General features: G+C 36.1%; 2 protein-coding genes across 6 annotated transcripts; one reads left to right on the top strand and one right to left on the bottom strand.

Annotated features, from left to right (window-relative positions):
* Nucleotides 1-29,435: 29,435 nt before the first annotated feature.
* Nucleotides 29,436-41,519, bottom strand: RBM11 (RNA binding motif protein 11). Its single transcript, XM_003263779.4, has 5 exons — nt 41,401-41,519; nt 37,960-38,122; nt 36,518-36,590; nt 33,145-33,244; nt 29,436-30,792 (listed from the first exon to the last, which is right to left on the bottom strand). The coding sequence occupies exons 1-5, from the start codon at nt 41,494-41,496 to the stop codon at nt 30,505-30,507; spliced, it is 720 nt and encodes a 239-aa protein (XP_003263827.2). The 5' UTR covers nt 41,497-41,519; the 3' UTR covers nt 29,436-30,504.
* Nucleotides 41,520-46,730: 5,211 nt separating this feature from the next.
* Nucleotides 46,731-139,432, top strand: LIPI (lipase I). Of its 5 annotated transcripts, none has more exons than XM_004092281.2 (10): nt 46,731-46,886; nt 67,863-68,248; nt 71,216-71,324; nt 73,414-73,515; nt 82,628-82,717; nt 83,706-83,873; nt 85,575-85,661; nt 96,105-96,216; nt 103,416-103,592; nt 139,161-139,432. In XM_004092281.2, exons 1-10 carry the CDS (start codon nt 46,841-46,843, stop codon nt 139,246-139,248), a joined length of 1,365 nt encoding a protein of 454 aa, XP_004092329.2. In that variant the 5' UTR covers nt 46,731-46,840; the 3' UTR covers nt 139,249-139,432. The 5 variants fall into 5 exon arrangements, with proteins under 5 accessions (XP_004092329.2, XP_003263826.3, XP_004092327.2 ...); XM_003263778.3 differs by having other exon boundaries at nt 85,575-85,679; XM_004092280.2 differs by having other exon boundaries at nt 46,795-46,886; nt 83,811-83,873; nt 85,575-85,679; nt 139,161-139,352.
* Nucleotides 139,433-144,179: the final 4,747 nt, after the last annotated feature.

Here is a 144,179-nt window from a genome sequence, read left to right as displayed (position 1 = left end):
AAAGTTTGCTGGGATAGGGGCCAGCAGAGAGCCATTAGTTGCCAAGGCCTCCTAGGGTTGTCTCAGCTGCTGAGAGCAGTCTGGCCCAGGCCACACACTTCTGTGGTGGCCTACAGTAAATGACTGGTAGAGGCTGGGGTACAAAGACCAGACCACTTCAGTCCAAAACAGGATAGCTCCGATTATGAGGAGGCAGTGGCCTGCTTCGCCTTCACCTTTTCCTCTGCCCATTGCTGCTCACATCTCTTCCTTGTCACTGGTGGTGATCCCAAGAGCATTCTCTAGGAAACATCCTATATGCTAAACTCCATCACAGAGTCTACTTCCTGCAGAACCCAACCTGTGATACCCCCCCTGAAGAGTGAGACAGCAATACCAAACGTTTGTATAAAGTACGGGCAAATGTGAGGGTGGAAGGATGATAAGATCAGTAGTGTATTCATCCATGTTCTTCAGAGAAATACGATCAATAGGATATATGTGTACAAATACAAATCTACTATGTAGATTAATAAATGTATATTTATTAATATATTGATATTTATTTTGTGTAAATCTATTATAATATAAATTATTAGGGAAATCTAATATAAATCTATATATTTACATTTTAACATATAAATCTACTATAGTAGAAATCTACATAAATATAAATCTACTATGTAGATTTAATTATATATAGTATAAAAAAATGTATATTTATTAATATAAATTCTAAATATAAATCTCACAAATCACAGTAAAGAACTTACTCATATAACCAAATACCACTTGTTCCCCCAAAAACCTATAGAAATAAAAAATTTAAAAAAAAAATAATCCCCTTTGGGATATCCACAGAGCAGAAACATGAGCAGAGGGAACAACATATTCCCTGTAACATCTCTAGGCCTTTTGTTCTCTTAACCCACTGTACTTAACCATTAGTTCAGTGGCCAAATAAGAACAGGATAGTCCTCTTGAGAGGCAGAGACCAGTACTCTCTCAGGGCAAACAGCTTTCACCTTTAAAAGCAAATCGCGGTGGCTCATGCCTGTAATCCCAGCACTTTGGGAGGCCGAGGAGGGCGGATCACAAGGGTAGGAGATTGAGACCATCCTGGCTAACATGATGAAACTCCGTCTCTACTAACAATACAAAAAATTAGCCGGGCGTGGTGGTGGGCACCTGTAGTCCCAGCTACTTGGGAGGCTGAGGCAGGAGAATGGCGTGAACCCGAGAAGCAGAGCTTGCAGTGAGCCGAGATCGCGCCACCACACTCCAGCCTGGGCGACAGAGCGAGACTCCGTCTCCAAAAAAAAAAAAAAAAAAAAAAAAGGCGAATTCCTCCAAAACCAAACACTAATCTTAGACTTCCTCCTAGGCCTATTAGTAACCAGTTTATATTTTCTTCCTAGGAAGCCATGAAATGGGACAGAATGCAGAATCACAATGAACCTAAAAGTGAGTTTCAAGGCGACAGAGAATTACCCTGACTCAGAGACAGGCTTCGGATTTCTAAGGAAATAGTTCTCTGAGGGAATGCACAAAGTATCACCCAAGTGCTTTATGGTATACTGACTTCCCTAACTTGTAAGAGAAGTTAGCAACCCTTCAGATATGTTAGAAATTTTGTAAAGTGAAGGCTACAGTAACCACAACAGCAAGGTACTGGTGCAAAAACAGACATGTAGACCAATGGACCACAATAGAGAACTCGGAAATAAGGCCACACGCCTACAACCATCTTTGTTAAGAAGCAACAGACACTGACAGTGTTGTGGAGAAAAAGGAACACCTTTACACTGTTGGTGGGAATGTAAACTAGTTCAACCATTCTGAAAGACAGTGTGGTGATTCCTCTAAGATCTAGAAGCAGAAATACCATTTGACCCAGCAAACCCATTACTGGATATATACTCAAAGGAATATAAATCAATCTATTATAAAGATACATGCATGATTACGTTCACTGCAGCACTATCCACAATAGCAAAGACATGGTATCAACCTAAATGACCATCAATGATAGACTGTATAAAGAAAATGTGGCACATATACACCATGGAATACTATCCAGCCATAAAAAGGAATGAGATCATGTCCTTTGCAGGGACATGGATGGAGCTGGAAGACATTCTCCTCAGCAAACTAACGCAGGAACAGGAAACCACACACCGCGTGTTCTCACTTATAAGTGGGAGCTGAAAGATGAGAACATATGGACATATGGTGGGGAACAACACACATTGGGGCCTGTCTTGGGTGGATGGAGGGAGGGAGAGCATCAGGGAGAATAGCTTATGGATGCTGATCTAAATAGCTAGGTGATGGGTTGTTCTGTGCAGTAAACCACCATGGCACATGTTTACCTATGTAACAAAACCAAGCACCCTCCACATGTGCCTGGGAAGCTAAAATAAAAGTTAAAGAAAATAGTTGATGTCAGACTTCGTAAAATTCAAAACTTCTGCTCTTCAAACAACACGTTAAGAGAATGAAAAGACAAGCAACAGCTAGGAGAAAATATCTGCAAATTACACATCTTATAAAGGACTTATATCCAGAATATAAAAAGAATTCTCTCAAAACCCAATACTAAGAATACAAACAACCAATTTTTTTAAATGAGTTGAACAGACCAATGAAAATATATTCAGGTGGCAAAAAAGCCACAAAAAGATATTCAACATCGTTATTCATTAGGAAAATGTAAATTAAAACCACAGTAAGATACCAGTACGTACCTATTAAAATGATTGACTTAAAAATAAAAAAGAAATTTTATAAAATGAAACCATTTCGATTACATTTATCTGTTTGGTCCACATCCCTAGAATTAGTAACAATATTGATATTCAAATAGTATAGTTTTCTATCATAAAAATGTAAATACAAATGGAACAGAAACAAAGAACACTTGCTAAAGTCAGTGGTAACTGTGATGCACTTCTTGCAGACCCACCTGGAGTTCTAGCGCCTTGGTGCTGCTCCCCACAGGAGATGGGCAGAGGAAAACCAGCCCAGGGGATCCTTCTGCAAATAACATAACAGATCACGCTGGCAGTTGCTCCTGGATACTTTCTTATTCCTGATATCTGCAAACTCTGGGTCTAGAGTACTTTTATTGCTGCCCCCACTTTTAGGAATAGTGTATTACATAAATGTACCGGGCTCTTCTTTCTTCTGGAACTTCCTATTGTTTTATATGCCTTATTTTTGGCATATGAAACGACATATATATATTCTATATATGATACACACACATACACACATATACATATGTATGCCAAAAATAAAGCATGTATACCTGTTGTTTTGTATGCCAAAATTTGCCTTATATATGTGTGTATGTATATGACTGTTTTATCTGCCACTGTGAACCAGCAACCCCTTAAAAGCCCTGTGCTAATCTTTTCCTCAATAATTAAGGAGTGTTCTGTGTATTTGTGTTTAATCTACAATTTGTGATAGCTAAACTCTTCCTGCCACTTAAGATCACAAGATTGGTTCAAACCCTAAATTCATGTCTTGTGAAAAAATTAAGGGCATCAGCAAGATTTCTAGGACTACTCAATATGGTCATTGCCATAGCTATCTTTATTTTCAAACTCTTGCTTCTACTGAGTTAATACCAGCAATATATTGGCACTGTTCCTAACATTGTTTACTCAAATACCAACTCCAGAGGTTTCCTTATTGTCAACACACACACACACACACACGCGCACACACACACACACACCCTATTCACAGAAGGCCTTTGCTGGTATTGCTGACTTTACTGATGGTCTCGACAAACGGTCTAGGTTGATATTGCTGCAAATTTGAAACTGAATATTGAACACTGTCCCGTGGCACTTTCTGCCAACAATGGATCAAGTCTTGCACCATGTTTATAATTATCTTCTCTCTTGCTCCTGTTTCAGTTTCCCTCAGTTTTTCTTCTTTGTTCTTTTCCACACCATCCTATTCATTTCTATCCAGTCCTGGTACATTTTACATTTCCTAGTTTTTCGCTAATCATTGCCCTCTAGTGGCTTTTCAAGGTATTTTTCTAAACAAAGATTTTACATGAAAACACAAATGCTAGCTTTTAAGATTAATTCTTTAATTCCTTTTTTAACACTTCACTAGAAATAGACTAAGCTAGTTGTAGCAAATTTTTAGATAATATTTTTGAAATATATTTAAGTTCTTGAGGAATTATAATTATATTAAGTATTTTTCCTACATATTTTGCAAAAGTGGCTTTTCTGAAAAAAAAAATTCGGTCAATGAACAATATCAAATAAAAGCATCTTCCTTTTGATTAATTAACCTGGCCACATTTCCCAGTGATTCACCCTGTTTTGTGTAGTAGAAGAAATCATTTAAAAAGGAGCTCTACTAAGGTTCTTGTTGTTGTCATTTTGTTTATTTAATGGAACTGGCAACTGACTTTTACTACCCATCTGTGAAATTCTGTGGACCAAAATAATCTATTTTATTCTTAATGATCAGGTGTCAGCCAGGTACCTATACACACACAAGTGTGTGATTAAAAGGAGTTTTTTAAAAAGCTGTCCATTGTCACCTCTGAGATACATTTCAAGAAGGGTTCCCTTCCTGAGAGGGAATTTAGGGAGGAGTGCTTCGTTTTTGAAGCAGAACTTCCTATTATTTTGAATCTTGGCTTTTCACCCCTCTGTTTTCCCAATAATCAACAACATCCAATATCCACAGTTAAAGCACACAATAGGCATTTTTGTATAAGGGATTGGTATTCAGGGTGAGCTTGGAGGGGGGGATGGAATATGGACACAGGTGTGCTTCACAGAGGTAATGGACGAGATACCGCCAGGCACCACATAACAACATTTCAGTCAACAACCGAACTATGTGACAGCATATACGGTGGCTGACCACATAAGATTGCAATACTGCATTTTTATTGTATTTTTTTATGTTTAGATATGTTTAAATACACAGATACCACTGTGTTACGATTGCCTATGGTATTCAGGACAGTCGCATGCTGTACAGGGTGGTAGCCTAGGAGCAATAAGCTATACCATATAGCCTAGGTGGGTAGTTAGTCATTCTATCTAGGTTTGTGTAAGTACACTCTATGATGTCGGTACAACAACTAAATCACCTAATGACACATGTCTCAGAATATATCCCCATGATTAAGTGATGATGACTGTATTTTTGACAAAAAGCATCGTGAGAGAAGAGCAAAGGGTCAAGGAGAGTTATTGATCAGTCCTAATATATACTGAATGCCTCTGACTCTGTACCTTTTACTAGAAGCTTGATGTCTACAGCTTCTTGAATTAAGGTTGTCAGAGTGAAGTTTGCTTACTATGTAGTTAACTGGTTGTTACTCTCTACTGGATTTGATAAATCAGAAAAAAATTCTGCATATAAGAATTAGTTGGATTAATAGCCAAACCCTGTTTTTAAGAGTTTTGTTTGTTTGTTTGTTTTTGTTTTCTTGTTTTACAAAATCTCAAAGGAAGTACTTATGGTTAGAACGCAAGACAAGGATTCTTTTTCTGGGATTAGCGTTTAGTTTGGCTTCATAGTTCTTAAGTCTGAAATGATTTCCTTAGCCTTCTGAAAGCTACTAAGAAGGATTGATAATTCTGTATAACCATTCTGTATTAGTCAACTGCTATTTGTCTTTCAGAAAGCTGCAGGATTATAAAATAGCAATTCTCAGACACATACATTGTTCTTCTATTTCTCATATATTGTTCTTCTATTTTTCACTGCAAAAATGAATTTTGTAAAGTATTTTAAACATCGGTATCTCCATGGTAGCAGAGGAGATGATGAGTCAGAACACGAACATTGTCTTTGCATAGAGAAAACTGTAGAATAAAGTAAGATGATATGTTGAACACTGAATATCTAGTTATGTCCATCATCACTGCACTCTAGGTTATGAATATAGTTGCCTTGGATTTGCTAGGAAGAATTTTAACTCACTGTTCCTGCTGTATCACATTATAGCAATTTTTCCTTCACAATCTGGATATGCTAGTTAGATAATGGAATTAAAAATTGAGGAAATGAGGTATAGTCCTCTTCTAATCCTGTTTTCTACAGGGTAAAGAAATACTAAAATAGATTCTTGCACAGATAACTTGAATTAAAGGATGATATCAATTATCTGATTCAATGGATAGACATAGGCACAGAGATATGGAGAGCTGAACATACTGTAGCATGTCCATTTGTTAACATTGCAAGCTGTTAAATCATGCTGCTGTGTTGAGCGTTTTCTCATTCTTGGGGAACAAAGCTTTGCTTTTCAGTGTTTGTACTGACAGAACGTTGGTCCATTTCCATGTGCCCTCTCATAAGTACAAATAGAACTCTTGAACAAATGTGGTATAATTATTGTGGTCTAGAGGGAAAATCATGTTTACTAAGCATTTACAAGGTACTTAGGACAATCTTAGTACTTTAACCCCATCGTGGGGTTAGATCATTATTTCCCACTTTGCATATAAAATTATGCAAATTTCACTGGTCCATGATTTTGTACTTAATATGGGATGGATATAGATTTCAGGTATTCCATTTCTTGAAGAATTATTAAAGGATCTGTTATATAGGGAATTTAGAACTGCTAGCATATGGTAATTTCTGAAAATGTTCTAAGTAACCATATAAGTCAAATTAAATGCATATGTACCTGCAATCAGATTACTTATCATTACATACTTTACTTAAGTATTAATAAACAATGAATCTTCAGGTGAGTGTTAAGAAGAATTAATACCCAGTTTATTTGATTTAAAGGTACCAAGTAGCCCTCAAAAGCTATGGTGACAGGCCTGGCCAACATGGTGAAACCTCATCCCTACTAAAAATATGAAAATTAGCCAGGCTTCATGGTGCATGCCTGTAATCCCAAATACTCAGGAGGCTGAGGCAGGAGAATTGCTTGAACCCAGGAGGTGGAAGTTGCAGTGAGCCAAGATTGCACCACTCCGGCCTGGGTGACAGAGGAGACTCTGTCTCAAAAAAAAAAAAAGCTACGGTGACAGAAAAGATTAGTTTACTTTCAGGATATTAGGCTGCCATTAAGGTAAGTCATCAGCACTAATGTGATTTTTATGAAATGTTTATTTTTTATGTTTAAATGAATTGTGTCCTAGCATGTCTTTATATGATTTTCCTAGTTAAAAAAAATGAAAATTACAGAAAACATCAGTAGTTTAAATTTACTTTTGAGATGATTTGAAAACAAAATCAGTCTTTGTATGGTATTTTTCCCCCACCTGCTTGGTTTGATTTTTGTCTATTTTATATCTCATGAATAAAAGTGTCATTTAATAACTTCTTGTCATTTTAAGAACATGACTGTAATTAATTTGCTTCACTCAGCTTCTAAGATAACCACTAGTAGAAACAGAAGAAAATAAAACTCACAACAGCCATGGTAGTATCTTGTCTGGGTCTGGGAGAATTTTCTGCAGACTGCCTGGCTGATGGAAGTAAGTGGCCAATGAGTTCAGCTGTGGGAAACAGCAAGCCATCCATTGGGGAACCCACCCCCAATATTTCAACATAGGTTCTTTCTATTTTCCCTAAGTGTCAGCCGGTCTGAGAAATAAAGAGAAACAGTACAAAGAGAGGCATTTTACAGCTGGGCCACCAGAGGTGACATCACACATTGGTAGGTCTGTGATGCCCACCTGAGCCATAAAACCAGCAAGTTTTTATTAGGGATTCCAAAAGGGGAGGGGGTGTACGAACAGGGAGTAGGTCACAAAGATCACATGCTTCAAAGGGCAAAAGGCAGAGCAAAGATCACATGCTTCTCAGGAAACAGGGCAAGGACAAAATCAGGAACTCCTGGTAAGGGTCCAACAAAGATCACAAGGCAAAGGGTGAAAACAAGATCACAAAGCAAAGGGCAAAATTATAATTACTGATGAGGATCTATGTTCAGCTGTGCATGTATTGTCTTGATAAACATCTTAACAACAGAAAACAGGGTTCGAGAGCAGAGAACTGGTCTGACCTCAAATTTAGCAGGGTGGGATTTTTTTTTTCCCCACCCTAATAACCCTGAGAGTACTGCAGGAGACTAGGGTGTATCTCAGTCCTTATCTCAACCACATAGGACAGACACTCCCAGAGCAGCCATTTATAGACCTCCCACAAGGAATGCAATTATTTTCTTAGGGTCTTAATATTTAATATTCCTTGCTAGGAGAAGAATTTAGCAATATCTCTCCTACTTTCATGTCCATTTATAGGCCCTCTGCAAGAAGAAAAATATGGCTCTTTTTGCCGGACTCCGCAGGCAGTCAGACCTTATGGTTATCTTCCCTTGTTCCCTAAAATCCCTGTTATTCTGTTCTTTTTCAAGGTGCACTGATATTATATTGTTCAGACACATGTTTTACAATCAGATTTCATATTGTTCAAACACATGTTTTACAATCAATTTGTACAATTTGTGAGTTTTATTCTGCTTCTACTAGTGGTTATCTTAGAAGCTGAGTGAAGCAAATTAATTACAGTCATGTTCTTAAAATGGCAAGAAGTTATCAAATAACACTTTTATTCATGAGATATAAAATAATCAAAAATCAAACCGAGCAGGTGGGGGAAAAATACCATACAAAGACTGATTTTGTTTTCAAATTATCCCAAAAGTAAATAAGCAATCGTCACAGGGTCGTGAGGTGACCTGTTACGAAGATAACAGGATTAAGAGATTAAAGTAAGAGGCATAAGAAATTATAAGAGTATTATTAGAGAAGTGATAAATGTCCATGAAATCTTCACAATTTATGTTTCCTCTGCCACGGGTCCAGCCCGTCCCTCCATTCAGGGTCCCTGACTTCCCGCAACAGCCATCCTTTCTTGATTCTCTGCCACTTTCTTCCTGTTTCTAAATGCAAATATCTTTATTGAATAGCAACCTTGACAGCCATTGATCTACTGCCTCGATGCTACTTTGTCATGTCAACATCTAAATTTTAAGTGAACTTTTTCTGCATTACATTAGAGACCAAAATTCCTATCATACAAATGGGATGGAACCAAGGGCCATCTGAAAGTAAACTGGTGGTGGCAGCTTACTATTTTCTGCAAGATGTAATGTCTACAAAAAGCATGAGAAACAGGGAGGGGTCAGGAAGACCTTCTCTCATGGTGCACACTGGGGATTTTACAGATCCATGTGCATTATCTGGTAGGAATGTTAAAAAGCCAGAGGTGAACATAGAAAGAGCTCATTTAGTTTCTGCAGAACCCAAACAGATAAAAGCCTTCACAGCAATGAAAGAGCATATGAACTCAGCCCATGGTCCACCCATAGCCCTCTGATTTCAGGTAAGAATAGGATTTGTACCCCAGTTGAAACTCAATAGACGTAAACTCATTCCTCACTTCATGTAATTGGGTAAATATTGCAGCTGGGAGAGTTCTCCTCATTTAGGAATGAATGTACTTATAAAAGAGGGAATATTAAAATATATTATACAGCAACAGAGAACAAATCATGATATTTCAGAGAAGAGGCAAACTCCAAAAATATTTACTTTAAGAAATGTAGTAATGAGCATGTTTATTATTCTCTTCAGGACACAAGATGCTTCAACATTAATTAAATATGAGAAGAAGACTACAAAGAAAGAACAGGTTGGTATGAAAGTGAATAAGATGTAATTTAAAAAGAGATGCATGAGAAAAAGAGTGTTTTTGTATACCCCATAAGTGGAAAAAAAGGCCAATTTAGAAGAATGAAGTGTATTTCAGGTAAAATCAATGAGAAGAATGTCACATTTTAAATATTCTATAAATAAGATGGCAACAGTATTGATAGGGTTTGGATCCGTGTCCCTATCCAAATCTCAGGTTGAATTGTAATCCCCACTGTTGGAGGTGGGGCCTGGAGGGAGGTGATGGGATCATAAGCGCGATTTCTTCTGAATGGTTTAGCACCATCCTCCCTTGGTATTCTATAGTGAGTTCTCAGGAGATCTAGTTGTTTAAAAGTGTGTGGTACCTCGCCCCCTCCTTCCTCCTGCTCCTGCCATGTGAGGTGCTGGCTCCTGCTTCACCTTCTGCCATGATTGTAAGTTTCCTAAGGCCTCCCCAGAAGCTGAGCAGATGCCAGCATCCTGCTTTCTCTACAGTCTTTGGAACCATTAACCAATTAAACCTCTTTTCTTTATAAATTACTCAGTTTTGGATACTTATTTATAGCAGTGCGAGGACAAACTAATACAAGTATTGAGAAAAATTCTAAAATTATGAAGGTAGAATAATTAATTTGATACAAAGAATAAAAGAATATTCATACTGGCTTCAGACTTCATCTTTGGGACATTTTTTCTTATATATCCATTGATAGCTTTTTTTTTCTTTTGTGAATCACTGGTTAATGTTACTTGCTATTTTTAAACCTAAAAGCTTTTAGTTACATAACTGACTCATAAATGATGGTTCTTATTTAAAAGTTCAAACAATACTGAATTATAGAGGGAAAAATAAGTCTTTTATCTCTCCAGCACTCATCATAATCATAACTCTTTAGATCAAAGCTAACCACTTTCAAATAATATACTAGGAGTATTAAAATGAATCCTTCTTCATCCATTAACTCTTGGAGATGTATGTTGTTATATAATACGTACACAAATCAACAATTTGCACAAAGATGTCTAGTATAGTATTACACATAGAGGTGAAAAATATTCAAATTTCTGAAAATAAAGTAATAAAACAATTTTATGAAATGCAGTTTCTTTAGGCTGCCTTAGCCTAGGGTTTAAAACATGATCATGTCAGCTCTCACAAACTCTATCTTGTTCTTGTCCATATCTGTTAGTGGAAAAATAGGAGGTGGTCAGCGAAGAGTGGGATTCTTGAAATTTAAATATGGAGAAGTTGCATTTTTTGTTGATGGGGCCAAGTCTTACATACAATGATGAAAGTGAGTGTATTAGGTAGGGTAAGAGTTGAAATCATTAGAGAAAAGTTTAGGAAATCAAAGGTCCAGCGATTTGGAAGGATCAACTAGCTCTTATACTTGAAATCACTGAGAATTTTGGCAGGAACAGTGTTGAAAAGACTGACCGTGAGCCAGGTGTTAAATTCAAGACATGAGAGCACTATGAATGGTACAATGAGGAGGCATGGCTGGTGATAGTAATATATTGCAACGGCAGGGAAGAAGGAGCATGATCTGAAAGTGGCAATGTTGAGCAAAGAGGCAACTTTCTTTCCTCCAGGCCAAGTTGTATGAGGAGGGTATAAGAGAAAACAGTTATTACTCAAGAAAGCTGCAAAGGAACAAGTGTCTTTAGGAGAGAATCTAGTTTCAGACTAGGAAGATAAGAAAATAAGTTAAGGACACAGAGGATTTTGCTGTTGAATGACTGTGAGTTCATAAAACATAGCAGAAAAGCTCCGAAATGGGAAGGAGTGGGATATGAATCTGCGTAGGGATGTTCACATACCTAATGGTGCCTATGGTATGGGAAATGAGGGATGACCTGTGTTTTTAGTAGTGGTTGAGGTAAATAAAGACAAACAGCATAATAAGATTGATCTTAATGGTCTTAAGGGAAATAATGAGGAAGAAGCTTTGAGCACAGGGGTTAGAGTTGGGAGAAGAGAGAGTGGTGAGTCTCTCACCAGAACACAGAGATATGGAGCTCTCCTTGACCCCTGCTGAAGAAAGCATGGAGACCAAAGAAAGGGATATCTTGTCATTACACACCTGTCCCTTTGGAAGGAATTCCGAAGTAATCCAAACGAAAGGTTTTTAGTGAGATAAACAGTGCTTTTGTAATCTTACTTCACCTAAGAAGATTAAATCAGGTTCGAAGCTTTCCAGGTTATGTGGCTTGTGGTAGCTGGAGCATAGGTGTGAGGGAAGAAGTCCAAGAAATAGCTACCCAGATGGCCAACTCTGAGAGGAAACCAAAAGCCAACAATAAGCAGAAGTTGTGAATTCTTAGAACAGCTTTAACATAAATTATTTCCTATGACTTTTTCAGACTAAGTTTTAAACATATTGGTTTATGGATATAACATATGATTAAATGGAATTTTTATGTTTAAAATGAAATGAGAGGTAAATAAATTTACAAAACAAAGCTCTATAATTTTACTCACCCTTTAAATTTTGGGAGGGATAGGTGTCTTTGTAGATATAAACCTCCCAGTTAACAGATATGTATCAAAGAGATTAAAGGCAGGTCAATTTGCAGAAATGCATTTAAATTGTTTAGGGAGCATATAGGAAGTTATTAGAGTTGGTTAATGGAACATGACAAATAAATCAGTTCTTTCATCTTACTGACTTTTAAAAGCAAACAAAACTAATCTGATTGCGTTAAAATTCTGAATGTTGGGCTTGGTAGAAACACTACACATTGATGAAGTTTAGAAGGGGATGAACGAAATACTCCTTTCCCTACTCCCATATCTACCTGAGTTCTGAAGGTAAGAGAAATACAACAAAAGAGTGTAGATGGAGGCCAAAGCACAATTATTGCTGATAAAGCTTGGGAGGGGGATGTATCTGGGTATGAGATACAAATGGCTTCCAATTACTGGATTCCAAAGTTTAAAAAGCTTACTAACCCAGTAAGAATGGTGCTGGTAAGATTTACAGTATGGGGAGCAAAAAATAGCTACACCTTGAGGACAACTCACTGCCAGGAAGGCCAAGAAAAGGGGAAGTGCTTTGCCTTTGCCATAATAAAATGACAAGGATGGCTTTTTTTCCATGTCCCAGCAGCAGAAGCCTGGGATGTCTAACATTGAGATATAATTTCAGTTCTCTATTTCAGTGTAGTAAATTACCCCAAGCCTTATTTATTTGCACAAACAAAAAAACATTATATCTCATGATTAGCTCCCTGTGATGTTGATGGGCATCATGTGATAATATTCAGCTGGTGGGCTGATTCAGAGGTCCAAAACAGGTTCACTCACAGGCCTAGCCATAGCAGGAATTGTTGGAAGGTTGGGCTCATCTGGGCTCTTTTCCCTGTCCATATAGTCTTAGAACTTCTCCAAATGGTCCTTCTAGCAAGATAATTGTACTTCTTATGTGAAGACTCAAGACTACAAAGGCAAGTATTCCAAGACACAAAATAAAAATGTTTATCTCTTAAGTCCTGGGCCCAGGGACTGACATAACATCATTTTGGCTGTGTGTTATTTGCCAAAGCAGTCAAAGAGCCCATTTAGGTTCAAGGGGAAGGCATGTATACCCCATAAGTACATGAGATGAATGTCAAAGAATTTATGGTCATCTTTAATGGGCCATTGCCTTCCCTCTGACCACACACAAAATACATTTAACCCTTCCCATGAGCCTTGTGAAGTTCTCATTGCATTATAGCACTGTTCTTAGGCCAGGTTTCAAGGGGCTATCATCTAATTCAGATCCAGATATGGATGAGGTGTTCTGGCCAATCGGCCCTGGTTCCTCTGTATCTGATAAGCTGTGAACTAAAAAGACTTTTTCTACCTCCACACAATGGTGAGATGAAGAAAGGTAAGTGCAGTAGAAACTCCAGTTCAAAAGTGGAGGGAATACAGAGGCACGGCTGTTATTGGTCATTAGTAATTCTGACATTCAGGGTTGGGAACAGGTCTGCTTCCTGGAAATGATTCCCCTTGTTTCTTGCTACTGCCTTCTGTGCTGTTGACTCTGACCTCTGGGTCCTGCTCCACACAGAATGGCCATGTTTTGCAATCAAATAGCTCAACTGAACAGGCGAGCCACACCCCTGTCACATGTCCAGTGAGGGGGATCAGGGAACTCTCCCGTTTCATCCTTACAGTTTTTGAGGTCTCAACCAAGGGATTTATAGCAGCCACATACTTGTGATTTTTATCCTGAGTTTCTTTTAGTGTGCTGGATTTTATATTTGCTGAAGCTATTTCTTTTCTTTTTGAGAATTTTTGCTTGCAATAACTGGGGATGAAAAAACATTTTCTTTTCAAACCCAACAGTCTCTGGGTCCTTTATATTTCTTCTAAATTCCTAAAATATAAATTAAAATGGAACAGTTTCTCTCTTTCTTTCCTAGCCTCTCTCCCCTAACCAATGTTGTACTTAATTACAGGAAGCTAGAAGCCTGGTGGCATTTTTCTTATTCTGTCTGCAAAGCTCTCCAACTAAATCAAAAAGTTTGCTAGATATCCTATTTAATTTCCATATTACAACAGGGAGCTGTGTGACTGAACTTTCCAGTAACAATATCCTCAATATTTTTGGCATCCTCATTGTCTCGTGAAGCCCCTTCCAGCTTTAAAGGTCTTCTCAAGTCCTTTTCATCTTCTTCTTGCTATCTTGTCCCAGAGCCAATGGGCTTGGGTTTTTGTTGTGGTAACACCTTCATTCCAGGCACCCAACTTTATAGATTACAACCAGGGAAGAAGACTTCCCATGAGTGATAAGGAATCAGGATTTAATATAGGGTAGACAAACCATAGAAGAATGTTACCACTGCATTTGGTGGTCAGCCTGAAGTTGCTATAGATCAATAGGGTCAGAAGTGGAAACACACACACAGACACACACACACACACACACACACACACGTGATCAGAGTGACCTAAGACAAACTGGAAACCATACCCACTTCTCAAAATATCCAACCGTGATGATGTGTGTGATTTGTATGAGTAGCTGCTGTGTTTACTACAGAACTGTACACATGCCTGCTTCAGTACTCAGAAAAGCTAAACCGGGAGATCCACGGGATGTGGAGGCACTGTGGGCTTGCCTGCTAACCCACACCAACAACGTGAGCCAGTAGACCAGTAACAAAGTTCTTTGCGCTGCAACACTGCCTGATGCCCTGCATAGAACTATAAAGCCTAGTGGTGGCTGCTTTGGGGCCGCGTTCCAATTATCGTTTCTCATATAGGTGGCCCTGGCCTGAAATTATGGAGAAGAGAATTCTGGAAAATGTAGCACTAGCCTAGCTATATTCACACAGTACAAAATCACCCAAAATGTATGTGATTTCTTAGAGGAGAGTTAATTCATCCCCAAGTCTAAATTTGTTTCTGTTCTTTTTAAAAGCATATATATTTATGGGATGCAACATGATATTTTGATATATGTATACATTGTAGAATGATTAAATCAAGCCATGTAACATATCCATCACCACATGTACCTATTTTTTTGTGGTGACAACATTTAAAATCTACTCTGTAAACAATTTTCAAGTATTCGGTACATTAGTATTAACTGTAGTCATCGTGTTGAACAACAGATCTTGAGTGGAGATCTTAACTGAAACTGTGTACAATTTGACCAATGTTTTTTCATTTCTCCTCTATACCCCCATCACCATGACCCCTGGTAACCCCCATCCTACTCTTCTCTTCTATGAATTTAACTTTTAGATTCCACACAGAAGTGAGATCATGCAGTATTTTTCTTTCTGTGCCTGGCTTATTTCATTTAACATAGTGTCTTCCAGGCTCATCCACGTTGTTTTAAATAACACTTCTTTTTATTTTATGGTTGAATAATATTCCATTGTGCATGTGTGTGTGAGTACATATATACCATATTTTCTTTGTTCATTCATCCATTCATGGACACTTAGGTTGATTCCATATTTTGGCTACATTTTTTTCAAATGTTCGTAGCTAATAGGATGCTCATGAATCTCATAGCACTGACCAGCCAATTTAGTCAAAAGCCAACTCCTAGTTGTGAGGGCTGTTATTACAGAACCCAGTATTTAGCATTGCCAAGTCTATTGCAAGAATCTGGTTTCAGCTCTGACGGAATGTTAGGGCTATTTAATACTAGGCAATCATTGCTCATTGTATAGATACATAAATTGCAAATTTAAACTCATTTAAGGATGTTTCCTAGTAGAAAAATTATTCTGATGAACATATTTACCACATTTTTGGGGAAAATTCACTTAAACATATTCTCTTCTTTTTCTGCAAGTGTCATTTGAAACATTGCTACTATCTTACAAAGACTAGACATTTGCAAAGGTGGATATCTATCTTTGCAATCTGGAAAATGCTCTTAATTTTCATTTTCTGAAATTTCATTGCTGCACTAAAGGCGAGCTTTGTCAAGGAATGTCACTTCCATAAGTGCAAAGGCATTTTTAGCCTGCTGTCTCTACCCTTTGTTATAGATTTGCTTAGGCTTTATCTTAGTCAGTTCAGGTTGCTATAACAAATAGACCACGATCTGGCTGGCTTAAACAGTAAACATTTGCTTCTTACAGTTCTGAAGGCTGGGAAATCCAAGATCAAGGTGCTGATAGATCTGGTATCTGGCAGGGGCCTACTTCCTGGTTTGCAGATGACAGGCTTACATTTTCACATGGTGGAGATCAGAAAGAGAGAGGAAATAAGCTCTCTTATGTCTCTTCTTATAAGGACAGTAATCTCATTCATGGAAGTTCCATCCTCATGACCTAATTACTTTCCAAAGGCCTCACCTCCAAATACCATGACACTGAGTATTAGGCTTTGACATATGAATTTTGTGGGGGCACAAACATTCAGTCTATAGCAGACCTACAAAACATTCCTGCCTTCATGTTTGTTTCAGCTAGAAAAAACTTTCTCAGCAGATTTCTCAGTTGAAGCCGGATTGCTGTTTCTGGTGTTCTTAAATCTAGCAGCCTAGAGAGAACAGATAACTCTGCCATGTGCTACAGTTCCTCCTCCTTTTCAAATACATGTTCACTTAAGACACAGTGGGCATATATAAGTCTACCTGTAATAATTATACCACCTTGACTCTCTCCAAAAACACTTGGTATTTCCACTCTTTAGCCAGAGGCCATGTTATATGAATTCCAGAGCAGGCTCTTCCTGGTTTCTAGATGCCACAGTGTCACAGAATAAAGCTCTCTACATAGTAAAACACTTTTTTAACATAAAGATGTTCAACGACTAGGGGATGTTTAGCCCTTTTTTCAGTATTAGGTATCGATACCACTTGAAATAGGATTGGCCCATTTTTATAATTGGTCAAGAATATGCATAATGAAACACAAATTTCCATGTCACAAGAGCTATCAGTTGAACAAAGATGAGAGAGAGAAGAAAAAAGTGAGAAAACAAAAAAGGAGAGTGATTTGGAAATAAATTTCCCTTTATTATTTATTTCTAATGATATATTTACATGAGTATTCAAAAGTATGGATGCTGTTTTATCCTCTTCACCCTGAAGTCTACTGAAAACTAGTAAAATTGGTAAAAGTGTGAATTATATTGTCACAAAAGGGCAGTCTTTTCATATATATTTTTAGAATGAATTGCCAGTACTGTAGATCTTTCCCCTTACATTAGAAAAGAGGGGACAGGAATTCAAAGCAAAGTTAACTCTTCAAAGTGATTATTTTGTCAGGTTCTTTATAAAATTATTGGTAAGAAGTTATTGAATTTAAAGTATTTTACATCAATCAAATAAAACAAGCATAAAAACACATTTTAATTGCAACAAAACTTTATTAGTTTAAATGTTTTATGGAAATGAAAAAGCCTATGGAAATAGTACATTATTTGGAAGCTAGAGTAATTAAAACAATGCAGTATTGTAAAGCCAGATAGTTGAATGGATTAGAATAAAAAACACCAAGACACAAACAAGTAAGGATTTACTATACAACTGAAGAGTCACTTTAACCAAATGGAGCATAGATGAGGATAGGCCCTTAACTTATACCACACAATAACATTAATTCTAGGTAGATTAAACATTTAAATGTGAAAGATGAAATAACATGCCAGAAGAAAAGCTAGAAATAGTCACATAATTTAATAATAAAAAGCCTTCCTGAGAAAATCAAACAAGGCATACACCAAAATAGAGAAAACAGACTTAGGCTTGAGTACACACTGTAAATTCTCCAGCTCAAAGATATCTGAACAAAATAGAAAGCAAGTGACAAACAGGGAAATTACATTTGCAAAAATTACAGATACCAATAGTTGTTACTCCTGCTATATAAGGACCTCTTAAAAATAATTTAGAAAATCATGAGCCCCTAATAGGAAGAATGGACCAAGAATTTAATTCACATGAATCAGGAAATGATTAATAAACAAGAAAAAAAATTCAACCTTCTTTTCCTCATATGTGTTATTTTATAATAAAGCATATGAAAATGTAAGTATTAACAAAGTAGCACATTTATTAGATTGGTGATTAGCAAATATTAAAGACATTAAATATCTAGTGAGGGTAAAACTGTTGGAAAATATCTCATAAACAGCTGGTAGAAATGTGAATTACCATAATCATTCTAAAGAGAAAACCCAGAGAAGCACTATTAAGCAACTTCCTCTAAGTAAAAGATTAGAAGTGACAGAATTCAGATTTTAACAGAGAGATCTCTACCAGCTAGATGTATGATTTTTACTTTACAAAAAATATTTGTATTAAAGAGTGTATTACTTAGAATCCACATCAAATACCTAAGCAAAAAGGGGGAACGTATTGTAAAACTACTAGGTCTTAGGAAGTCTCAGATGCCTTTGTTATTTTCTTTTTTCCTGCTTTCTCTGCATATCAATGTTAATATATTCTGTAAAGGACTTCATGTTTCATTTATCCACAAGATGAAAACATGGCTACGGACAGCCCTTAGATTTACATTTTCTGAATATAGCTACTCTTTCTCTTTTGTATTTTCCAGCAGAATCAACCATGATTGGCCCACTTTGGATTGAGCACCAATACTGACTTATCACTTTTGGCTAGAAGAGGAAGATTGCGAGGAAGACTAGCCTGATGTGGGTCATGTATGCTTAGCTACTTTAGAAATATGTGACCTAAAGACGTTGTATCCTTTAATCAAAGTGGTTGTTATAATGTCGCTCATGGTGAGAGAGGGATTGGTTTGTAAATGAGATTATTTAATGTGAAGCAATCCATAATATATGTGCAGATATAATCAGGCTTCTGAACTTCAAAATGAAAGACTAGGCCCCGGACCCTCCTGAATTCAACAATTCCAACGTGTCAGGTGTCTTGTCAGGTAGCTGCTAGGCTCTCTGGGCAACAACCCTGCCTTACATTGTAGCTTTCTTTCAAATTTCAATACGGTCACTCCCCAATTTCAGATTTCATTAAGCAAGTTTGCTTAAAGTTTGATTCAATAAAAATTAAATGAAGCAAAAACAAAAAAGTGAAGTACATAAAAATAGTTAAGAAGGTGACATTTCATTGTCATTCATCTTTGTAAAAGGTAGGTTTTTTTGCATTCAAAATTTATTTGCGTTGTTTTGTTTGGGTATGATACTTCTTTTCTTAAGCACACACTCAATTCATTAGTTTTTTAAAAAAATTTCCTGTATCTATATTTTCTAAATAGTGCATATTATATCAAGAAAACATATTTTCTAAATAGTGAATATTATTGAAACTTGGAGAAATAAAGAGCTAAAGTAGGACAATTTAGGTGGTCAAAGAATAAAAAACAGTTTTATCATAAAATGGTTCTCTTGCACAGAATATTATAGGAAAGCCTCCATTTCATTTTCCTGAAGTAAGTTTAATAGATCTGAAATTTACGCTAAGCTGAGGCAGAATATTTACATAGAGCTTCATCCTTAGTCTAGTAGGCCCAGGATTACATCTAGGAGACTAGTGACAATGAAATCAGTTCTAGCAAGAGCTAATCATCATTTCTGTTAAGCAAATTTTCATTCAAAATCACTTTCCAGTTATTGTAGACCCTGCAGGTAAATCTTTAGTACCACCAGTGTGGTAATAAATATTAAGGGCACTGGAATGTGTCCCACAAGATTTGTATTCTAGCTTTTCTTCGATAAAAAAGATGTGTGTTTTTGGGCAACTGAACTGCAATTTCCTCATCTCTATGGTATTATTCTCAAGGCTAATGTTTGGAGTGCAATAGCCTGAATAAATAGTAGTTATTGTGATTATTAACCTCTTACAGCTTAGTCCCTTATTCATTCATTATTCATTCATTCATTCACTTTCCTACTCCCAAAACTGAGTAATGAACATTACTCAATTACTCAGCAGTAAACAAAGAAAGCTTGATTAATATTATTTTCATACTATTGCCTGAAAATTTAGTTCTTTGATACAGTTCAGTGAATTTATCTTTAATGTTCTTCAGAAAAGTACATTATGGTATCCTGCACACATTTTTTTATATGGTTCTCAATTACTCCTAGGGTGAAGTGGATCAGAATGACTGGCTAAGTTCTACTTGGATGGACTTGGTGAGGGGGAAGAAGCTAGTGTGCAGGTGGCTGGATGTTCTGTGGGTAGAAGGTGGAGGTGGACCCAGTTTGCTGGAAAAACAGGTCTGGGATTTTCATCAAAGTAATGACCTGTAACTTCCCCTCTTCCATTTTCATGTAAAATTCACAGGCTGATCTTTTGGAGTGTCTTATATTGTTGTTTTCTGAATGCGATATTTATTTTAATCAGGTTTTACTTGTATGCATTTATTTGAAAGGTGGAAATTGCAGCAAATGGCTGTTCTGATTTGCATCTTTATTAAGTAAAACAAATTATAGCTCCATAGATCCACAGTTTGAAAAAGAGATCCATTAATTTTTTTGTGTCCATGGTTTCAAACACTTGTTTCTTATAATTTGATGTCCTGTAAGATGGGTCCCTTTGGAATCACCACTTGTCTTACAACAGGACTCGGCATAAATTTCTTACCATCGTATAGATGGGCTAAAGAATAGACTTCATTGGAGAAGTTTAGAGCAAGACAAGATAAGGCACAGTTTACCATTCTCCATTTATTCCCTCAGAGAAGCGTGCTGAAGCTGTGTGCTTGTGGGTTTGTGTGCTGTTGCAGAGGCCACTACTGCCTTGAACGTGAAGACCCTGGGCACATGGGAAATTTCAGTCTCCACTTCTTGTGGGTAGAACTGTGGAAGCCTCTTGTTCCATTGGAAATTGGGCTTGGATTTTACTTTCCTGGCTAGGAGAAGTGGGAGAAAATCCTCATTTCAGCTATTTCTTTGTCAAGAGCAGATACCTGGGTCATTTTCAGAAAGTCTTGCTCCTTGCAAAAAGCTGACAGTTTACTTTCCTTAGAGACTCACTCATCTATTTAAAAAATTAATGATAGCAGCCAAATTTCTTACATTATTTTAAAGTTGTCATATTTCTTCAGATTTTTCTTGCTTAAATTTTATTTAGTTGGCTTTCACATTTCAAAATGTCTTTAACCATATCCTACTTAAATTCTTTAAATTCTTCCAATATTATTTTCCGTGTTTGTATTATGCCTTTTATTTTTTCTGCCTCTAAACTGGCCATTTAAATAATCTCCTCACTCTGGATGTTTCAAAATACTACTAATTCTTCTAAATTCGAGTTTAATGTGACCACCTGCATAAAACTTACTTTGTTACCTCGGGTGGAAATGGAATCTGCTTCACTGGAACCCCTTACTGAGTGTGGTATGTGTTCTATGCAGAAGGCTGGCATCTCATTCTATGAACTCAGCTAAGGTAAAACCTTCTTTACTTCAACTTACTTTCTGCTTCAAACTCCCATTCCAATGGCTGAGGTGGGAATAAATTAAGTTAGCTGGAATATTCACTTCTTTCATCAGGACTGCATCTTCTGCAGGATTACCTAAAGTCAGAGTATAATTACGTATTTTGGTGTAATAAGCCTTCAAGCAGGCATTCGGAAAAAAAACAAATGAAAAACAAACTCAAAATTGCTTAAGTTGTACTTTTTAAAATCTAAAGATTTTACCTCCTTATATCCTAATGCAATAGTCCATGATCCAATATTTAATATTAAAAGTAATAAAATTCTAAGAGAAAACATAATTGATGCTTTCCCTTAATTTTTTATTATAAAAGAGTTTTCTAAGCATAATTATAAAAACCTAGAAACCATAAAAAACACTGATGTTTGACTACATATTAATGATATGAAAATTAAACTCTTCTGTTCTTGAAAGAAAACAAAAAGCAAACTGGAAAATTTTGTGAAACATACACAAAGAACAAACAGTTAATTTTCTTAAGACCTTAATAAAAAGGATTTTAAAAACAAGTGAATAAGTACACAGAACTTCTTTTTAAACATGACATATGAAAAGCAGACAGTTTTAACTCCTCTTCCTCCAAAAATCCAATTACAACAAATGTAAATAATTTTTTAAAAACTGTTTAATCACAGAGAATGAAAAAATAAACCACTAAATTTCAGAACGTTTTTAGGTCTTTGATTAAACAAACCCACCAAAAATCTTTCTTGATCATTTATCCTCTTTGAGTTATGGTACTACTTCTCTGCACCACTTCACAACAAGACATTTGAGTAAATTATCTCCTTTTTGCAGTCTTCCCCTTATTTACTTCTATTCTCACTTGAAGTAACTCCAATCATGCTTTTGTCAGAATCAAGACATTGAAAATGTCTTAGATCAAGGATCATGGCTAAATTTAATGGTCAATTCTCTCTCTCTCTTTTTTTTTTTTGACTGATTCTCACTCTGTTGCCCAGGCTGGAGTTCAGTGATGCAATCTCGGCTCACTGCAACGTCCACCTCCCGGGTTGAAGCGATTCTCCTGCCTCAGCCTCCCAAGTAGCTGAGAATACAGGCACGAGCCACCATGCCCAGATAATTTCTATATTTTTTTGTAGAGATGGAGTTTCACCATGCTGGCCAGGCTGGCCTTGAACTCCTGAGCTCAAGTGATCTGCCCGCCTCAGCCTCCGAAATTTCTGGGATTACAGGCGTGAGCCACTGCACCTGGCCAATGATCAATTTTGCGTCCTCACCCTGCCTGACCTGTCAATAGAATATGACACAACTCACTGCGTCTTCCTCCTTAAAACATTTTTTCATTTGGTTTCACAGACATTGCATTCTGTTTGTCATTATACCTTGCTGGCTGTTCCTCATCTCCTTGAGGTACAAATACTGACTGGTAAGACCCAGGGCAATCCTTGGACTCGTTTCCTTTCTGTCTTCACTCACTTCTAAGGCAATTTCATCCAGTCTCTAGGTTTTAACTACCACGAATAGGCCAATAATTCTAATGCCTATATCACCAACCTAGACCTCTCCCCTGGATTCCAGACTTGTGTGTATGAACTCCTATCTCCTATTAGATGCCTAATATGCAAATCAGAATGAACATGTCCAAAATTCTGCTCCTGATTTTTCTCCAAAACCTGCTCCTACCTTGTTTCCTCTATATCAATAAGTAACTTCATTCTTCCAGTTGCTCTAACCAAAACCCTGGGAATCATTGTTGATGCCATTTATTCTTTCTCAATATTAGGATGCTCAGTAAACTGTTGGCTCTACTTTTAAAGTATATCCAGAATATGACAACATCTTACCTTTCTGTTTCTACCTTTTGATCCAAGCAATCCTCTTTTCTTGGCTGGCTAACTTCAGTGGTCTCAATATTTCTATCCTTGTCTCCACTCCCATTCACAAAGCACCCTCACTAATGTCAAAGTCTGTACAATAACTTCTAAGGTCCCTTCGTCAACTTCCTCCACCACATTGGCTTCCTTCACTTTCTCCCAGGAATGCTTCCTCCATGGGCCTTCGTCTGCTGTTTATTCTGCTTGGAATGCTCTTCCCTCAGCTATCCATATGGGTTACTCTCTCTCCGGCTTTGGCTATTTAATCCCTAAACATTTCCCTGCATTTCCTCAGCAGTTATCAGTTATTAAAATATAACTTTATATTTTATTTATCTTAATTATTCTATCTTCTTGATAGAATATGAGTTCCATGAGAGCAGGGATTTTTATCATTTTTTTTTGTACTGCCATATCCCGAGCCCCTATATTCTCAAGGCGATGGAGTGTTAACTAGCAAGCAGCAAGCCATTTGACTTGCACAGGCTTAAGACTTATGCCACCTTTCTAAGGAAAGATGAAGTGCAGAGCTGAAGATATGAGAAAGGCTGAGAGTTTGTACAGAAAGCTGTCGAACTCCTGGATTACCTCTTTTATTCTATATAGTCAGGTGATTCCCTTTTTTTCTGCCCAGGATTTATTTTCTTGAGGAATGAAGCTTGTCTTGCACTCTCATTGTGCTCTGTGTTTACCTATATTATATTATAGCATTATCCTGATGTCATCTATCTTTCCATCAATACCAGTAGACCGATAGCTTCTCGAATGTTGGGACCATACATTTTCAGTAATGTAGCCTCAGCACTAAAATTAATGTTTAGAATTATATTCATTCATTGTTGATTGATTTGCTTAATGGATATTCTAAGCAGGAAACAAAGAGAAACTGAACAAGGTCACAATGAAGAGCTAAGGACCTCCTAGAAATGTACATGGGAAGTTGTCTAGAATAACTCTTAGGATTCTGATTGACAAGTTCTGATTGCAGAATGAGTCTGCAATGTGTCCCTTGTGATTAACCTTGGAGGTTGGAATAAAATCAATGAAGACATAGTCAGCTTGGGGTACGTGGCTGGGGTGAGGGTTATTTTCCTGTCCAGGATGTTACTCTTCTTATATGAAAATATAAGCAAAAACATTATTAGGATTCATATAGTCTGTTGGACTGATCAACACTATCATTTGGAGAATGTTTTGATTATGTTTCCCAAACAAGGTAAAGTAGTTGAGCCAACTATTGTTAGATTCAGATTCCTTGCAGTAAAACTTGTTATAAAGGCTTGTTGGGATCAATCATTCCAAGTTTTTAACACAGAGAGTACATTAGTTTGCATCTTTATATACTGGTTATGTTATCTAATTACAAGGTAAGTATGTATGTGTATTTGTCAATCCTTATATAACCTGTTGGTGTGAAGATGGTATTAGAAGCTCAAAAGAAAATTTCACCTGGAACCAGATAATAGATTGCTTGCCTTTACTTGCTATGGCAGGTTCTGTATGTACATGAGGCAATTTTTTGTGGGTTGGGAATGATTGATTGTGAATAAATAAACTTAGCCCACAGCTGGGACATTTTGTGACTTTTTAGAACTCATTTTGACCAGGCAAAATAGAATCTTCACCAAGTACCTCAGCAAATCTCAGGGCAAATTGGAGAAACTGTACTCACTGAACTTACCTGGGCTTGAGGTGTGGAAGCAAACAGTATCCTTCGTTTTTTTTTTTAAAAAAAAAAAAAAAAAAAAAAAAGGCTTTTTGAGTTTTGTAAAGTAAAATAAGATTTCCATAGAGATTTATATATTAGTGCTCATTTTCCCCCAAATCAAGCCCAGGCTATGACTTTTCTTAATGAGGAGTAAATTAATGAGAGACAGACTAATTTCTGAAGTAACTGGCTTTACTAGGATGAGTAGAAATAGAGATAGAATGTGGAAACTGTAAAGGATCTGAACTTTGACCACACACAAGAGCAGTGGGAGATGATACTCCATTAGTTCTTTATGAATCTATATTCCAGGAGCCAACAGTACTACTGTAACCTTCCTTCTCAAGGAGAGGGAAGATGAGGAATCCAACAGCCAAACCATCCTACAAGAACAGCCATTTAAACATGTGCCCTGCGCCATATCAACCATGAGAAATATGGCCAGGCCTTAAGCAAGTAAATGGAGATGGACTGAAGCAACTGGTGTCACGTCTATCTTTTTATTCTGTTAACATTCCCAGTAAATGGGCCCATTTCCATTTATTTGAGTGACTGACATCAAGAGTCCTTCATTTTGTTGGAAGCATGCAAGTAGTCCAGGAAGGACTGAAACAGCTCTCTGAAGGTCATTGAAGCAAGGTCACTATACTTGAGCAAATGGTCAATAGTGAAACATTGGCTAAAACTGAGAAAATAAGTAAATATTTAGGGAGAAAAATTAGCAATTGAAAATGTTGAATTTGCAGTGCTAATGAGATACCCAAGTGGGTATGTTCGGAAGGCAATGGAGAAAAAGATTTGAAGATAAGTGTTAGAAGTTTTTGCACCTGGACAATGCTAATGAAAATGTAATAATTCTTAACTACTTTTCTCTCTTTAAACGCTAAACAGGTAACAAAAAGTGTTATATCAGAATTTTATAATAATCATGTTACAATAAATTGCTTATAAAAATTTCATTTAATGCTGAGATTTCAAAGGTGATACTCTTGTATAAACAGGTACACATTTGAAATAATAACTCAGGATTAGGCACTTCATCAAATTTCAAGGGATTGTTTGGCACACATATCTTTTCGACCAATTTTAATTTATCTCTTGTTTTGCCACTGCTTGATGCATTGCAGAAACTCATTTAAAAAATAAATTAGTGAATATGACCATATACAAAACGTCTGATTTTGTTCTCAAATTCCAAGCTTCTTCTACTAGTGGCAGTAGATTGGATATATATGTACTTAAAAATAAATAGATTTCAAAACTGAGGAATTAAAATCAGAAGATTTAAATTATTTTAAATTATGTAGCACTGAGAACACTGGTAAGTTAAAATTTAATAGGATTGTAGTAGTTTAAAAGTTTAATGGAAGTTTTATATTTTTTTATCAATAAAAGACATCATGCTAAATAGGTGAATCTCCTAGCCATCTGGTTGGTTCGAAGTTGTTAAAGTTGAGTTGTTAAAGTTGATATCTAGATACTCCTGCCTATGCTGGAAGGAGTTACAATAATTTTTTTTCAGTTCTAACATTTTAGTTCATGTAATAATATTTCAATATAATTTTCTTAGACATATGTTATCCTTAACTGCCAAGAGACATTCCTTAATACATATTTCCTAAAATGCAAATCACAGTGAAATAATTTAGGGCTAAGGTAAACTTCAGAAGAACTAAAAGAAAGGCTGAGTGGAAGTTAATGTGTTGTTTAAAGATCTATTATTTTCTAATTACTCAGAAACATATTTTTCCCTTTGGCATGATTCCAAGTTGCAAAAATGTGAATTTTAAAAGAAAAAAATCTTGTATTTTCCAGTTTAAATTTTCAAAAACATGAATTATAGATGAAGCTACTGTATTAGTCTGTTCTTATGCTGCTATGAAGAAATGCTTGAGACTGGGTAATTTATACAAGAAAGAGGTTTAATTGACTCACAGTTCTGCCCTGCTGGGGAGGCCTCAGGAAACTTATGATCATGGTGGAAGGCAAAGAAGAAGCAGGCACCTTCTTCACAAGGCAGCAGGATGAAGTGAATACCAGCAGGGAAATGCCAGATGCTTAAAAAACCATCAGATCTCCTGAGACTCACTCATTATCATGAGACCAGCATGGGGGAAACCATCCCCATGATCCAATTACCTCCACCTGGTCCTGCCCTTGATATGTGGGGATAATGGGGAATTACAATTCAAGGTGAGATTCGGATGGAGACACAGACCCAGACCATATCATTCTGCCCTTGGACCTCCCAAATTTCACATCCCCACATTTCAGAACACAACCATGCCCTTCCAACAGTCCCCCAAAGTCTTAACTCATTCCAGCATTAACCCAAAGTCCAAGTCCAAAGTCTCATCTGAGACAAAGCAAGACCCTTCCACCTATGAGCCTGTAAAATCAAAAGCAACTTAGTTACTTCCTAGATACAATGAGGATACAGGCACTGGGTAAATACACTCATTCCAAACGAGAGAAATTGGCCAAAATAAAGAGGCTACAGGACCCATGCAGGTCTGAACTCCAATAGGGGCAGTCATTAAATCTTAAAGTTCCAAAATGATCTCCTTTGACTCCATGTCTCACATCCAAGTCATGCTGATGCAAGAGGTGGGCTCCCATGGCCTTGGGCAGCTCTGCCCCTGTGGCTTTTCAGGATACAGCCCCCCTCCTGGCTGCTTTCACAGGCTGGTGTTGAGTGTCTGCAGCTTTACAGGTGCATGGTGCAAGCTGTTTGTGGACCTACCATTCTGGGGTTTGAAGGACAGTAGCCCTCTTCTCATATCTCCACTAGGCAATGTCCCAGTGAAGACTTTTGTGGGGCTCCAACCCCACATTTCCCTCTGCACTGCCCTAGCAGAGGTTCTCCATGAGGGCTCTGCCCCTGCAGTAAACTTCTGCCTGGACATCCAGGTGTTTCCATACAGCCTCTGAAATCTAGGAGGAGGTCCCCACACCTCAATTCTTGACTTCTGTGCACCCATGCTCAACAACACATGGAAGCTTCCAGGGCTTGGGGCTTGCGGCCTCTGAAGCAATGGCCTGAGCTGTATGTTGGTCCCTTTTAATCACAGCTGGAATGCAGGGCACCAAGTCCTGAGACTGCACAAAGCAGCAAGGCCCTGGACCTGGCCCATGAAACCGTTTTTTCCCTCCTAGGCCTCTGGGCATATGATGGGAGGGGCTGCCATGAAGACCTCTGACATCCCTTGGAGACATTTTCCCATTGTCATGGTGATTAACATTTGGCTCATTACTTATGCAAATTTCTGCAGTTGACTTGAATTTCTCTTCAGAAATGGGTTTTTCTTTTCTGTCTCATCCTCAGGCTGCAAATGCTCCAAACTTTTATGCTCTGCTTCCATTTTAAACAATTCCAAACCATATCTTTGTGAATGCATAAAACTGAATGCTTTTAAGAGCACCCAAGTCACCCCTTAGAATGCTTTACTGCTTAGAAATTTCTTCCACCAGATACTCTAAATCATCTCTCTAAGTTCAAAATTCCACAGATCTCTCTCTATAGAGGGCATGGACAAAATGTCACCAGTCTCTTTGCTATAGCACAAGAAGAGTGACCTTTACTCCAGTTTCCAACAAGTTCGTCATCTCCACCTGAGACCACCTCAGCCTGCACTTCATTGTCCATATCACTATCAGCATTGTGATCAAAGCTATGCCACAAGTCTCTATGAAGTTCCAAACCTTCCCACATCTCCCTGTCTTCTGAGCCCTACAAGTCTCTAAGGAGTTCCATACTTTCCCACATTTTTCTGTCTTCTTCTGAGCCTTTCAAACCGTTTCAACCTCTGCCTGTTACCCAGTTCCAAAGTCTCTTCCCCATTTTCCGGTATCCTTATAGCAGTGTCCCACTCCTGGTACCAAATAACTGTATTTGGTATGAATAAATACCTGATACTGGGTAATTAATAAAGGAAATAGGTTTAATTGACTCACAATTCTGCACTGCTGGGGAGGCCTTCAGGAAACCTATAACCATGGTAGAAGGCAAAGGAGAAGCAGGCACCTTCTTCACAAGGCAGAAGGACAAAGTGAGTGCCAGCAGGGGAAATGCCAGATGCTTACAAAACCTTGAGATCTCATGAGACTCACTCATTATCGCAAGAACAGCATGGGGGAAACTGCCCCCATGATCCAATTACCTCTACCTGGTCCTGCCCTTGACATGTGGGAATAATGTGGATTATAAGTCAAGGTCAGATTTGGGTGTGGACACAGAGCCAAATCATATCAGCTACATAAAGCAAAATTTAGTTTTTCATTTTGATTAGATAGAAATAGACTAATATTTGTTTCAAACTTCACTATATTATATATTTATAACCAAGATTAAAATTGTTACTCTCGTCATTAAAAACATATCTTTATTTAAATAATAAATATCTATAAAATGCTAGGCAACATGCAAAGGAAACATCCAAGCATGGCTTTTACTATTGAATTGAGTGGTTAATTCCCAATTGAGTTGCATGACTCTTTCAATTAGCTTTAGTAAATATATATATTCATCACTCTAGTTTGTAATGAGCTATAAACAAAAATGCCCAAATAATGAATTTTATTTTTCTTCTAAAATAAATAAACCAAAAATAGGAAACTTGATTTAGACAGTATTACATATCATACATTAATAAAATATTATTCTATTTACTTGCTCATTTTCATGATTTAAATGTTAATATATCATCTCAAACCTTGCTAGCAAAAGAGGTGAATAATACACAGACATAGCCAACTGATTTTAATGACATACAATTAATATGTGAGAAGAGGCAGGTATCCCTATAAATACACAATTGTCTAAAATGGGAATGATCCAAAAGTTGGTTTCATGATAAGAATTATCTTTCCTTTGGTATCATTATCATATGTCCTCACTTTATAAAATAAACCTGAAGAAGAGTATGGCTCAGAAAAAACATATTTAGGCACTAAAAGAAAGGGGTACTAATGCCTGTTTATTACATCCTCATTAGGAACAATATGCAATCCTTAAATATCTGCACTACTTTCTTTCAGGAAACCCACCACTCCACACTGAATCCCAGTCTATTTGTAGTTGAGTGTTGGTTACAGGGGATAATCAAAGGGAACACGGTGCTTTATCAATGTGTTCAATAAGTGACTTTTGATTAATAGTTCGGTGAAATTTCATCATTGGTACTAATAAAATGACAATAGTCTATTTATTGCCAACGGGTCAAAAATATCATGACAAATACAAAAAGTGGTACATTATATTATTTTTAGAAAGCTTTTGTTGTTCAAGGCAAAAATTGAACAGCAAACCAGAGATAAGTCTTATTACTATATATTTCAAAAGACAAGATAGCCATGACGTTGGTTATTTGATGGAGTCACGTCTTATTTTTTTCATAAGAGAACTAAGATCAGTGTAGGTAAGTTTCATTTGTAGGTAATACTAGTATCTTTTCTTCTTCTTAGACTTTCGGAACTTTTGGCTACATTCGTTGCCTCTGTTGTTGTCTGTGCTACTATCACTATCACTTGTTTGCTTTTGTCTCTTTCGTTTATTCATCTGATAAAGGTCAGAGTCACTTGGTTGTTGGTGAGTCCATTTATATGAGCTGGGTCCAGCCTCAAGATCTGGAACATGATTCAGTGAGGAAGACACAGATGCACTATTAGGAAGTGGAGCTATCATTTCATAGTAAGGAAGCTGCAGCACTGGATTATACACATGCCACTGCTGTGAAAACAAAAGACATTCATCTACCAAAACAAATCCAAAAGGTTAAGGAAAAAAGTTAACAGTTTACATGTATTATACAATAGCCATGAGTAAACTAAACTGTGTTTTGGTATAAGAAAGACAGTGACCTCTCATAGTAGAAAGGTAGGTGTTTCATTAAAGGGTCAATATAAAGAGTTGAGACTGTGTATAGCTCACTACAATATAGATTAGTACTATCCAACGGAAATAGTTTTTGTTTGTTTGTTTTGTTTTTTGAGATAGGGTCTCACTTTGTTGCCCACGCTGGAGTGCAGTGGCGCAATCTTGGCTCACTGCAAACTCCACCTCCTGGGTACCAGCTATTCTCCTGTCTCAGCCTCCCAAGAAGCTGGGACTACAGGCGCATGCCACCACACCCAGCTGATTTTTGTATTTTTAGTAGAGACAGCGTTTCACCATATTGGTCAGGCTGGTCTCGATCTCCTGACCTCAGGTGATCCACCCGCCTCAGCCTCCTAAAGTGCTGGGATTACAGGTGTGAGCCACCGTGCCCAGCCCACATGTAGTTTTAAATCTAGTAACTGCAATACAAAAGTAGAAAGAAACAGGTGAATTTAAACAATGTATTTTATTTATCCCAATATATCCATTTAAAATGTTATAACTTTAATATGTAAATGATATAAAATTAATGAGATATTTTACTTTTTCTTCACGTGAAGTCTTCAAAATATGAGGTATATTTTATACTTATGGCATATCTCAATCTGAAAGCTAAATTTTTATTGAAAATACCTGATCTGAATTTAGATTACAGGGAATTTAGAGTTGAAAAAAATATACTCACATGCCCAAGTTGTTTCAAATATACTTAAAAGTTTTCTGAAAACCGAACCAAGTATCGGTTTTAAATTTTAATTTAAATTAATTAAAATTAAATAAAATTTTAAAACTCAGCCTCCTAGGTGCATATGTGGCTAATTGCCCCCATATTGTGTAGCATAGTTATTTACTGTTTAGATAGAGACATGCTTCCTTTAAAAACAAACAAGCTCTTAACTCAAATTTCTAACTATTCAAGGCAGATTAAAGATTAATAGAGATACCATGAACTTGTGTCTCTCTCCTACCCCATCTCTACCAAAAGATAAAAAATGCTGGGATGAAGACATTTATAGTTTCAGATGAGAAGTGATTGTTTACTAATGTTTTACCATAGTTAAGAAAAGGGTTTTTTTTAGCAAAAGTTAAGAAGTATCAATTTACCGGAAAATTTCTGTTTAAAAATTGAAAATGGATATTTAACAAATCTAAAGCTCACGTATACATTGGGTATTTGCAAAAATAATAGTCTGTGAGTCAGAAGACCTGGGTTAGTCCTACACCTGTCACTAACAAGCTGAAAATCTTGGGACTGCTGATTAACAACCCTGGACTTCAATTTCTTATTTATGAGGAATTGAAAAAAAATGAGTTCCCCTTTAACAATGAAGTCCATCATTAAGATTTCTGGGTCAAAACCAATTTTTGGTAGTCTCTGGAAATAATTTAGTTTACTCGAACAATTGAGAACCTTCATTGCTCCTATGATATCCTCCCTCTGTGATGTGTGCATGAAGGACTAAGTATACACTCAGGAAGGATAGTTTTGTCTTTAATTAAAAAGATAAATTTACTTTAAAAATCCATGTCCAAAAGCAATCTATTTGGGATTGATGACATTATATAAAAATACTTCACTAAGTGAAATTATTCAAATTCTGCAATTCTGCAAACATCTTTTTTTTTTTTTTCTTTTGAGACAGTCTTGCTCTATTGGCCAGGCTGGAGCACAATCTTGGCTCACTGAGACCTCCACCTTCTAGGTTCAAGCAATCATGTCTCAGCCTCCCGAGTAACTGGGGTTACAGGTGTGCACCACCATGCCCGGTTAATTTTTTCTATTTTTATGATGGAGAGAGTTTCACTATGTTGGCCAGGCTGGTCTCGACCTCTTGACCTCAATTGATCCTGCCCTGGCCTCCCAAAGTACTGTGATTATAGGTGTGAACCACCACGTCCAGCCACTGCAAACGTCTTTTAAAATAGTCATTTACATTAGAACTCTCTACTCAAATTTCACTTGGACTGCAGTGTGTCGTCACTGCCATCCATCCCTTTTCTGTTGACACCCTGGCCATTTGCTAAGGCATTAGAAGTGAAATTTAGGATGATGGTGTTAGGCCAGGACACCACTGGAGGAACGTGCTGGGACATCTTGTGCCTTCATCCCAGTTTAGGTTTGGGCACCATATGTTACAAATAGCCTTCACGTTCTTCATAGTTTGTATCACATTATATACTGAATAAAATGCATATTAAACTTACCATCTTCTGAAAGAGAAAATATTCCTGAGGTAAAGAAGTATTATTACTTGGAAAATACTGCATAGGAAAGGAAGATCTGCCCACCACCATTTCTTCATCCCTTTGAGGAGATAAAAGAAGAAGTAATAAAATCTTAAAATTCCTATTACAAATGTCATTTTCTCTTAAGAAAAACCACTATCTTTCCTCAGGGGATGCAAAGTTGTCTGCATAGAGGAATCACATGTAAATTCAGAAGTGTGATGGGCTGACATGTCTCCCCAGGGTTCAACTATTAAAGTCCTAAATCCCAGTATCTCAGAATGTTACCTTATTTGGAAAAGGGTCACTGCAGATATCATTAGTTAAGATGAGGTCATGTTGGAATGGGATGGGTCCCTAATCCAATATGAGTGGTATCCTGATTAAAAAGGGGAAATTTGAACACAGACTGTTTTAGTCCATTTTCTGTTGTCATAACACAATACCTGTTTGTTATAACAAACTGGTATTACATAACAAACAGGTACTCTGTTTGTTATGAAGAAAAGAGATTTATTTCAGCTCATGGTTCTTCAGGCTGGAGAGTCCAAGATCAGGTGGCTTCTGGTGAAGGTGGCTATGGTCAGCTTCTGGTGAGCTATACTATGTTATAACATGGCAGAAGTCATCACAGGCAGGAGGAGCTCACGAGAGATGGCCAAACTGGCTTTTACAACAGATCTACTTGTGATAACAAACCCACTTCCTCAATAACCAATTAATCCAATAATCCATGAATGAATTAAAATATACATGAGGGCATAGCCTTCATGACCCAGTCACCTCCCAAAGGTCCCACATCTCAACACTGCTGCATTGGGGACCAAAATTTCAACATGTGAACTTTTGAGGGACACATTCAAACTACAGTACGGATACCCACAGGAAGAACACCATGTGAAGATAAAGGTGGAGATCTTGGTAAGGCTTCTACATTTGAAAAATACCAGAGATTGACATCAAACCACCAGAAGCTAGGGGAGAAACATGAAACAGATTATTTCGGATAGCTCTCATAAAGAAACAATGCTGCTGACACCTTTATCTTGGATGTCTAGCCTTCAGAACTATGAGACAATGAATAGCTATTGCTTAAGTACTCTGTTTGTGGTACTTTGTTACAGCAGCCCTAGCAAACTAACACAGGGAATATTCATTAAAAGCAGAAGGTACAAGAAACAACAAGAAGCATAAAAATCCATTTCCAAGGAAGAGCAAAGACTAGACTGTTAAATAAGCACCATTTTTCTCTGCAAATCACTTTGGGGACATGATAACCCATTTTATATACTTTCTTTATAATATCAGAAATACCAGAAGAATAAAGTATTATCAATGAAGTGTCATATCCAAAATATACACATAACTCAGGCTGTCTACTCTAGAATTTGTGATGACTTAGGGTCAGTGTATCAAACATAACTAGAAAATACCAGAGTTTGACTGCTATATTCTAGTGCCCATCTAGTCTTTTCTCTTCCGTCTAAATCTTACCAATAGCTTGTTCCTTCCTAACTCCTGAGGAAGAAGAGGTATCTTTTCGCACTTGGTACTAGTAGAAAAAGGGAGTTCTTACATTATACACATGGCTCGACACATGAGTCTAGACAGTGCTTCCCCCCCCTTTATGCTAACATTTGTGGAACATTGTATGCTCAGTATTTTAAGCACCTTGTGTTAATTATAAAATTCAATTCTCACAGTAACCTTTCAAAGTTTTAACCTCATTTTAGAGATGGGGAACAGAGTGGTAAAATAACATATCCAGTTCTTGTCTGAATTTGCATCTTGCCTCTGCTACTCTATTAACAGTGTTAACTGACTGTTAATAAACTGTTAATTGCCGTTAATAAAGTCGCAGAGCCAACATGCAAATTCAGGCAATCTAATTTCACCACCTCCTTTCCTAACTCCTGATTTCACTGATGTAGAAATGTTGGGGTGAATGAAGATGAGGAGCACACTGTTTTATCTGGGGTACAATAATGCTCTGAAAGATAAACCTGGCTATTTGAGAGTCCCGAGGGGCCACTGTCCTTATGTTCAGAGGGTTGATAAAACTAAAAGGGATAGGAGGGTCAGCTATTGTTAGTTTACTTGAGAATATTCAGTTCTGCTAAAGAAGATGAGAAAAAAAGCAGTATAGATGACACTCATACTGTTACTATGATAAACATTAGAAATGTAGCTAGTAGAGCTATACTTCTCTCTCTATATATAAATATCTATATAGAGATACATAGATCTATATCTCTACTCTGAATAGAGTATATCTATTCCTCTCCTCTCTAGATAGATATAGATATCTATCTATATCATACAGCTATATGATGTATCAGAACATAATATACCCTGACCTATTCTATCAGCCTGTGTAAGTTAACCGGATAGTACCAGAGAGCATGATGAAGCCAAACATTAAAAAAAAAGAAGAAATGCAAAGAGAACGCAAAGAGAAGCACTTTCTCCTTGCAAGAACACATTGTTTTTGTTATTCATATTTGTTTTCAGTATAGCAAGAGAAATTTAAAAACCAACAAGTGATACATCAAAAAGCTTGAATCACTTAGAGAGGCTGCAGAAGTACTGCAGTCAGCAGGGGAGGCTGATACAGCAGAGAGAAACAGGGCATGTGTTTATTAGTGTAACCGGAATTCAGCTAGTTCGTCCTTCTGCCTACTTGCACCTTTTCCTAAGTGTGCTAAGTTATCCAATATCTTTCTTCTTGCTTTTCACTGTTTTTCAAATGGGTGTAACAAAAGGTGTAATTTGAACATTTTCATTTGGTTTGGGAGCCTTTTAGTTTCATGACCTCTGGGACAGCTTGTCAGATAGTGTACGTGGAGGCTACCATTGCATCAATAAATCAGGCTATACAAAATTCTAGAAGAGTTTGAAAATTAACACAGAGAAGTTATTTCAAAAAGTAAAATAATTAATTGAATGGCTTAATGTCAGAAGGCTTAGTTTCAAAGCTGGCACTTTATCATCCTGTGACCTTAAGAATTGGTTAACTTTTGCAACTCCATTTACTCAAATATAAAATATAAATAACAGTATCTCTGTGATCCATGATGAAATCTTGTATGCTTAAATGATTTAACAGCTATGAAAAGCATGTGGAAAACTATAAAAAACTACAAGTCTCTACCCCCACTACTGAAAATATTAAGACTGACTTTTAAATGAAAATATTTTCTATCACTTTTCATGGGCTCGGAAAAAAGATATTCCTTAATTTTACCCTAGGCCTAAAAAGTAAGGTTTTACAATAGCCCAAAATATATAAAACCTCCTCTTAGCATAAGAATGTATTTGCTTTACCTTTGATGAGAAATATTTTTAAAATTACCTGTAGTGGTGTGAATTTATCTTAACACAGCTCTCAAAACTTTGGTTAGCTGGTTCAGAAGAGCGAGAACTCCCTTTAAAAGAAACAGAGTAACAGGTTACTTCATGGTGCATTTTTTTTTTTGGAGTTCTAATATTAAACCATAAAATGACTCAAAATATTTTAGGACATAGTAGTGATTTTAAAATTCCATACTCAGAGAAGATATATGCATATCTGACCTCTCAAATCATATTTACAGATTGTTTACAGTACTATATATCAATGAATTAAAATCAAGCTTTGTCTAAATCAATGACTGAAAATAAGAATGACATTGACGTTGGACTTTGTAAGATACATGATGGTTTGTTCCAGACACCTGTAAACTAAAAATGGCAAATAAACAAGTGTTATTTGTTTCTAGTGTACAAGGCAGGAGTTTAACCCTCATGGACAAAAGCCAATTCAATCTTATACATGATATGCCAGAACATAATATACCCTGGCCTAGTCTACAGACATTAAAAGTAATGGCAAAACTGCAATTACTTTTGTACTAACCTAATACCAGGCTGTGTAAGTTAACCAGAAAGTACCAGAGAGCATGATGCAACCATGTATTACAAAAGAAAGGAAGAAAAAAAGAAACGCAAAGAGACGCACTTTTGCTTTGCAATAAAGCATTGTTTTTGTCATTAGTATTTGTCTGCTTTTAGTATAGCAAGAGGAATTTAAAAACCAGCAAGTGATAGATCAATAAGCATGACCACTTAGAGGAGGCTGCGTACATATTGCAAGAATTACCAGATGGCCTCTGTTGGTCTACTGAAACATGAAAGAGCTAGAGTAATGGTATAACATTCTCTTGGCAGCTAATCATGAATGATCTGTTCCTGATATGTGTGCAGGAGAAGTTGTTGAGGCCATTCATGACAGGAAGCTTTTCCACCACTACTAAGGGTAACTCTACGTTGCCTTTCACCACTTTGCTCTTACAGGGGCTTAAAATCCTGGGCAACATGTATAGAAAGGTTTCCCCAGAAGTACTGATGCCCTCTCTCTATCTTCCAAATAGTACAGATTCAGTACCATACATTAGCAGTAACAAGATTAGTAAATACCCTTGCTATATAAATGTTACAGTTGTATGACCCCAGTTCATTTAGATTTGCTCAATTTATAAGGGCCAATAGCAACCATCATAGCTACTTGCTGGCTGATACTAAAACGATTATCTTACATTTTATTTTTAGAAAAGATGCTATAGGTTTGTCAAGACTAGTTAATTATATAACATTATGAATTAGACATGTGTTCTGAGAAAATTTAACAATGACCAGAAGGTAGAAGGTACTTTTTTTTGTTTTGGTCTTACACTATATAGGAAACAAATTGCTTACAACTCTGAGAATAGTATCAACCACAAAACACATTGAAGATTAATCAGTGACAGGACCTACCAAATCGATACTGCACGTTAATTGGTCTTCCATATAAACGAATTCCATTCAGCAAAGCTATGGCATAAGACACCGATTCTGGGTGTTTAAAGCAGACAAATCCAAAAGACTTTGGCTTTCCTTCTCTGTCTTTGCATATAGTCACTTTGGTTAGTGGCCCCGCCTATAAGAAACTTAAAAATTATTTTCTCATAAATTCAAAGATTTTTTTATACTCAAATAAGTAAATTCAACTTTAGACTAAAGAAATGTGTTAGCAATATCTTTATGTAGCTCTGCTAATAATGTATCTTTCTAATAATAAATATTACACTTCCTCACACTTTCTTTGTATTTTCTGGCTCACTGGGGAAACATACATGGTGTTAAGAACAGGAAATTCTAGGTATTAGTTTCAAACTGTAAAAGAAATGGTAGACTATCCTTCTGTTAGGCTTAACAAACCAATTTAGGAAATACATAAATCTAAGATTAAAATACTACTTTGTCTCCATACATATTCGCAGTGTTGAATTAAAAAAATAACTGAAATGAGAAAGTCAATACTGGTTGAGTTATCCTCAAAAAAGCTGGCAATGTTATATCATAGTTTAAATTTTCTGTCATGAAGATTAAATATCTTTTCAAGAATAAATACATTTATCATGCATTTTGATATGGAAACTCCATTTGGTAAATTTCCAAAGGAAAAATGTTTAAATATGTTCAAGACTTTTAAGTATATTGCATTGTTTATAAGTGTGAGAAATTAGAGAGGCTGTAAATCTAACAACTGGAGATATTATTCCATGGTGTGTCATTAAATGGAATAAAATATAAATTATAAATATTCAGATTATATTGATAGAAAAACCTATAATATGCAATGAAGATTTAAAAACACAGAGCCAAATATCATAGAAAATTGTTAATTACAACTAACAAAAAATTACATCACAGCCATGATAATGATTGGAGGAGGCACTTACAAACACAAACAACTGATTTAACGCTGAATGGTTCAGACTTTAATAACTGATTATTTTTCTCTGTAGAGTTGCATAAATAAAAAAATTGCTTTTACTCTAAAGAAAAATATTAATGATCATCTTTAAAATCATTCTGTGTGTTAAGATTTAGTCTTTTCCTTTCATTCTCTGTGCTCTCCCAGGGACTAGCTTCCCTTCCCTTCTGGCTTCAAGGATCACCTCATCAACAAATTTACTTTTCCCACCATGTCTCTTTCACAGAGACACCTCCTGAAGACGTCTATGTTTTTGTACTTCAATCTCAACATATTTGAAACTGAATTCATTATATTTTCTCTAAATCCCAACTCTAATATTAAAAGTGTAATGATAATAAATCTGATTTTCTTATTTCCAAGTATAATCAGAAATTTGAAAGAAAATAGTAAAATGATAAATACACTGTAATATAAAAACCAATAAAATTGGTGATTTTTATACAGATATTAAATAGACGTAATCACTATGGGACAGAACATGCTTACATGATTTGAATTTTGACATAAACTTAGATAATCCAAAGCATTTGTAAAGATAAAATTCAACATGAAGACTTACTTTTAGCAACAGTCACATTATCTTACAGTATTGTTTAAACCACAATAGTGGTTTAATATCACATAGTGTGATAGTTGTCAAGTTTTGCTGGGTGTTGAAGTCTAAAGTGGAAAAGAAACTCCACTTTGGCAATTCCTTTCAATACCTAGACAAAAATAAGAACTTATGCTTCTTACCTGATCTATTAAAAAAAATTTATATTTTGCTTAGGTGGAAGAAGGAAATGATAAAAAAAGAGAAGATAATATATAGGCTTGTGGATCCACACAACTGATACTGATCGAGTCCTGATTGACTAAAAATAATGGTTATTGCATAATGCAATCTCACCCCAGTCTTCCACGCTCCTTTTTTTGGAGGCTCAAAGTGAAAGAAGTCTTCTGGAGAAAAACAACTCTAAGTTTACTTTATATTTCTTTCAGTTTCTGGTGTGTTTTTTTTAACTTAATATAGTAAGTTTTAAATGATAATGAAAAAACAGACATGGATTAGAGTTCATAAAGGCAAGTTTAAAAAGATGAATTAAAAGGATGAACCTAAAAGTCTTAAAGTCAATAATATTTTTCAAATAATAAAAATGTTTTACGTCCAGGAAAGGAAACTGTATTCCTGGAAAGAACCCTCTCTACCAAATTATATCTATAATTAAAAGAGGGTTGCTTTAGTTAAGTTTAGAGACAAAAGTAAGTCCTTTCACAACCAAATAAAGGACCCCTTTGACCCATGCAATCCTGAAAATTTAGTTCTGCAACTGCCTCCCTCGGAACTTTCCCTTATTCTGATAGGAGAAAGTAACTATTGATTTCTCTTGATGTTAGTATTATTATTAATAATAACAGCAGTACCATTAGCAGTAGTAGCGGTAGCAAACAGTGAGTGCTAGACTCAGCGGTGGCCATTTTACCATTAGGCCACATATTCCGACAGCCACATTATACTGCAGATACTATTACTCTCTTTTGACATATAAGGAAACTGAGGCACTGAGGAATTCATTGACAGGCTCAGAGTCACACTGCTGACCTCACAGCTCGCACTCGGAACCACTTTTCTATCTATGTCCCCTTGTCTTTTTATAGATTATCCTAAACATTGTAATTTTAAGTTCTCCCTGTTAGGAAGATGAAAGGATGTCTCTTCAATTTGTATTCCCAGCACCCTCGGTATTTGCCCCGTAATTCCGGATCATTACACGGTTAGGGGAATGGCTGAATGAGGGTATCTTTTTGGCGAGTGAGACCTGGCTGTGTAGGACAATATGGTAAGTGAGCGTGTATACAGGACACAGCAGGCTTAATCCTAGAGGTACCAGGTCTCAAAGTTTCCGAAGGTCCTCTTGTTATGAATTAAAGGGCCTTGGCCAGGGAATCACCTGGTCACAGTCACGGTAAGTTAGCTGCCAAATCATCTCAAATCTCACTTTTCATGCTGTAATAAAAATACTCTCCGCATAAAAGGACTTGAAGAAAGAAGCAAAGTGTAAAAGGAAACATTATAAAAGCGACCCCTCTCCTTTTGGGGGATGTCAGGCGTGCTCACTACTTGACGGACAACAGTGACCAGGCTGTTTTCGGTTCTGCCCCAGCACACCCGAGGCCCAGGCAGCCTCTGGGAAGCCCTTCATCAGAAACGGGGGTTGAGGGAACCCCGTCCCTGCCCACCCCCAGGACTCTGCAGCGCGGATGGGGACGGGGAACGCTTCCTCATTTCACTCCCCAGCCGCTCACCTGGAGACAGGTGCGCTAAGGGAAACGAAATTAAAACCCCTGCTCAGGATGGGGCGGAAGGGGGCCGGGCCCCGGGTGGTCCAGGTGCGCGCTACGTTTCCGGCCCGACGTGCTCCGCCCCTCCGCCACCCATTCCCAGAGGACGGTACCTGAAGGAACAGCTCGTACAGAATCTCTTCCCGAACTCGGGCCTCTAAATTCCCCACAAACACGGTCCTGTCGGCCTCCTCCTGAGCAGGGAACATCCTCCGGTCTCGGCCGTACAATGAAGTAGGAGCTGAGACACCGCCCCTTCTCCGGCTTTACGGCGCCGCCTGGGTGAGGGGGCGGGGCCGGCGCCGGGATCGCGCGCTGGGGGCGAGGCATGGCTTCAGGGCCACGCCCCCAGCGGACGTGGGGAACCGCCCGCCACACCGCTCGCTCGCCTGGCGTAGGGCTGGGCGGTGGAAGAGTGGGTGAGAGTAAGAAAGATGAATGCAGAAAGGGCTTTACGCTTTAGCTAGTGGGGTGCCTTCCTTTTTTTCTGGCACATTAATTGATTTTGGATTTATTCAATCAACATTTTAAATACAATCACTGTAGAGATGATTTAAATTGTGGTAACTTCATTGCAGAAGCTCCCAGGCAAATGTGGGGAGATACATTTCCTTGGGTCCGAAGAATAAATGAACAAATCATGAAGATATTAAATTATAAATAATTTTTGAAAGAATCGATGTTTGCATGGATGTGGATACAACAGAAAACTAGAATTAAAGCTTATTTTCCTAGAAAGTGCTCCCTAGATGAGTTTTTGAAACTGGTCACGGAGGTTTTAAGTAGACTTCAAAAGGAACTTGAGAAAGCGAATACCAAGGAATATACTGGTGAGAGTGAGCCAGTTTTGTGTCTAAGCCAGAATTTTTGAGGATGGCAGCTAGGGTTTGTGTCAGGATCAAATGGCTGTACTTTGTTTCAGGGCTTTGTATATGGTGTACCAGGCTAAAGGCTTAGTTCTTTCTTGGGAATAATTTTTGTTTTTAATAAAAGTCTTATGAACTATAAAATTACAAGAAAGGAGAAAGAAAACTTAGAATCTCAGTACTTTGATAAATCAACTGTCAACTGTTAACTTTCTGAAGCTACCATACGTCTACGTAGGACCTTGAGATCATCCCATGAATATCATATAGGTAATCAGAACATTATTTGGCCTTTAGTTTGGCGTCGTGATCAAATTTCATTTTGAATTGAGGAGGCATGCTTTTATCTGGTCGATGGACCAAAAAAGTCATCTTTTCTAATGAAAAGGTACACATTTTAGGAAATCCTAATTTCTGATTGATCTCTGACATTACATAGTTTTATTCCTTTGAACAAGTAATTTCTCTTTGGAATTCAGATTCTGTTTCTTAAGGAATGGATTGGACTAAATATATTTACTTCATTTAATAGGTATTTTCTGAATGCTTAATTCTTGGAAAACAAAGGGAAATATAAAAATCTGACCTCCTAAAGCTTATATTTTGGGAGAGACAGCCTTTCTACCCTCACAAATATAATATAAATGCTAGTAACTTCAGTAGTTACCTTCAACTGATATAAGTCCTGTCTCCATTTTTTTTTCCTTTTTCTTTCCTCTATCATCAGTAGACTTGTGGTACAGTAAGAAGGAGTTAAGGAAACACTCATATTGAAGGCAAATAAATATATGTTGATCAAATGAATAGATACTTGCAAGTCTCTGTTATGTGTAGACCTCTTGATTTATTTGTATTCATTTACTTCATAAATCTTATCAAACCAACATATTTCCTCCTTGAATTCCTCTCAGACACTTCTTATATGCAAGCCGTATCTTCAGGTTTCACTTTAAACCATTGCATGTATATGAGTGCGTATGCTACAAATCTTTAACTACACTTGTAATTAATGTTTATATTATATTGTTCTATTGAAATTTGCATCCTTCTTTGTCTACAAATGTACATAATTTTGGTGTTGTAATATCCTCTTCTGGCCGTACATAAATTTATAGTGCTTATAATTTGAGTACTTAGTTAATATTATAAACTCTGAAAGTCAGCTCCTGTAGTTAGCAATTTTTTCAGAATATGATCTCAATATATCATTTTTCTAATGTAAGCATGTTGTGTTTCTTAACTCATATTGAATGCATGCATGGTAATAAATCTAGTAGTAGGTTAAAAATAATTCACTTCACTTTCAGTATTTACTGGACCATTAGTCATATATCAGGTATTAATGGGTTAAATACATGTAACACTCTATAAAGAGCTAGCCTTTCTTCATTTATATCAGGGTGTCTGATGTCCCTAGCTGAATGAACATATAATAAATGAAAATATATGTATATATACATGTATACCTCTGTATGTCTATATATATAATTAGAGCTCCTTTCTTTACCTTCTGTTGCCCAGCCAACTCTTTTTTTTTGAGATGGAGTTTTGCTCTTGTTGCCCAGGCTGGAGTGCAATGGCGCAATCTCGGCTCACTGCAACCTCTGCCTCCCAGGTTCAAGCGACTCTCCTGCCTCAGCCTCCGAGTAGCTGGAATTACAGGTGTGTGCCACCATGCCCGGCTAATTTTTGTATATTTAGCAGAGACAGGGTTTCACCATGTTGGCCAGGATGGTCTCAAACTCCTGACCTCAGGTGATCTACCCGCCTTGGCCTCCCAAACTACTGGGGTTATAGGCGTGAGCCACCGTGCCGGGCCCTGCGCAGCCAACTCTTACTCTCTTTTGTAGTTAAGCCCAGGCAACATGTCCTGCAATGCTTCTCTGAACTCTGCCTTCCAAATTAGCTGGCCACTCCACTTGTGTGGTTCCATAGTTCCCTAGTTACACTTCTGTCAAATCCTTCTCACCGGGAACTAGTATAGAGTAAATATATTTCAGTACCTAGGACAATCTTTGACACACCTGTAGGTGTATAATAAATAGCTATTGAAAGAATAAAGATTAAATAAATGAATGTCTTTACTTTGTATCCCCAACAACAAAGTCTGTGCCTGGAAATCAATAGGTACTTAATAAAAGTTGGATAAATGAACAACTGAAACGGAAGGAAAGGAAAGGAAAGGAAAAGGGAAGGGAAGGGGAAGGGGAAGGGGAAGGGGGAGGGGAGGGGAGGGGGAGGGGAGGGGAGGGGAGGCCAATTACTATTAAGGGATTTTATTGGATGCTTTTTTAAATTGAACTCATTTTTGTCTTCACTTTTTTAAACACTTATTTTGTCTTTATTCTGATTTTTTCCTAACCATATTTTTGTCAAGTAAATACAGTTTTTAAATTGTTTTATGTGTATTAGATGTTTATTATAAATAAATATTTTTAAAATTTAAGGAAATAAAGTAAAAATTACTGACAAATTTATCATGCAGAGATAACTATTTCGGAGGAAAACCTTACAGACTTTGAAATATATATATATATATATCACACTTTGGGAAAATATATATATATATATATATCACACTTTAGGAAAATAAACCATGCTATATAATACTGTTTTTTAGCTTGCCCTCTGCCTTCTAAAACTGTAACAAAGGCCTTTTACACCAATAAATACTGATCTATCCGTATCATTAGTTTTAATCCACAGTAGATACCTAATTAGACTAATCTCTCATTGTTAGATTTTATATTGCTTTCATTTTTTGACTGTTATTGGAATGGTGAGATGAATGTCTTTGCTCATATATTTGTGCACATGTGGGCCATTTGCCACATAAAAGGACCTTGGATGTGTCTGTACGAAAGTGTCTTTGATTTCTGTAGGAAGTATCTTTGTTGCTTAATTGCTGAGTCAAAGGGTAAGATTGTTAAACACTTTGACACATTGACAAATGAATAAAAGGTTGTGACAAAATATATTGTGATAAACAATGATATTCCATCTCAATAAACACTAATTAACTTACTTGTAAAGTGCTTGAAGAACTCCTGGTGCATAGGGCTCAGTAAATTGTAAATCTTCATCATCATCATCACATCATCATCATGAACATCCGCTTTGAGTTAATGTTTACATTGTAAGTGTGTATGTAAGCTACTTACAATCATTTTTTATATCCAAAGAGGACTAAACAAGTGCTTCAATAGATTATGTCTTACTAAACTATTGGCATTTTGTAACTTTGTCATCCCCCAACATTTTCCTATTTAATGCAATGAACATTAATAACCTCATCTTTCTCATATTGGCAGTATGCAAAATACATGATAATGATGAAGCATGATTTTTAGTTTTGAAACTCTGTATTATACTGCCTGATATGCCAGTATTTTTCAGTATGAACTCGTAAAGATGAAAGTAAATGTGCAAGAGTCATATTATAATGCCACATCGAAAGCACAAAGAAAAAAAGAAATTATAAAGGAAGGAGGAAAGATTTGTATTTTAATTTATTAAGTAATACTTGTTAGGAAAAATTTGTTCTAGGATGTATGACACATTATCATTCTTCCCATATTCTGAAATGATGTGGCTTATTTATATCTTTGTTAGAGAGGTGCAGTTCTTACAGCTGAGTGCTGTGGAAGGACCTAGATTATTTTTGGTCTTCAAACAAATCGTAGTGGTGGTATTTTTTTAAAAAGGGAAATCTCATGTAAAACACTCAGAGATCAAACAGTTCAAAATAATGATGGAACTTCCTCAGCAGTTAAACATTCATGATTTTTTTAAACTAATACCTCATTTTGTTTGTGAATTTTCTCAAATACTTCCCCAGACCTCAGATTAGTTTCTGCAGATTTATAACATATAAAAAACACTTCTGTTCTTACTGTATTTTTGGAAATTTAGAGAAACTTGAATTTTTAAAAAATGAATTTAATTTTTAAACTTGCAATTTATGTATTTAGAACAACTCCCAATTTTTCTTGCTTACTAAAGTCCATTGCTGGTATGAAAAGAAGATAATTAAGTAAACATGTAAAAAGAAAATGTATGCTAATTTTAAAATGGTCATCATATTAAAGACTTTTTTTTTTTGATAATTTTCACCTTTTAGCCTCAAGTGATGAACCAAAATTTTGAATGTTAAAATAGCCCCTTCTTTGGGGATGTAAAATAACATAATATGAAAAGCTCATATTTTATACTTGAAAGAGCTTGATGGATATGGATTTCATTATTGATTTATGGTATATAAAGATATCTTAGTTTGTAGTCAAAGTGAATATAAACCACAACTTTTTCTGACTCTTTCCATTTCTAGCATTTTCTAACATCACATTTGCATATTTTTCCTGACCGCTTCTGAAATCCTGAGGTTAAAAGGAATACAGAAAGATGTAATTAGATTTATCATTCCCTTAAATTCAACTTCTGTAGCTGAAGGTTTGTTTGTGACTTATTACAGAGCCTCTGACTTAAAAATCCTTCCCACAACCACAAGCTAAAATGGGAGAAAACAAATTACCTCACCTTTTCAACCAAGAGGGAGGAGCAAAAATCAGTGAACTTTTACAGTAGAACCTGCCAGCCTGTGATGATCCTACCAAAGAGAAACCTCAGTGAGTTACGGAATTTCCTTTTTGGTGAATTGAGTGCTGTTTTTGCTTTTCTCAGATTCTAAATGAGAGTATACATTTTTCTTTGTTTGATGTGCTGGGTGAGATCTGGTAAGATATTAATTAATAATTTGATTTATCTTTAAAAATTGTATATAAAATACTGTGGTCTATATTCTGGGATAAAGGATGTTATGATATAATGGGATAAAAATATGATTATTGGTACTAATTATAACAAATATTACTATTAAGAAAACTTCTGTGTGGGTACGTGTGTGTGTGCATGTGTTTGTTTAATAAGCTGACATTTTGCATTTTATTTACTTGCCAGATAATTAGTAACTAGAAAACCTTTTTTTAAAAAAAGATGTAACTAGAGAATAAATAGAAATACTCAAGAGAAAATTCAGTAATGGAGAAATTAATTTGGTATTTAAAATTATGCCTTAAATATCTTGTTTCAATTTTATTTGTTTAACTAGCTCTACTTTTGAAGAAAATTCTTACTTGGATAAATTATCGATTGCAAAACAAAATAACCATATACTACAACTTTTGCTCTCATTCAGTATGATGAAAAACAAAGCTGGTTTATGGTAATAAGGTAGAACTTTATTCTGGTTTATTGGTGTACAGTAATAAAGTTTATCAATATTAAGTGTATCATTTTCTGCTTTATGATAAAGTAGAATTACTTGTTCGACTTGATAAGTAGAACAATTAGTTCTACTTTGTGGTAATAACAGTGGCAAATTTAAAATTCAAGATGATAGTTTTCTGTAGGGGTTTTATGAGAGCAGATTATTTCCTTTATGTTTTAAATGTATTTGAAATGTGTTAATGCATACTTGAATAACTTTAAAATTAACCAGAAATTGACATTATTTCTTATGTTTTCATTTGGCTATTTGAGATAACCATAAATTCTGGTAATGTTTGAATTTTATATTTAAATATAGAATCTAAATGATACTGATATGCAGTTTATAATTTATATTATTACTCTTAAGTTTCTTGATAGGGATTTTATGTTATTATAATGTATAATAGTGGCACCTTAAGTTGAAAGCCAGAGAAATTTGAAGTCTAGGCCCCTAATCTTATGTGTCATTTTTAATACAGTTATAATCATTTTAATATCATAGTTTACATTAAAAACTTATTTGACAGACTTTCTGATATTATTGTTTTGATTAGTATTTATTTAGTCAGTTGCCTAAATTTTCAGTTGGGAAAATTCAAACATAATTGCTTTGTATGTTTTTGTCTGCTAATTCTTGTGTAATGATTAAAATACAATAGTAGAACTTTTAGATATTAACAGTAGTAAATAGAAAATAAGTGAATTACAAATTTTACTGATCCTCAAATTCATTTTTAACCCATGTAGACTCTATGCTTTCTCTCATTTTCCTTGAGTCTCTACTTGATTAAAAAATTTTGTTGATTTTCAGTAGCTTATTTCATACAAGTGTGTTTTATTTATTACACATGCTCCTTTCTTCTCCACTAGAGATTCTGATATATACCTCAAGGAGGGCATGTTTCATGGTTGTCAGCATGAAAATCATTGATTACATCTGCCTTTAATAAAGAAACGACATTCCGAAAAGCAGTTTAGTCAGGTGTTTTTTAAAAATTGTAAGTAGAATAAAATGGGAGAGGAGAGATAGATAAAAAAACCTTATACAAATATACAGTACATCTATGTATCTATATATTCAAATTATATGCATATATGCATATTTATTCTTAGTACAGTTGCCAACTTATTGTAACCATTTACATTGAAATTTTTGTTATTGCTATTATTATATTGCAAGGGTCAGAAATTCTTTTTTTCTTTGGACAGGGTCTCATTCTGTCACTCAGGCTGGAGTATAGTGTGAAGTTCATGGCTCACTACAGCTTCGACCTCCTAGGTTCAAGCAATCCTCTGGCTTCAGCCTCCAGGGTAGCTGGGGCTGCAGGCACACACCACCACACCTGGCTAATTTTGTAATTTTCGGAGAGACAGTGTTTCACTGTGTCACCCAGGCTGGTCTCCAACTCTTGGGCTCAAGTGATCTGCCCTTCTCAGCCTCCCAAAGTGCTGGGATTACAGGCATAAGCCACTGAGCCAGCCAGGAAATATTTTTGTAAACAACCAGATAGTAAATATTTTAGGTTTTGTGGGCCATACAGTCTCTTTTGCACCTACTCAGCTTTGTCACCAAAGCAAGAAAGCAGCAGTAGATAATGTTTAAACAAGTAAATGTGCATGTGCACAAATACAACTTTATTTACGGACACTCACATTTGAATTTGTTGTAACTTTCATGTCACCAAATATTATAATTTCGATTTTTTCCCAACATTTAAACATGTAAAAAACATTCAGAGAGAATGCTGGACAACCTACAATGATTATTTATAACTTCCCCATGTGTCTTTGGTATTTTTAACGTTTTTGCTGCTTCTATAATTTGAAACCTAATAAGATTTTCAGTATTATTTCTCAGCTTACCTCTCTGTTGAGATTACTGCTAGAGTCATTATCTTCCTACATCTTTGGATAAATATAGGAAGTAAAATCCTATATTATGTACCTGCTAGTGAATTTTGAATCACAGTAGAGTTACTTAGTCTATTTCTCAGATCCTCAATTTGTTAATTTTTCAAACAGGTACAAAAATTAATACTAATCTTTCTGTTTTAAATATATTCAGTTTTCTGCTGATACCATTCGCTTTGGCAATTTTTATTCTTAATTAACTGAAGTCTGTTAAATCTATTTTTTCTCATTAAACTAAGAAATGAATATTTTAGATATAGAAAACTAAAAAATATTAAAAGACAGGCAATAGAAATCACACAGAGAAATACAGTTAGGACTGAGAACACAATTTAATCAGCATCACTGCAAACTACATTTGTGTTGGTTAATATCTTACTCAATAAAGAAGTGTGTGAGGGGGGGAGGTATGTGCACAAATATATTCATGTGTTTATAGTGTATTATATATATGCTATATCATGGATAAAATTAGTACTATATAAATATGGGCTATATATATAGAAATATATATTCACATGGTTCATGTGTATGGTTTTCATTATCTTCTTATTGTATTTCATTTTACATAATACGTGTTTTCTGATGTTATCCTTAGTTTTCAGAAACATAATTTCTTAAATGCTGCATGGTCCCCATCTTAGAAACACATGATAATTTATTTTTCCAGTCTCTAATTTCCATGTATTTAATTGAATCCTAAATATTCTGTATTGAAATATTGCGATATACATTGATGTTAGTAGTCAATGAGTATAAAGGTAAAAATGATATGGTAATTTTATTTTAATTAAAATTTATTGATTTTTTAAGGAGACTAAGCATATGATTAATACATTTATGAGCTCTGAATATTTTTAGAAAATATCTGTTTATATCCCTCACCTGGTGTTTTACTATAGTATTCTTTTTCTTTTTTCTCATTTATAGTTTTGTACATATATATTAGTTCCTTTCCTACCTTATATTGAAAACACTTCCATTGTTCATTTTTTGTCTTTTGTCTAGTTTATAGTGTTTCTTTATGTACAGATGTTTTAAATGTATGTGCTATGAAATCTGATGGCTTCCTGGTTTCTTCCTTTGTTTTTATGCTGAAAAATTATTCTTCAATCTGAGATCATATATATATTAACTGTATCCTTCTTCTAGTTCATATAATTTTACTTTTACATGGAATACTTTAATATAACTAGAATCAAATAATTATCCTAGCATTGTTTATTTAAAAATCCATCACCTTTGACTGCTTTTAATTGCCACAATTATTATAGCTAAAACGGTATATTTATGGGTGTCCCCATTCTATTTCATTAAACTGTCTATCAATTTTTGGTTCTGTTTCACAGACCTCTTTTTAATTGGTTTATTATGTGACAATCATTTTAATCATGGTCCTATTATCTTCAAAATGTCATTTATTTTTCTTATACACTTTCTGCCTCTCCTTAGTTATCGTATTGAGACATTATTTTAGAATTGCACTGCACATAACAGCTAATTTGAGCAGAATTTACTTAATGATATTAATGCTTATATTCAATCATGGTGTATTTCAGTACTGTATTTTTAAAAATTTCTTTTTTCATTTTTTTCCTTTTTTCTCTTTGCCTCTTCTTTCTGTTTTCTTTTCCTTCTTTTCTTTCTCTCCTCCCCAACCCTTCTACCTCTTTTTTTAAAAAAAGACTAGTTAATTTGCAAATCATAGGAACCAGTTTAAACCAGCTTAAACCCACTTACCCTTCAAAAAATAGGAGTTTATTATATCATGTAACTGAAAATTTTTGAATTCAATACCACTACATTTATTTATATCAGTAAATGTATTAAGCCTAGCATCCATTAGCTATTCTTCCTGATGCTCTCTCTCACCCTAACCCCCATGAACAGGGCCCAGTGTGTGTTGTTCTCCCCCATGTGTCCATGTGATCTCAGCATTTAGCTCCAACTTAGAAGTGAGAACATGTGGCATTTGGTTTTCTGTTTCTGTGTTAATTTGCTAAGGATAATGACCTTTAGCTCCATTCATGTCCCTGCGAAGGCTATGATCTCATTCATTTTTAAGGCTACATAGTATTCCATGGTGTATATGTACCACATTTTATTTATTTATTCATTTTTTAATTATATTTTAAGTTTTAGGGTACATGTGCACAATGTGCAGGTTTGTTACATATGTATACATGTGCCATGTTGGTGTGCTGCACCCATTAACTCATCTTTTAACATTAGGTATATCTCCTAATGCTATCCCTCCCCCTACCCCCACCCCACAACAGGCCCCGGTGTGTGATGTTCACTTTCCTGTGTCCATGTGTTCTCATTCCCACCTATGAGTGAGAACATGCGGTGTTTGGTTTTTTGTCCTTGCGATAGTTTGCTGTGAATGATGGTTTCCACCTTCATCCATGTCCCTACAAAGGACATGAATTCATCATTTTTTATGGCTGCATAGTATTCCGTGGTGTATATGTGCCACATTTTCTTAATCCAGTCTATCACTGATGGACATTTGGGTTGGTTCCAAGTCTTTGTTATTGTGAATAGTGCCGCAATAAACATACGTGTGCATGTGTATTTATAGCAGCATGATCTATAATCCTTTGGGTATATACCCAGTAATGGGATGGCTGGGTCAAATGGTATTTCTAGTTCAAGAACCCTGAGGAATTGCCACACTGACTTTCACAAGGGTTGAACTAGTTTACAGTCCCACCAACAGTGTAAAAGTGTTCCTATTTCTCCACATCCTCTCCAGCACCTGTTGTTTCCTGACTTTTTAATGATGGCCATTCTAACTGGTGTGAGATGGTATCTCATTGTGGTTTTGATTTCCATTTCTCTGATGGCCAGTGATGATGAGCATGTTTTCATGTGTCTTTTGGCTGCATAAATGTCTTCTTTTGAGAAGTGTCTGTTCATATCCTTTGCCCACTTTTTGATGGGACTGTTTGTTTTTTTCTTGTAAATTTGCTGGAGTTCATTGCAGATTCTGGATATTAGCCCTTTGTCAGATGGGTAGATTGCAAAAATTTTCTCCCATTCTGTAGGTTGCCCATTCACTCTGACGGTAGTTTCTTTTGCTGTGCAGAAGCTCTTTAGTTTGATTAGATCCCATTTGTCAATTTTGGCTTTTGTTGCCATTGCTTTTGGTGTTTTAGACATGAAGTCCTTGCCCATGTGTATGTCCTGAATGGTATTGCCTAGGTTTTCTTTTAGGGTTTTTATGGTTTTAGGTCTAACATTTAAGTCTTTAATCCATCTTGAATTAATTTTTGTAAAGGGGGTGAGGAAGGGATCCAGTTTCAGCTTTCTACATATGGCTAGCCAGTTTTCCCAGCACCATTTATTAAATAGGGAATCCTTTCCCCATTGCTTGTTTTGGTCAGGTTTGTCAAAGATCAGATGGTTGTAGATATGTGGCATTATTTCTGAGGGCTCTGTTCTGTTCCATTGGTCTATATCTCTGTTTTGGTACCAGTACCATGCTGTTTTGGTTACTGTAGCCTTGTAGTATGGTTTGAAGTCAGGTAGCATGATGCCTCCAGCTTTGTTCTTTTGGCTTAGGATTGACTTGGCAATGCGGGCTCTTTTTTGGTTCCATATGAACTTTAAAGTAGTTTTTTCCAATTCTGTGAAGAAAGTCATTGGTAGCTTGATGGGGATGGCATTGAATCTATAAATTACCTTGGGCAGTATGGCCATTTTCACGATATTGATTCTTCCTACCCATGAGCATGGAATATTCTTCCATTTGTTTGTATCCTCTTTTATTTCATTGAGCAGTGGTTTGTAGTTCTCCTTGAAGAGGTCCTTCACATCCCTTGTAAGTTGGATTCCTAGGTATTTTTATTCTCTTTGAAGCAATTGTGAATGGGAGTTTACTCATGATTTGGCTCTCTGTTTGTCTGTTATTGGTGTATAAGAATGCTTGTGATTTTTGGACATTGATTTTGTATCCTGAGACTTTGCTGAAGTTGCCTATCAGCTTAAGGAGATTTTGGGCTGAGCCGATGGGGTTTTCTAGATATACAACCATGTCATCTGCAAACAGGGACAATTTGACTTCCTCTTTTCCTAATTGAATAGCCTTTATTTCCTTCTCCTGCCTGATTGCCCTGGCCAGAACTTCCAACACTATGTTGAATAGGAGCGGTGAGAGAGGGCATCCCTTTCTTGTGCCAGTTTTCAAAGGGAATGCTTCCAGTTTTTGCCCACTCAGTATGATATTGGCTGTGGGTTTGTCATAGACAACTCTTATTATTTTGAGATACATCCCATCAATACCTAATTTATTGAGAGTTTTTAGCATGAAGGTTGTTGAATTTTGTCAAAGGCCTTTTCTGCATCTATTGAGATAATCATATGGTTTTTGTCTTTAGTTCTGTTTTTATGCTGGATTACATTTATTGATTTGTGTATGTTGAACCAGCCTTGCATCCCAGGGATGAAGCCCACTTGATCACGGTGGATAAGCTTCTTGATGTGCTGCTGGATTTGGTTTGCCAGTATTTTATTGAGGATTTTTGCGTCGATGTTCATCCAAAATATTGGTCTAAAATTCTCTTTTTTTGTTGTGTCTCTGCCAGGCTTTGGTATCAGGATAATGCTGGCCTCATAAAATGAGTTAGGGAGGATTCCCTCTTTTTCTATTGATTGGAATAGTTTCAGAAGGAATGGTACCAGCTCCTCCTTGTACCTCTGGTAGAATTCGGCTGTGAATCCATCTGGTCCTGGACTTTTTTTGGTTGGTAAGCTATTAATTATTGCCTCAATTTCAGAGCCTGTTATTGGTCTGTTCAGAGCTTCAACTTCTTCCTGGTTTAGTCTCGGGAGGGTGATGTACCACATTTTCTTCATCCAGTCTATCATGGATGGGCATTTAGGTTGATTCAATTTCTTTGCTATTGTGAATAGTGCTGCAGTGAACATGTGTTTTTTTAATAGAACGAGTTATAGTCCTTTGTGTATATACACAGTAATGAGATTGCTAAGCTGAACAGTTGTTCTGTTTTTTAGCTCTTTGAGGAATTGCTGCACTGTCTTCCTCAATAGTTGAACTAATTTATGCTCCCACTGACAGCGTATAAGTATTCCTTTTTCTCCACAACCTTGTCAGAATCTGTTATTTTTTGACTTTTTAATAGCAGCCATTCTGAATGGTGTGAGATGATATCTCATTTGGTTTTGATTGGCATTTATCTACTCATCAGTGATGTTGAGTTTTTTTTCATGTAATTGTTAGCCACATGTATGTCTTCTTTTGAAAAGTGCTCATGTCATTTGCCCACTTTTTAATGGAGTTGTTAGTTTTCATTCTTGTAAATTTGTTTATAGATTTATAGATTCTGGATATTAGACCTTTGTCGGATGCATAGTTTGCAAAAATTTTCTCCCATTCTGTAGGTTGTTTAGTCTGTTGATAGTTACTTTTTCTGTGCAGAAACTCTTTAGTTTAATTAGATCCCACTTGTTAATTTTTGTTTTAGTTGCAATTGCCTTTGGTGTCTTTGTCGTGAAATCTTAGCCTGTGTCTATGTTCTGAATGGTATTGCCTAAGTTGTCTTTCAGGGTTTTTGTAGTGTTGGGTTTTACATTTTATGTTTTTAATCCCTCTTCAGTTAATTTTTGTATATTATGTAAGGAAGGAGTCCAGTTTCAATCTTCTTCATATGGCTAGTCAGTTATCCCAGCACCACTTATTCAATAGGGAATCCTTTCCCATTGTTTTTGGCAGGTTTGTTGAAGATCAGATAGTTGTAGGTGTGCAGCATTATGTCTGGGTTCTCTACTCTGTTTCACTGGTTTGTGTGTCTGTTTTTGTACTAGGATCATGCTGTTTTGGTTACTGTAGCCCTGTAGTATAGTTTGAAGTCAGGTAGTGTGATGCCTCTAGCTTTGTTCTTTGTGCTTAGGATTGCCCTGGCTATTTGGGCCCTTTTTTGGTTCCATGTGAATTTTAAAATAGTTTTTTTTCCTCATTCTGTGAATAATCTCAATGGTAGTTTAATAGGAATAGCATTGAATCTATAAATTGCTTTGGGCAGTATGGTCATTTTAATGATACTGATTCTTTCTATCCATGAGCATGGTATGTTTTTCGATTTTTTGTGTGTGTCATCTCTGATTTATCTGAGCAGTGTTTTGTTGTTCTCCTAGTAGAGATCTTTCACTACCCTAGTTAGATGTATTCCTAGGTATTTTGTTCTTTTTGTGGCAATTGTGAATGAGAGTTAATTCCTGATTTGGCTCTAGGCTTGACTTTGTTGGCATATAGGAATACTAGTGATTTTTGCCTATTGATTTTGTATCCTAAGACTTTGCTGAAGTTCTTCTTTATCAGTTTAAGAGGCATTTGGGCAGAGACTATAGGGTTTTCTAGAGATAGGATAATGTTGTCTGCAAATAGTGGTAGTTTGTCTTCCTCTCTTCCTATTTGGATGCCTTTTATTTCTTTCAAATTTTGCCTGATTGCCCTGGTCAGGACCAATACTATGTTGAATAGGAGTGGTGAGAGAGGGTATCCTTGTCTTGGCTGGTTTTCAAGGGGAATGCGTTCAGCTTTTGCCCACTTAGTATGATGTTGGCTGTGGGTTTGTCATATATGGCTCTTATTATCTTGAGGCATGTTCCTTCAATACATAGTTTATTGAGAGTTTTTAGCATGAAGCGATGTTGAATTTTATTGAAGGCCTTTTCTGCATCTATTAAGATAATCATGTGGTTTTTGTCTTTAGTTCTGTTTATGTGATGAATCACATTTATTGATTTGTGTATGTTGAACCAACCTTGCATCTCAGGGATAAAGCCTACTTGATCATGGTGGATAAGCTTTTTGATGTGCTACTGGATTCGGTTTGCCAGTATTTTGTTGAGGATTTTTGCATTGATACTCATCAAGGATATTGGCCTGAAGTTTTTTGTGGTGTTGTTAAATCTCTGCCAGATTTTGGTATCAGGATGATGATGGCCTCATAGAATGATTTAGGGAGGAGTCCCTCCTCCTCATTTTTTCTGGACTAGTTTCAGTAGGAATGGTACCAGCTCTTCTTTGTACATCTAGTAGAATTCAGCTGTGAATACATTCGGTCCCAGACTTTTCCCAGGCTTTTTTTTTTTTTTTTGGTTGGTAGGCTATTTATTACTTCCTAAATTTCAGAGCTCATCATTGGTATGTTCAGGGATTCCAATTCTTCCTGGAGTCTGTCTTGGGAGGATGTATTTGTCCAGGAATTTATCAATTTCTTCTAGATTTTCTGGTTGATATGCATAGATGTGTCCATAATATTCTCTGACGATTGTGTTTCTGTGGGTTAAGTAGTAATATCACCCTTGTTGTTACTGATTCTGTTTATTTGACTCTTCTTTTCTTTTCTTCTTTATTAGTCTAGCTAGCAGTCTATTTATTGTATTTTTTTTTCCAGAAAACCACCTCCTAGATTCATTGATCTCTTGAATAGTTTTTCATTTCTCAGTCTCCTTCAGTTCAGCTCTGATTTTGGTTATTTGTTATTTTCTGCTAGTTTGTAATTTGTTTGTTCTTGGTTCCCTAGTTCTTTTAGTTGTGATGTTAGATTGTTAACTTGAGATCTTTCTAACTTTTTGATGTGGTCATTTAGTGCTATCAATTTCTCTCTTATCACTGTCTTAGCTGTGTCCCAAAGATTCTGGTATGTTGCATCTTTGTTCTCATTAGTTTCAAATAATTTCTTGAAACCTTAATTTTACCCAGGATTCACTTAGGAGTAGGTTATTCTATTTCATGTAATTGTATCATTTTGAGTGAATTTCTTGGTCTTAATTTCTAATTTGATTACACTGTGGTACGAGAGACTTTTTGTTATGATTTCATTTCTTTTGCTTTGCTGAGGAGTGTTTTACTTTCAATTATGTGTCTGATTTTAGAGTATTTGCCATGTGGCCTTGAAAAAAATGTATATTCTATTGTTTTATGTGGAGATATCTATCAGGTCCATTTGACCCAGTGCTGAGTTCTGGTCCTGAATATCTTTATTAATTTTCTGTCTCAATAATATATCTCATATCGTCAGTGGGTTGTTGAAGTCTCCCATTATTATTGTGTGGGATTCGAAGTCTCTTTGAAGGTCTCTGAGAAAGAGCATGCTTTACAAATCTGGGTGCTCCTGTGTTGGGTACATATATATTTAGGATGGTTAGATTTTCTTGTTGAATGGAACCCTTTACCATTATGTAATATCTTTGTCTTTTTAAATCTTTTTTGGTTTAAAATCTGTTTTGTCAGAAACTAGGATTGCAACCCCTATTTTCTTTCTGTTTTATATTTGCTTGGTAGATTCTTCTCCATCCCTTTATTTTGAGCCCATGTTTGTCACTGCATGTGAGATGGGTCTTTTGAAGACAGCATACAAATGGGTCTTGGCACTTTATCCAGTTTGCCACTCTGTGTCTTTTAATTGGGGCATTTAGCCCATTGACATTTAAGGTTAGTATTGATATATGTGGATTTGATCCTGTCATCATGATGTTGGCTGGTTATTTTGCAGACTTGCTTATGTGGTTGTTTTATAGTGTCACTGGTCATGTACTTCAGTATATTTTTGTGATGGCTGGTAATGATCTTTCCTTTCCATATCTAGTGCTTTCTTCCAGAGCTCTTGTAAGGCAGGTCTGGTGGTAACAAATTCCCTCAGCCTTTGCTTGTCTGAAAAAGATCTTATATCTCTTTTGCTTATGAAGCTTAGTTTGCCCAGATATGAAATTCTAGACTGGAATTTATTTTCTTTAAGAATCTTGAACATTGGCTCCCAGTCTGTTCTGGCTTGTAGGGTTTCAGCTGAAAGGTCCTCTGTTAGTCTGATGGCTCCCCTTTGTAGGTGACCTGGTTTTTCTCTCTGGCTGCCTTTAACATTTTTCTTTCAGTTCAACCTTGGAGAATCTGATGATTATGTGTCTTGGGGATGATCTTCTTGTGAAGTATCTTACTGGGGTTCTTTGCATTTCCTGAATTTGAATGTTGGCCTCTCTGCTAGGTTGGGGAGATTTTTCTGGATGATATCCTGAAATGTGTTTTCCAATTTTGTTCTATTCTCCTCTTCTTTTTCAGGTACACCAGTGAGTCATAGATTTATTTGGTATCTTTATATAATCCCATATTTCTCTGAGGTTTTGTTCTTCCTTTTCATTTTTTCTCTCTACTCTTGTCTGTCTGTCTTATTTCAGAAAGGCAGTCTTCTAACCCTGAGATTCTTTCCTCTGTTTGGTCTATTCTGCTATTAATACCTGTGATTGCATTATGAAATTCTTGTAGTGTGTTTTTCAGCTCTAGCTAGTCAGTTACATTATCCTCTATACTGGCTATTTTGTCTGTCAGCACCTGCAACATTTTATCATGATTTTTAGCTTCCTACTTTTCAAATCTTTATGCTAAGTTAGAATATTAAAAAAAATACATAGTATCATAGCAGACACTTTTTATACTTTTGCAATTTTAATGGAAATATGCGCTTGTGTTTTATCATTAGTATGATGATTCCAACTGGCATAAAATAAAAAAGCATTCTGTTATTTTAATAAATTATATTTCTATTTTAATTTATATTTAAAATAGTGTAAATTAATTTTTTGTTCTTATGCTCTGTATTTTTGTGATTTGGGAATTTTGCCATTAGATTATTGTATGGGTTGGAATAACTTATATCTCATTTATCTGGTGTGTGTGTGTGTGTGTGTGTGTGTGTGTGTGTATTTGTCCTATCTTTATGTTTGATATTAGGGTTATTCCAGGTTTTAAGAATTATTTGTTGAACTTTATATTTTTTCTATTATTTGAAAAAGTATTGGACCTTTACTATAAGTTTTTAAAAATTAATTTTATTGATGTTTACTATAAATACAATAAAATGTACACACATTTAAATGTACTTTATTATTTTGTTGTTGTTGTTGTTGAGATAGGTTCTCCTTCTGTTGCCCAGGCTGGAGTGCAGTGGTGCTACCATGGCTCACTGCAGCCTAGATCTTCTGGGTTCAAGCAATCCTCCTACCTCAGCCTCCTGAGTAGGTAGGACCACAGGTGTGCACTACCAGACCTGGTTTTTTACTTTTTTTTTGTAGAGACATCATCTTGCTACCTTGCTCAGGCTGGTCTTGAACTCCTAGCCTCCAGCGATTCTCCTGCCTTGGCCTCCCAGAGTTCTAGGATAACAGATGTGAGCCACTGCACCAGGCCTAATGAGTTTTGAAAAAATAGGTGCACCATACTTATTATGGTATATAACAACCAGAAAGTCAAGATATAAAACATTTCCTGCACCCTTAAAAGTTAGTTAGCTTTTAGCAATTAATCCCTTCCACACCTCTGGTTTGATATAACCCAGACCTTCTTTATGACGCTAGATTAAATATTTCTTTTGCAGAATTTCATATACATGAAAATTTAAAGTATTTACTTTTTTGTTTCTGGAGTCTTTTGCTCAGCATAATGCTTTTGTGATTCATCAAAGTTTTGCATGCATAAGAAGTTTATTTCTTTTTATTGCTGGGTAGTATTAAATTACACAGACATGCCACAGTTTATTTACCCATATACTTCTTGATTTTTTTTTTTTTTTTACAATTTAGTGTCATTATGTAAAACAAAACAAAACAAAACAAAAAAAACGCTATGAACTCGTAAATGTGGTAAGGACTTGTTTTTATTTCTCATGCATTAACATACACAAGTTAATTTTTGGGGTCATATAAGTGCATGTAACATTATAAGAAACTAACAATAATTGTATCATTTTGTCATTTCCCCCAGCAATGTACAAGGGTTTCAGTTGCTTTACATCCTCAATTGGTTTTGTCAGTTTTTAATGTTAGCCATTCTCCTGGGTATGTAGTGGTATATTATTTTGGTTTTAATTCACATTGTTTTGATGACTAGTGATGTCAAGTATTATTTCTTGAGCTTCTTAGACACTATGCCATCTTTTGTGAAATGTCTTTAATTCTTTTGCCAATTGAAACATTGAATTTTCTTATTATAATACACATACACGTTAGTCTAGATACAAGTATTTTTCAGATACACAAGTCTGCATATTCATATTCTTAACAGTGTCCTTTTAGAAGATATGTATTATTATGTAAAAGTCCAATTTATCACTTTTTTTGTTTCATGCTTACTGTGTATCTTATCTTAGAGTCCTTTGCCTATGCCAAGATTGTTAACATTTTCCTTAAATATTTTATATGCATAGCCTGTCCTTTGCCAGATAATGAGGCTGAATGAAAGCAAGCAGAGCTTGGAGAATGAGAGAAGGAGGATGGCTCTAAGTTCTCTTTTATTCTAGACTTCGTTTAGTGCCATTTAAACTAAAGTCTGACCATTCTAGGGATCCTACTGAATGTCCCTGCTGTTTATTAAGGTCTTCCTACTTTGCCTAGTTGCAACTTCAGTCTCTTCTAGTCCAATGTGACCTCGAAAATTGTTCAGCTTTCAGCTCTTTGTGGTTCTATCCCATGTATGCAAAGGATCATATCCAGCAACATATGGATCCAGCAACATCCAGATATAAGAGACCCCTATGCAGATTTCAGAGCTTTTCTTCTGCCTGGCTCCTTCCTCTCTGACACTTTGCCTTTCAAATTCTAGTTGTCTCAGACTTCCCAGACTCTGATGTTTCTCCCCAACTTGACAAGACTGCTATACTCTGATTAATTGAGCCCTTTTTACACAGCAGTCTGGAAACGGCCTCCAAGCAGAAAGCTATGAGTTTATAGGGTTCAAATACATTGCTTCCCTTTCAGCAATCACAATTCTGTGTTTTTTGTTGTCCAGTGTCTAAATTTTTTTCCCATATACTTTATCCACTGTTCTGGATGTTTACAGCAGTAAGGCAAATCTGGGATGAGATATCTATAATGACAGGAATTGGATTCTGAATGTTTTGTTTTGTTTTCTTTCAATTACGGTCAAACACACAGAAAAAATTATCATTTTAGCCATTTTTAAGTTTATAGGTTAGTGTCATTAACTGCATGCACACTGCCATGCAACCATGATCATCATCCATCGCCAGAATTTTTTATCTTTCAAAACTCAAATTCTGTACCCGTCAACTCTATATCTATTAAATGTAACTCCTTATTTCCCCTTTTCCCTCAGCCCAGGGCAACCACAATCCTACTTTCTGTCTCTATAAATTTGACTGCTCTCGGTGTCTCATTTAAATTGAATCATATGGTATCTGTCTTTTTATGTCCAGTTTATTTTCAATTGACATAATGTCTTCAAAGTTATCCTTATTGTCGTATGTCAATTTCACCTTTTCAAAGCTGAACAATATTCCATTCTAGGTATCTACCAGGTTTTGTTTATCCATTCACCTGTTGATGGATACTTGTGTGGCGTCCACCTTTTAGCTATTGTAAATAATGCTTCTATAAACATGGTTATACAAATATCTTTTCCAGTTACTGTTTTCAATTCTTTTGGGTGTATATACAGAAGTGGAATTGCTGGATTATATGGTAAGTTTATTTTCAATTTTTGAGGAGCCACCATACCATTTTCCACAGCAGCTGCACCGTTTTATAACCCCATCAGTGATGCACAATGGTTCCAGTTTCTGTACATCCTCAACAACTGTTGTTATTTTGCATTTGTGTGTGTGTGTGTGTTTAGCAAGTATCATAATAGGTAGGAAGTGGCATCTCATTATACTTTTGATTTATGTTTCCCCAATTATTAGTGATAGTGATATTGAGCTGCTTTTCATAAGCTTATGGAACTTTTGGATATCTTCATTGATATGTCTATTTAAGTTCTTTGCCCAGTTTTAATTGGGTTGTTTGTGTTTTCATTGTTGAGTTATAGAAGTTCATTATAATATTCTGGAATTAATCCATATCAGATATATGATTTATAAATATTTTCTCACATTCAGTGGGTTGCCTTTTTACTTTGTTGATAATGTCCTTTGATGCATAAAAGTTTTACTTTTGATTAAGTCCAATTTACTCATTTTGTTTTGCTGTCACCTGTGCTTCTGTTCTTGTAACATTCAAGAAATCAATGCCAAATCCAAGGTATGAATGTTTCCCCCTTGTTTTCTTCTAAGAATTTTTACTGTTTCAGCATTTTAATATGTTTGTCTCTTGTAACAGATTTTAACTTACTTAATTTGCTTGATGTTAGTGCAGCATTTCTGCTTGCTTTTAGTTACATTTTGCATTGAATATCTTTTTACGTTCTTTAAGTTTCCACCTATGTGTCTTTAAGTCTAAACTGAGTCTCTTGTAGATAACATATAGTCTGATCCTGATTTTTATTCATTCTTCCAATATGTTTTCAGTTGGGGGGGTTGTTTAGTCTACCTACATTTAAAATTATCATTGATAGCAAGGCACTTATTTTTACCACTTTGTTATTAGTTTTCTGTATGTCTTAAAGCTTTTTTGTCCCTCATTTCCTCCACTACTGCCTTTCTTTGTGTTTAATTGATTTTTTTGGTAGCAGCGTGTTTGTATTCTCTTCTCATTTTCTTTCTTAAATATTCTATAGGTGTTTTCTTTGTGATTACATTGAGGATTACAAATAATAGCCAAAAATCATTATCTTTTTAAAATTGATACTAACTTCACTCCAATACCATAACAAAATTCTCTACTTCTTTACAGTTCCACTCTCTCCTACTTAATTTTACCGATGACACAAATTACATCATTATATATTGTGTACCCATTAACTTGCATTCATAATTATTTTTATGCATTTGTCTTTTAAGTCCTGTAGAAAATAAAAGGTAAAGTTACAAAGCAAAACTGTTTTTATTTGTCATATATTTGTCTTTACCACAGAACCTTATATTTTTGTATTTTTGTATGACTTCTAGTTACTTGTCTAGTGTACTTTCTTTTAAATGTGAAGGACTTGCATTAACATTTCATGTAGAGTGGGTCTAGAGGTAAGGAATTCCCAGCTTATGCTTGTGTGGGAATGTTGGAATGTTTTAATTTCTTCCTCATTTTTAAAGGATAATTTTGTTGGATATGGAATTCTAGGTTGATAGTTTTTCTTTCAACATTTAAAATATATCTTTCCATTGCCTTCTGCCCTGCAAAATTTCTGCTGAAGAGTCCACTTATAATCTCATCAGGGATTCCTGTAAATTTTTGTTGTCTAGAATTTTATTTTTCTTTCTATTCCTAAATCTAGCAGAATTGAATCAATTTAATGTTCCTTAAGCGTTTGACAATACATTAGTTTAACTTTTTTTGTATCATTTGATAACTGTTTTTGTTGTTGTTGTTGTTTTTTTTTTTTTTTTTTTTTTTGAGATGGAGTCTCGCTCTGTCGCCCAGGCTGGAGTGCAGTGGCGCCATCTCGGCTCACTGCAAGCTCCGCCTCCCGGGTTCACGCCATTCTCCTGCCTCAGCATCTCCGAGTAGCTGGGACTACAGGCGCCCACCACCACGCCCGGCTAATTTTTTTGTATTTTTAATAGAGACGGGGTTTCACCCTGGTCTCGATCTCCTGACCTCGTGATCCGCCCGCCTCGGCCTCCCAAAGTGCTGGGATTACAAGCATGAGCCACCGTGCCTGGCCTGTTGTTTGTTTTTTTGTTTGTTTTGAGACAGAGTCTTGCTCTGTTACCCAGGCTGGAGTGCACTGGAGTGATCTCGGTCACTGCAGCCTCCACCTTCCAGGTTCAAGCGATTCTCCTGCCTCAGCCTTCCAAGTAGCTGGGATTACAGGTGCCCATGACCACACCCAGCTAATTTTTGTATTTTTAGTAGAAATGAGGTTTCACCATGTTGTCCAGGCTGAGCTCGAACTCCTGATCTCAGGTGACCCACCCAGCTTGGCCTCCCAAAGTGGTGAGATTACAGGCGTTAGCCACCATGCCCACTGTATCATTTGATGACTTTTGTTTTTATTCTCTTTACTTGATATTAACGTTGCTGATGAAATTGACTATATGATGTCACAGTAATGCCAAAATAAAAATAAAATAAAACTCTTAACCCTCAGTGGGATTTGATGTTAAGCAGCTATTACTCACACTTGTAGAGTCATATGGGAGTTGGTTAGGTAACACTGTTTTTCTTGGTTCAATTCATGTCTGGCTATTGAATGACTGTCAGTCAGCTGGGGTGACTAGAACCTAGCACCCTGGAGGACTTTGCACTGTTACACCTGTTTTTCCTTTTCTAACAGGTCAGACTAGGGAAGCTTTTGTGGTGATAGCAGAGGTTAGGACGTCCAAGCCCACATGCACAAGCTGATTTTAAGCCTCTGCTTGCATTAAGTTTCCTAAGGTTCTATTTTCTAGGGCAAGCCCTACATTTGTGTCCATATCAAGGAGTGGAACAAGTCACCCCACTTATGATGTAACTAAAATTTCCAAGAGAAATGAGATGGATTCAGGAGTGGTGAATTGGTGCCATTATTGCACTATAACACACCAACCTATTTTCTTTTTATTTTGTATAGAATATACTTAGTTCTCTATTTATTTAAAATTGCCTGTGTACCTCCTTTAAATATCTTGTTACTTTTTAAAAAAAGTTTATTTTTATTTTTTGCTTTTTAATAGGCAGGGTACAGAACTGCTCACATATCATATATATTCTTTTCTCTAGTGTAATTTCATCATTTTGTTTCATTCTTTCTACTTTATATATTTCCATTTTCACTTCTTCTTGTATATATATATATACACATTTTTTGCTATAACTTAATATTTTTTAGTGTGTAGAAATTTATGTGTACTATTTTACATAGCACAGCAGTTAACATTTAAGATTTTTAATATCTTTTTAAAACTTACGTATTTGTGAAAGTCAAAAAATAATAATCTTGCAAATCCCTCAGTTGATGAATTTTTGCGACAAGCTTACTTCCTCTGTGTTTTTAACTTGCATCTCATCTTGTTATTATAATTTGGAAATATTGTACAAGAATGATTTTTGATACTGCATTCATGTTTTACCCAGTTTCATAAATTTAAAATCAGCATCTAATTTTATTCCATACTCACTTTCAATCTTTGTATACTGAAAGTTTCTCTGGATCTTGTCTTTGATAAATCTACATTTATTTAATAGTGACAATGTCAGGGACAGAACTATGCTTTTTATGAGTGGCGCACTTTAGGAAAGGTATAAAATTATTAGGCCACAAAATATTCCACTTTATGACATTTTTATCTAGCTCATGTTTTGCTTTAAAAAAGAGAATTATGAAGTCATTAGAACTTTATTCCTTCATACAAGTAGAGATTTGTAACTTGGATTTTCTGCCTTGATATTTTTAGGATATTTTTCTCTTTCATCGAAATCCAAACCAGTTTCTAGGAAGTCTCTTGGTGAGTCTGATTAACTGATTTTATCTAGATTATGGTGAGCCTTTTCCATGTGCAAACCCCTGTATACAATGATTTCCTTAGTAGTTGTAGCTGCTACTTTCACTTACCCTCAAGTGATTACCACCCCCACTTCAGGGGAACAGCAATCATTTTTAATTTGAATAAGCAGACCCTGTCCTATATCTGTGTTTCCCTTAATAATTTTAAAATCTTTCTTTCTTCATTTCTTACTATAAGAAGAGCTTTCCATGTTTGTTATAGCATTTATAATGCAAATTTTAATTTTGCAATTACATTTTTACTTTTTCTGAATTGGAATATTTCATTACTCTGTTTTTCATCTGATCCTATTGTTGTTTTCTTAATTTTTTTTTTTTTAAACGGATCTCGCTCTGTTGCTCAGGCTGGAGGGCAGTGGCACGATCTCGGCTCACTGCAACCTCTGCCTCCCTGGTTCAATCGATTATCCTGCCTCGGCCTCCCGAGTAGCTGGGATTACAGGCATGCATCACCATGTCTGGCTAATTTTTGTATTTTTTACTCCTGCTCCAGTATTTTTGAGATGTATTTTTTCTTGCATTCTAATGAAAAATATTTTGTATCTGTTAATAGATAATAGATATATTTGTTGATTATATTAGGTGATGATTTCTTTCTCTTATATTTATCACCAGGATCCTACTGGTTTATTCCTCATTACTCATTCTAGGGCTAGGTAAAATTGACTTTAGCTTGGAGTGGACCAGCACTTTGGATGTATTGATATGTATTAAATTCTTATCAGAATTCCAGGTGGTGGGAAGGTGGATGTATAGATTTCCCACACAATTTGCACAATGTAGCATGCATTCATATTGTATTGTGTTTCGATATATTTCTCTTCCTCATTCTCTGATATTTACAACAAATGAAATAATTTTTCCAAATATCTCCCTGCTGTTAACATAGGAATGGAATGCAAGTCTTGCTTCTCCTTCATTGCCTTCCTTATTTCTCTTCATCTAGTCAATTGTGACAATATTGTGTATATACTTGAAAACTAGAATTATTGTAAGAAATGCATATTATCTCAGTATTAAAATAATACACGTTACCTCTTGTTTTGCTATGTTTTTCTGGGATAGATTCTTTAAAGTGGAATTACTGGCATAAAGTGCATTAATACTTTTGTTAATTTTTGGTATGGATTGAAACATTATTTCCTAAATATTCTTATCAAATTAAAGTGCTAGAAGCAGTTTGAACATATACTGTCATCTGGAAAAAAACCACTATGGGGATTATTTGCTTATTATGAAAAAAATAGAATCACAAAAATCTGTGAAAAAGAAAACAAAAGGCAGTCATCATTTCATTGTCTAGCAATGACTATTGCTATTCATCTGGTTTAGTTATTTTATTTTCTGCCCTAGTTCTTTCTAGGGTAGATAGATAAGTATATAGAGCAATGTATAGATAGATAGTTAATAGTGATAGAATGCACACATGGATGAAAATACTGTAAGGATGAGATTTAAGATGTTTTACTTTTTTGTCCCATTATACATAACCCAGCGATTAATGTCTTTACACTTATTACAAATGGTTTGTAAGTCCTAGAAAGAAAATTAAGAAAAAGATTTGTTAAGTTTATGTGTACAGTAAACACACACATGCAAAATTTCAAAGGAATGTTGTATCAACTTATGATCTCAACATTCATGTTATATTAATATTTATTATTTAATTTTTTGAAACATTTTAAATTTTATGGGGAAAATATTACTTTATTGTTTTGTATTGATGACTAGACAAGTTAAATATATTTTATTCTAATGCTTATTATACAAGGACTACGTGTAAAACTTTTGTTAAAGTTTATAATCAACGTATCAACTTTGATTAGTAACCATTGCGCTTTATTAACAATCTTATTTTCACTCACACCCATTACTATTATATTTTGTACAGATAAAAATCTCTTCTTAATTTTTTAACCAATCACATTTATATTTTCCATTACTTTTGGTTCAGAAAATCTTTTTACATAATTAATACATTACCTTAAACATTGCAGTTGCTCAGTAAATTATGTTGAAGGGCTCATGAAATGAAATACTCCCTACCCTCCACATTTAATTCTGTTCTTTGCAATAACAACAGGAATAAAATACTATCCCAGTACTCAGCTTGACTGACATTTTCTTATTTCAGAGAATAAAAGACCATGCCTTGAATTCTCTCAGCAAAGTGTAAAGGATTCCTTCAGAGATTTATTTATTCCGAGAATAGAGACCATTCTGATGATGTATACAAGGAACAACCTAAACTGTGCTGAGCCACTGTTTGAACACAATAACTCACTTAATGTTAATTTCAACACACAAAAGAAAACCGTCTGGCTTATTCATGGATACAGACCAGTAGGCTCCATCCCATCATGGCTTCAGAACTTCCTAAGGATTTTGCTGAATGAAGAAGATATGAATGTAATTGTAGTAGACTGGAGCCGGGGTGCTACAACTTTTATTTATAATAGAGCAGTTAAAAACACCAGAAAAGTTGCTGTGAGTTTGAGTGTGCACATTAAAAATCTTTTGGTAAGTCTGGGAATTTTATGTATTATACATGCTATACAATATATTATACATGCTGTACAATATACAGTGTGTTACATTCAATACCACAAAGTGATAATAAACTATATATTTTTCCCCATAAGCATTAACAATTACTGGTTTGATATACCAATGTATGCAGCCATCTTGTCTTTGTCTGCCTAAATGAATAATTCTATACCTAGACATATCCTGTGTTATTTTTAAAACATTATATTAAAATTTAGTAATTATTACGTTTTATTTAAAAATCTTCTGAGATTTCTTTTAACTCTACCTATACCAACCTCAGAATAAAATAGTTACCCTATGTGGGTGGGGGAAATAAACTTTATAATTATTACATTCTTCAGGTATCTTTAAAAATATATGGCTAAAATATTTGCATATAATCAAGTGTGAATTGGTAAAAGTAAAGAAAAATCTTTTTTTTTTTTTTTTTTTTTTTTTTTGAGACAGGATCTCACTCTGTTGCCCAAGCTGGAGTGCAGTGGCGCCATCTCAGCTCACTGCAGCCTACACCTCCCAGGTTCAAGTGATACTCCTGCGTCAGCCACCCGAGTAGCTGGGATTACTGGTGCCCACCACAATGCCCAGCTAATTTTTGTATTTTTAGTAGAGACGAGGTTTCACCATGTTGGCCAGGCTGATCTCGAACTCCTGACCTCAGGTGATCTGCCCACCTTGGCCTCCCAAAGTGCTGGGATTACATGCAAAAAATCATTTTGAAAAGTAGCATACTTCTGTCAACTTTGGAGGCAGAACTCAGATTCATTCAAGTCTGCTCGGGATTTGAATGGATCAAATAAAGTTCAGGCCAGTTCTATGTTATCTGCATTGTGAATGATTTTTGTTTACTAAGTCAACCCTTAGGGAAATCCCTGTCTATCCTAAAAGAAAGTAGGTAGTTGTGGGTACTTGAGAGAAAGAAGGGTGATATCTGATTTGGGGGCATTATTGGGCTTGAAATTTGAACTTGAGTTGTGTTGTGCTGAACTTTCAAGCCTCTGCTAAAAACTGAACAAATAACAACGCTTCCAAGAAGCCGTTATATGTAGTGGCCAGGGGTCAGACTGGGTGGGTTCAAAGTGTATGTCCATCTTTTATCATCTGTGTAATTTTGAACAATTACATAGCCTCTCTGTGCTGCATTTCCTTATTTGTACATATAGAATATCAAAATATTACAAAAATATTTATATGAATATTGAATTAACATACATGTGCTTAATCAGTGGGTGACATTTAGTAATCATTGAGTAAGATCAACTTTCATTATTATTTTTACACCCCCAAATTTGGACAAAACAATGCCATTGCTGTAGAGAGACCGAGGAGGTAATTGATTCAACCACCCCAGCAACAGACTGTTAATTACATCATTGATTTTTCCTGATGTTACTGGTGTTTCCTCAACTAATAAATATGTGCCTCAAAGTGTGGAGAATGTGAATGTTAAATAGAAATATTTAGGAAAATTTGTAATATTAGATAAAATTCTAACAGTGCCTTTGTTTACAGAGGCTTCATATTACAGAGGAAGATTTAAATGACCAGCAGCACTGGAGTCTCGAGAGATACTCCCTCATGTTTTGGGGCATGGCTGTGAGAAATCTGAAGAAAATCATAACCTTGTGCCTTGAAAGCCTGAGTGTAGTTTTTCATTAGTGGCAAGCGCTCCACCTCTTTCTGTAAGCCATAGACACATCACTGTGTGGGCTGGACCATGATCTGCCCACAAGTCTCACAATAGCTCCCTAAGAGTGTGGTGGAAGTACACTCTCATGTAGTCTTCTAATTTCCCTTCCTGGAGCTGAGACTAAGAGGTATTCAGACGTTGGCCTTGGAAGATTGGACGCATCACTCCTGAGCTGGTGATCAGGGGAAGTCACCTAAAATCCATGAAATTAATTTCATCATCTCTGAAGTGAGAATCATTATTGAACTTTTGTGAATCTTCCTAAGGTTTTTGACACAACCTGATCAGATAAAACAAGAAGGCGAATTAGCATAAATTTTGGAGTGAGACCTAGGCTTGTGTGTTAGTCCATTTGGGCTGCTGTAACAAAATACCATAGGCCAGGTAGCTTATAAACAACAAAAATGTATTTCTCATAGTTCCAGGGTCTGAGAAGTCCAAGGAGAAGGCATTAGCAGATTCAGTGTCTGGTGAGGGCCGAATTCCTGGTTCATAGATTATGCCTTTTCACTATGTCCTCACACGGTGGAAGAGTAGAAGGAGATCCCTCAGGTCTCTTCTATCTGGGCAGTAATCCCTTTCATGAGGGTTCCACACTCATGACATAATTCTCCCAACACACAAGAAGGCCTCACCTCCAAATATCATCACCTTGAGGATTAGAATTCCAACATATGAATTTTAGGGAGACACAAACATTCAGACCACAGCAGCTTGGAATCCATCTTTTCCTCTTATGAATCTATGTGGCTTTGGGAAAGTCGTTACTTCTGACACTGTTTACTTAATAAAATGGGAATCGATCCAGTGTTATTTATTTAGCATTCAATAGGTGCTACTGACAGTTTTAGGCATTAGGATAAAAATGAATAACTCATAATGAAATTGGAAGTATTAAATATGAACTTTGTAAGGCCCATATCGAGGTAGCTAGCAGAAAGTATGCACCTAGTAATGTTGATTATTATAAAACACTTTGCTAATTAATTGTATTTTGCATATACTGTTCTGCATGAGATGATACAATTTTAAAATAAATTGATATTAAAAATGAATAAAGAAAAATCAAATATTTTGTGGCAAAAGTTGAACAAATATATAGTTGTTTTGAAATTATAAAGTCTCTTTCCCTATATCCCCAAAATGAATCAAGCCAGAAAAATAATGAATTTTAAAATGTTGATATATGAGGGAGGCATGATTTGTTATTACTTGAAATGAATACTGTAATATTGCCTCTTTAATTGCAGAAGCATGGTGCATCTCTTGACAATTTTCATTTCATAGGTGTGAGCTTAGGGGCTCATATCAGTGGATTTGTTGGAAAGATATTTCATGGTCAACTTGGAAGAATAACAGGTAAAATTATTTTTATAAAATTATTGCTTTAGCATACTTTTAAGTATCAGAAGTTACTTTGCTATTTTTTTTTTTTTTTTTTTTTGAGACAGAGTCTCACTCTGTTGCCCAGGCTGGAGTGCAGTGGTGCGATCTTGGCTCACTGCAGCCTCTGCTTCCTGGGCTCAAGTGATTCTCCTGCCTCAGCCTCTTGAGTAGCTGGGATTACAGGTGCCCGCTACCACACCGGCTAATTTTTGTTTTTTTTAAGTAGAGACAGGGTTTCACCATGTTGGCCAGACTGGTCTCTAACTCCTGACCTCAAGTAATCTGCCCGCCTCGGCCTTCCAAAGTACTTGGATTACAGGCATGAGCCACTGTGCCCAGCCACTTTGCTTAAAATTTAGTGGGTACAATAATTACTCAATAGAAATTATGTACAAACATTTATTTTTTCTATGTTATATTTAAATATTGGCTTTGTTTTAGTTAGACTCTAAAGTTTTGTTAAGTTCTCAACAGAGCTTCAGTTACCCAAATGGAAATGGGAGAAAAATATCTATTTCTGCAGTCCCAGCTAAATTTTAAGGACATAGTATCGTTAAGAATACAGAAGTAAATATAACCCATTAAATGAAAATACTTTATGTATTAGCTAAGAATATAACTACTTACTTAGTTATCACAAACTTCGATGCATTTTGACTCTCTAAAAATTTTTACTTGAATGCTACAAAAGACTCAGGAGTTGTATCCAATTTGAGGGACTCTGGGTCCCCCTTCATGTTTCTATAACAAAGTTACTGCATCCAGAAAGCTCAGTCATCTAATAAGGCTGACATGGATTTTCATTCTTGCCTCTATGAGTGGTAGTGATTTTAGGAATAGGAAGATAATATTCCTTTCAACGAATTTACCTTTTTTGTTTTGAAAAAAAAGCAATTATTCATATCTATGGCCACAGAAGACTTATAATAACTTTAAGTGTTGATAAAAGAAAATAGTGTCTTAAGTTTCAAAAAAGGGGGAAAGAGGTGAATAACATATAGATAGTTATCTTTACATACATACCTTACGCATACCCTTACTTACTCTGATTAGTTTTAGTGTTATCAAACGTGTGAAAACACATTAAATGTATAACTTTTATTTATACAAAGTTCCCTAGTGCTTAAAGCCCATTCTCTTTCAAAAACCACACTTGCTCAATTTGTACTTTAAATTGTGTTTACACATATTAGTCTAGTTTGAATGGCCCCAAATACCAGGCAATCATCAGGGACTAAAAGGCCATCAAACATGGAGGTTCTACATCAGAATAATTTATAGGAAGATAGATGGTTCTGTCTCATTCAGTCAAGTGGGTTAAATAAAATGGGGATAATAGAGGTGTTTGAAATGAAAAACATTATATTTTACTTTCAAATATCTTTTTAAGATGATCTGTTTCTTCATTGTATAGATGTTCTCAAAAAACTGAATTTTATCTTCTCTCTCCTCTTTTTGACAGTTCCCAGAAAGTCATGAGCCTAGAATTTTTATTTAGAAATTAAGATACCCCAGAAATAATATTCATACTCCATGAAATTTAAAATTTATTTTTTCTTTTCTTAAGAGTGTGTGAGAAAGTCTTATGAGAAATGGATAAGATAACATGATTTATCCCATAGCCCAAATTATATTTGGCACCTAAAAAAGCTTTTCAGGTCTATCTACATATAAATTCAGAGTGAGCTAGTAAGGTACAGAGTTCAAGAGAGGACCAGATGGTATTCATTATTTTTTTCCTTCAGCAGAAATAGTTTTAGTTATTATTAAATATAAACTACTGTATTATTCCTAATTCAGTCTCACATAAAAATGCTCCAAAAATTCCTACAATATTTTGTTGTGGCTTAACCTGAAAAGCTCTGAAGGTTAGTAGTATTATTCAAATAGTGAAGTCACCTGCTATTCATTCACTTTCCTTTGTTTTTAGATATGTTTTTGGATAGGTTTAAATTAAAAGTATAAATGCTTTTTATGTTTATAATGTAGTAATAAGGGAAGTATATAATGTAAGGAGCTCTGTAGACTTGATTAGACTGATAATTTCTTTCTTGCTTTCCAGGTCTTGACCCTGCTGGGCCAAGGTTCTCCAGAAAACCACCATATAGCAGATTAGATTACACTGATGCAAAGTTTGTGGATGTCATCCATTCTGACTCCAATGGTAACAAATCAGGATTTATTACCTAATTATTTGAAAATGAAAAGGAAAATGTAGACCCTGGGCAAGAGGAGAGCATGAGAAGAAAAAACATCATGGATAAAATGATTTTAAATCTGTAATTATAGAATGATAATATTTCCCAAGCAATATTTCTTAGAGTTAGTGATTTCCTGCATTGTCAAATGGCACTCTTTGACTTCAGTTTGCCTCCTTCAGGTTTCAAGATGTGTCATGTCATCCTAAAACACTGAAATAGATAACTAAGAGTTCATTCTGTTCATGCTGTTGACAATTTTATTGATTTGATCACATTTTCCCTCATGTTTAATGTTCCTGCTGTATTTAGGTTACCATTCTCCCTGCTTATTTTCTTGCTATGATATATATCAACTAGAACTGAACACAGCATTTCAGCCACAAATAAAGAGTAGTCTTCCTTAAATGTAAGGAAATAATTTTTCTATTGTTTTTAATTATCTTAGCTGAAAATCTCTAACAGGGTATTGGATTTTTGGCCAGAGTACAATTGAATGGACACTTTTAAGAAACAGACTGTCCTCATGCCTTTCCTGATTTGAATTTGTTGATACTAATATTTACTGAGCACTTACTATACATTAGGCAGTGTTTTGAGTGCTTGTATGAATTAATTAGTGAATTCTACTAAATTTCTGTTAGATAGATAACAACTATCATTCCCTTTACAGTTGAGGAAACTAGAATAAAGGTTGTAAGGTCAGTAAGTGGCAGAGTCAGAATTTGAAATCATATGTTTTGATTCCAGATGATGCACTTAACCAGTATATTATTCTTATAAACCGAATCAGGAGAGGGTATGGTGCTAAGATAGAGACAAGGGCAGTGACACTAAGATTGCTCCTCTGAATTTATCTTGTGGTGATCTATACTACCATACTTGGGTTTATGTGTCTGCGTGTGAGATACGTAAATGCCATAGATGCAATTTTTCAACACCCATGACTACATTTCAATAGATTGAGACTCCAGTGGTAACAATTCTGCTCCTTATTTGGAATCTAGGTTCACCTACTTCTATAAGCAGTCAAAACCAAAGAAGTCATAGTTTTAGTGTTATTCAAACCTCTCATGTCTTTATTATCTCTAATTCTTTATATCAGCTTGGCACATCCACATACAACACACCTATTGGCCAATTAATTTGTAGTCCCTTATCTGAATTTTTTCTGAAACTCTAACTTATTGGGGGAATCCACCCCCAATATTTCATCATAGGTTCTTTCTATTTTCCATAAGTGTCAGCCGGCTGAGAAATAAAGAGAGACAGTATAAAGAGAGGAATTTTACAGCTGGTCTGCCGGGGGTGACATCACATATCGGTAGGACCACGATGCCCGCTTGAGTCTCAGACCAGCAAGTTTTTATTAAGGGTTTTAAAAAGGGGAGGGGGTGTAAGAACAGGGAGTAGGTACAAAGATCACATGCTTCAAAGGGCAAAAAGCAGAAATACTGATAAGGTTCTATGTTCAGCAGTGCATGTATTGTCTTGATAAACATCTTAAACAACAGAAAACAGGGTTCGAGAGCAGAGAACCGGTCTGACCACAAGTTACCAGGGCGGAGCTTTTCCCCACCCTAGCAAGCCTGAGGGTACTGCAGGAGACCAGGGCATATCTCAGTCCTTATCTCAACCACATAAGACAGACATTCCCAGAGCGGCCGTTTATAGATCTCCTCCCAGGAATGCATTCCTTTCCCAGGGTATTAATATTAATATTCCTTGCTAGGAAAAGAATTTAGTGATATCTTTCCTACTTGCATGTCCATTTATATGCTCTCTGCAAGAAGAAAAATATGGCTCTTTTTGCCCGACCCCGCAGGCAGTCAGACCTTATGGTTGTCTTCCCTTATTTCCTAAAAGTCGCTGTTATTCTGTTCGTTTTCAAGGTGCACTGATTTCCTATTGTTCAAAGGCATATGTTTTACAATCAATGTGTACAGTTAACCCAATTATCACAGTGGTCCTGAGGTGACTATATCCTCAGCTTACGAAGATAACAGGATTAAGGGATTAAAGTAAAGACAGGTATAAGAAGTTATAAAAGTATTATTTGGGAACTGATAAACGTCCATGAAATCTTCACAATTTATGTTCCTCTGCCGTGACTCCAGCCGGCCCCTCCATTTGGGGTCCCTGACTTCCTACAACACTAACTTCAATTCTGCCTATGGCTTTTTGACTTAGCTCTTCATACTTTTTATTATTTTTGTTTGCATTTTTGACCTATCCTAATGAACTGTCTTGGATTGTCTTATATTCGCAACATCTTTTGATGATGCAACCTATCAGATCTAATCTGCCACTAGAGGCCACATAGTTGGAACGTTGGATTGATCTTTTCATGACTATCACAAATAAGAAACACAGATTTTTGATGCTGCATATGTACCTGTCCTGAGAAATTTCTGAATGATATGCGTGGACGCAGCACATACCTGGTGAACTGCCTTTTCCTTGAATACTAGACAATGACCACATCTTCTACTTGCCAATAATCCTCATTTTTATTCAGTTGTGAGTGTTCAGAAAGCCATGTGGCCTTTCAAATTTGTGGATTAGATAATTAGGGCATACATTCTTGCTGAGATACTGGGGAAAATTATGAGTCCAATATCCAAAAGATAGATGCTTTTGAAAAACTCATATTGGGTTTGCAAAACATCTCATCTGTTATTCTTGTCTGGAACTCCAAAGGACATTATAGAAGCATGGGTAAAGCTGAACAAACCAGCCTTCTTATGGTCTGCAGAAAGCTTCTCATTATCTGAGTTGCCTCTGCCAAAATCACATTTACTAAGTTTTTTGTTTTAGTAGTGTCTGAATTGTTAGAACTCCTAGTTATCTGACTGAAGCAAACAGTAGCCTTCTTTGTAGGAAATTCACATAATTCAATCTCAAATTATTTTAACAAAAACATATTAAAATAAATGTTTAGCATCCAAGATAGCCAGGCACACTTGGAGCAAGACAGCATGAATGAGAAACAGCAGAAACTACAGTCAATAAACAACACCCATAGGCCTCCAGATATTGGAATTATTGTACACTGGCTATAAAAAATGTGCTTATTATTAAGTTGGTGCAAAAGTAATTGTGGTTTTTGCTATTAATATTTTCAAAAAGGTAGAAGATAAGACTGAAAAATTTAACAGAAAATTAGTAAGTATAAATTTATCAATTATATTTGACAAAAATAATGAAAGTTCTTACCCTAAAAAGTAAAATAATTGACATCCATTGAATGGGTTTAATAGAAAATTAGAAATAGGTAAAGAGAGAGTGAGCGAGTGAACTAAAAAGTAAGTGAAAAGTAAATTTCTAGACTGAAGCAAATGGGTATCAAAGAATAGACAATATAGACCAACAGTTAAGAGATGCATAGGATAGGCAATGAGGTGGTAAATTACATTGTGTTAGAATTCTGGAATAAAAAGGCAGAAAAACGGAACAGAGGCTATATTTAAAAAGATATTATCTCATAATTTTCCCAAACTGAGTAATATAATCAGTCTACAAGTTCAAAATGCCCAATTAATTCCATTCAATAAGAAAAATAATAAAGATTAATCTCCATTGAGACGTATGATAGTGAATTGCAGAAAAGGCCATCATGAAACCATACAAGTTTATTTAAATAGGATGAATAAAATTGACCAGAGTTACAGTTAAGTTCTCAACAGAAACAATGGAATATAGGAAATAACAGAATGATTGCTTCCGTATGGTGAAAGGAAACAACTGCTAAGATAGTATCCCAACCTGTTTCAAGAATAAATGTATTTTGTTTCAGACAAATTTAAACTGGAGAGAAACTGTCATGAGCAGAAAGGTTACTCTTCAGACATTCATGAGCAGAAATGTATTCTTCAGGCAGAAGGAAAATTATTCTTAGATTGTGGCTATTTTGGAAGGAAGAACAATGAACTAGTTAAATCTAAGCGTATTCTGATGGCATAAAATACTGTTAATAATGTTTTATGGACTTGAAATATAGAAAGAATTAAAGTAAGCTAAAAATAGCATATGATTTTGGGTGATAAATAAATTTCAAGCTTTCTGTGTTCCTTTCATTGTATAGAAAGAAGGTGAAAATGACCTTCAGTAATTGATGTTCATAAGTATAGTATTCATGTTGAATCTTTAGGGTATCTAGCAAGAAAAGAATAAAAGAGTACTTCCAAGCTAATGAAGGACGAAAATTGAATATACTTTTTATGAAGTCTAAAAGAAGGCAAGAAAAGAGAGAAAGAATGCATACAACAGCTAAAGCAAATAGAAGGTAGATAATAAGATAGTAAAATCAAACCCAACTATACAATTAAGATAAATGGACTTATGCTCTAATTAAAATATTGCGGCTGTCAAACTTGATTAAAAAGATAAAATCCAACTCTTATTTATTAAAGACATATATAAAAGCAAGGAAGCAAAATATTTGAAAGTAGAAGGGTGATAAAAAATATGCAAATATTATCCTCCAAATGGTGGTAATCTATGTTAGACAAAATTGATTTTATATAAACTAATAAAAATATGGACAGACTTTAAAATAATAAAACTTTGAACTCACAAAGAAGATACAACAATTCTAGTTTGTATGTACCTAATAACACAGCTTCAAATACATAATGCAATATTAACAATAACATATTGCAAAAAAGGCAACTACACAATCGTAGTGAATAATTTTAATTAACACAATTGATCTAATAGACATTTATAGAACATTACACCTGAGAACTGCAGAATTTACAGTCTTCTGAAACACACATGGATATTTTACCTAAAGTTAAGCATATACCGAGCCTTAAAAATATTCTCAAACATTTCAATATACCTAATGTAAATCAGGAGTTAACGGGTGCAGCACACTGACATGGCACATGTATACATATGTAACAAGCCTGCACGTAGTGCACATGTACCATAGAACTTAAAGTATAATGATAATAATAAAAAGAATAAATAAATTTAATCAGAGCTATGAGGGCATTATTAGCCAAATATAACAGAAAAAAAGAGTTGAAAGCAAATAAAAATGTTTGGATCTGAAAAAAACCAATATTCTCAAACATTTCAAAGTGTAGAAATCATAGAGTAATCTTTTCTATCTTTAATGCACTTAATCCAAATAAATAACAAAACTCCACACATTTTTGAAAGTGAAAAATCACATTTGAAAATAACTAATGAATACAATAATATATAATAATGTAATCAAATATTTTGAACTGAATGTTCACATTATTGCATATTAAAACTTTTTGGATTCAGCAAAGGCTATGGCTAGAGTTTAATGCATAGTTTTGAGTACAGCTGTTTTAAAAGGCTGAAAATCAATAATCTAAGCATCTATCTTGAAAAATTAAGAATTAATATAAACACACAGAAGTGGAGAAAGAAGCAAATATTAAACATATCAAAGAAATTAATGGAATAAAAATTATGAATTGCAGATGATTTAAAAAGCCAAAATTTGCACTTTAGAAAAGATAAAAATTAATTATTATTTTAAAATTTATTTATACCACTTTTGCCTTCTTTTTTTTTTTGAGATGGAGTCTCGCTCTGTCGCCCAGGCTGGAGTGCAATGGCTGGATCTTGGCTCACTGCAAGCTCCGCCTCCCGGTTTCACGCCATTCTCTTGCCCCAGCCTCCCAAGTAGCTGGGACTACAGGCGCCTGCCACCAGGCCCGGCTAATATTTTGTAGTTTTAGTAGAGACGGGGTTTCACCATGTTAGCCAGGATGGTCTCGATCTTCTGACCTTGTGATCCGCCCGCCTCGGCCTCCCAAAGTGCTGGGATTACAGACTTGAGCCACCGCACCCGGCCCACTTTTGCCTTCTTTCCATACAATGAAAGGAACATAGAATGCTTGAACTTCATACATCTCTTCTAAAAATAAATTCTTGGAGAGAAAAAACAGAAAGAACAAAAAGAGAAGACACAGCTAGTATCAGTAATTACCTGGTTCTGTTTCAGTCAACTGGATTCTGAAGCTGAAAAAAACCTTGAACTCATGTAAAACACAAAAATTATTTCCTTGTGGGATGCATAAATGTGAAAGGAAAATAAATGGTTTATGAGCTATTATTTTTAAAGCCTTCATAACACTGGGATGATGAATAATATTTTCCCAAAGTACACAAAAATTTCTAACCCAAATGAAAAGATTAAAATGTCAGATTATATAAAAATTCAGAATGTTATAAATACTTTAAGAATGTGAACAGCAAGCCATAAAAAAAGCAGGAAAAGAGAGAAAGACCTACTATCAGTCAGTAGTAAAGACAAAGATAACCTAGTTAAGAAAAAGTCAGGACATTATGAAGGATACATTCTGAATAGGCAATAAACATATAAAAAGTTCTTAAAGTTAGTAAGAAAAAAATATAAATTAAAACCCAAATAAGAAGCCACATGCTTAAAATTCAAAAGCTTGATAAGACCATTTATTGGCAAAGATATGGTACAACTATTCAGCATTATTTATTAAAATCAAAGATACTCATATTCTATAAAATTCCACTCCTAGGTATATAACCAACAGATGTACCTTCACATATGCATTAATATATGTGTTCAAAATGTTCATAGTTTGAACACATTAGCCTCAAATTGGAAACAATACAAATGTACCACAATAGGAGAATGGAAAAATAAGTTGTGATATGTTCATACAATGAAATACTATATGACAATAAATGACTGTTTTTACACCTGACAATGTGGATTAATAGCACAAACATACTAATAATCTAAAAAGCCAGAAACAAAAGCCTACATAAAATATGAGTAAGTTCATATATTTTTTCACAAAGGGGAAATCTAAACTATAGGGTTTTGGGAGTCATCCTTAGAAGGTAAAGAATAAAAACAGGTGCGGTGGCTCACGCCTGTAATCCCAGCACTTCGGGAGGCCGAGGCGGGGGATCACGAGGTCAGGAGTTTGAGACCAGCCTGACTGGCGTGGTGAAAGCCCATCTCTGCTAAAAATACCAAAAATTAGCTGGGCATGGTGGCATGCACCTTTAGTCCCCGCTACTTGGGAGGCCGAGGCAGGAGAATTGCTTAAACCCTGTAGGCAGAGATCACAGTGAGTGGAGATCATGCCATTGCACTCCAGCCTGGGTGACAGAGCCAGACTCCATTTCAAAAACATAAAATAAAATAATAACAACAGATGGTTTTATTTTTAAAAAAGAGGATGGGTTAGCGATTAGGGGACAGAGAGAAACTTGTGGCTGGGTAAGGGCACACTGGGAGCTCCTAGGTGCTATTTCTTTACATGAGTGTGGTAGCCCCATGGCTGCTTGCTTTATAGTAATTAATTAGCCTATAGATTTATGTTTAATGTTCTTTTTCTGCATGTGTTATATTTTACAATAAAAGGAAAATTAAAAAGTCATAGCTGCTCTCCCCACCCTTCTTGAAACCAAGAGAATGAATGATCTAAGCAGACCAAGCTGCCCCCCACCCCATCTGATAAAAGGGAAATGACATGCCTGAATCAAGGGCTGCTTGTAAATTAATGACAAATTTCTTTTTTTCCCCCTGATTCCTAAGCAGTCCTGTTGGTTTGAGTCTCCTTCAGTGGCAGATTGGAGAAAATGACAGTTCCAAACTGGAAACCCCTAGTCTTGGAACTACATGTCGAGTTCATATATGAGGAAATTTCACAAATCTCTGACACTGTTAAATTTTTTTCTTGTTTTAAAAACTTTTTGGTCTTATTTGGGAAGCATGCCCTTCCTTGCGTAAATTTCACAGGCTAAGAAGATGATGCGATTTTAAGACAGACTGGCTAGCATACCCTCACCCTTGTCCCAATCAAGTCATATATATGCTTTCCTGAATTCTAGGGACCTGTCATAAGTCATCTACATTGTCCTTTGTCTTTCCTTACCCATTAAATAATGCTCTTCTCCCCTCTCCCCAGCCTCAGTGTACATGCCCAGTGTTCTCATGTGCTACTAACAACTCATTAGAGGTTCTGTTACATCCTAGAACTAAGTCAAGTTGCAGCATCTAAACCCTTACTGTCAGAACCATCTATTTATCATTGTTTTATGCTAAATCTATTACTGATGTCTTTCATGAGTTCACTGTGTTGTAGGAAATCTTTTGTGCCCCAGATTAAAGCATTGTAATCTTATTTGGCAACACAATTTTGTATCAAATCCCAGTCCTGAGTATTCTGAGCTTGCTAGCCCTTTTCACTGTTAAGGCTTCTCTGAGTTATATGCTGGTAATGGGCTCAGAATCTGTACATTCACCAGTGGTCCAATGATCTACAGGGCTACATAAACCCTTGAATCAAAGCTATGTGTTTCATGTCACCCTGACAAACTGCTCCACCCAAGGCAACTTAGTTTTTAGATTTTTTCCAGTTAGTGAATCCAGCACCAGCAGGTCTTAGAAATTATGACCCAAAGTGAAAGCAAATCATCACACTGATCGAAAAGGCTCTGTAGGACTTGGCTTCCTTTGCTCCAAAGCTCCCTCTTACACATTAGGCTTCAGCCACGCTGGCTTCTTCTCTGAGTGCATTCACGCAAATATCCACTGGGATCACTGCCTCACATCCTTCACATTTTTGCTCCACTCCAACTTCTTCAAGTGGCAAATTCCTAAACCAAATAACTTAAACATGCAACTACTACCCTCATCAGACCCTTCCTGTCCTCTTGTTCTACTTAACTGTTCTCCATAGCACTTATTATTATTTGACACACTCTGTATTTACTTTTTATTATGGTTTCCTTCCACTATAAAGTATTTTCGACTGCAAAGAATTTTGCTCTATTTCTTTTTTCACTTATGCGTTCATACCACAAAAAACTGTGACTGACCCATAGTAAACTGGTGACTGGCAAATATATTAAATTAATGAAATATATTTTTCATGAAGAATTTATAGAAGAAAAACTTATCTTTATAAAAACAGCACTTATTTTCAGTTCTAATATTTAAAGAGTAACTTCCAATGGATTTTATAGGATATTTTGTTTTATGCAAGATACTCACCTGATTATATACATGTTATGATTCTTGGGTGCATTTCTTCTCAGGTTTAGGCATTCAAGAGCCCTTGGGACATATAGATTTTTATCCAAATGGAGGAAATAAACAACCTGGCTGTCCTAAATCAATTTTCTCAGGTATACTGACAGTATTTTTGAATGAATTACATAGTATTTGAAATGATGAAAGAAAATAACTTACTTTTCCCCTCTTAATCTGTAGGCAGTGTTTTGATTTCATCATCATTGCCCATGACTCAGGAGAGTTATTGGTTAACAATGGTTTAATTTGACCATGCTTAGTTCATAAAGGTTACCAGTAGACATCCATTTGGTCATAGATGAGACCTCTTATATTATATTTTTAATAATTTTAGTTCATCATTTTAAACATTAGGAGAAGTTGTAAGTCATTGAGGAAGCACATGTAGCTCAAGTATCATATAATACAACTTTGATCTCAGGATTTAATTTTAACCATCACAATATTACTGTACAAAGACAAATTTAAGAACTCTTGACACTTGATTTTTCTGTACATAAAGATAGCTGAGCAACTTCCCCAGGTGTGGAATTTGGCTCATATCAGAGCCATTGCAAGAAATGTTCTTAGGTCCACAACAGCAACTGGTCAAATAACACGTGACCAAAGGCCACTGTAGCTAAAGAAGTTTGGTGAAAAGGATGAGGATGTGCGAGGTTGGAAAAGGGGTTGGAAAAGAAAAGGAAGGTAATAAAGTTTTAATGTCAGCTGGCTTCATGGTCATCTTTGTCATTAGGTGGAAAGGTTAGGAGTGCAGAATTAGAAGGAAAAGATGTGTACACTAGTTATTAAGTATAGTAGCACTGTGTAGAGCTTGTGAAACACTGAAATGAAACATTTTTGCTGTGTTAATTATTACTTTAAAAATGTATTATAAATCTCATGCAAAAGGCATACTAAATTTAAGTTTTCATTGGTACTATTTGTTTAGTGGTTTGACATAAAACAGTGTATTATTGTCAGTAATATTCATAAGGTACATAGTATTTAGCAAAACTTCATCTTTACTTTGTTTTTAAATGTACTTGAACATGGCTTAATACATCTACAGTTCTTTGCTTTTTTTTTTTTTTAACTCTTAAGGAATTCATTTCATTAAATGCAACCACCAGAGAGCAGTTCACTTGTTCATGGCATCTTTAGAAACAAACTGCAATTTTATTTCATTTCCTTGTCGTTCATACAAAGATTACAAGACCAGCTTATGTGTGGACTGTGACTGTTTTAAGGAAAAATCATGTCCTCAGCTGGGTAAGAGAGATTATTATAGTTACTATCATTCTTATTTAATATAAATAACATAATTGTTAGTATTTTCTGCTGGAAGCTTAACTGTGCACTCTGTTTACTTGTTAATACATGACCATTTATGGAAAATCATCTGTAGAGATGTGGTACAGAGTAAATAGTTCATTCCCTACTAAACATTTTTAATATATTTAAAGAGAGGAACATGATCAACTGCCTTTTTATGTTCAGTGTAGTGGGCAGATTAGGTGGCTTTATAATGATCCTTGTTCCTGATGTACAAAAATATCTAACTATCATCCAACTATATTTTCACTTAAAGAAAGAAACTTGCACAGTCTTGGCAACACTGAGGTTTTTTTTTTTTGGAGGTTTTAGGAACAAGTGAAGAGGTGTGAGCCATGGTTAGCTTCTCATTTGCTATCAGCAAGTAGACATGAAACATGGTTCACACCTTCTAAATGGATAAACCTGCTAAGAGCAGTTAAGTATTGCTACTTCTGATAACTAAAACCTGCCAATAGGAAACTATAGAGAAAAAAATCCACATAAAAATATAATATTGGAACTGGAAAGAATTTCAGAGGCTGTTTGCTCAGCGTTTTTCAAAAACAGCACCAGATCCAAGCATGCCATGAGCATGTAAACATCTGGTCAGTATCATGGCAGAATTCCCCAGAGATGTTTCCAAAGCCAAAGGGATTCAAGGAATAGGTAGTGATTACAAAGGCTAAATTAAACCAAATGCTGAAGCAGGATCAGCACACATTGAGAACACCCTAGGAGGGGTATGCACTGTTCAGGCATTGCCAATTTGATTTTTCTCATAGACCTTCCTGTCTATAAGACATCATGTGGGATTAGTTTTCTTCAGACCTCCTGTTGTGGATTGCTTTTCTGGCCTCATCCTTCTTCCATGTAATGAGAAAATTGTAACCCAGAGTGAATATATAAATTATGTAAAGGCATAAGTTAGAACTTGAGTAAAACCTCTGAATTCTTAATTTACTATTCTTTCTACCATATTCAAATCTCAAATTTGGAGGTAGCAGTGTGGGAACAAAGAAATACATGAGGCGTATGAAATATATATTAATATAAAGTTTATTTTATAAGTAATTTTTATCAATATATCAACATATTATATATAATAAATATTCTATATGTACACATAATATATGTATCTGAAATATGTATATTATATGCACAACATATAGTACATGTAAAGTATACCTATACTACATCTATATAATATATATAATGTAGACGCATGCATGCCATATCTGTATGTATTATACGTATTAGAGAATTAGGGAGCTATACTCATGGAGCTATATTCTATGTTTAAGTTTTATGCAGTCAATTTACTCTGCTGAATTTATTAGAAAGAATTACAGGTAAAATTCTGAATTTATAACAGTAAAACTTCTACAAATGGACTATAGCCATACGGATGGAGTATGCTAAGCTCTGATAAGATTTTCAGGGAGCAGATTTATTTGTGAATCCTGAATTTAAGAGTTGTTATTGTAATTAAAATAAGTGGAATGCTACATTATTTGAAAAAATGCCTTTTAAGTTATCAAAATCCATGACGATCGTGATGATGATTATATGCACTGATCTTTTAGTTACTCTAGTGATTTGACATTTTTGTTATTTGATGGAAATCCAATTTCTAATGTTCTGTTTCTCAAATCTCAGGTTATCAAGCCAAGCTATTTAAAGATGTTCTAAAAGAAAGGATGGAAGGAAGACCTCTTAGGACCACTGTGTTTTTGGATACAAGTGGCACATATCCATTCTGTAGTAAGTTATTAACAATTTTAACAAATAAATTTTTAGTTTTTTTTGGCACTAATCTACCTTTGAATCAAAGTGTTCTTTGCACCCACTCAAATTCCATCATGTTCTTTTAGGCAAATTTAAAATTTGCTATAGCCAGTGGGACAAATTCAACTAAGGACTTGATCTTTTTTTAGATAAAATGGAGAGACGCTTGGGTAATATTTTCCCAAAGAAACAATCAAGGTTGCACTCCTTCATCCTAAATTTGCATATTGCCCTTTTCACCTCTAGAGTTATTTTGGCATGTAACATATTAAGGAGCCTGCAATACATATATATATATGTATATACAGTATGAACACCCATTATTAATAAAACTAGATTATAAATATATAAATATAAAAAAGGACAAGAAAGTAGTAATCCTCATAATGCATTTAGAGTTAGATAAGAGGAGAAAACTTGTAGAAGAGGAGAGAATCTCATAGAAATATAATAATTAGATTTATAAGGAAGTATTAAAGAAAGCAAAATTATTCTGTTTGGAAATGAAAAACTGGAAGTGGTTTGTAAATAAAATGAGTCCTTTTTATGTGAAGAATCTTATGGAGGAAGTTTTGAATTACTGTCATTAATTTTGATTACTGAGAGATAAGTACTTAAAATAGATTCTCATAAAATATTTTAGGTCAGTCATTTTTAATGTCTTCCAGTCACAGTCACTACCAACTTCAATATATTATTCTTTAAACATTAGTGATGTGTCCTATCAAACAGAATTGGGGCTGTCCATTTTTCAAATTAAAAATTTGATTTAGTTAATTTTAGATTTACATGTAGAAGTAAGAAATAATACACAGAGATACTGTATATACTTTGGTTTCCTTAAATGATAACGTTTTGCAGTGCCATAGGGTAGTAGCAGGATATTGACATTGATACAATGCACCTATCTTAATCAGATTTTCCTATACACTTGCCTGTGTGTGTGGCTATATGTGTATTTGGCTCCATACAAAATAGTCATATTTATAGGGCTCTGTATCTACCACCACAATGAAGCTGCTGAACAGTTCATCACCACAAGGAATCCTTGTGTTGTGCCTTTATAACTATGTACCCCATCCCCCCGCTTGTTGGTTTCCAATCCCTGGTATCCATTCATACTTTGTAGAACTTTGTTATTTCAAGATTGTTATATAAAGAGAATCATTCAGCATGTGATCTTTTTAATTGGCTTATTTTTTCACTCAGCATAGTTCCTTGGAGGTTCATCCATGTAGCATGTATCAGTGATTCACTATACTTTTAGTCGCTGAGTAGTATTCCATAGTAATATATCCAGAGATATGATATATGTATCAATATATATCAATCTATCTAACGATAGAGGTAGAGATATGTTCCTATGGGATACTACTCAGCAACTAAAAGTATAGTGAATCATTGATACATGCTACAGGGATGAACCTCCAGGGAACTATGCTGAGTGAAATAATATATCTATATATCTATAAATAGGGACATGTATATATCTCTATATATCATATATCTATATTATATTTATATAATATATTATATGTAATTATATATAATAATGTATATATTATACATTAATATATATCTATATTATATCTATATATTATAGATATCGATATATTAGATCTATTTCTATATATAATAGCTATATAATATCTATGTATAATATATATTGATATTATACCCATGTATATATAATATACATATATAACATAGATATTATGTCATATATAATAGATATTATATATCTATAGATAAAAATATATTACTATCTACCTATATTACTGTATATTATGTATAACTATATATTACATGTATATCTATAGGGATATATATCTATATATAGATACTATTTATGGAATATACATACACATTTACATAGATACAGGATGTACCACCATTTGTTTAACCAGTCACCTGTTGAAGAGCATCTGGGATGTTTTTAGGTTTTGGCTATGACAAATAAAGCTGCTTGAATGCAGTGTCTAAGTTTTTGTGTGAATATGTCATTTGTCTGTCATAAATTCCCAGGAGTGTTATTGCTGGGACAGAAACTAACTGCACATTTAACTTTGAAAAAATTTGACATTTTTTGGAGTGACTGTACCACTTTACGTTATCCCAATTAAAATATAAGTGATCTAATTGTTCTGATTTTTTTCAGAATTTGGTGGTGTCATTATTTTAAAAATTCTTAAGCATTCTGACAATCATACGTGATACTTCAGTGGTTTTAGTATTTATTGCCCTGATGGCTGATTATATTGACTATTTCTTCTACTTATCATCTTTGGTGAAATGTGTATTCATGTCTTTTGGACATTTTTCAATTAGGCTTTTTTTTTAAGCTGTTGACTTTTGATAATTCTTTATATAATTTCTAGACTAGTCCTTGTCAATATTTGATTTACAAATATTTTCGCACAGTTTGTAACTTGTCTTTTTATCTGTTTCACAAAAGCATTGGCAGAGAAAAAGTGATTAGTTTTGATGAGGAGTAGTTGATCATTATTTTAGGTATGTATCATGCTTTAGGTGTCAAGTCTAAGAACTCTGTGTTGAGCCCTAGGTCCTGAGGGTTTTCTCCTATAATTTTTTCTAAAAATAATATAGTTCTATGTGTTACATTTACATCTTAAATCCATTTCTATTTAGTTTTTTTATAGCTCCAGCATCATTTGTTGACAGGTTCTCTTTTATTAAGTGCTTTTGCATCTTTATCAACAATTGGTTAAAATATAACTCTGTAGATACAGATATATAATATAGATATCAATATATATCGATCCGTTTGACATATTTTTGTACCTATTTGTGTTGGGTCTGTATTTTGATGATATATATATTTTTTCATTTGTGCATGTGCTCATTTCTTTTTCTATTACCACATTGCATTTAATTAATGTAGCTATATAGTAAGCATTAATATCACGTAGACTGATTATTTCCTCTTCATTCTTCTCTGTCATGATTATTTTAGATCTTCTAGTGTATGTGCATTTCAACATAAATTTTAGCATAACATTGTCTATCTCTGCAAAAATTTGCCTGAGGTTTCAACAGAAATTACATTAAATATATCTTTCAATTTGGGGAGAGCTGATATCTTTACCATGCTGAATATTCTAATTCATGAATATGATATGTCTTTCCATATACTTTGATTCTTTGATTTCTTCAGTCAGCATTTTATAATTTTCAACATACAGATCCTGTGCATCTTTTGTTGTGTGTATACCACATATTCATTTTGGGGAGTAATTGTAAAATGTATTTCTAAATTTTTGTATCTCCACATTCATTGTTAGTATATAGAAATGAGATTGCATCTTTTGTGTTGAATTTGTTTCCTGGGAGCTTGCTGAGTTCATTTATTGTTTCTAGGTTAAAACAATAGATTCATTGGAATTTTCTATGTAAGCAATTATGTTTGCTGCAAATAAGAATGCTTTTATTTCTTCTATTACAATCTGTGTGCATTTAATTTTTTTTAAATCTACTTATTGCCATGGCTAGAACTTCCAGTGCTATTTTGAATAATAGTGGTAAGCACAGATACCTTTGCCTTAGAGAAAAAAAATCCAATCTTTTGCCATTAAAGTGTGATGTGACTTATAGTTTTTCTGTAGATACACTATAAAATTGAGTTAGTTCCCCTCTATTCCTAACTTGCCAAGAATTTTACCTCATAAATATGTGTTGGATTTTGCCATATACTTTTTATGCATAATTGATATGATCATATAATTTTTTTCTTTAGTTTGTTGATATGTTGAACTACATTAATTGATTCTAGAATGTTAAGCTTTGCATTCCAGTAATAAATTCTACTTGGGCTTAGTGCATATTTTCAAATACATTGTTGAATTTCATTTGTTAATATTTTATTGAGAATTTTTCTAAGTTCATAAGAGGTATTTGTTAGTAGTGTTCCTTGCTTACTGTCTTTGTCTGGTTTTGGCATAAGAGTAATAGTGTATTCGTACTACTATAATAATACAACGTCATAAAAAAAGTGGGCAAGTTTTCCCTTCTCTATTGTCTGTTCTGGAAGAGATCATGCAATATTTGTATTAATTCTTTAAATGTTTGGCAGAATTTTCCAGTGAAACTATTTGGGTCTGGAGACTTTTTGGAAGGAAGTTTTTACTACAAATTTAATTTATTTAATAATTTTAAGGCTACTTGGATTATCTATTTCAGCTTGGTTGAGGTTTTGTAGTTTGTGGTTTTTCGGGAATTGGTCCATTTTTTTTAAGGTGTTGAATTATGAACAGTAGGTTTTTAAAATTATCTTTTTAATGATTGCATTATCTTTGGTAATGCCTTTTGTTTTATTCGTAACAGTGATTTGTGTCTTGATTCTTTATTTTGTCTGTCTTGCTAGACAAAATGGTTTATTGATTTTATTGTTTTTATTCAATAATCAGATTTTTGTTTAATTTTCTATCATGTTCTTTTATTAAATTTCATTAATTCCTGCTTTGTTCTCTCTCTATATATATTTCTACACACACATATATATATTTTTATATATATATTTCTACACACACATCTTTTCTTCTACTCTATTTGGGTTTATTTTGTTCTTTTTCCATTTTCTTGAGGCAGAAACTTAAATTATTGGCCTCAGATATTTCTTCATTTCTAATGTAATCATTTAGTCTGTGAAATTTCCTCTCAGTACTGCTTGAGCTGTGTCTCATGTGTTTTGGTATGTTGCATCTTTTTTATTCTGTTCTATGTATTTCTTAGAGAACTCTTCTTTGACCACGGGTTATTTATAAGCATGCTGTTTAATTTCTACAGTTTAGAAATTTTCCTGTTGTCTTTCTGTTACTGATCTTTAGTTTAATTTTATTATGGCTGGAAATCAAACTCTGTATAAATTTTTTAACAACGTCCTGAGGTATTTTAGTAGTCAAGGATTGATCTCTCTAGGCTCATGCTTCATGAGTACTGGCAATACATGTGTATTCTGCTTTTTTGGGTATAAAGTAATATTTTGTTGGCTGATCTCAGACATCATCAAGTCATTACAGCATCAACTTAAAGTAAAAAATCTCCTCTAAACTCAACAGATACAAAGTTCTAAATCTTGTTGTCTAATTCATCTAAATCAGATTTGGCTAAAGCTCTGGATATAAGTACTTGGACATAATTGTTCTTCATCTGTGAACCTGTGAATCTCAGGAATCAAATTACCTCCTCCTCAAATACAATGATGAGAGAGGGATACGATACCAGTTATAGGCATTCTTGTTCAAAGAGAAGAAAATGAGAAGAAAAATAGAGTCAACACTGCATGCAATTTTTAAATTCAGCCAGGCAAGCTCCATCTGATTTAAAGGCCTGGGAATAATTCTCTGTGGTTCATGGCTCTGCTCCCTGGGTTCATGGCTTCGCATGTTGGTCTCTTAGAGTCCTTCTCTCTCTCTTTCACCCCCTTCTTCTTTAAATGTATAAATGGTAGCATATGTTTGCATCTGAGTAGTTTTTTCATCTTGTTTCTTGTTTGTAGAAATTTTCCAGGCCTCAAAACTTTCTCTCATTTTGTACTCTGTTGCTTTTAGTCCAAGTTGATACTATTTATACCACTGTAACATTCTCCAAAGCCTGGTAGATCTCCGTATATGTCACAGAGAGTCATTCTATTAAAAAAGAGACTCCTCCATATTTTTTCTAGACAATCCTGCCTCTATTATTGGCCTCTGCTGAGATGGCTAAAGGAATCTGTGAGTCATGTGCTTAATATTTTCAAAGACCCTTTTGTGTGACTAAATGCTCTGATTTTAAAAATCTTTCTGAGGGAAATGGTTGTCCCAGCTACACCCTCAGCTTTTTCTCTAGAGCTTCATTTCCCAATGATAAATTTCTTAACGTGGGCATCTTAGTAAATTTGCTAGGCTCAGGATTTCCCAAATCAGCAAGTCAGGATTCTTTTTAATTTAACAGTTTCATCTCAATTTCTGTCTTTCCTCACACAATTCACGATGAGCACCAAGGGGAAATGTGGCCACACTTTCAACCCCTGTCTTATAAATCCCCTTGGTTAAATTTCCGATTTCTTAATTTACAATTTCTGCTTTCCACATAAATTGCAGTACATAATTCCACTAAGCTACCTGCCACGACGTAGTGAGGATTCTTTTTCTACCAGTTTCCAATAATATATTTCTAATTTCCATCTGAGTCCTCAACAATGGCAAGATTAACATCCTTATTCATTCCATTAGACATCCATATTTCTCACCAACAGCCTTTTTGCAATGTGTATTTTCTCTGCCATGTTCCTTATTTCCTCCTGTGTCCTTACTAGCACATTTCTACTAACAATTTATTCAAGGAAATCTAGGTTTTCCTATTATGTTCCTAAAAATTCTTCCAGCTTCTTCCCATTTCTAATTTAGAAGCCACTTTTCCACTTGTATATGTTTTTTATAGCTGTATCACATTATTTGTATCAAAATGTATATTGATTTTCTATAACTACCCTAACAAATTACCACAGATTTGGTGGCTTAAAACAATACAAATGTATTATCTTAAAGTTCGGTAGTCCAGAAGTCTAATACAGATGTCACTGTGCTAAAGTCAAGGTGTTAGCAGGTGCATTCCTTTCTGGAGGCTCAGGGGAGAATATACTTTCTTAACTTGTCCAGCTCTAGAAATTGTTCATATTCATTGGCTTGTGGCCTTTTCATTCACATTAGTGGGCTGAGTCTTCATATTATATCATTTTGACCCTTTTTCTGCACCACATCTCTGTTTCTGATTCTCCTCTTTTGTCTTCCTCTTCCTCTTTTAAGGCCCCTTGTGATTACGTTGGGTCCACCTAGATAATTCAATATAATGTCGCTATTCTGAGAACAGCTGGTTAGCAACTCTAATTTTATTTGCAGTCTTAATTATCCTTTGCTATATAAGATAACATACTTGTAGGTTCCAGGGATTGGGACAAGGATATATTTGGGGAGGCCTACAACAATTAGAACATGCATACATTATTTATCACTGTTTAATGATTCCAACATTTAACCATTTCAAGTAAAATGTGGAAACCTCACTTCCATGTAGGCCCGTTTACATTCCCCACGTTTAATTATCATGATTTTGAATATTAGATTGTGTAATAATTTTTGTTTCAGTCCTTAACATTTACAAAATCAATGAGAAAAAAATAACCTATTGTATGTACCGTATTTATTCTCTTCCCATTGTTCATTCTTTCTTCATAATGATTCATGATTATTTCATCAATTCTTTTCTGTATGAAGAAATTACTTCTGACAATCTCTAAGGATAATCCTGCTAGTGAGATTTGTTTTTTACTGTTTCTTTGTCTGAGAATGTCTCTATTTCCCCTTCATTCTCAAAGGACAGTTTTGTTGGATGTAAGATTTGAGGTTGGCAGTATTTTCTTTCAGAACTTGAAAAATGTTATATTTTCTTTTGACCTCCATGACTTTCAGATGTGAAATCCATTATGATTCAAACTGGTGTTCTCCTGTAGGTAATGCATCATTTCTTTCTGGTTGCTTTCAAGACTTTATTTCTTTGTTTTTACTTTTAAAGTTTTATTATGATGTCTCTTGGTTGGAATTTCATGAGGTTTATTATATTTCAGGTTCACTTAGCTTTTTCAGTCTGTGTTTATTTTTTTCACCAAATTTAGAAAGTTTTCAGCCATCATGTCACAGCGCCACACTCTTTTCTCTTTCTGACACTCTAATACCACAAATATTACGTCTTTTATTATAGTCCCACAGATCCCTGAGGCTTTGTTCATTTTTTTTTCCATCTTTTTCTCTCTGTCATTAAGATTGATTGGCCCTCAAGTTCACTGATTTCTTCTTTTATTATCTCCACTCACTATTGAGGATATCCTGTGAGTTTTGTATCTGCAATTGTATTTTTTGTTTCTGTAATTTTGGAAGTTCAATACACTATTCATTGCACGATGGGGCCACCTTTGTTTCTGTAATTTCTTTTTTTCTTTTACAACTTTTTTTTCTTTGCTAAGGTTTTAATTTTTTCTCATTTTTTCAAGAGACATGTTAACTTTGAATCATTATTGTGATGGCTCCTTTAAAATAAATGTCAGATAATCTCAGCATCTAATTTATCTCAGGGTTAGCATCAGGTAATTTAACAATGCTGTGATTTTCTTTGTTCTTGGTATTATGGGCAATTTTTGATCATATCTTGGACATTGTATGTCTTGTGTCAAAATCTGAGATCTATTTAAAACTTTTATTTTAGCGGGCAGTTCCCCTGTTTAGGTATTGGCTTTAGATATTCTAAGGCTGTGATTTTTAGATGCGTAAAACTTTCGGGACATCGTATTTTCTCAGCGACTAACTTTTTGCTTTTTATGCATTTATACATGAATATGGATCTTGCTTCACAAACTATTTTATCAGGCTCTGTCACAGCTACAAGTTGCCTCAGAGAGCCTTAGAATCTTTATTCTTCTTTTCTATCTTCAATATTATATCCTGTAGTAGTTTACTTCCATTTCTCATTTAATAATACATATTAATTATAAATAGTATCATCAAATACTTCCTTATATTTACCAATTTCAGTTTTCTACATTTTGTCTTATCCCCTCCTTCAACTCCTTCCTTCTGGGTTTAACGTTTTTCTTGCTGAAGTATATCCTAGTAATAGCTTTTCAATAGTAGTCTTTCTCAGTCTTTTTCTTTTTTCTTTTTGTCTTTCCTGAAAATGTCCTTATCCTTCCCTCAGTCAGGAATGAAAAGATAGTTTAGGACAGAATTCTATATTGAAAGTTTATATGCTCAGCACATTGAAAATACGAATTCTCTCGTTTGCAGATACATTTTTTTTCATTTATCTTCAATCTAATTTTTCCATGAAGATAATCTATCATTTCATCAGACTGAATGTATTCATTGATCTATTTTTTTATATTGTTATTTTCCAGTCTCAATAGTTTGTTCAAGTCTGGATTAAAAATTAATAAAAAAACTATTTGTGCTATTTCAAAATAGAGATTCATGTCTATCTTTGATATAGAAAACTCTCAGAAATCAGTTCTTCTTCAAAGTTCCCCTTCAGAGCAAGTCAGATTTTCTTTTTTCAGAATCATGTTACCACAATCTTGAAGCATTGTAATGTAAATTTATGGGGGTCTTTCAACATATAACTAGTGTAAACTTAAATTTCATGTTTCCTGGAGTTTTATTTAATCTCAAGAAACAATTTATGTTTTCACCTAAGACCGAGACTGAAAAAATAAGAAGAATTTTCCTGGTTCCTCTTTCAATGATGGGTCAGGGAATTTCAATTATGAGGTTTATGGCTCTGTGCAGGGACCTCCATTTCAGCTTTGTCCTTTAGCATCATGTCTCCTGTTCCTGCATGGAGGTTGACACTTCAGCCTCCATCTTCATGCTACAACAGGCTCTGAAGTCCCAGAGGGGTCCAGGGCTTCAGTTCTTCTGGCCTTGGCTTTAATTTCTCTTTGTTTCTGCTTTCTGACACTTCCCCTTCCTTCTTCCGAGCTTGGTTGCATATTGAAACATGGATTATACACCTAGCATTTCCATGTACTTATAGTGGGAGGTTGGCTTAATCTGTAACATCTCAATATTCTATGCTGTCAGAAATAATCTGGGCAAGTCTGAATGCCCATTTTTATGGGCAAGGTGAATCAAAGTACTTTGCCTAAGGCTGTGAAGTAACTTCAAAGTGAGAAGTGTCTCCTTATACCTCTTGTGTCAGAAATGGGGAAAATCCAATTATAATCCGTTCTGTTCTAGAAGGGGGATGCAACAAACTTGGGATAACTCCTGTAGTCAAAATTTCCTGTACAGGCCTGGCAATATATAGAAGTGAGTTCAGCATCGTTGCCTGTGAAAGATATACTCTACCAAAGTTTAGTAAAGGCAATTTGAATAAGAACTACTATGAACTTACCTTATAAATATTTCACAGTCATTCTTGAACAGCCAGTGAAATTAGGACTTACGTTTGGCAAGCAATAGCTGGTACTATTAATCAGATAATTAAGAAATCTTATCATATTTACCTTAGATCTGCTATTGAAAAGTAAAAGTTGCTTAATTGGCCTAATTTCTGAAAAGTTTTGGTTTTCAGACAAGCCAGTATTTAGGAGCTATTTGTTCAATACTTCACCATACCCATTACTAGCTGGCAGGCTTTTTCATCTCTCATGTTTAAGAGTAGTCAAAAATTGACAAACAAAAGGTAAAACATATTACCCATTTACCAAATGAGTCCTCTCAATAATATTATTTGCATATGTAATATGAGCCTAGATTACGTATCTATCTATACATACACATATATATCTGAATATGTGCCAAAACCAAAAATTAAAAAATAATGTGAGTTGCATTATACATTTTTATTTTGTAGCCTATTATTTTGTTCTCAGTATAATTGTTCCAGATAAAACTATGATGGATGGCTCGTTTTCATTTAAATTATTAAACCAGCTTGGAATGATTGAAGAGCCAAGGCTTTATGAGTAAGTAAAATTTACTATTTTCTTCTCTCATATATTCAGTGTTTTGCTTTCTTCAGTATCCCATTCAACAGATAATTTAAATAGTATAGTTTATTTTTAATCTAGAGAGTCTTAAAATGTTGAATGTTAAAAGGATCTCATATGTTATATTCTAATTCCTTTATTTTACAGAGAAAGATAACATATGTTAAAGAGGCTCCCTTACTCTAAACAACTAGTGACTTTAAAAGTTATAACAGTATCAGGAGATGGTGGCTTGAGCTTGTTGAATATATATTTCTGTGTTTAATAAATTCTTAAACTAGAAAATTATTTTTTTCTTAAATAAAAGAATGATATAAACGGGCACACTACTATATAGTTGTGGTTTCCAACCTGCTGTGCTAGACTTCTAACTAGCCATTAATTAATGAAACGATTTTCAAAAGGCTCACAGGCACCATATCTAGTGATTAAAAGAAATATAAAAGTGTATTTTGTTGTGAATAGACAGAGCAATTTGGCTTAAGTTTTGATGGTTATTGAACACATTAGGGTTTCAGGAAGCACGGTTGGTATTTCCAACATTTACTGCTGTCACAGTATAGGTAGTTACAGTACATGAATTAACTAATTAACTAAACTAATGTGTGATGGACCTTGGACCCGAGTACACAGTGACATCCAAACTCTGTGAGCCCGGAGAAAGTCCCTGACTACTTATTTATATGCACATTCACAAACAATGGCAGTGAAAGTATTTAATGTTACAGTATTATTAGCACAGGTAAAATCTGAAACGATATTAAAATATAAAAAGTAGCCATAGCTCATAATAGTAGATAAACCTTTCAAACATTGGAATCTACAAAGAAAATAATGATAAGTTCACCATAACGAAAATATAAAATACCTGTGTACTGAAGTAACATAAAAACCATTCCATCATGGGATGCCATGATTATCCTTAGAGATAATATCCTGGGTTACAAGTCCAGAAAAATGTTTAAAATCTTGGATAAACATATGTTTAATATTAGATTGTATAAATGTAATTTTCTTAAAGTTAATAAAGACATTGCAGATGATTTAACAGTTGTATAGAACTGGTAGTGAAAGAGTAACAATTACCCGTTTTCCTTTCCCTTTTTAAACTAACCTTCAGTCACCCAAAGAAGAGAAAAGAAATTAAACAAAAATTTCAATCCAAATTCTTGACTTTCTTCAAGACCCATCTTTTATTGAGAGAAACTTTTCGGCCCTTTTCACCTAATTTTGAACACTGAATATTTTAAAATAATAACTAATATTATTCCATAATTGTTCATTACTTTAAACTGCTTACAATTGTATTTATCTATGTATATACATATACATTCACACATGATCTATTATTTATTCTTATCAAAAACATGATTTTTGGCTATTAAATTGGTTCAATTACTTATTCGAATTATTCAGCATCAAACTTATTCAGGCATTTCTCAAAAATAATGGGGATCCAAACTGACACAGACAGTATTTTGTTCTCAAGAAAGTCACAGAATACTGGAGACTCATGCATAATTGTAGCTTTTAGTAAAATGTTTTATAAAAGAAGGTCACTTAATGTACTGTTGGAGCACAGAGAAGAATCAAGGAAGTATTTGAAAGCAAGGCAATACAGTCAGGGAACAGGAAGGATGTATCAAAAACCTAGAGATAGGAGAGTACCTGATATGGTTTGGCTGTTTGTCCCCACCCAAATCTCACCTTGAATTGTAGTAATCCCCACGTGTCAAGGATTGGACCAGGTTGAGATAATTAAATCATGAGAGTGGTTCCCCCATACTATTCTTGTTGGTCCTGTAGGTTGCAGAAGACAAGAATTGAGGTTTGGGAACCTCCACCTAGATTTCAGAGGGTGTGTGGAGCTCCCAGCAGAAATCTGGTGCAGGGGCAGAGCCCTCATGGAGAACCTCTGCTAGGGCAGTGTGGAAGGGAAATGTGGGATTGGAGCCCTATACAGAGTTCCCACTGGGGCACTGCCTCGTGGAGCTGTGAAAAAAGGCTACATTCCTCCAGACTCTAGATTGGTAGATCCACTGACAGCTTGCACCATGCACCTGGAAAACCTGCAGACACCAAATGCTAGCCATGAATGCAGCTGGAAGAGGGGCTGAACACTGCAAAGCCACAGGAGTGGAGCTGCCCAAGGCTATGGGAGCTCACCTCTTGCATCAGCATGTCCTGGATGTGAGACATGAGTTAAAGGGGATCATTTTGGAACTTTAAGGTTTAATGACTGCCCTATTGGATTTCAGACTTGGATGGGGCCTGTAGCCCCTTCGTTTTGGCCAATTGCTCTCATTTGGAATGGGTGTATTTATCCAATGCTTGTACCCCCATTGTATCTAGGAAGTAACTAACTCGTTTTTGATTTTACAGGCTCATAGGTGGAAGGGACTAACCTTGTCTCAAATGAGACTTTGGACTTGGACTTTTAGGTTAATATTGGAATGAGTTAAGACTTTGGGGGACTGTCGGAAATGCATAATTGTGTTTTGAAATGTGAGAACATGAGATTTGGGAAGGCCAGGGGTGGAATGATTTGGTTTAACTCTGTGTTCCTACCCAAGTCTCACTTTGAATTGTAATAATCCCCACGTGTCAAGGGCAGGACCAGGTGGAGACAATTGAATCACAGGGGTGGTTTCCCCCATATTATTCTCTTGATAGTAAGTTCTCAAGAGATCTGATGGTTTTATATGGGGCTTCTCTATTTGCTCGATTCTCATCCTTCTCTCTCCTGCCACCATATGCAGTAGGTCATGTTGCTTTCCCTTCCGCCATGTTTGTAAGTTTCCTGAGGCCTCCCAAGCAATGCAGAACTGTTGAGTCAGTTAAACCTCTTTTCTTTATAAATTACCAAGTCTTGGGTATTTCTCCATAGCCACATGAGAACAGACTAATACAGTATCCAAATTCAAAAACTGCACATGAACACAGGCCTAGAACAGGTGTTTCAATTTTGTTCAGAAGGCAAAGAAACTGTTGGTCTTGAGTTAATTTACAAACATTATATTCTATGTGGAACAGCATGAAATAGTGATTAATTTTATTCAGATACTTGGATTAGTGCATTGTTGTGAAGGAATATAAAATATGGGAACATATACACATGTGTTATAATCTGTCCACCTAATCTTGGCTAATGGGTTTACTGTTTTTCTATTAATAATTATTTGCTAATACAGTCATTCATCATTTAACAATGGGAATATCCCCTGAGAAATGCATATTTTGATGATTTTGTCATTGCTTGGACATTATAGAGTACAAACTTAGATGGCATAGCCTGCTACACACGTAGGCTGTATGGAGTGTAGCATAGGTTTATAACCTAGAAGCAATAAGTTACAAACCTGTACAGCACGCTACAGTATCGAATACTGGAGGCAATTGTAACACAATGGTAAATATTTGTCTATGTAAAAATATCTAAGCATAGAAAAAGGTACAGTGAAAATATAGTGTGATAATCTTATGGGACCATTGTCATATATTCAGTCCTTTGTTGACAAAAACATCATTACGCAGCACATGATTATACATTTAATTATGTTTTGGGATTTTAATTGTCTTTAAGATGGCACAGGAGTCAAAGAATTTTAAATGATCTTTTATTTTCCTTTTAAAAATGGAAACAGGAATATTTACTCACTGTAGAAAATGTATAATATTACATAATAGAAAATAGGGATCAACTATAATTATACCATCCAGGAATACCTACACTTTGCATTTGGTTTATAATCATTCTTCCCCTTCCTCCTCCTTGTACATGCACCTATGTGCAGACATATGATTTTTTTATTTAGCAAAATTAGGATCTGATTGAAATGTGTTCTGCATCCTGATTTTTATACTGAATGTTATTTTTTCTATGCTACTAATGATTCATTGGACCAGATATATTAATATGCCAATATAGAATGTTAAATGGGAAATATCAATATTGGAGATTCAGGATAGAAAGATGGCCCAGACATATGAGTAATGGAGAGATTAGAGGGAGCAAGACATGAGATAGGAGGCTACAGAAGTAGTTACTGTGATAATTCATATGAAAGATAATGTGAGCCTGGATCCAAGTCAGTGGGAATAAAAACACAGGGTAAGGGAGATTCTAGAGGTTTTGGGGCTTTAGAATAGACGTGTTGTGTGTTTGCATGGTTAATTGAATAAGTGAACGTTAAGGAAAGAAACCAATCTAGAGTGACTTCAAGTTTTGAGCTTTGTGACTATTTAAAAAGTATAATGCTATTATACTGAGCTAAAAGATACATGGAGAGAATCCAATTTAATCCATTCATTACAAATTATTGAGTTCTTCTATCGACCCGGATCTGTGCTAGCAATAGGGGATACAATTCTGGACAAATTAAATGTCTGCTCTTATATAAATTAGATGTCTGTAGCAGATAGATTTTAAATTAACAATAAAAATAAAACAATGATGTCCATCATTCTACTATTCAAACAATTTTTAATCAGTATCTACACTGAGCCAGGCACTGTGTTAAGTGCTGGGGATACTGTGGTGAGAAAATCAGTCATGGTCTTACCTTCATTAAGCTTGTAGCATAATGAGACATACAAGGATAGTCAAATAATTATAAAATTATATAGGTAAAATATGTTCATGAAAAAATGTCTTGACATAAATCATAGTGTATATAGAAAATTAAAATAGGGGATGTAAATTAGTGGGGTGACTGAAAGTTTCTCTGTTGATGCTTATATTAGTCGAGTCCTAAATGGTGAACAGGAGTCATTGCCCTGCTGCATTCCAGGCAGAAAGACCAATAAATACAGAAAATTTGAAGTGTAGAGAAGCATGACCCACTTCAGGAGCTGAAGGCAGTTTAGTGTGTTTAAGAATAGAGGCTAGGGCCGGGTGTGGTGGCTCGTGCTTGTAATCTCAGCACTGTGGTAGTCCGAGGCGAGCGGATCACAAGGTCAGGAGTTCGAGGCCAGCCTGGCCAATATGGTGAAACCCTGTCTCTATTAAAAATACAAAAACTAGCTGGGTGTGGTTGCGCACGCCTGTAGTCCCAGCTGTTCAGGAGGCTGAGGCAGGAGAATCACTTGAACCTGGGAGATGGAGGTTTCAGTGAGCTGAGATTTCACCACTGCACTCCAGCCTGGGTGACAGCGAGACTCCATCTCAAAAAAAAAAAAAAAAAAAAGAATAAAGAATAGAGACTGGGAAAGCAAGAAAGAGAGGAGAAATCTAGAGAACACTTAGATATATTACAGAAATTAGAACTCATAGGCCATGTTCCAGAATTTATATTTTATTCACTGGGCACAGGAAAACCACTGGAGTATTTTAGTTGTGGCAATCAGGTTGAGGCCACGGTTGGATTTTTCTTTTGGAAAAACAATTTAACCACAGTGGATTGGAGAGATACAAAGCAAGATGCTGTTGCAGGAATATAGACATGACACAGTGGTGTCCTGGGTTTGAAGGTTTATAGTTGAAATGGAAAAATGAGGGATTCAAATCAGTTTTGATATTTCAGAGGTAAAGTCAATAGAAATTTCTGATAGATTGAATGTGGAGGTTGAAAGAAGGGTGCTATCAAGGGTGAATCCTAGTTCTTTGACTTGGGCAATAGGTGATGGTGCCATTTAATACTCTGAGACAATATAAGTTTTAGTTTTAGTATTTTTTTTTTTGGTTGGAGAAAGTGTTGGAGAAGATGAGTCATTTAGAATTGAACCTAGTGAGCTTCAGGCATCCTTAAGATATCCACATGGACACGATGAATGACAGTGGATACATGTAACTATAACTTAGCATACAGGCCTTAGCTGAAGGTAGAGATTTTGTAGTCATGAGCAAACTGTTGGTAATTGAAACCACTGGTGTGGCTGTGAGTTTGTATGGAAAGATAACACATTCCTATCTGGATATGTTGAATTTGAATTATCGCTGAAAAATTTGGATATGTTCATGGAAAGACATTAGTGATATATCTAATGACATTATAGTCTGTGAAAAAGAAGGTGGTAACCCTGCCAGGAGGTAGCAGAAATGGACTTTGAGCGGAATGATCATGTCCTTTTTTTGGTGTCTGACTGCTGCAAGGAATCAAAAAGAGAGCAGGAAAAAATATGAGATGGCAGGGAGTGCTGAGTGCCCTACTGGTTGCTCTTCAGCTGTTCTCTGTGTGATTGTCACCTTTGATTAACCAAGTTGTTGTTGGCTCAAAAGAGAAACTTCTTTAAACTGATTTTTTTTTAATTTTTTTTCCTTCACTTCTGTCCTCTTCTTTAGTCCCTTCCCTTTCTCCTTCTTCTCCTCCACCTCCGCCTTCTACTTTTCTTCCTCTTCCTTCATCTCTTCCTCCTACACCTCTTCCTCCTCCTTCTCCTTCTCTTTCTCCTCTTTGCCATCAGTTTTATCTAGTGAGAAAAAGTGCAATAGAGTAGCTGGAGTTCCTCTTGGGGTCATGAAAGCCCAGGTTGAGATAAATGACTCCAGGGACCCACATTTCTGGCACATAGGGATGAGAAATTGAGCAGAGCAGTGAGGAGCACTATTAGCTGTGTGGCTTTGGGAAAGACATTTATATGCTCTGATGCTCAGTTTTCTTATCTGTAAAATGGTAATACTCATAGCACCTAATAAAAGGAGTTTTTCAGGTAGTTAAATGAGGTTATGTAAAGCTTAGTTACATTGTAAATGCACAGAAAATTGTACTTATTAAACACTGTATTTCTGTTTTGAATCTCAGGCCATTATAAGTTATTGCTCTAGGTCAAAGATATTTGGTAAAATATTTTTAAGTTATCTCTTAAGCATCTAGTCTGTTTAAGGAACTATGATAGTTGTTAAAGGGTCTAAAAACACATATAGGATGACTTCTCTAATTCTAGTCAAATGTACAATCTAGACATCTACTCAGAAAGACATGTCACTTTTTCCCAAAAGAAGCATTTTCGAAATAGTTCTATGAGGGAATGCATTTATTATTATTTTGCATTTATTATTTTGTTCTGTTATAAATTATGGTTTTAATTATTTTAATAAATACTGCAATAATATTTGGTTTGGCCTGTTCCCTATAATATTGTTCTCTGTGGCCTCCTTTATTAGGATTATATTGATTTTAGAATTGAATTAGGTTTCAAATTATTAATATGCTGAGTGTATCAAATTTTATCTCTAGAAAGAACAAACCATTTTATAAACTTCAAGAAGTCAAGATTCTTGCTCAATTTTACAATGACTTTGTAAATATTTCAAGCATTGGTTTGACATATTTCCAGAGCTCAAATCTGCAGTGTTCCACATGCACATACAAGATCCAGAGTCTCATGTTAAAATCACTTACATATCCAGAAAGGTAAGAAAATTAAATTTTGATTTCAACATGTTATCTTTTAAACTTGAAAATATTGGTTTGTTAAGTAATGGTTTAAAAATTCATGTATTCAAATATCTGTTTATTGTGTATTTCAGACTATATTTTACATAAATATTAGAATCTCAAAAAGGTTTAAAGGTTTTTTTGGCTTTCATAAAATTTATTTGGGAATCTCATTGTCTAATCAAAGAAAAAACACACACAATCATTTCATAGACACAATAAAGATAAAAAAAATAACACCAATGCCTCCCTTAGAAGTTTACCAGTAATTTCTTTCATATACATACATATTAACAGACTGGTGAGCGTCCTTTTCCACAATTTTTTAGTTGAGGGTCGTTGTCTAAAACTCTCTAAGGAAACATGGTCACAGAAGATAGACTTTATCATGACTTCCAGCAATATCTTCTTTCTCTCAACTTCATTGCTGTTTACTTAGGAGGACAGAAAAGCCCATTTTCATCTGCTGTATCTAAGGTCCTATGGATCACTTGAGATTCAACCCCAAGAATACACTGACAGGAGTGAGGTTCTCGATGTCTACTATAAAGGCACAAGGAGAAGCTGACACTTTACACTGCAGTTTTATAGTCACCTGTCTTGCTTTGTCAGTATATCACAAATATCCCCATTCCTATTAAAATGTAACACAATCCTGACTGTCTGGGCACCATTTTTTTGAAGACGACATGCTCCAGAAGTGTTTTTCTTATCACATTTAATATGCTCTTCTCAGTTCTACGTCCTCACAATGAGAGGTTTTCCCACTATCCTTGTTCCACATGGTATCGATGTACATGTTTGCTCTAAAAGAATCCATATGTCCATTGACAACACCCTGTGAAATCATTAAGAATTATTAAAAATCTCTTTTATAAGTTGGTCATCTGTCAATCTGCATGTATGAGTTGTCCAAACACTAAGCATCAGCTGAGAGCCTATAGAAATGGGTGTGTAGATTGCTAGGAATCTCTCTTTTTTAGTTGACTGTGGTGCTTCCTCTTTATTTCTCTTTATGTTCCTGTATTTATATATATTTATCTCCTAATTATCTTCTTGTCAATGTTGAACATAGTACACAAGAACCTGTGGAGAGTAAAAATAAAAATAATAAATGATAATAATATACATTTAGATGAGGTCTATATCAACAGAAGAGAGTTGGGAAGTCATTTTATAACTTTTGGTGTGATATTATTTAGTTACTGAAAAGTCAATAAAGCAGATGTGGCTATAATGGCAAAGATCTAGGAGTAATTGTATTGTTCCTTGCCTTTGAAAACACCAAAATATCTGAACATTTTCGGCACGAACATTAGCAACGTCATTCCCTGTGAAAATATATAGTGGGGAGGGATCATGCCTGGAAGGATCAGAGCTGTAAGATTTTCAGTCTTCAACTAATCACTGTATCTATTATTATTATTGTTATTTTTGCTTCTCATCACTCTCTCTTTTCCAAAACATTTAATACTTTTAATGGTAAAGGGCTACTGTATTTGGGGATTCCATTATCTGGTCATTAGAACAGCATATACAGTTGTGGAGTAGGCATATTTCTCTGGGTTTTTCTAGAGTTTCTATAAAACACTCTTCCAGAGCAATTTTTACTCTATGATTCTGATTAAAATTCAAGTAGCATGCTGATTAAAATGCACATCTTAGGGAACTTGATGTCAGGAAATACTTCCTAGGACAGATAATGCAAATAATTGAGTTGATAGATATTAAAATATATATCAAATATAAGTGTAAGTTAATATACTAATTATAGTATAAATATAAAATCTAAATAATAAGTATATAAATTGGCCAAGAGTGGTGGCTCACACCTGTAATCCCAGCATTTTTGGAGGCCAAGTTGGGAGGATCACTTGAAGCCAAGAGTTTGAGACCAGACTGGGCAACAAGACAAAATCCTATCTCTACAAAAAATTTAAAAAATTAGCCATGCACGATGGTGTGTGCCTGTAGTCCCAGCTGCTAAGGAGGCTGAGGTGAGAAAATCACTTGAGCCTGGAGGTCAAGGCTGCATGAGCCTTAATTGTGCCACTGCGCTCTAGCCTGAGCAACAGAGCAGGACACTGTTTCAAAAAAAAATATATATATATATATAATCTATTATCTATAATCTATAACTATACTTATATGATACATAATTATTATAATCTATAATTAAGCCATTGACCTAATATGCTGACATTTTTGTTTATTTCCTTTAGGTTAGTTTATGTATTCATTTATTTATTCGATGTTATTTCAATTTATTCTATTTTTTAATTATACTTTAAGTTTTGGGATACACGTACAGAATGTGCAGGTTTGTTACATAGGTATACATGTGCGATGGTGGTTTGCTGCACCCATCAACCTGTCATCTACATTAGGTATTTCTCCTAATGCTATCCCTCCTCTAGTCCCCGAACCGCTGACTATTATTTTGAAGATGCAAAGCCTCCACTAAACAAAAGAATAGAAATTATATTTGTAGTCCACTAAGGCTAGGCTGTAAAGGGGCCAGGAGTTTTGCATAATTGTAACAGGGGTTGTTGTCCCCTAGCTGCCTTATTAATACCTTCTAAATGTAAAGTTGGAGTATAAATAGAGATGTCTAGAAGTGGTAGTGCATGCTTTCTTCCTGGGATTTCAATTTAAAGAATTTATATTATCCAAGGATGAAGTTTTCTCCCTATCGTATCATAAATACAAGAGAATTTCCTCCTCAGTCCAGAGGCAACACACAATGTAAATCTTGGCCAGATATCAGAAATTTAGCTAGAATATTTGCATATAAAACAACACATAAGATGAGAAACAGAAATTTAGTTCCATTCGGTGAAAAGAACCAAGGATAATCCACCCTCTGTGTACATGGGCAAATGCCAGGGCAGCTACCACTTTCGTCATTTAACTAGAAGTGGACAGGAAAAACATTTAAGCAGAAGTGGACAGGAAAAACACAGCAAAACAACAACAAAATGAGGCCTAATGCAGCATAGCAATGCAAGAAAGAAGGGCATAACAATCAAGATTTAGAAGTAAGGTTGACTTTTTAAAAGATTTATAACAGGAAACAAGAGAAAGTTCCATAAAGCATTGCTCAGTGTTCTCAATGGTATTTAAGAAAACAAAAATCCATGTAAGAACGGGTGAAGAGTGAGATGACGGGACAACTGATTGCAGTTAAAAGAAGGTTGGCTGAGTTAAAAAAAAAAACAAAAACTAAAGTTATTTGGTATCAACATTAAAATAGTAAATAAAAGATTTGACTAATAGTATAGAAAATATATTTAGCGATAACATAGAATAAGGAGATATAAAAATAGAGAAAATAGGGTCTTAGGGTGCAATAACTGAAATGCAGTATTTTGGATACCTAATGTTGCTGAAGAGGAGACACAGCAGAGGAACTAACTGCAGATGTAATAAAAAAAATTCCCCTTCAACTGAGGAAAAGAAGATACAGATCTCAAATGGAAAGGATGAACTGAAAACCAGGAACTAAAAGAATGAAAAGAACAAACATTTAGACCCATTCTTATAAATTTTATTTTAAAACTTTGATGATGAAGAGAATTCTGCAAATATTCAAAAAAATTATCAACAGAGTAGAAGATTCAATGTTACAGCAATAGCCATTCTTGTTAAATGCACCTACAAGATTAACAGGACTCCAATCAAAATCTAAGGCAGATGTTGCTTGGTTGTTCCTAATCGATTTGGAATTACAAATAATAAGATGAGCCAAACGGACTGAATAATGAATGTAATGTTCACAGCTTTATGAAACAATAATATTCCAAACAACAATAAAGATATTTGATACTTGAGGAAGAATATAATGGAATAAATGGAAAATTCCAAAATAGAATTTTATAGATGATAAGAATAGCATTACAGAAAATGATGCTGGAATAAATGACAAGTGAAAAAGACTTTGATATGTCATATATCAAGATTAATTTTAGATATGGTAAAGTATTAAATGTATACTGGTAAACAAAAAAATGGAGGAAAATCTAGGCAAATGTTTATATTTGCACAATAATGAAAGCCAAGACAGGAAACTGAAAGAAAAATATTACCGTTGCCTACAAATATACAAAATTAAAACTGTATGTCACAAACAAAATTAACAAAAGTAAACTGAGAGAACTTTTGTAATGTATACGACATAGATGGATTTAAATTATTTATATATAAATAACTTTTACAAAAATATTTTTAAAATACATTCTAGTTGAAACATGGGAAGAAATATCCTTCCAGTTGTTTAAGCCAAGAAACCTGGGTTCATCATAGACTAGTCTTTTTCTTCTCACTCATCATCCAATCATGAAATCTCTTTGTTCCTACCTTCTGAAAATATCCAGAATTCTTCGCCACCTGTACTGCTACAAACTCACTAAGTTTTATCATCTCTCCTTGAATTCTTAAAATAGCCTCTTAAGTGTTCTCTTGCTTTTAGCTTTGTGTCCTACAATTTGTTGTCAGTACAGTGTCCAGAGTGACCCTTTTAAAAGTGGGTTATGTCACACCTCTGCTCAACAATCTCAAAAGTCTTGCCTTCACACTTCAAATAAAAGCCAAAGTCTTCACAATAGCTTACAAACTCCACGTGACCTAGCTAGTATCTCCACTGCCTCATACCTCCCAATCTCAATGCCTTGACTACTGTACCTGTACACCTAGCTATATCCTGACAGCCTTCTTTGCTGTTCCTTGGACATACCAGGTAGGATCCTCCTTAGAACCTTTGTACTGGATGTTCCCTCTGCCTAGAAATTTCTTCCCATTGAAGTGCCGATGGCTAACTTTCTCACCTCCAAGCTCTTGCTCAAATGCCATTTTCTCAATGAAGCCTACTTTTATCATCCTGTTTACAGTTGTAAGCAGCAGCTCTTCCACTCTCCATCCTCTTACCTGGAATTTTTTTTGTTGTTCTCATAGAAGTTATTGTCTATACTGTCCTCTGTACTTATGTTTGCTGTTTATTGTTTGTATCTCTGCAGGTAGAAGATAAGCTTCTTGAGGACGTTGAGTCTATGTATTTTCTTCAAAGACTTAGTTCAAATGCCTTGAACTGTGCCTGGTACATATTGGGCACTAAATGAATAGTTGTTGAATGAATAAATGCAGAAATAAATACATTGGCATGGAACAATTTTAAAAAGAAAGAAAAAATGATTAATAGACATGTTTTTAAATGCTTAACCCCAATAGAAGGCAATGAGACATAATATATCTCTTCTCAAATTGGAAAAAAAGTATATTGTTGAAGTTATACTGAAATTGCCATCTTGTTTCACCAATTGTAGGTATGTAAAATTGTATACATATACTGGAAATAAGTGAATAAAATACATTAATAATCCCCACTAATAATACAATACACTAATAAATTGTATACTGGGTACAGTATACAATTTGGAAATAAGTGAATAAAATACTCTAATAATCCCCAAGTGTTAATACTTCTGGCCCTATCCTCTTCTAGAATTTATACTTCAGAGACATAGCAGAAAGTAACATTTAAGAGTGTCAGCTTTGGAGCCAGAGTATCCTCGTTCGAATTTCAGTTCAGCTAATTACTAGCTTTATCACCTTGAAAATATGATTAACCTTTCTGTGCCTCATTTTCCTTACCTGTAAAATGGGAATAGTTATGGTCTATTTTGCAGAATTGTTAAGAAGATTAAATAATGTAATATTTATAAAGAATGTAATATATTGCCTGGCATGTAAGTGTTATGTAAATGTTTGTTAAATAAATAAAATGAAAGATCTAAAATGCATGTATGTATTTCTATAGAAGACATCTACAATTTGATTAACAATGCTAAAAGTTATAAATAAACTGACTGCTCAATAATAGGGTAATTTATACATTGATTATGGAATAGCTGTAATATTAAATGTTATGTAATCATTAAAATTGCAGAACTATCACAACATAATAATGGCTGAGGACAATTTTTTCCAAATATATAATAAATATATAAGTATTCCATAATTGGAGAAAATTAAGTGACTTTTTCTTATAAAAATATCTTGATAAAAATATTAATAAAATTTATATGGATACCACAATTTTGCAGCTTTGGTCTGAGTGCCTTGCACACTTGTTTTAACTCCTCTAGTTATTCAGCTTAATTGGATTTAGTTCAATCATTTCCAGATTCTTTTAAAAATATTATGCTGTTCTTTAGATAAATGAGAGCATGTATTCACTGAAGAACAGCCAAAAAGCTGTCTTTAATTTGGAGAATAAACTCAGACAGCCAATATACAGTTATATCATTTGTCCTGAAATCTTTATTTTTCTATCATCTATCTATCTATCTATCTATCTATCTATCTATCTATTATCTATCTATCATCTATCTATCTATCATCTATCTATCATCTATCTATCTATCATCTATCTAGTTATATTACTTGTCCTGAAATCTTTTTTTAATATTTTAATCTTTATTTTTATTTTTTATCTGTGTTTAGGGGGTTCAGGCGCAGATTTCTCACATGAATATATTGTGGAGTGGTGAAGTCTGGGCTATTAGTGTGCCCAAAACCTCAGTGGTGAACATTGTAATCAGTAGGATCTGGTATCAGTGAAATCCCTCAGCTTTTGTTTTTCTGGGAAAGCCTTTATTTCTTCTTCATGTTTGAAAAATATTTTCCCTGGATATACTACTGTACAGTAAACTTATTTTTTTCCTTCAGCACTTTAAATATGTCATGCCACTCTCTCCTGGCCTACAAGGTTTCCACTGAAAGTCTGCCGCCAGGTGTACTGGACCTCCATTACATTTCATTTGTTTCTTTTGCTGCTCTTAGGATCCTTTTTTTATCCTTGACCTTTGGGAGTTTGATTATTAAATGCCTCAAGGTAGTCTTTTGGTTAAATCTGCTTGATATTCTAGAACTTTCTTGTACTTGGATATTGATATCTTTCTCTAGGTTTGGGTATTATCCCTGTTATTTCTTATTATCTTGGATCTGTTATTATCCCTTTGAATAAACTTTCTACCCCTATCTCTTTCTCTACCTCCTTTTTCAGGTGAATATATCTTATATTTCCCCTTTTAAGGCTATTTTCTAGATCCTGTAATCATGCTGCATTGCTTTATATTCTTTTTTCTCTTCTGACTGTGTATTTTCAAATAGCCCGTCTTTAAGTTCACTAATTCTTCTTTCTGCTATATCCATTCTGCTGTTAAAGGACTGTGATGCTTTTGTTAGTGTGCCATTGCATTTTTTAGCTCCAGAGTTTCTGCTTGATTCTTTTTAATTATTTCAATCTCTTTGTTAAATTTATCTGATAGAATTCTGAATTCCTTCTCTGTGTAATTTTGAATTCCTTTTAGTTTCCTCAACACTGCTATTTTGAATTCTTTGTCTAAAAGGTCACATAGTTCTGTTTCTCCAGGATTGTTTACTGGTGCCTTATTTAGTTCCTTTGTTGATGTCATGTTTTTCTGGATGGTGTTGATGCTAGTAGATATTCTTCAGTGTCTGAGTATTGAAGAGTTAGGTGTTTATTGTAGTCCTCACTTTCTGGGCTTATTTCTGGTCATCCTTCTTAGGAGAGCATTCCAGATATTTTAAAGCACTTGGGTCACAACTTGAGTGTTGTGATCTAAGCTGTTCCTGCTTTAGGGAGCACCCCAGGCCCAGTAATGCTGTGGTTCTTGGAGACTCATAGAGGTACCACCTTGATGGTCTTGGACAAGGTCCAGGAGAATTACCTGGATTACCAGCAGAGACTCTTGTTCTCTTTCCTTATATTTTCCCATACATACAGAGTCTCTTTCTGTCTGCTCTGAGCCACCTAAATCTAGGGGTGGAGTGACACAGGCACACCTGTGGCTTGTGTTGGGTCAGACCTGAAGCCAGTACAGCACTGGCTCTTGCCCAAGACCTACTGTAACCTCTCCCTGGAAACTGCCTATGTTCACTCAAGGCCCTGGTGTTCTACAGTCAGCCAGTGGCCAAGCCATTCAGACCTGTGTTTTTCCTTTTAGGGTGGTGAGGTCCCCCAGGCCCTGAGTGGATCCAGAAGTACTGTCCAGGAGTCAGTGACTACAGTCAAAAACCTTAGAGGCCTACCTGGTATTCTACTGTATTGCAGTTGAGCTGGCACTCAAATTACAAGACACAGTCATTCCCCCTCTTCCCTCCCCTTTCCAAAGACAGGGCAGCCTCACCCCAAAGGCACCACCACCCTTGGATAGAAGAAGTACTGCCAGACTACCAGTGATTTTCCCTTAAGTCCCAATTTCTCTTAAGTCAGCTGGTGGTGAATGCTAACTAGCCTGGGACTCATCATTTAGGGCAGTGGGCTCCCTCTGGATCAGGGCAGGTCCAGAAATGCCATCCAAGAATCAAGTCCTGGAATCGTGAAGCCCACGAGCCAACTTGGTGCTCTATCCTCCTGTGGCAGTTTTGTCCCTGAAGCCAGCAAATCTCTGAGGCTTGCCAAGGCCCTCCATGTAGTACCTGGGTATTGCTGCTGGTTATTCAGGGCCCAAGGGCTCTTCAGTTAGCAGGTGATGAATGCTGTCAGGACTGGGTTCTTTCCTCAAAGGCAGTGGGGTCCTTTCTGGGCCAGGGCATGTCTAGAAATGTTTACTAGGAGCTAGAGCCTGGAACGGGGGAGAGGGGGCCTTAGGACTCTGACTGTTGCCTTATCCTGTTGTGGCTGAGCTGCTATGCTAGAGGCAAGACAAAGTCCTCCCCACCCTTACCTCTCCTTCCTTCAAGTGGGAAGAAGGGGTCTTTTTCGGAGCCATGAGTTGTGCAGCCTGAGGTTAGGGAAGGGGTAATGCCGAACTCCCTTAACTTCCCTAACTGATGTCTCAGTATGTGACGTGGCCCCTCAATCTATTGCCTCTGGGCCTAGTTCAGCCCTAGGACTCGCCTACAAGTTGCAGTCCTGAAGGCCTGGACTGCCTTTCAAGTTTACTTAGAGGCAAAGAGTACTTTGGCCCTCAGTGGTGAGGTTTCTTGACACTAAAGTTTAGACCACTGAGATTGCTGATTCCCCTCTGGCAAGGCCTGGTTTAAATGCTCCCTCCGTGGGCTAGTGTCAGCTGAGTTTGGTCTGGTTTTTCCTTTTGCTCTAACAGAACAGCACAGAATTCAATGCCTCTCAATTGCTGTGTTCTCCTTCTCCTAGCACTGAGAGAGGGTCTCTACACCATGCTGCCATTCCTGGGGATGGAGGAGGAGTGGTGTCAGTGACTCAGAACTGATTTTTCTATCTCCTCAATTCCTCTTTTAGTGATATGAAGTTAAAACTAGGTACTATGAGTGCTCTTCTGATTTTTTGGTTGTGAAGGTGTTTTTTTCCTTGTAGATACTTGTTAACTTGATGTCTTTGCAGTGGGGAATGGTGGAGCTTTCTATTCCACCATCTTGCCCTGCCTCCCAAAATCCCACTGTGCTTTTAATTTGCATTTCTCTGATGATTAGTGATGTCAAGTGTTTTTTCATATATTTCTTGGTTGCTTATATGTCTTCTTTACAAAAATATATGTTCATGTCCTTGCCCACTTTTTAATTGGATTATTCTTATTATTTTGCTTTTTGAGCTGTTTGAGTTACTTGTAGATTCTGAGTATTAACCCTTTGTCAGGTGCATAGTTTGCATATAAATTTTTCCCATCCTGTAAGTTTTCTGTTTATTTGATTGATTGTTTCTTTTTTGTGTAGGAGCTTTTTAGTTTAAGTCCCATTTGTCTATTTTTGTTTATTTGCATTTGCTTTTGAGGATTTGACCATATATTCTTTGCCAATGGCCAGAAGAGTTTTTCCTAGGTTTTCTTCTAAGATTTTTTTTTATAGTTTCTGGTCTTATGTTTATGTGTTCAATTTATCTTGAATTAACTTTTGTGTATGGTGGGAGACAGGGGTCCAGTTTCATTATTCAGCCTATGGCTATTCAATTTTCCTACTACTATTTATTGAATTGGGTGTCCTTTTATCAGTGTGTTATTTTGTTGACTTTGTTGGAGATCAGTTGGTTGTAGGGTATGGCTTTATTACTGTGTTCTCTATTCTGTTCCATTGATCTGTGTGTCTATTTTTATACCAGTACCATGTTGTTTTGGCTACTCTAGCCTTGTAGTATAATTTGAAGTCGGGTAATATGATGCCTCCAACTTTGTTCTTTTTGCTTAGGATTGCTTTGGTTATTTGGGCTCTCTTCTGATTCCATACGAATTTTAGAATTTTTTCTAATTCTATAAAAATAACTTTGGTAATCCAATACAAATTGTATTGAATCTATAGATTGCTTTGGGCAGTATGGTCATTTTAATGATATTGATTTTTCCAATCCATGAGCACGGGCCGTTTTCCATTTGTTTGTGTCATCTATGATTTCTCTCATCGGTATTTTGTTGTTCTCCTTACAGAGTTTTGTTTTGTTTTGGTTTTTTGACAGAATCTCACTCTATCATCCAGGCTGAAGTATACTGGCATGATCACAGTTCACTACAGCCTTGACTTCTTGGGCCCAAGTGATCCTCCCACCTCAGCCTCCCAACTAACTGGGACCACAGGCATGCACCACCATGCCCGACTATTTTTTTTAAATTATTTTTGTAGAAATGGGTTCTCCCTATGTTGCCCAGGCTGATCTTGAACTCTGGAGCTCAAGCAATCCTCCAGCTTCAGCCTCCCAAAGAGCTCACAGCCTTCCACAGTGGCATTAGCCACTATGCTTGGCCAAGTGATGATTTACCTCCTTGATTAACTATATTCCTAAGTATTTTAATGTGTTGTAGCATTGCAAAATGAAATTGTCTTTTTAATTTTGTCCTTGGCTAGATCATTACTGGTGTATAGAAACACTACTGATTTTTGTACATTAATTTTGTATCCTGAAATTTTTCTGAATTCACTTATTAAATTTAAGAGTTTTTTTGGTGGAGTCTTTAGGGTTTTTGAGATATAAGAATATATCATCAGCAAACAGAGATAATTTTACTTCCTCTTTTCCAATTTGTGTGCCTTTTATTTTGTTTTCTTGCTTGATTTATCTGGGATGAGAACTTACAGTACTGTGTTGAATAAGAGTGGTGAAAGTGAACGTCCTTATATTTTTCCAATTTTTAAAGGAAATGCTTTCAACTTTTCCCCATTAAGTTTGATGCTGGCTGTGAGTCTGTCATTTATTGTCTTTATTATGCTGAGGTATGTTCCCTCTATGTCTAGTTTGTTGAGAATTTTTCTCATGAAAAGATGTGGAATTTTATCAAATGCTTTTTCTACATCTATTGAGATGATGTCTTTCATTCTGTTTATGTGATGTCATATTTATTAATTTGAACATGTTGAACTATCCTTGCATCCCCGCGATAAATCTCACATGATCACAGTGTATTATTTTTTTAATGTGCTGTGGCATTTCATTTGCTATTTTTTGCATCTATTTTCTTCAGGGATATTAATCTGTAGTTTTTTTGTGTCTTTATCTGGTTTTCATATGAGGGTGATACTGGCCTCTTAGAATGAGTTAGAAAGAGTAGAATTCCTTCCTCCTCAAGTTTTGGAGTTGTTTTATGAGGATATGTATTAGTTTCTTGTGTGTTTGGTTGTGAATCTATCTGGTCCTGGGCATTTTTGTTGTTGTTGTTGTTGTGAGATTTTATTGTTGATTCAATCTTGCTACTCATTTTTAGTCTGTTTAGGTGTTTTATTTCTTCTAGGTTCAGTCTGGGGAGGTTGTATGTTTCTAGAAATTTACTAACTTCCTCTAGGTTTCCTAGTTTGTGAGCGTATAGTTGTTCATAATAGTCTCTCAAGATCTTTTGTATTTCTGTGGTGTCAGTTGTAATATCCCCTTTTTCTTTACAGATTGTGTTTATTTGGATCTTCTCTGTTTTTGGTTAGCCAGGCTAGTGGTTTATCAATTTTATTTATCTTTTTGAAGAACTTTGTGGTTTTATGAGATTCTGTAGTGTTGCCATTTTATTCCTGTATCTTCTTCCTTTGTGTGAGTGTTTTATAAGAACTGTGAGTTTTATATTTGTGTGTTTTTGTGATGGTGAATATTGACTTTTTGTTTCCATGTTTAGGACCCCTTTGAGCATTTCCTGTAGGACCTGTTAGTTGGTGAAAAATTTTCTTTGCATTTGCTTGTCTGGGAAATACTTTATTTCTCCTTCATTTATGCAGCTTATTCTGGAAGGATATAAATATTTTGACGAAAAGTTCTTTGTGTGTGTGTGTGTGTGTTTTCAGCACTTTGAAAATGTCATTCAATTATCTTCTGGCTCATAAAGTTTCTGCTAAAAAGTCTGCTGTTATTCTGATGAGGCTTCCTTTATAGGTGGCTAGATACATTTCATTTGCTAATTTAAAAATTCTTTCAGTTTGCCTTTAGACCTCCTAAAGGTAATATGCCACAGCAATGTCCTATTTGCAGTGTATTTGCCTGGGAAATAGTGGGACTCCTGTATTTGCATGTCTGACACTCCTGTTAGACTTAAGAAGATTTTATCCACTTTCCTTAAGCAGTTTTTCTAAGCTTTGTGATCTTTCTTCCTCCTTTGGAATACCAGTAATTAATAAGTTTGGTCACTTCATGTAGTAAAAGATGTTAAAGGCTTTGTTTTTTGTTTGTTTATTTGTTTTTTGCCTGACTGGATTATTTTTAAAAACCTATCTTTGAGTTCTGAGGTTCTTTCTTCTTCTTGGTCTAATTTATTGTTGAAGCTTATTGAAGCTTTTGGATGTCTTTTATATTTCCCTCAATGAAATTTTTACTTCTAGAATTTATGCTTTTTTTCTTTCAAGAAACTTTGTAAATTTCTCATTAATATCCTGAATTGATTTTCTGATGTCTTTGTATGAGTTTTCAGATTTCTCTTACATCTCATTGAGCTTCTTTAAATTCTGTATTTTGAATTATTTACTTGGCAATTTGACGCATTCTTTCTGGCTGGGATCTATTGCTTGAGTACTGTTGTGGTCCCTTGGTGATGTCATATTTCCCTGCTTTTTCATGTTTCTATGTCCTTCTACTGATATCTACACATCTGGTGTAGCAGTCACTTGTTTCAGTTTTTTAAAGTTGCTTCTATAGGGGAGAATTTTTTCCTGAAGATGTTCGTAGATTGTTGGTTGAGTAGGATACATTGGTTTTGATTTTGGGTACCTGTAATAGTATAATTTTGTATGACTTCTTCAGCAGTACACAGAGTCTGTATTAACTGTGATTTCCTCAGTGACTTAAGGTACAGTTATTAGTTGATGTTGTGGCAAAGTTTTGATGGGGACTTGGATGCTAACTGAACCAGGCTTCAGACCCTAGTGGTGGCAGAGTGGGGTAAATGTGCCTGTTTTTAGGGCCCAGAACAGCCTATACAGGCCCCAGTGCTAGTTGGTCCTGGAGGGATGATTTTGGGGCCTCCAAGTAGCTTGTTTAAAAGTTAGTAGCGAATCATTTTGGGAGGCCGAGGTGGGTGGATCACGAGGTCAGGAGATTGAGACCATCCTGACTAACATGATGAAACCCCATCTTTACTAAAAATACAAAAAATTAGCTGGGTGTGGTGGCGGGCGCCTGTAGTCCCAGCTACTCAGTAGGCTGAGGCAGGAGAATGGCGTGAACCCGGGAGGCAGAGCTTGCAGTGAGCTGAGATCGCACCACTGCACTCCAGCCTGGGTGACAGAGCAAGACTCCATCTCAAAACAAAACAAAACAACAACAAAAAAGTTAGTGGTGGGAGTGGTGAGCCAGCTGTGTGGGAAGGCTCTCAAGATTTCTGGGTAGCATGTGGATGATGACAATAGTGGTGGTGGAGCAATGCACTGGGACACAATTGGTCCATGTTGGTGTTCCTGGTAGCTGTGATGGGTGGGACAGGCTAGACCTCAGTCCCACAGCTGCTGGCATTAGGGGAGTTGTTATTGTCCTAAGTGTGCTTAGAAGAGCTTGATCTCTCCATCCCTCCTCTGGCTGGTTGGCAGCTGCAGCTGCATCCCCTCAAACTTGGCCCAATGGTCAGGCACAGCATATCATTAAACTCTCAAAATGATGCCAGGTGTGGGCTTGTGACCAGAGAGGGCGGTGCTCTACTCAGGTGTGCAGAATGAGCAAGAAACTGTGGGCAGTGCAGTCTGCTCAAGTCTTGGTCTCTCAGCAGCCCAGAGCATGGTAGTGGGTATTATCCTAGGTATACAGAGCAGAGAGAGCCTGGTTTCCTCGTCCTTCCTTGGCGAGGTGGTGGTGGTAGGAATGTCAACTTGAACTTGGTCCAAGGGCAGGGCACAGATGCTAAAATCTTTCATATTTCGCTTTTGTCTCTCTCTCTCTCTCTCTCTCTCTCTTTCTTAGACAGAGTCTTGCACTGTTGCCTGGGCTGGAGTGCAATAGCACAATCTCGGCTCACTGCAACCTCCGCATCCCGGGTTCACACGATTCTCCTGCCTCAGCTTCCCAAAGAGCCGGAGTTACAGGTGCACATCACCACACCCAGCTATCTTTCACTTTTGTCTCTTAAACATTATGGCTAAACTTTGGGAGAATATGGGGATTGGGACTCTAGAACTCTGAGGAGTGTCTAAAAGTAGCAATTTTTTAAAAACTAACTTTACAATTTTACAGTTTGTTCATCCATCCTAAAATTTTTCCTCCACTGTCACTCTCCACCGCCCCCTCCCCAATTTTCCCTGGGTCCTCAGATGATGCTGTCCAGGTTCAGAGAAATGTTGAGAAGTGATACAAAGAAGGAACAGGAACTTCAAACAAAATCAACAGTGAGAGTAGCATATGTATGTTTTTCTATGTTGTGTGAGTTGTGCCTCACTTGAGAAGAATCAAGTTGTTTAAGGAAGGTGAGAAATAAGCTTTTTTTTTTAAAAAAAATACAATTAGAGTCATTATTGAACAAAAAGATTATTATACTAAGGTATTTTTTTAAAGTCAGCTTTTTACCTATCGTATTAAGGGATATTTTAATTCACAATCAACTTTTAAAATTGTTTTTTTTTCTTTTTTCTGACTTCATTCTTCCATGACATCAAACTTTTTATTAATCGTTTTCCGCAGTTATATTACATAAGAATTTTAAAATACAAATAATTAAAATAAATGATTCTCTCTTTAGTTTGCCTAAAAGTTGTTATGACATAATTCTAGGTGGTAATTGTATAATCAGGTACACATCTTAATCAAGAATTTTTTAGTTTGAAATCCTGAAAATTACAACACATATATTTCCACTAAGTGTTGTGGGACACAATTATAGTTATTACTTAAGTATTCAATAATCAATACACATCTTAACAAAATTTGATTAAGATATATTACAAATATATATAAATGCATTCAATAATTCTTATTCATAAAATGGTTGCTTTACTTTCCATATTTGTCTCGCCATTCTGTACATTTATTTTCAGTGGTATAATATATGTAAAGTGTTTAGTTAATATTAGGTGCTAAATCATTTCTTCTCATTTTTCTTCCCTTCCCTGATTGGTCCCCAATTTGACTTTCATTATGCCTTCTCTTATCTATAAATACACAGCTCAATGAACAGGCTGACCACATCATAATTATATAAAACATACTTGTCTATTTTGTTGAAATATTTAATCAACAAAATTCCTTATTCCAAATACTTCTGTGAAACTATGTCTCCTTCTCTAACTATATAAATACTCCTAGATTCTTGGAAAATTTGTATTATTACTACTTTCTAAACTTCTTGTTCAAACTGTTTATTCACTTCTGCTACCCTTCTCACTCTGAGAACTACAATAATCAATACTCTCACCCAGGAGAGTTGTTAAGGATATAGGAAGGCTCTGAGCACAGTTGACTGAGAAAGTTAGATAATAAAATCTGCGTTGATTGCAATTTTATCTCTTAAAGTAGAATTCATCTTTAGAGTTATCTGCCCCAAAATTAATTTAATTATTTCCTATAGAGAACTAATATGCAATCAAGGAATTTTTAGTTTTCGCCAAGATGCATGCTTTGGATGACACACATGATTTAAGATATATTGTGTACCTAAGATTGATAATTTCTTTGACTATTTAGGCATCTTTAAGGATATATCCTTGATAATTATATTAGTGAACTGCTTTCTAGATGAGTAACAGTGGAAACATTTAATTAGTGTCTACTACATTACAAATGCTATTTTTTCAGTCCTTGCAACAAATCGATGAGGTATCCTCTCTATTAGTTTAAGAAATAGAAATCCAGAGTTGATACATAGGCTATCTAAGGTTTCTCAGCTCAGAAGCACCTTTGCAATGATTTGAAACTAAAACCTTTCTTGGAGTTTTTAATTTGTCTTTGTTTTATTTTTCTTTTGTTTTTAGTTATTACTATTTTAAAAATAACAGCTTTTTCAATAAGAAATATAGTCAATTATTCCCATTGTGGAAGATTTGGAAATTTTAATTCATATGTAATTCTGCAACTAAGAGATAGTAATTGTTAATATTTTGTTATATTTACTCATAAACACATATGTTACAGTAGAAACATGCATTTAATTTTGTATATTATATGACACAGTGTCTGTGTGTATACATCATTCAACCTACACTGCAGTATCTTCAAGTCTCATTATTCACATAGAAAACAAGGTGAACAAAACGTTATTGGTTCTATGTTATATCATGAACGGGGTTGTAAGCATTTTTTTTTCCTAAGTTAATGGCTACATTGTATTCTATCTTTTGTGGATTATTAAATTTAGTTAGTCCTTTATTATTAGATCCTTCATTTTCCCTCAAAGGGAAAATGTTTTATCATAAATAGTAAATATCTATGCATATATAACTATCTTCATTTTAGACAATTTCATTTTTATATGTGCTTAGAAGAGACATCAAGGAGGAGGAGCATTTTAAAATCTATCTCTGGTTATGATATTTACACCTTGGTATAGAATGTTGGTGAGCACACAACCATCGTTCTCTGCATACATTTCTTTTTCTTAGCCACTTATAAAGAGAAAGGAAAGGGAAAAGACAAACAGGTCTGTCCATATTTTATTTGTCTTACTGTCTTCTTAATCATTTTTACATAGAGAAATATTATATTTTACTTATTCATGTGTCAGGTAAAAATAGAGTGAAGTCATTAGGATATGCAACAGAGCAAAAGAAAACAGAACAAGTATGCAATTTTAACTTTTACGTAAAATTTAAACATGGATAAACTATGAAAATTTATTAAATGTATGAAATCTGGATGCAATTGTTTCTACTCTGGGGAAAAAATACTCAAATACATTTTGTGGTTGTTGAGCAAAAGTCTCTACATTCCTTTCTGGCTGGAGATGCTAACAGATGTTTGGATGAATGTATGCTTAAGTTTAATTACCTAGATAATTGCTGCAACCATCTATTTGCTTTTCCTATTTAGATCTGTCCATACAGATAATGTGCAATTAGTGAAATTTAATACTGCCAAATTACTGGGAACGTGAGTTACAAAAATGTGATGCCCTATGGTCCAGATTAAACTATGCATGCACTCAACAAGTAATTATCTTTTTGTAACAAACTGTGATAGAGACAACAACAGAGCTGTCTTTCTAGGTGCTTCCAGTAGAGTAGGACCTCAGACCTTAGGGCTGAGAGGGATTATGCATGACAGAGGTGACCTCAGATGACTTCTAGAAAATGTTGTGCTAAAGCTACTTTCAAAAATTTTATGTAACAGTAAAATTTATTCTTTTGTTGTATAGTTCTATGGATTTTCATATATACAGAGAGTTATATAATCACCACCCCAAGCAAAATTTACATTTTCATCAATCACAAAAAACTTCCTGATGCTGCTTTTTGTGTTTCAAGTCCACCTGCTGGCAACCACTGTGCCCAAGTTTGACTTCTCCAGACATATACATAGAATTAGAGTTGCCCCTCAGTATCTGTGGCAGGTTGGTTTCAGGAGCCCTGTGTATACAAAAATCCACAGGTCCTCAAGTACTGATATAAAAGTATGTACTATTTACATATAGTTTATGCATATCCTCTCTTAAACTTTAAATTATCCGTAGATTACTTACAATATTTAATACAGTATAAATGATATATAAATAGTTGCTATACTAAATTATTTAGGGGATAGTGACAAGGAAAAAAGTCTATACATGTTCGATACAGGCACAGCCATCTATTTTCCCCCCAAATATTTTTGATCTGCTATTGGTTGAATCCATGGATATAGAATCCATAGATACAGGGGGTTGACTGTGTAGCATGAGGTCTTTTGAATATTGTTTATTTCACTTAACCATATACATATAAAATGTATCTATGTTGTTACTTATGTCAATGGCATGTTATTGATGGATAGTATTCTATCGTATAGATATACCACAGTTTGTTTATCCATCCACCAGTAAGGGGACATATGGTTTGCTTGCAGTTTTTGATGTTTATAAATAATGCTGCTGTTAATATTGGACATATAGGTGTTTAAGTGAACATAAGTTTTCATTTGTCTTGGATAGATATTTAGAATTGGAATATCTGGGTCATATGGTAAATGTGAGTTGAACTTTATAAGAAACTGCCAGACTCTTTTCCAAAGTGACTGTACAGTTTGCATCCCTACCAGCAAAATGTAAGAGCTCCATGGTCTCCTAAACCCAAACTGCACCTTCACCAGCCTTTTTTTTTTAAATGTTTGGTTTTCATTTTATCTTTTCTAATAGGTGTGTAGAGGTATCTCATTTTTCTTAAAATTTCCATGTCTCAAATGAAAAATGATGATTATCTCTGCCATTTAATTGAGGATATTTACACCTTTTAATTTACGGTCACTACTGATATAGTTGGGTTTAAAACTAACATCTTGGTCTGGCATGGTGGCTCACATCTGTTATCCCAGCACTTTGGGAGGCCAAGGCGGGCAGATCACGAGGTCAGGAGATGGAGACCATCCTGGCTAACATGGTGAAGACCTGTCTCTACTAAAAACACAAAAAATTACCTAGGCGTGGTGGCACATGCCTGTAGTCCTAGCTACTCGGGAGGCTGAGGCAGGAGAATCGCTTGAACCTGGGAGGCAGAGGTTGCAGTGAGCAGAGATCGCGCCACTGCTCTCCAGTCTGGGCAACAGAGCGAGAGTCTGTGTCAAAGCAAAGCCAAGCAAAACAAAACAAAACAAAACAAAACATTATCATCTTGCTGTCTTGTTTTGTTTGGTCCATCTGTCCTTTGTTCCGTTTTTCCTCATCGTCTGCATTTTTGGATGAACCAAGTAGTTTCATGATTAAATTTTATCTCTTTTGTCAGTTTGCTAATTATTACTTTTTGTTTTATTATTTTAGTGATTTATTTAGGGTTTATAACTTTACCTTATTACAGTCTAACTTCCTGTAAGTTTTACCACTTCACATAGAAGATGAGAACTTTACAGTAGTATACTTACATATCTCTCATCCCAGGTTTTGTGCTGTTCTATTAAAGAGATATAAATAAGTAAAAGCTTATTTATTTACCCACAGAGTTACCATTTCTAGTGCTTTTCAAACTCTTATGCATGTGTGTATTTTCATCTGGTATAATTTAACTTTAGATTGAAGGAGCTTCTCAAACTTTTTTTGTAGTATAATGCTGGTAGTGAATTTTTCAACATTTAGTGTCTAAAAATGTCTTCAAGTTACCTTCATTTTGAAAGATAATTTCTCTGGGTATATAATTCTAGTTTGACATTTTTTTTTTTGAGGCGGAGTTCCACTCTTGTTGCCCAGGCTGAGTGCAATGACATGATCTTGGCTCACTGCAACCTCCACCTCCTGGGTTCAAGCAATTCTGCTACCTCAGCGTCCCGAGTAGCTGGGATTACAGGCATGTGCCTGCCACCATGCCTGGCTAATTTTTGTATTTTTAGTAGAGATGGGGTTTCACTGTTGCAGGACAATCAGAGATAAGAGAGACCGAACAGAGTTCAGGAAAGGTCTTCATTAAAAGGTGATCACCTGGCTTGGTTGGACTAGTGTCCAGAAAAGTCTGAGCCCCGGAGAAAGAAAGCAGCCACCTTTTAAGCAGTCAGTGGCCAGGAGCTACTTGATGCAGGAAGCCTACTTAGGCAGTTGATCAGTCTTTTACATTTATTTATACTACATGTTACACATACCTGGGAAACCATGCTTCTGTATCAACCTTGTAACTTTGCAGCTGCACTAGGGAGGTGAAGCAGGAACTCACTGAGCCTCAAGGAATGTGAAACTAGCAAGTACAGTTAAGGGTCCCTGAGCACAGAAGGAAAAACAGGCAGTTAGTATTCTACCGGGGCCGGGTTGGGGCGGGGGGCGGGGGGAGGTTGCTACACTACACTTAACTTTTGAAGGAAAAAGTAAAAATGTCTTGTTTGTCTTTGATTATACTTGTAAAATTCATGAATTCTTTCTTCATCTCCCCCTTTGGTGCTCGCTATAAATGTAGATTAATAAAGAGCACCACAATCGTTTATCTCTTCCTGTGTAGGCACATATTCTTCGCAGGGGATTGGTTGGTATTTTTGTAGCACCATCATTTTGGTGGTAGTTTTTCAGTCCACTATTGCTTCAACAGTAGACTGGATGCTTCTGAAGAGGGGAGGTAAAAGACAAGGCAGTCATCCTCCAATTATAGCTATAAAAGCAATTATCAAAGTTTTAAAGCCTCCAAACCATGAGAACTATCCTCCAAAAAGTGAGTTTGGGCTCCACTTGGACCAAGTCTGGACTGGGACATGGGTCAACCTCTGCATTCTGGCAGTAATTTCCATAACAGCTCTTCCATTATCATTGATTTGTGAGCAGCAGTTGGTTAAATTAAGCTTGCCACAAACTCCTCTTGAAGCTAGGAGGTAGTCTAATGCTAGCCTATTTTGGTATATAGTATCTCTCATTTGAGTGGCTGGTATGGCTAACAGATCCAAGGCTTGAGCTGTCTCATTGACTATAATCTCTAGTACTGCTTTGCAATCTTACAATTTGGTTTCACATGTAAATAGGGGTATGGTAGCTTCATGATCCCTAGTACTGCTTTGCAATCTTACAGTTTGGTTTCACATGTAAATAGGGGTATGGTAGCCTCGTGATCCATCTTGGGCCCATTTAGCTGGCCCATAGTATTTGATAATTCTTTCAGGAGGCCATTCGTTATCTTTCCAGCTACCTATCTTAATGTCCTTCTCTATGTTTGTGTTTATCTTTTCTACAGTACTTATCTGAGTAAAGATGTTTCTTCTGGTCCTTTTTCTTTCTTCATTATAGACCAGGTAACTTAAATCTTCCCTTGTTTCAGTGGGAGCAAGAAGAAGGATGGTCTTATTGTCCCTAACACACAGGCTCCGGTCCACTTCTCGGGCAATAGTTGGTAGGCTTTTGTCTTACAGATCCAATATAGTCCTGATGGTGCTCTCCAAACATTCGTAGTGTCTAGTTGATACCACAATTGATTCAGCACTAGAAATTGAGAGAGAGGGTTAAAATCTGATACAGAAGAATTGTCTATGAAGCTTCTCCACTGTGTCTTGTTCTTAGACTCTTCAAAATATTGCTGACCTAAACAGGTTGTGTCTCCTACTGGAGGCTGAAAGTCTTTTCCTATCATGCTATGCAGTATCTTCCAATGATAGGGGTTTTTAATAGCCAGACACTTGGATTTGCATTGAACCTTGTAACAAATTCCAGTATGGTAAAGTTATCTTGTGGCATTAGTTTTCTAGCCTCCCAGGGCCATTGGTTACTTATACTGGTACTTTCACATACATAACATGAGGTGACTCCAAGATTGGTTAGCAATACTTTCAGCTAGCTGAGTAAATAGGTTCTTGGCTGACATTGGTGGAATCTGAACTTTTGGATCCTTGGGGTTAAAATGTTTATTGAAGGATTTGAAAAATCTGAACTGTGACATTGGACTGACTTGAACTTTAGCTCATTGAGTCTTTTTAATAATGACCAATGGAACACCTAGGTTTGCTCTTTCTTGATCAAAGCTTAGCTCTCCTTGACGTCCTTTAGTCCAAAAAGGCATGTTTGGCTTTAATATGGTCAGATTAAGGGGGTTGCATGTGTTAGTCACATAACCAATCTTTGCTTTTTGGCTGGCAAGCAGAGCTACTCCCCCTGTATGTAGGTGTTGGTTGAACTCATGTGTGGTCCTTTGAAAGTTACAATCAGGACATTCTTCTTCTGGTTCTCCTACTATGATCTTAGCAGCCTTACTGCTGACTCTTTCTTGTCCTAAGTTCTTGCAGATTTCTCCTGGATTAGGTTGCTGAGGTGTGCAGCCTGACAGGCATCAAAATGTATAGAAACAGATTCTTTATGTGAATAAGGGAATACCTGTGTTTTGCTTATGAGTTTCCCAGTTTCAGCGTCGTTAGGATTGGCATATGTGGGTAACAAAGGTTTCCCTATTTGAATTTCAACCCAAAAGTTATAGGGTAGGAGGCCTAGATCATAACATACTTGAGGTTGCCCATGACCTGGGTCACAGGCAGAGTAGCTGGTTTGATTATAAACACATGTCCCCAGGGGAGTTCCTGTACACTAATAATAAGTTTGATATAACAGGGTTTTTGTTATACCTTTACCAAACCAAGCTTCTATCATATAATGATGACAATTATCTTGCTTTCCTCCTGTGCCTGCTAGCATTATTGTCACTAGTGTGATCAAGTTTACACTATGCACGGGCATCCTCCTGGGCAACAAGTTTGACAGCAACTGCAAAGATAGCACGACAGCAAAACAATCAGTATAAGCAATAGTATAACTACACTTGCAAATTTAATCCACATTTACTTATCTAGCACCAACTTCCTCAGGCTTCAGCCATGCGTAGACTAGTCAGCTTCCTGTTGTGTGACTAGAGCAGGGCTTGATGTTTCCTCAAGCTCCATCAGTGCATTGACTGACCAGCCTCTGTTGTGGTTGGGGCAGGGCGGTCATCTTTTTCTGCTGTGCCCTCCACAAGATCAGTCGAGTTGGATGATCTGGATCTTGCTGACTTGTCCACTGGTCTTGAACTGAGGCTGCAGGTTTCAGTCGGCTGTGATGGATCCAAGGTGTAATACTTGCAACTTTAACAGTGGTAGGGGTAGACATGATTACAATATGGGGGCCATCCCATAAGGGCCCGAGGGTGGTAGGATTCCAGCATTTAACCCACACAGAGTCAGCAGGTTTAAAGGGATGTATTGCATCTGTAAGGCTAACAGGTATTCTTTCTCTTACCCACCCTTGTACTTCTTGCATTACCTCACCTAATGCCTGCATTTGTCTTCTTAGGGTCAGTTCTCCAATTTCCTTTAAATTTCCTTTTACCTGAGATATAAGTGCAGGTGGTTGGCTGTACACTATCTCATAGGGTGAATACCCGTTTAATGTAGTAGGGGTACACCTGACTCAGAGAAGGACCATGGGTAATACCTAATCCCATCTTAAATGAGTCTCTTGGCAAAACTTCTTCAACAGTTGTTTCAGTGTCTTGTTCATTCTCTCAACCTTTCCAGAACTTTGTGGGTGATAGGCTGTATGCAGTTTTCATATAATCTTTAACATCTGAGTCACTTGTTATACTACTTCTGCTACAAAAGCTGGTCTGTTGTCTGAGCCTAAAGTTAGAGGCAGTCTAAATCTAGGAATAATGTCTTTTAATAATATCCTGGTTATTTCTCATGACTTTTCGGTCCTGGTGGGGAATGCCTTGGCCCACCCTGAAAAGGTGCAAACACCAACAATGTACTGACAGCCTCCAGCCTGAGGCAGTTTGGTAAAGTTTACAAGTAGGTTTTCACATGGCACTGCTCCTGTTTCCTGAATTCCTGGGGTCTGAGTAGGCCCTTGCCTTAGGTTACTCTGGGTGCAAGTAACACACTGCTCACAGATGGCTTGAATGATGGCAGTTAGGCATGGCACATAGAAATATCTCCCTATGAGAATTTCTAAAACTGTCTTCCCCATGTGTGTTCCTTGGTGAAACTGCTTTATAAATTGGGGGACAATGGCTTCTGGAATGGCACGGCTCCCATCTGAAAACTTCCACCAGCCTCCTTTTTGATAACTCTCATTTTCCTGTGTGAACTACACCTTCTCACTGGATGAGTAGTTAGGAGTCTCTGCAAGGGGAGGCTCTAATAAGGGCATAACATAAGTCTCTTCTTTCTTTGTTATTTCTGTCATCGCAGCCCTTTTCACTTCTTTGTCTGCTTTTCTGTTTCCTGTAGCCTCATCACTTCCTCCTGTTTGATGTCCCTTACAGTGGAAGACTGCTATTTCCTTTGGAGCCCATACAGCCTCTAGGACCTGCCCTATTTCCTTTTTGTTCTTTATTTCCTTCCCTTTAGTAGTTAACAGTTCTCTTTTTTGTAAATGGCTCCATGAGCATGCAAGGTGGCAAAAGCATATCTTGAGTCAGTATAGATATTCGCTGACTTTCCCTTTGCTAGAAGTAGCGCTCTTGTGACAGCTATTCTGCCTTCTGTGCTGAGGTTCCTACCGCTAGGGGACGGGCCTTGACCACTGAGCTTAATGTGACTATGGCATATCTGGCCTTTCTGACACCCTTGGATATGAAGCTGCTTCCATCAGTAAAATATTCAACAACTGGGTCTTTTAAGAGTTGATCCTTTAAGTCTTTCTGGCTTGAAAAGACTTCATCCACTGTTTCTACACAGCAGTGGTACCCTGGGGCACATAATGGGGGCTTCCCATGTTCCACATATTCTATTGGTAACAGTGTGGCTGGATTTAGGGTATTCACAGTCTCTAAGGTGATGTATGGATTCTCACATAGGAGCCCTTTGGTATCTTAGCATCCTAGGGTTAGAGAGCCAACAATGTCCTGTCTGTTCCATTAGGGTGACAACTGTGTGGGGCACCTGAATTATCAGCTTCTGTCCAAATGTGAGCTTGTTAGCATCCTCAGCTAACAAGGCAGTGGCAGCCAGTGCCTTGAAACAGGGTGGCCATCCCTTAGCCACAAAGTCTAGTTTCTTGGACAAATATGCTACAGGCCAATACCATGACCCTAGCATTTGCACTAAGACTACCGTAGCCATTTCTTTTCTTTCGTGAACATACAGGTAAAAGGGCTTTGTCATGTCTGGCAGCCCTAGTGCTGGTGCCTGAATTAAAGCTTTATTGATTTCCTTGAAAGCCATATCCTGTTCTTTTCCCCAAAGGAGGGGCTCCTTTCCCCACCCTTTCATTGCCTCATATAAAGGTTTTGCTAGGAGTGAGTAGTTGGGGATTGATGTGTGGCAGAAACCAGCTGCCCCTAGGAATTCCCTCACTTGCTGCCTTGTGTCTGGCTGAGGAATGCTACAGACAGTCTCCTTTTGCTCCCACCCAAGCTCGTGCTGCCCTTGGGAGATGTAAAAGCCAAGATACTGAACTCCTTGGCCACAGATCTGTGCCTTTTCCTTGGACACTTTATAGCCAGCTTTCCACAGCGCTTGAAGGAGACTCTCTGTTCCTTGGATACATTCCTTTCTGGTGGTTGCAGCTAGTAACAAATCATCTATGTATGGCAGTAAGATAATGGGTCGCTAGGTGGAGTGAAAGCCTTTAAGTCTGAGGCTGGTGCTTCTTCAAACATAGTTGGGGAGTTTTTAAATCCTTGGGGAAGTCTAGTCCAAGTATATTGAGATGGGCCCCACTCAAAGGCAAAAATGTCTCGGCTTACAGGGGCTAATTGGATGCAGAAGAATGCATCTTTTATGTCTAAGCATGTGAACCAAGCAGCACTAGCAGGTATTTGTGCAAGCATAGCATAGGGGTTAGGCACAATAGCATGCAGTGTAGCCAACACCTCGTTGACTGCCTTTAAGTCTTGTACAGGCCAGTAGTCACGAGAGAGTTTTAACACCAGTAATAGGGGAGCATTCCATTAGGAGACACTATATCTTTTTCCATACTCTGGAATATTTCTTTTTTTTTTTTTTTTTTTTTTTTTTTTTTTTTTTTTTTTTTTTTTTCCATACTCCTGGCAACTACTTTCATAAAGTCTCCATTCCTCTGTTTCTGGGATTCTGAGTGTTAATACCTTCTTTAAGCCTTTCTTTGCCTTAGGCTTAAGGTCATATCTCCACTTGGTGTAAAGGAGATCTGAGCCTGCAGCTTTTGTAGTAAGTCTCTTCCTAATAGTGGCACTGGGCAGTTTGGCAAATATAAGAAATTATGTTGGACTTTTCGGTCTCCAGTCATACATCTCTTTGATTTGAAAAAAGGTGTCTTTTCTGTGATAACTGTGGCTCTGATAATATTAGCATAGTCTTTTGATAATGGCCCAATTTTTTGAGTCACAATCGAGTGTTCAGCACCTGTGTCTACCATAAAGTCTGTTTTTCAGCACCCTACTACAATTGAGACCATAGGCTCCTTGGGGCCGAATGAGATGGAGCCTGATCTGTCTCAGTCTTCAAGATAGTCATTGGCTTCTGCCAGCCCAATTAGATCCATATCAGATCTTACTATGCCTTTCCCAGTGGCAGAAGGGGGCTCTGTCCAGTCATTCTGTCTCTGGTTGTTGCCCTTGTCCTTTTCTTTCTCTGGACATTCATCTTTCCAATGCCTTCTTTGCTTGCATCTTGCACACTGATCTCTCTCTAGTCTAGGCTGACCTTCCTGACCTGTCCTGGTCTCCTGATCTGGCCTAGCTTGCCCTCTACTGTGACCACATCCATGACACGTTCATGTCCTCTTGCAAATCCAGCCTCTCTTTCAACCAGGGCTGTGGCCAAGAACTCTGCCTTTTCCTTCACTCTACGCTTGGCCTCCCACTTTGCTTTTTCATCTCAATTTACAAACACTTTGGTTGCCACCTGGATAAGCTGGGGAATGTTCATACCTTCAAACCCCTCCAGCCTCTGCAACTTTTGCTTAATGTCATTTTGTGCTTGACTCACGAATGCTGCATTAACCATGCACTGATTCCCTGCCACTTCTGGGTCAAAAGGTGTACAGAGTCGGTAAGCCTCAAAAGGCCTCTTGTAGAACTCACTGGGGCTTTCATCTGGTTTCTAATGAACCTCTGAAACCTTTCCAGTGTTTGTTGCCTTTTTCCCTCCAGCCTATATTCCTTGTATCAGAGCCTCTCAGTATCTCAGGAAGTTTAGCAGCCCTTGGGCCTGATTTCAGTCCCAGCCTGGATCAGTTTCTATTGGTAAAGTCTGTTGTGCATACTGTTTGATATCTGCCATGCCTACTGGGGCATTGCTTTCTGGCCACTGATTAGCCACCTGTATTACTCTGCAGCATTCTTCTGTATTGAACAGTGACAGAAGGATCTGCGTGCAGTCAGCCCAGGTTGGGTTGTGAGTTAAGAAGATGGACAGCATTAGGTCCATAAAAGCCTGGGGTTTTTCCGTATAGGAGGGAGTATGCTGTTTACAGTTGAAAATGTCTGTAGTAGAGAAGGGCTTATAAACATAAAGCCGCTCTCCTCCTTGAACCTCATTTTGTGCATCTAAATAGATCTGTCATCTAGTTTCTCTGAGGGGCATCTGCATGGCTTGGGTGTGTCCTGACCAGGGATGGCCAACCTCATCCTGGAGTTCCTCCTTTGATTTATCGGGCAGTGGCCCTGGCTCTTCCTTACGTGGTGAAGCTTGGGGGGTACTCTCCTCTGAGTCCGACTCTCAGGAGGCAGCTGCTGGAATGGCTTTCTGCCTAAGACTTGCCAGAGATGGATATATTGGAACATAAGGGGGTGGAGTCTCTAGCTCCTCTGGCAGGGCCTGTAGGACAGGCTTTTCAGTTTTTCTTGCTGCTCTTTCTCCTAGGCCTGCACTTTTGTGGGTCTTTTCTACAGTTCTTTGTTTTGTTTGAGCCACTAGAGTCTTACAATAATCTTCAAAGCAGGCCTGTAGCCATTTTGGACGGGTCTGAATCACATTCAGCCAGGAGTCTATGTATGGGAACTGATCAGGGTACCCAGGCTGTTGATCACTGACCCCAGTGACCACCCAAAACACTTGGCCAATTATTTCCATATCTATGGTTCCCTCAGCTGGTTACCCTACTTTAGAGGGCCAGTCAATTTCAGACAGGGTTCTTAGCCTCTGCGGTGTTAATTTCATTCCATAATCACCATCAAAGCCTTTCTTAAAGTTCTTCAACATACATTCTAATGGAGTCAGCTTCGATGCTTTCTCCCATTTCCTCCCTCACAGCACACTTTCACTCTCACTTTCACTCTCAGATTCACCAGACCGGGTCCTGTTATGGGTGGTTCGGACACTGCTTGGCCAGGTCACACCCAACTACTGCTGTGAAGCTATGAAACTAATCCTGTTGGCTTTACGCACTGACTTAGGTCTGGCTCATCCCACGCTCACCTCGGAGGACGCAGTCTGCACTAAGAGATCTGCACCTCCCCACATCACTCCCCACATTGGCCTCTCCTGAGACTGTCTCTTTCACACACTGTCACACACCTCCCCTGCCCTAGGACTCCTCATCGGATGAAACGAGCCTCTCTCGTGTCCCGGGTGAGCCCAGTTAGGCTCCCACATTCACACACATACACACACCACTCCTACCCCAGGACTCCTCATCAGATGAAATGAGCCTCTCTCGTGTCCCAGGTAGGTTCACACACACCCACACACTCCCAGTTGGAGTGGCAAACCACTCTTGTCACCCTGCCAGCAAGCTCTACCTTGCTGCACTTGCCACTCTTTCAGCCCATTTTCTCTTTTTCCAGTTCCAGTGTGAGTGGGGACACGAGGTTCATCCAAATTGGCAAGCCATTCCTTCTGCCCCCAGTTACTCTGGGTTGCATAAGTGGTCATTCCCTGGGAGATGATCAAGCTCCCCTTCTGTCCTTATGGGACAGGCTTTCCTAGGAACCAACCTTACCTTGGATCAGTAGTCTGCCTGCGCACTGCTCCTGTGACTCTCCTGCAACTCCTGAGTCGGTTCCGTTTGCGCTGTCGAGGGAAGGCTCCAAGACACGGGAAAGCCATTCTCCTTCTGGGCTAAGTCTTACACAGTGCTGCCAAGGGTCCCAAATCTCCCGCGTCCTGGGGCTCTAACCCACAGGCAAAGGAGACAGAAACCTACAACCTCCAATCCCAGATGAGCCCTCAGAAATGTTGTGGGACAATCAGAGATAAGAGAGACTGAACAGAGTTCAGGAAACATCTTTATTAAAAGGTGATCACCTGGCTCAGTTGGACTAGTGTCCAGAAAAGTCTGAGCCCCCGACAAAAAAAACAGCCACCTTTTAAGCAGTCAGTGGCCAGGAGCTATGTGATGCAGGAAGCCTACTTATAGAAGCGAGAACAAAGGCAGTTGATCAGTCTTTTACATTTATTTATGCTATATGTTCCACATCCCTGGGAAACTGTGTTTCTGTATCAACCTTGTAACTTTGCAGCTGCACTAGGGAGGTGAAGCAGGAACTTGCTGAGCCTCAAGGAATGTGAAATTAGCAAGTACAGGTAAGGCATGCTGAGCACAGAAGGAAAAACTGGCAGTTAGTACTCTTCTCTAACTTACACTACGGGGGGTGGGGAGTGGGATGCGGAGGTTGCTATACTAAGCTTTTGAAGGAAAAAGTAAAAAATGTCTTGGTTGTCTTTGATTATACTTGTAAAATTCATGAATTCCTTCTTCACCACCATGTTGGTCAGGCTGGTCTATCAATTCTTTAAGGATGTTGTTTTGCCATCTTCTACCATACACTGAACCTAATGAGAAATCTGTTGCTATCCTTTCTTTGTTGCTCCAAAGATAATCTACTTTTCTGCTTGGCTGGTTTTAAGATTTTTCTCTTTGTCACTGATTTTGAGCAATTTGGTTATGATGTACCATGCTGTAATTTTCTTCATGATTCTTGATTTTTGAAGTTTTTTGGCTTTCTTGGACCTGTGGGTGACATGGTTTGGCCATGTCCGCACCCAAATCTAGTTTCTCTGAAGGGTGTCTGCATGACTCAGTCATGTCCTGACCAAAGATGGCCAATCTCATCCTGGAGTTCCTCTTTGATTTATCGAGCAGTGGCCCTGGCTCTTCCCTACGTGTTGAAGTTTTGGGGATACTCTCCTCTGAGTCCGACCGTCCAGAGGCAGCTGCTGGAGTGGCTTCCTGCCTAAGCCTTGCCAGAGAAGGGTAAATTGGAACATAAGGGGTTGGAGTCTCTAGCTCCTCTGGCAGGGCCTGTAGGACAGGTTTTTCCTGTTTTCCTTGCTGCTCTTTCTCTTGGGCCTGCACTTGGTGGGTCTTTTCTACGGCTCCTTGTTTCATTAGAGCCACTGGAGTCTTACAATAATCTTCAAAACAGGCCTGTAGCCATTTTGGATGGGTCTGATTGTAGTTCCCATAATCCCCATAGGTCATGGGAGGGACCTGATGGAGATAATTGAATAATTGATTCATTGTGGTGGTTCCCCCATCCTGTTCCTCTGATAGTTAGTTCTCATGAGATCAGAACTTTTTTTTTTTTTTTTTTTTTTTTGAGACAGAGTCTTGCCCTGTTGCCCAGGCTGGAGTGCAGTGGCGTGATCTCGGCTTGCTGCAACCTCTGCCTCCTGGGTTGAAGCGGTTCTCCTGCCTCATCCTCCCAAGTAGCTGGGACTACAGGTGCATGCCACCACACCCAGCTAATTGTTTGTATTCTTTGTAGAGATGGGGTTTCACCATGTTAGCCAGGATGGTCTCAATCTGCTAACCTCATGATCCACCTGCCTTGGCCTCCCAAAGTGTTGGGATTACAGGTGTGAGCCACTGAGCCCGGCCAAGATCTGAAAGTTTTTTAAGGGGCTTCTCCTTTGCTGGGCACTCATTCTCTCTCCTTCTGCCCTGTGAAGAGGTGCCTTCTGCCATGATTGTAAGTTTCCTGAGGCCTTCCAAGCCATGCTGAACTGTGAGTCAATTACACCTCTTTCCTTTATAAATTACCCAGTCTTGGGCAGTTCTTTATAGCAGTGTGAGAACAGACTAATACAGTGGGTTTATAGTTTTCATCAAATTTCATCCAAATTTCCAGCTATTTTTTTGAGACTTTTTTTCTGTGTTCCTCTACTACTACTCCTCTGAAGATTCCAATTTTAAGTATTTTTGGCTACTTGAAGTAAGATCTAATATTTGATAGTACAACAGTGTGATGATAGCTTTGCTAATTTTAAAATTCTATTTTCTCTTTGCATTTTATTTTCAATAGTTTCTGTTGCTATGTTATCAAGTTCACCGATTTTTTCTGCAATATCTAATCTGCTTTTAATCTCATAAGTGTATTATTCATCTCAAACATCATAGTTTTCACCTCTTTATATCTGTCATGTCTCCACTTCACTTTTGAACATCTGAAATAAAGGTATAATAACTGTTTTAATGCATTTATCTGCTGAGTCTCACATTTGTGCTAGTTCTGAGTTAGTTTCAATTGGTTGATTTTTCACCTCGTGTGGGTCCATCTTCCAGCTTTGCAATGCTTAGTAATTCTCGATTAGATCACAGATGCTGTGAATTTTATCTTATTGAATGCACTATATTTTTGTATTCCTACAAATACTCTTAAATTCTATTCTCAAGATACTGTTATGTTACTGGAGTTAAACCTTTCAGGTACTACTTTCAAAATTTATTAAGCTAGCTTGGATAAATGCTCACTCTAGGTGTAATGATTCCCACTACTTAGAGAAGACCCTTCTATGTGCCTTATCCAGCGAACTATGAATTGGGTTTTCTCACATGGCAGGTGGAAATAGGCATTATTCTTTTCCCTGTGTTATTGCTGGAAACCTTATCCAAGTAACATTTTAAAAGAATATTAGGAATAAGTTACATTGCAGGATACAAAATCAATATACAAGAATTAGTAGTTTTTCTTTTTTTATATATTTTAAATGCTTATTTATATTTATGAAAAGATTCATAATATATTTCCTGGTGAGAAAAGCATGATGTTTTATAAGAGTATAATTCCATTTTTAAAAACAAAATACATGAATATGTATAAATATTAATATAACATTCTCAAAGATAGCTTTGAAAATGCAATATAGCAAAGTATCTGAAAAATAAATCAAGAACACAATTGTATTTACAATAGCTGTAAAATGATAAAATACCTAGGAATAAATTTAACCAAAAAGGTAAACAATTCTTACACAGAAAACTGTAAAACATTGATGAAATAAATTGAAGAAGACACAAATAAATGAAAGATATCCCATGTTTGTAGCTTGGAGGGGTTAATATTGTTAAAAATGTCCATAACAACCAAAGGGATCTACAGATTTAATGAAATCTCTATCAAAATACCAATGACATTCTTCATTGAAATAGAAAAAAAATCTTAAAATTTGTATGAAACCACAAAATACTTTAAATAGCTAAAGCAATTTTGAGCAAAAAGAACAAAGCTAGAGACATCACACCAAATAACTTCAAAATATGTTAGAAAGCTATAGTAACCAAAGTAGTATAATACTGGCATAAAAACAGAGACGTGGACCAATGGAACAGAGAGCCTAGAAATAAAATAAATTCACTCATTTAAAAATTAATTTTCAACAAAGGTTCCAAGAGCAAACAATGGAGAAAAGACAGTCTCTTCAATAAATAGTGTTGGAGTGGGTACACATGGAAATACAGAGGGAAATAATCAATACCGGGATTCTAAAAGAGATTAGGTTGGGAGAGGGATGTGGATTGAAAAATTACCTATTGAGTACAACATTCACTATTTGGGTGATTGGGTACACAGGAAGCCCAAACTTCATCATTACACAATGTATTCTTGTAACAAACCTGCACATGTACCCCCTGAATCTACTATTTTAAAAAAACAAAACAAAATGAAAATAAATGGTGGTGGAAAAACTGTATATCCACATGCAAAAGAATAAAATTAGACCTTTATGTCATACCTTATACAAAAAATTCAACTCCAAGTGGACTAAAGACTAAAATCTAAGGCTCGTAACTTTAAACTTTCTAGAAGAAAATATAGGGAAAATCTTCTTGACATCAGTCTGGACAATGATATTTTGGATATGACCTCAAAAGCACAGGCAACAAATGCAAAAATAGACAAATGGGATTACATTAAACTAAAAAGCTTATGCTCATCAAAGGAAATAATTAACAGAGGTAACAGACAATAAACAGAATTGGAGAAATTATTTGCAAAGTATGTATATGATAAGGAATGAATCTCCAAGATATATAAGGAACTCAACTCAATATCAAGAAAACAAATAAACTAATTAAAAATTGGGCAAAGGATCTGAAAACACATTTTTCAAAAGAAGACATACCAGTGGCCAACAGGTATATGAAAAAGTGTTCAATGTCACTAACCATGAGGGAAACGCAAATTAAAACCACAATGAGGTATCACCTCAGGACTGTTAGAATGGCTATTACCATAAAGACAAAAGTTATAACAAATGTTGGTGAGAACATAGAAAAAAGGGAATGGTTGATAACTACTGATGAGAATGTAAATTAGTAAAGTTGTTAGGAAAAACAGTTTGGAAGTTCCTAAAAACATCATAAATAGAACTAATACATGATTCAGCAATCCCACTACTGGGTGTATATCAAAGGAAATGAAATCAGTATGTTGAAGAGATATCTGCACTTCCATGTTAATTACAGCATTAGTCACTATAACCAAGATAAAAAATAAACCTAAGATTTCAATAGTGGATGAAGCAGTAAGAAAAATATAATATGTATATTATATATAAAGTATATGGTATATATGATATATATTAAAAATATAGTATGTGTATATATATCACCTATATATAGAGAGAGAGATAGATGATAGATAGATAGATAGAGATCTATAAATTGGAATACTATTCAGACATAATAAAGAAGGAAATCCCATCATTGGCAACAACATGAAGGGCATTATGTTAAGTACAATAAGCCAGGCACACAAAGACAAAGACTGTAGGATTTCACTCACATGTGGAATCTAAAAAAGTTGATCTCATGGAAGCAGAGAGTAGAACCATGGTTACCAGAGGCTGGGCAGTTGGGAAGGGAAGGTATTAAGGGGGTGTTGGTCAAAGGATAGAAAATTACAGTTAGATAGAAGGAACGAGTTCAAGAGATTTATTGTGCAGCATGGTGACTACAGTTAATAACAAAATATTATATTCTTGAAAAATGCAGAGTAGATGTTGAATGCTCTTGTTGCAAAATAACTATATGAGGTAATGTGTATTTTAATTAACTATATTTAACCATTCCACAGTGTATTTATTCTTCAAAACACCATGTACATAATGAATACATAGAATTTTATGAATTTAAAATAAACAAATAAATTAAAAAATGAAGTTAAATTTAGGGGCCTCTATATTAATGGCAAAAAAAGAGAATATTAAATAGACAGATGTGGTGATAGGTTGAGCAAAAGCCTTAGGGAGATTTTTCAAGTAAAGAAGCTTATATATTTTTTGTACTTTGGTATAATATATATGGATTAAAATAGAAAGCTAGATTGTATTTCAATTTAAAAAAATTTTTATTACTATATTTCTTTTTTATTATTTTACATCAATCTTATACTTTATCAATGTAATGTGTTCAGTTTTGGTAATGTGTGGTAAGCAAAGCATTAGAAGTAAAATTCAGTATGCATTTTGAAATTAGAAAGATAAATACATAATATTCTTTTCCCTTGGTAATTCAAAATATATCACAAAATTATGGTGTTTTTATTTTTTACTGCCTGGGAGAAGGAACTATTAAACATATGATAAAAAAGATATCAAAATTCATGACAGTGATACTAGATGAACTTTTGCAATGTAAAAGGACAGCAAATTAATTTTTCTCAAAGGCTTTGGTAAAATTTAACATTGATAGGCATTGTGAACCCGCCTAAGCTGTTTTGTAATGCTTGTATAGGCTTTGTACAGTATAGAATATTTGGGAAAATATGTATTTACTATATATGTACTAATAGAAGATAATTCAATGCTATGCTAATAAGGTCATGAGCTTTTAGTCTATTGCAGAAAAAAGAAAACACACTTGTCTTACTATTTTATTATAAATATGTGAACAGTACTGCAGTAACTTGGCTTCTTGGAAAGCTTGAAATATTAAATATAAAATCTGTCCAAGATATACAATAATTTAGGATTTATTATTTCCATTTTAGTAGGTGGCATAAGAGGACTGATTAAATTGCTTCGGCAAACTTTGTCTGTGTGATTCACCCTGACTCTCTTCTGGTGACCATCATGATGGAAGGAATGGCCTGGATACTGAGTTGAGTTCAAGTTTCAACTGTATCAGTGTCTAACTGTATCTCTCATACAATTAAGTTTTCCAATAAGGCAGTGAGAAAAGAAGTTGAAACAGATTTTTTTCTTTCTTATAAACATTATGTCTGTTTCATCCCTACACAGCCAAATGAGATAGAATGGAAATGATCCCATATGTTTGTCCCAACTCACTACATTTAGAGAACTAGCTAGTTACAGGCATGGGCTATTCTAATATTTATGAGAGAAGGAAATCAACTCTGCTGTTTTACTAATAGTTATTTTTTTGTTCTCTCCATTTTTCTCTTTCTCAGACCACCACTTTGCAGGTATAATATTGTACTTAAAGAAAGAGAGGAAGTGTTTCTTAATCCAAACACATGTACACCAAAGAAAACATAAGATGCCTTTTTCCATCAAATGCACTTGTTTGTGAATTAATGGACTTGTAAATGAAACAATGCAATCAGTCTTTCTTTTATAATGCACTGTTCAATTTGGGATTCAGGTATTTCTATTTCTTGAAAAAAATTTTAAGAATCAAAAATAAAGAAAATAAAAAATGCATACAGTTAAGCATTCCAAATATATTCTGAAAGTTGTTTATTTCTGTTTACTTTTTCTGCTTCCTCAATTTAATACTTATCATTGACTGCTTACCTTAATTATTTATTAATAATGTATAAATGTCTTTTGAAAAATAGACAAGTTTAGTGAAGACTTCAATTCACTGTTTTCAACAGAACCTTTCTACCTCAGTAGTAAAATAAATGAACACATTATTTTATTTGTAAATTTTCATTTGGAGAAGTCACTTGTATTAATGTGAACGTAGTAAACATATACACTTATTTAATCATCTACTTGGCATCTTTTTTTAGTCCTTTGTAAATAATGGCTTTGTTTCTATGGAGTACAATAAATAACCTATGGGTCAAATACTGGTTCCGTTACTTACTAATGATGTGATCTTGAGTAAGTTAATTTACCTCACCATATCTCAGTTGCCCAAGTAATTTTTGTGAAAATTGCTTTTAATAAAGTATTTTCAGCAGTGCCTGTTAATAATGACAATAATAAAAAGATAGCTAACTCTTATGTATATCACTGTGTTCCTGGAACAGTTTAAATGTTTTATACATATTAATTTATTTAATCCTTATGAAAACCGTATGCAGTTAGCCATATTATCTCCGCAGATGAAGAAGCCAAGAGATAGACGCCAAGTAACACGTCCAGAATCATGCACAGGACCAGAATTCAAAACTAAGATGTCTGGGTCCATGTTCTTAACTCTTACATTAAGTGAATCCCCTAAGTTCAGTATGTGTTATCTGTTTACTTGATTTACAAATGATCACATTCAAAATCATAATCTAAATGTTCTTAGCATTCTCTAATTCCCCTGGTCAGTCCAGTAATTTCTAGTCCTGAGCTCTCTCTCACTTGTGTCTGAATACCCCAAGGATTTATGTGTGTTTCTAACACACTCTGCCAACCACAGTCACAGCCTTTGTGCCTTTGATTGCCTGTTGAATTAGTTTGCTTGAGCTGCCATAACAAAATACCACAAACTAGGTGGCTTAAGCAGCAAAAATTTATTTCCCCACAATTCTGGAGGCCAGAAGTCCAAGTCAAGGTGTCAGTGGGCTTGGTTTCTTATTGACATGGTTTGGCTCTATGTCCCCACCCAAATCTCATCTTGAATTGTAATCCTCATGTGTCAAGGGAGGAACCTGGTGAGAGGTGATTGCATTATGGGGGCTGTTTCTCCCATACTGTTCTTGTGATAGTGAGTCTCATACAATCTGATGGTTTTAAAAGTGACAGTTTTCCTATGCTCACACTTCACACTTCTGTCTCCTGCCACTTGTGAAAAAGGTGCCTTTTCCCCTTCTGCCATGATTCTAAGTTTCCTGAGGCCTCCTCATGTGAGTTAATTAAACCTCTTTCCTTTATAAATTACCATTCTTGGGTGTTTCTTTATAGCAGTGCGATAATGACTAACATGCTTATGAAGCCCTTCTTTTTTCTTGCAGATGGCTGCCCTCTTGCTGTGGCCTCACATGGTCTTTCCTCTGTATATGCACATCCCTGGTGTCTCAGTATGTCTAAATTTCCTCTTCTTTTAAGGGGGCCAGTCCCCTTAAATTAGGGCCCACTCTAGCAGTCTCATTTTAACTTAATTACCCACTGAAGGGCCCTACTTCCAAGTATAGTCACATTCTGGGGAACTAGGGGTTAGAGTTTTAAAATATGAATTTTTGTGGGAACACAATTTATAACACCTGCCATGACCTGTTAGTATCATAATGATGTACTTTGATAATAATCCACTTGAAGGTGAATTGGGGCCATTGTTGGTGCTCACCTGGAAGTAGGTGAAGGTGCTTCAGGTATTAGATACATGTTCTATGCAAAAATGCAAACACTCTACTTTTTCCCTAGGGATTTAAGCAGTGCTGCCTGTACCTCTACTGTCTGATAGATTTTCATTAAAACAGTTACTTCAGTTTACACTGCAGCCCTTCCCTCCACAGTCCTTTCTCCAGTCCACAGAGATACTGTTTCTCTCTTCTCCACCCCTTGGGCATCTGCTCACAATCTTCATACATTCTTTAACACACACACACACACACAACCTCATGCTATTTTACTTTTCTAATGCCCCCCATTAATTTTCCATATATTCCCAGAAGCTTTTCAATCTTAGCTTGTGACATTAATGACACTTATGAAATGCACTGCAAACGTTACCAAGAGCAGAAATTTTGTTCCTGTCTTCCTGATTGCTTAGGGCCTCCGGGTAACAGACAAGGCAGTAGCCAACTGTTTCATGTACATTAGAACCCACTAACCTCCTAATGAACCTTCCTTGCCAGAGGTGATAACGGTCTTCCAGAATAACTCAAAAATGTAAACTTGTGAAATGTGTACATGTTACCACACTGCAATACCTTAGACCACATTGCACATGTGTGTGAATGAGTGTGTGTGAGTGTGTGTGTGTAATGTATATTTTGTCTGTTTCTATACATAATGTATATTTTATCTATGTATTATAAATAATATATACATAATATATAGCTTATATAAAGATAATATACACACATACACTACATGACTGAAAACATGTATTTTATATATATATATATATATAATTTTTTTTTTTTTGAGATGGAGTCTCACACTGTTGCCCAGGCTGGAGTGCAGTGGCATGATCTCGGCTCACTGCTATCTCCACCTCCCAGGTTGAAGCAATTCTCTTGCCTCAGCCTCCTGAGTAGCTGGGATTACAGGCACCCACCACCATGCCTGGCTATTTTTTGCTTTTTTTTGTATTTTTAGTGGAGACGGAGTTTCACTATGTTGGCCAGGCCAGTCTCGAACTCATGACTTTGTGATCCACCTGCCTTGGCCTCTCAAAGTGCTGGGATTACAAGCATGAGCCACCGTGCCCGGCCTGTATTATATTTTTATTAGTGTTTAATTTACTGGTGACCACCAGAAAAAAGAAAATACATTTTACAAGTAAAATCAAAGCACTAGTTATTAATCCCTGCATCTAGTCTTTTTTCAGAATGAGGGCTGGTGTAATTAAATAACAAACTGGGCTGGGCGCAGTGGCTCATGCCTGTCATCCCAGCACTTTGGGAGGCCAGCCGAGGTGGGCTGACCACTTGAGGCCAAGAGTTGAAGACCAGCCTGGCCAACATGGCAAAACCGCATCTTTACTAAAAATACAAAAAATTAGCTGGACATCATGGCATGTGCCTGTATTTCAAACTACTAGGGAGGCTGTGGTGGGAGAATCACTTGAACCCAGGAGGCAGAGCTGGCAGTGCGCTGAGCTCGGGCCACTGCACTCCAGCCAGGGTGATAGAGCAAGATCCTGTCTCAAAAATAAATACATACGTAAAATTAGCACGAACATAATTTTTGTATATTTCTCTATTGTTTTTCCCATCAGGTTTCAATCTTTATTTAGAAACTTTCACCTTTTTAAAGATCTATTCCACACTCTTCTGCCAGACTCTCACTGCCAAAACCTTAGGTTTCTGAAGTTTTTTATTTTAGTCCCTGACTCCTGAACAGCACCTCTGAACCAACCTAGGGCCTAAAGAAACTTGCTAAACCGAAGCGAGTAATCGAGGCCTGGCTGATTTTTTCACCTGCTGATTGTAGAGCCACAGTGCCTTGAATGAACATAGACAATTGTTGTAACTGAGTGAGTTACAGAGAAACGCCACATGCTGAGATGAATTCAGGAGTCCTTTATTAGCCGGTGACCAAGAGACGGCTAGTGCTCAAAATTCTCTTGGCCCCGAAGAAGGGGTTAGATTTTCTTTTGTACTTTGGTTTAGAAAGGGGAGGTGGGGGGAGTCTAGTTAAAAAAATCTTACAGAAGTAAAGCAGGCAAAAAGTTAAAAGGATAAATGGTTACAGGAAAGCAAACAGTTCCAGGTGCAGGGGCTTTAAATCCATTACAAGGTGATAGACGCGGGGCTTTGGGTGTTATCAACTGGACACAAATACGGGGGCTCTGGGTGCTATCAACTGGGTGAATTCCTAGGAACTGCTTGCCACAGTATCTCATTAGTTAATTGCATCCTTGGATGTGCTGGGAGACTGCTTGCACAAGTTAAGTCCTTGAGGAAGGGGGTGGGTAAGGGGCTGTAAGTGAAGGAGCCAAGATGGAGTCTGTCTGGCTCTCTCAGCTAAGGGAGAGTCAAATCAGATTAAAACAAGGTTGGGTATCACACAGTAACCAGGAAGCTGTGATGGCAGGCCTTGGGTGAGATCAAGCACTCTGCTGGATTCAGGTCTGACCCAGTGCAGTCATAGTGGTCATGGCCACAGAGATGTTTGTGTCACTCCACTTCACTTTCATGTGTCTCAGAACACACACACACAGACAAACACACACACAGACTCCATTTGTTTGGGAGAAAGTAAAAGAAGAAGAGTCTCTGCTAGATAATTCAGAAAATTCTGCAAGACCATGTTGTCCAAGACCATCAAGGTAGTACCTCTGTGAGCCTGCAAGAACCACAGTGTTACTGGGCTTGAGATGTCCCATAAAGTAGAAAGAGCTTAGATCACAACACCCAAGTCATTTTGAGTATCTCTAAAGCCTTCCTAGGAACAATGGCTACAAACAAACCCAGGCAGTGTTGACTAAAATATCAAAATATTCAATGGTGAGACACCCACAAAGATCTACTGGCATCAACAAATCATTAAAAGAAATACTTAACCAAACAAACTAAAAAAGGAACCAGGGACCAATCCTGGAGAAACAAAAATGTGTCATTTTTCTGAAAGAGAATTCT

The sequence above is a fragment of the Nomascus leucogenys genome, chromosome 25, assembly GCF_006542625.1.
Source record: "Nomascus leucogenys isolate Asia chromosome 25, Asia_NLE_v1, whole genome shotgun sequence".
NCBI lineage: Eukaryota > Metazoa > Chordata > Mammalia > Primates > Hylobatidae > Nomascus > Nomascus leucogenys.
The sequence above is the reverse complement of the archived record's forward strand: the minus strand, read 5'-3'. Positions and strand labels throughout refer to the sequence as shown.

What these genes read in the sequence shown, in the direction of transcription:
- RBM11 (XM_003263779.4), bottom strand. Translation starts at nt 41,496, where the DNA reads ATGTTCCCTGCTCAGGAGGAGGCCGACAGGACCGTGTTTGTGGGGAAT. An exon ending in TGTACGAGCTGTTCCTTCAG is followed by an intron (nt 38,123 to 41,400) that starts GTACCGTCCTCT and finishes AGTTTCTTATAG; the next exon opens with GCGGGGCCACTAACCAAAGT. An exon ending in TAACGTGCAGTATCGATTTG is followed by an intron (nt 36,591 to 37,959) that starts GTAGGTCCTGTC and finishes TTTCTTTTAAAG; the next exon opens with GGAGTTCTCGCTCTTCTGAA.
- LIPI (XM_003263778.3), top strand. Translation starts at nt 46,841, where the DNA reads ATGAGAGTATACATTTTTCTTTGTTTGATGTGCTGGGTGAGATCTG. An exon ending in AAAATCATGTCCTCAGCTGG is followed by an intron (nt 83,874 to 85,574) that starts GTAAGAGAGATT and finishes CTCAAATCTCAG; the next exon opens with GTTATCAAGCCAAGCTATTT. An exon ending in TGGCACATATCCATTCTGTA is followed by an intron (nt 85,680 to 96,104) that starts GTAAGTTATTAA and finishes TTTATTTTGTAG; the next exon opens with CCTATTATTTTGTTCTCAGT.